At 63.5% G+C, this 115,422-nt stretch overlaps 2 protein-coding genes across 6 annotated transcripts; one reads left to right on the forward strand and one right to left on the reverse strand.

The window, feature by feature from the left end:
- The first annotated feature begins 10,987 nt into the window (after positions 1-10,987).
- Positions 10,988-19,261, forward strand: NKD2 (NKD inhibitor of WNT signaling pathway 2). The gene is given in 10 exon segments (XM_058691125.1): positions 10,988-11,423; positions 11,679-11,803; positions 14,924-14,984; positions 16,135-16,238; positions 16,240-16,272; positions 16,638-16,733; positions 17,238-17,385; positions 17,653-17,737; positions 18,394-18,521; positions 18,792-19,261. Coding segments are annotated over 10 exon segments (1,686 nt in total).
- A 6,990-nt stretch (positions 19,262-26,251) lies between these two features.
- On the reverse strand, positions 26,252-91,480 carry SLC12A7 (solute carrier family 12 member 7). 5 transcript variants are annotated; one of them, XM_058710612.1, is made up of 25 exons: positions 91,276-91,480; positions 48,712-48,806; positions 48,228-48,350; positions 45,821-45,967; positions 44,764-44,818; positions 43,767-43,897; positions 42,684-42,925; positions 41,747-41,958; positions 41,198-41,365; positions 40,532-40,630; positions 40,023-40,080; positions 39,484-39,658; positions 38,565-38,683; positions 38,194-38,292; positions 37,711-37,830; positions 37,066-37,170; positions 36,468-36,636; positions 34,509-34,704; positions 34,072-34,241; positions 32,871-33,002; positions 31,980-32,087; positions 31,325-31,503; positions 30,801-30,815; positions 27,857-27,990; positions 26,252-26,867 (listed from the first exon to the last, which is right to left on the reverse strand). In XM_058710612.1, the coding sequence occupies exons 1-25, from the start codon at positions 91,463-91,465 to the stop codon at positions 26,776-26,778; spliced, it is 3,333 nt and encodes a 1,110-aa protein (XP_058566595.1). In that variant the 5' UTR covers positions 91,466-91,480; the 3' UTR covers positions 26,252-26,775. The 5 variants fall into 5 exon arrangements, with proteins under 5 accessions (XP_058566595.1, XP_058566741.1, XP_058566885.1 ...); XM_058710758.1 differs by lacking the exon at positions 91,276-91,480 and adding an exon at positions 63,211-63,427; XM_058710902.1 differs by lacking the exon at positions 91,276-91,480 and adding an exon at positions 58,765-58,968.
- Between the last annotated feature and the right edge of the window lie 23,942 nt (positions 91,481-115,422).

The following is a 115,422-nucleotide window of genomic DNA, read 5'->3' on the forward strand; positions in this document are numbered from 1 at the left end:
GGCGAACCACCTGGTGGAAATTAAGTGTGTGCCCACCTCCTGTCACCTGTCCCCCTCTTCCCCCAAAATAAAGGAAATGAGGTCGGTTTTCCCCCATTTAACGTCCGTGCACCATGCTGGCCCCAGGTGCCTACTTAGCGCACGTCTAAAACACTCTTGTAAATATTAGCATTTTCTAGGCAGCTGAACCGCCTGTGTCCAGGTCTGGAACGGTCTTCCTTGTTGCTTCTGGGAGACGCTACGGTTTGACATTGGCAGGACCTGTCTCCTCTGCCAAGTGCCCCCCGCGGGGCCAGGCTGTGCCGCGTGACGTGGGGGTGCTGGCAAGTGCCGCCCAGAGGACCCCGGAAGGGGGTCCCGCGGGTCGTACATGCAGGGCGTTATGAGGAACGAGGGCAGCAGCACCAGAAACACTTGACGGTGCTGTTTCTAAAGCGGGGGCACAGCCTTCGGGCGGCAGCGTGGTGGTTCCAGGTGGTTCCAGGTGGGGACAGCCTCGGGGCGGCAGGTGAGGACCAGGCGAGGCCGGGGGCCAGGGCAGAGGACCCCTCCGTGTTGGCCGCAGTGGGCCGGGGTCTGGCCGGCAGAGCCTGTCCCCCGTGCCGGACCGTGGTCGCAGAGGCACTTCCCGGGGCTGCTGGTCTCCCGAGAAGCTCCCAGCAAGCTGCGGGAGACATGGCAGGTGTGGCCGCCCGCCCCGGGGACAGGCGGGCTTGTGACGGCTCGTGTCCTCGTGGGCGGCGGCTTGAGGGAGCGTGGAGCCTCCTCATCCACAGGCGCCCTCGGGGAGCTTCAGAGAAGCACCAGGGTGGTCCCCGCGCTGGGAGCGCCGTGCCGGGGTCTCCGCACGAAGTGAAGGCAGGACCCACAGCGGCCCGCAGGCCACACGCCCGTCTCGCTGCCGAGCGAAGCCCCGAGTGTCAACCCCGAGTGTCCATGCTGCCGTGTGGAGCCATGGGGCCGCCGGATGGGCCAGCCGGTGCCAGCTGGGGACAGGGTCTGGGGCCCAGAGAGGAGTGTGAGGTGAGCACACCCACGTCCGAGCACCGATTTCCTTCCCCTGCACTCGTGGGCTCCCATGTGAGCATCTGAGGGGCCCGGCTGCCCCCGCTCTTCTCAGGGAAACCCCCCTCGGCCCCTCCTGCGCCCCCTTCTCCCCCACTCCCTCTCCTGGTCCTTTTCTCTCAGGCCTGCTGGAGGCCCGCTGGCCTGTGGGGAGGCCCAGCGGGCCCTGACCGTCTCGGGGTGCGGAATCCTCTTGGTCCTCGGGGACGCCCACATGTGTGTGCTTAACCCAGGAGGGGCCAGCCCACTGCTGTGGGGTCCCGGGGTCCCCAGGTGAAGTTTGGAGCAGATCAGCCCCTGACCCCAGCAGGAGGGTGTGGGTGGTTCTTCCTGAAGGAAGCTGGACCCCCGGTCTTATGTGGGCGCCGGGCTCCGGGTTCCACATCTTTCCGGAGTCGATTGATAGCTGATCAATGTAAGCACGTGCTGGGAATGCCTTAGAATGAAGTATTTTCTTTTATTTATTTTATTTTTTGAAGTCTACTTATCTATTTTTGAGAAGGAGCGAGCGAGTGAGCAGGGAGGGGCAGAGAGAGAGGGAGAGAGAGAGAATCCCAATCAGGGTCCCCGCTGTCAGCACAGAGCCCACTTGGGGCTCGATCCCACAAGCTGTGGGGTCATGGCCTGAGTCGAAACCAAGAGTCAGAAGCTCAACCGTCTGAGCCGCCCAGGCACCCTAGAATTAAGTATTTTAAAATAATCATGTAAAAAAGCAGCCTTGGGCTACCCGTATTGGCTGCTGTATCAAACTGCCTAAAACCACGGACATTTATTCTGTGCTGGTTCGGGGTGGGAGGGGGGGAGTCCGAAACCAGGCTGTCAGCAGCGCTGTGCCTCCCTGATGGCTCTGTGGGACGGTCCTTCCTGGTTTCCTCCAGCTCCGGGGGCAGCCGGTGTCCCTGGGCTTGTGGCCGCAAAAGCCCCATCCCTTCCCAGATCCACACGTGGCCTTTTCCCGTGTCTCTGTGTGTCCCCTCCTCTTCCTACAAGGACACCAGCCACTGGTTAGAGTCTGCCCAGATCTAGCACGACCCCATCTTAACAGACGACATGTGCAAAGACCGTGTTCTCCAATAAGGTCTCGATCCGAGGTTCCAGGGAGACGCGGGTTCCGGGAGGCACCGTTCCGCCCGGGACAGCTCCACGACGTGCCAGGTTGGAACGCGCTGCTTTCCTCATTGGCCTAAAAGGGACTAGCAGCAGCCGTGGGTAGCAAAGCTTCCCGTCGAGGCTGGTGCGGCCTTCACACTACCGCGTCAGCGGAGGCCCTTGTTCTGAGGCCGACCCAAGAGCGTCCACACCGAGCCACAGCTGAATAGCTGTTTCGGGATTTGCTGATCCCAGAACGAACCTCTAGACTCGCGTTCTCTGAGCAGGAGCACTGAGCAGTGCTGGGCGCACGCAGACAGGCCTCTGGTGTCAAGACAAGCTCTCGGCTGCTGAGGCACAGCAGTCGCGCTCCCCAGATCCCTGGTTGGCCCCATCTGGGTCAGCTTTAGGTTCTTCCCCGGCCAGCCTGGAAGGGAGGGCGGCTGGCAGGTGGGCCCTCCCGGGGGGTCTGTTAAAGGGATCGGGACATAGTCGCTTTGCACCCGGAGCAGCTGGAGTTGACTTGGGGCCAAGTCAGGGGTGTGGAGTTGTAGCTCGAGGAGGGAGACCTCAGGAACCCCCCGCAGGCCAGCAAGCCCCTGGGCCGGGCAGACCCCTGAGGGCGCTATGCATCCACAGGCACCAGCGTCCCGGGTGGCAAGGACACTCTCCAGCCAGACCACCCGCAGGACGCAGGCTCCTCCTTCTCTCCATGCCAGCGAGCAGGCCCTGTCCCCCCGCCTGTCCCACCTTCACCCCGTTCCTCGGGAAACCCGTCAGCTCAGGCTCTTGATGTTGAGGGTTAGAATCAGCCGTTTCTCCCCGCCTCTGCTGTGACCTGCTCCCCACGCCCTGCCGCCCACACACATCTGCGACCCGCCCTCCACCTCGGAGCTGAAGGGGCTTTGGGGACACAGGGCTGATGCCAGCACCTCCTCAGGGAGGAAGATCTGAGAGGCTGACACCCCTCCCTGCGTCTCACCTCTGACCTTGCTCAGGGGCACCCGCTCTGCCCCTGCCTCCTCCCTGGTCCTGCCCTAGGGCCTTTGCACGTGCTGCCCTCTGCCTGGAAGTCCATCCCCACAGCTCGGCTCCCCGCCTCCCCACCTTCAGGTGTCTGCTCACACATCACCTTTTTGGAGGCTTTTGAGACCCCTGCCTGGAACCTTCAGGCCCTCCCAGAGGCTGGGCTGGTGCTCCCCAGGGAGACCATGGGCCTTCAGAGGCTCAGTGCTGCCTCATTTGTACAACTTGACCCCAGGTGCAGGTGCCCGGAGCATGGGGTCACTCGCCTTCAACGGGAGAGCCGCACCGTCCAATTTCCGCGTGAGGCCAGAGCCATCGTCTGGACGCTCCACCGTGTGTGACAGTGACCTGTCGGAACGGAGAGCTGGCTTGTGTCAGGACCCTCGTGGGGGCTGCCCCTCTGCTGAGAAGCCCGGCTAAGACAGGACGCAGGTCCTCACAGGGACCCCACCTGTGTCCTGTGCTACCCCTGCAGCCTCAGGGCCCCACCAGCAGCCTTTGTCTCCGCTCCAGTCACACTGGGTCCCTTCTGTCCCGCCTGCTCTGCTAGCTGGAGTTCGCCCGTGGCGCTGGGCAGCCCATAGCAGCCAGAACTGGAAGGATCTGTTTTCCTTTCATTCTGCGATGTCCTCCGAGGAGAGTATAACTCGGTCTGAATCAGAGAAGGGAAGCCACATACCAGTTTTAACACCAAAACTGACCCTGGACGTTATGTTAGCGCGGCCGCTAAAGCTTCTCGGAGGACTTGGATTCCGAGCACGGCCAGGAGTCAGTAGCCTTCCCTGCCGTCGGGAAGGTGAGGCCACCAGACTTTGTCCCCGAGCCCCCGCCGTGATGGCAGGACCCTCCCCAGACCTGGGCCTGCCTGTAACCGTGGGTCTCGGGTCCCAAGCCTGTGTCCTTCTGGGACTTGGCCTCTTGCAGGAGCTCAGGGGCAGGGGAGGCCCAGTGTGGCTCTCCTTACCTTCTCTCTGCCTCAGCCTGACCCTCCAGAGGGACCCCTGCAAGCAGCCCCTCAGTCCTTCCTTCTCTGTCATCTGGGGCCTGGACAGCCAGCCCTCCTTCCAGCGCCTTCCACTGTGCTCCCCAAAGCTCACCCTCCTCTCCACACACTCTGGCCTGCAGCCCTCAGCCCCCAGCCCCCAGCCCTCAGCCCCCAGCCCCCAGCCCCCAGTCCCCAGCCCTCAGCCCCCAGCCCCCAGCCCCCAGCCCCAACCTGCAGTCAGTCCCCAACCTGCAGCCCCCAGCCCACAGCCCCAGCCTGAAGCCTCCCTCTGAAGGCAGTCCCACCTGTGCCAGCTCCCTGCCCACTGTGTGGACAGCCCAGGCTGTCGTGGGAAGGTTTCAGGTGGTGCTGACCTCTCTCCAGACCCGATGGTTCGCTGCCCATTGGCTGTGGGACTCTGGCACATTCTTCGCCTCCTGCTGGTGAGGTCAGGGTTTCACGCTCAGTGTCGGGAGCAGGACGGTGCCCACAGCCCCATCCTCTGGGCTCCTGGCCTGGGTGACCAGCACCCCGTCCCGGGGCCCGTCCACTCTTGCTCCTCGGGGTCTCTTCCTGCCGCCTGGTAGCTACATGTCAGGAGTGTCCATCAGCCTTGCCCAGCCCAGGAGCATCTGTCCAGCTGCCTGCCGGCCCTGTCCCCCAGGGCTGTGCTGGGCCTAAACTCCTGAGGTGTCTCCCCAGCCCTGTGCCCACGCCCTCATCTACGCAGGACGACTGGCTGGCCACCCTGGGCCCTTGTCTCCCCGTCACTCAGCAGTTCCACCAGCCTTGGTCTCCACCAGGCTGAGACCCTTGTGTCCTTGCCACGCATACCCCTACAGGCCCCGGCTTCCCACTCAGCCTCTGCCCCTTTGCTGCCCGCTCAGCCAGGTGCCCGCACCCCTGCACAGGAGCCTCCCCACGCCCCCAGGAGTCCGAGTGTAGCCGGGTCTTTTGTGGTCGTGGACCCCCCTGCCTGGCCTCCCACCACCCCCGTATGGCTTCTGGCTCAGCCCTGCCCGCGGACATCTGAGTGCTCCTCGGCCCAGCTGGGCTTCTGAGCTTCTGTGGGCCCTGTATCCCTGTGTCCCCCCAGGTACCCTCTGCACTCCGGCCTGCCCTGCACTCACCAGGCCCTGGGGCCCCTCCTGGGAGGACGGGCACCTGCTGTCTCATCCTGGGCCTCTGCAGACCTGCTCCTTCTCTGTGCTTGGCCACAGGCCCCTCTGGGCAGGCTGAACCACGGAAGCTCCCGGGCCCCTCCCGGTCTGCAGACCTCACCCAGTGGAAGCACACAGGCATAGAGTGATCTGTGTGCTCTGGGGTGGGGGTGGGGGGGTGCTTCAGGACTGGCCTTCACTTGCCCGGGTCCTGGAGTTGTTTTCTGGGCATGGAACAGGGTTTCCAGAAAGACCTCAATGCAGCGATCGTTGCTTGGAGGGATTCCCAGGAAATGGGGAAGAGTGCTGGAAGCCAGCCCCACGAGAGGCCCAGGCAAAAGCCGCTCTGCAGTGGGACACGAGCCAGCAGTCCATCCGTCCATATGTCTGTCCAGGGCTCTTGGTGGCTAACTGCCCCCTTCTTGCTCCTTGTAAGGAGACAGCCACCAGGCAGGGCCTGGACCGGCCCAGATCACGCCCCAGGTCACGTCCCAGGTCACGCCTGAGCGTGTCTGTCTTCCACATGAGCGTCGACATGTCCTTCCCGTGGAACCCCACGAGGACCTGTTGTGGCAGCGTGAGATGGCCACCAAGACGAGTGACAGGTCTGTTGTGTCACGGGGCCAGGGGGGCGGTCAGAGAGCTGGTCACGCCGAGGGGGGGCAGAGAACTGGGAGCATGGTTCGGCTTGCCGTCACGTGGGGACCTCGGCAGTGACGAGGCGCACAGGCCGGCTGTTTGCTGTGCCCCCAGAGGAGGCATGCGTGTCACCTGTCAGGCTTCGAAACACCTCGGTAACTGTGCATCGGTGTTATTGGCTCTTTGGCAAACCTGTTTGCTTATCTGCACTCGGGAGCCTCTTTCCTTGGTGGGGGACGGCCAGGACCCTCTGCTGCGGGCTCTCTCACGTTCAGGCCCACAGCACACTCCGCTGGCACGTAGGCTCTCCCCCCTCCTGCGTGTGCACCGTTCGGGGTGTGGGCTCCCACCCCCGGCGTGTGCGCCGTGCGGCGGGGGCTGGGGTGTGGGTGGAGCCTGGACCCCATGGTCCCGCGGGCATGGGGTGGAAGGGGCAGACGTGGCTCGGTGCACGCTGCCAGAGACACGAGCGTTCTCTCCAGGCACCTTCATAGGCTGGCTGTGGAGGTTGCAGCTTTTCTCCGACCGAGTGCCCGAGTGGAGGCCCAGACACGGTCCCCTGAGGGGCTGTCCCAAGATGTCCTGCAGGGCAGGGGCCACCCTGCACACACCCTTTCTGCCCTCTGCTGCCCGTGTAGCGGCCTTCCTCATGGGCCCCGGGACCCCTCTCTGTCTGGCACCTGCTGGCACCTGCCTTCTCATTCTGCCGAACGCCCTCCACAGTGTGACCCAAAACATCCAGACACCGGGTTCAGACCCGGGACTTGAACCACAGCACAGGAGGAGAGGGGCTGGGCACCCGCTGTCCTCCCTCTGCCTGCCTCCGGGGCATCCAGCGTGGGGGCACAGTGCCCTTGACAGCCCTTGCCTGGAGGCTGAATTTGGGAGCAGGGTGGGGCCCGGGCCTAGACAGCCGCTCTGCCGAGGGCGCCGAGGTCAGGGTCACGGCCGACAGCGGTCGACTCCTAGCCACGATGCAGCAGGTCAGACGTCAGGGCCTCCGGATGTGCAAAGTGGGCCCCACTTTCGGTCCTGGCCTGAAGCCGCTCACTGAGGCCTTGGCAAGGCAGGATGGCCGGGCGGGCCAGGGTCCAGCTGGCTCTCCCTGTGGCCTGGGGAGCCTGCACATGTCTCCAGGCCTCAGTTTCTCCATCTGTAGGTGGGGGCATGGGACTAGGTGCCGTCCAGTAGCACTGGACTGGATGTACCCACACTGCCCACAGGGGTCACCCTCATGCTTGAAATGTGGCTGGTGCAACAGAGAAATGGGTTTCTAATGTGGTTCCATTTGAATACGTTGAAATTCAAATGGCCACGTGGCCGTGGCTGTGGCTGCCACGTGGACAGCACAGCCCCAGGAGGCTGCATTTGGGGTGTAGCCAACTCCGTGTCCCCTCCCTCCGCGGCTGGGGTGGGTCACGGCGGTTTTCGTGTGTTTCAAGGAGTCGTCAGCCAGATCAGTGTGAGTGCGATACGGGTGTATACGCCCTGCTCACGTGTGTGTGTGTGTCGGGGGCTTGGCTTTTGAAGTTGTCAAGAATCCTCTTAGACGAAAGAAGGCCTATCAGACCATTAGCACTAGCGTTTCTGTGGTTTACCTTGTGCGGTGTGCAACACGTTCTCGACACATAAATGTGGAAACGGGGCAGTGCACCATGGGAGTGATGTGCCCCGTGCCTCACGGGATGAGGGAGAGCCTCCTAAAACGAGGGCAAATTGAAGTTGGGAACAGGGGCTGCCCTCTCTCCCTAGAGACGAGGAGTGAAGACGGCGAGTGGCTGGGCTGAGGGGAGGCACCAGGGCGAGATTCCACGGGCGTCGCGCTGAGGGCCGCGCAGGCCCGGGGACTGGGCTGGCCGGAGGCGCTGACCCAGCTGCCCGGAAACCGATGTCACAATGGAGGGACTGCGTTTGCCGTCCTGCCTCACACAGCAGGGAGACTGCACGGAGCACGGAACACAGCGACCGTCAGACGACGCAGTGTGGGGGCGGTGACCCCTGGGAGGCACGGGGAGCAGGCGCTGGTTTCCGGGTCACAGCGTAGAAGGAGGGAGCGGGGACACCGGCAGAGGAGGGGCCGCCTGGAGAGCGGGGGCAGGGGGTCCCCGCGGGTCCAGGTGGGGGCCGACCTGCACAGGTGAGAAGCTGGGAGGAGCCGCCAGGAGCGTGTAGGCGGCTTGTGGGGTCCAGACAGGTGTGGGAAGTCAGGTCCCCTCGGCAGCGCACCCAGGCTGGGCCGTCGGGGGACGGCACGGCGTGACAGAACAGCGCTGTGCCCCCACAGAATCCAGCCCGACCTGCAGCGTGCGATCGAAATTGCTCGGTCTTGTGAACGATTGAGACCTCATGACCGTGACCTGAAGAAAATCCATCGGCACAGACTGAGCCATAACAGGGCTGAGAAACAGCCCAGAAGACACGAAAACGGTAATACGTCTCACGTGTTCACGAAGGTAGAGGAAACGTCACCGGAGGTGGGAAGTGCGGACGCACGTTCTAGACGGGAGGACACGGCGTCCCAGTGAGCAGTGCGCAGTGGCGGGCAACGTCAGTGACCTCTCCGCACGGGAGGCTAGCGCCCGGCCAGCGGCACCGTAGACGTGGGCCAGGACGGAGCACAGAGAGGGGCCTGCACGGCCGTGTGCGCAGAGCTCCGGGGGCCGCGGGACCCCGTCCTGGTCCGACGCGCCTAGAGAGCGTAGAAGGAGGAGAGCAGCAAGGATCTGAGGAAATACAGCCCCAGATTTTCAAACGTAATAAAAACTCTAAACCACAGACTGAAGGTGCTCCGTGCCTTCAGGCAAACGAAGAAAACTGTGCCAGGATGTCTGACAATCCAATTGCTGAAAACCAACAACAAGGAGAGAAATTTTAAGGCAGGCAGAGCAAACACATCTTTCAGTCTCGTGGTGGGAGGGCAGGGGGGGCCTTGCAGCCCCTGCCGACACCTGCAGGCCTCGCCTACGAACTCTGGACACGACCCGTTCACTGCAGCGGCAGGGTCAGGACCGCCCGTCACAACAGTCATTTCCCCCTTCCGCAGAGGGGAAACCAAGGCACGGTAGGGTTAGGGGATTGCCCGGGGTCGCGCTGCGTAGAGCCGTGCAGCCGGGACCCAACCCAGGCGGGCCCCGCGCTGCTCACAGGCTGCGGGAGTCAGACAGTGGGGCATGGGGGGGGACACCGGGTGGGGTGAGTCCCGGGCCAGAGGGCAGTGTGACCAGGCGACTGTGCGGATCCCATCGTCATCCTGGGAACCACTGCACTGTGTCACCTGACCAACAGCCCGGCAAGCATTTGTCCTGCACTCGGGGCTCGTCCTTTGCTCTTGCAGTTCCCGGTTCTGACTCCAGATCGTTGCTTAACTAAGACGTGTGCAGGCCTCCTTGAAGGTGGGAGGGGTGCGGGCACAGGAGGGGCATGGCCGGCACGAGCTGCTCCCTCTGAGCTCAGGGGTCTCCCCAGAGGCTGGGGGGGCCGTCCGTCCCTGCCGTTCATGGGCTGTGTTTGCACGTGACGCGAGTAAGAAGGTTCCAGAGGAAGAAACAGTGCGTATCACCTTCCCCAGAGTAGCTCAGTCCTCAGCGTCGTGTGCCGGAACCAGATAGGAGCCCTTCAACACTCCCAGCCCGTTCTCTGCTCAGCACACGGACTTCACAGAACAGACGGCGCCTTCTAAAGTAAAAAACAAACAAAAGAGACCTAAAATCCATGGGTTCTTTTCCAGCTTTGGGATTCGTCTTCCGGTGAAATGGAAACATAAGGCTTTAATACAAATGAAAGAACGGGAGAAGTCAGGGTTCCCGGGGAAGATTCAGACAGAGGGGAGCCGGCTTCTGGGTCTGCACTTTATTTATTTATTTTTTTAACGTTTATTTATTTTTGAGACAGAGAGAGACCGAGCATGAATGGGGGAGGGTCAGAGAGAGGGAGACACAGAATCTGAAACAGGCTCCAGGCTCTGAGCTGTCAGCACAGAGCCCGACGCGGGGCGTGAACTCACGGACCGCGAGATCGTGACCTGAGCCGAAGTCGGCCGTTCAACCGACTGAGCCACCCAGGCGCCCCTGGGTCTGCACTTTGAACCTGGTGCGTTAAACCTTGTCTACACAGGACTGGCCTGGGGTGCAGCCGCTTCCCAAGGGGATGGGGGGCTTTGTGTTGTTTTTGGCCTCTGGCCAGTAAGCTCAGAGGACAGCAGCAGGAAATGGAAGGTCAGTCACCCTTGATTTTCTTTTTTTGGGGAAATTATAAATCGTTAACTCTGAAGACAGACAGTAGCAGGCGTGTTTGGGAGAAGAAAATCGAGTCTGCAGGTCAGCTGAGAAAAGTGTTCTCTAACATTTAGTGTTAGACTGAAAACAGTTCCCGGATGCTAACGTCCCTGGGGATGATTTTAACATATTTATGGCCCCTTCTCAATTATCTGGGGTAGAAGTGTGTGTGTGCATGTGTGTGCATGTGCATACCCGTGTGCGCGTGTGTGTGTGCACATGAGATACCATCCCACACGTGTATATTCACACGTATGTGTCCTCTCCCCCCAACATCCCCGTGCACTGGGGCCGGCCGCTGGGCTGCGTCTTCCGCGGCGTGTCCTGGGTTGACGCTCCTGTCCCCCCGTGCTGTGGTTTCTCAGCCATTCCCGCCACACGCTTGGCAACCATTCTCCAGCAAGGTCCAAGCGAGGGGTCCTCGGGGACAGTCTCAGGGTGTTTTCTGGGGGGAGTGGGTGCTATTAACCTCTAGAGACCAGGGGAAGCGGGGCATGTAATGCATTCTGTATCTTTTCTTAATAAAACAAGCAATTTTATGGCAAACCGTGTTGGGGATGAGACAGAGCGGAACCATTTTCGTTGTCTGACCTCATTTGGGGAGTAAGTTCCAGCAGAGAGCTGACGTGTGAAGAGACAGACACATTTATTTTGGGTAATTTGGTCCCCAAATTACCGGGTTTCTAGACATAAATTCCAGATTTGGTGATTACAAAGTCTGATGAAGCAGCCCTAACCTAGAAGCAGCGATGGACAAAATCTGGAAAGGCCGCTCTCAGATCTGGAAGCCTTGTCATTGTGAAAGAAAGAACCAGAAGCTGTCTGCACCGCCTGCGGGAAGCCCGCCCGCCTCCCCGGGAGCCTTGGTCTCAGGGTCCGGAGTCCTGAGCGGGGCCCCTGGGCCTCAGCACGCGTGTCGGAATCATCAAGCCCGTGAAGCCGCCGTGTCACATCTGAAACTGTTTAGCTGCGGAAACCGAGAGGCGCACTTCAAAGCCGCCCGAGGCGATCCAGACAGACTCGCTGGCGGGTCGCCTCGAGGTCACACTCCACCCGATGGCGGGTCTCCGCCTTCCTGCCTTCCTCTCGTCAAAACAGAGTATGGGGGCAATGCTACCCCGGGGTCCCGAGGCACGTGTGGGCGGACGCGCCCCCAGACCCCCAACCGCCTCGGATTCCTGGCAGGCAGGTGTGGGGGTTCTTCTCATTCAAAGAGCTTTGGAGGCAGGAGCCCTCATGGGACCGCGGGCTGGGGCGCCTGTCCCCCGCCACCCCTGCAGCCTCCCGCCCTGGCCCTCGTCCTCCCCAGGGCTCTGCACTCTTGACCCTTGACTTGGCCTCGCTCTCTGCCTTTCCCCACAAGGCCCGGGTCTGCGTGCTGAGCCCAGACTCCCCACCTCTTACCCCATGTCAATCCCGCCCCGTGTCCTGAACCCCGAGAACCCGAGCGTGAGGCCCCCACCGCCCGCAGCGCTCGCCGGGCCTCTGCCCTGCACCCCTCGGCCTCCCCTCCTGGGCCCGCAAACCCCTATCTGCCCTGTCACTCCACCATCTTCCACCACACGGTAGGCAGCTCCTTGCCTGGCCTCCCACCCGGCCACCCAGCACCCAGGGTGGCCCCCGTCGGCGGGATTAACCCGGGGGAGGTGGTCCGGGGGGCTCCTGACGCCGCAGCCCTTGGTCTCTGGGAGTCCCGTGGCCGGTCAGCGGCGCCGACGGCAGGAGCCACGCGCTGGAGGCTGAGAGGGCTCCTTCCCATCCAGCCACCCGAAGACCCTCCCTGCTCTGCTGCAGAGCCACCTGCTTCTCCTGTCACCACGTCCCCGATGGTCAGAAACCCTGCTGGCTGGTCGGCAGCCCCCAGCACGGGGTGGAGCTGGTGTGAGCTGGGCCACGGTGGCGGGGAGCAGGTGGTGTGGCCGTGGAGGGGCCGGGAGCCCCGGACGTGCCGGTGGGGCCTGCGAGGAGGGACCCCTCTTGTTTCCGACTTCGTGGGAATGCTTGAACAGCACCTTCTAGATGGTCGTGAGGGGCCACCCGGCATTTCAGGGTCTGGGGAGCCCCAGTGGCTGTTATGCCAAGAGCATCTGGTTCTGGAAAATGCCAGCAACACACCTGCCCGGGGTCCCTCCCTCCCCTCCCCCATCTCTGTCTTCCTCTCCCTCCCTACCCCCACCCATCTGTCACCCTCGCCCACCTCTCACCCCTGCCTGGACTCCCCATCCCACCTCCCTCCCACCTCGTCTCCCAGTCCTGCCCCTCAGAAGTGGAAGCAGCCTTGACCTTACATTTGAGGAACAGGCCAATGTTTCCAGGACCCTAGAGGCTCCAGGGTTCCAGGTTGGAGTCACGAGGTGGCTGTGAGGTGCACTGAGTGGACCATTCTGCCTTTTAAAAGTTTTTTAACGTTTATTTATTTTTGACAAACAGAGACAGAACGTGAGCAGGGGAGGGGCAGAGAGAGAAGGAGACACAGAATCCGAAGCGGGCTCCAGGCTCCGAGCTGTCAGCACAGAGCCCGATGTGGGGCTCAAACGCACAAGCTGTGAGATCATGACCTGAGCTGAAGTCGGACGCCCAACCGACTGAGCCACCCAGCTGCCCCTAGTTCTGCATTTTTTTAACACAAAAGAAGGGGCAGTTCACAGGGCAGCAGCTGGCAGGGGCGAGGTGGAGGGAGGCATGCGCCCACCGCTCACCGTGGGTCCCAGCAGCCCAGCCCTCCGTGGAGATGCTGGATTCTTGTCACAACAGAACGTGCTCAGGTCCTTGCTGTCACTCCTCTGGACTCAACACACAGCCAGCATCCGGGGGAGAACCCATCTCTCAGGCAGGCCCAGAACGTTGTCTTGGGGAGCAAACACACAGCTGTCCCTTCCAGCCGACCTGCCCCCCGTTTCCGGTCGCAGCCTGGCTTTGAGGCGGAAGCTGAGCCTCCCCTTTGTGCTCAGGATGTTCTCACCGTGGCCTTGTGTTTACAGCAGACCCATGAGATCCTTCCAGAATGCCCAGCATTATTCCACAGAGAGCAGTTTTTGAGCCCACGCTTTAACGGGTTGAGAAGGAAGAGGTCTTAGAAAAGCGGTTTTCCTCAGGGTATTTTCAGGAGTCAGAGAAATGGGTTTCCAAGAAAGACGCTGAAATCTGAAAAGTAGACTCCTTCTGGGGGGATTGTTTGCATAACCCCAAACCCCCACACCCCCATGGCCTTGACAGGAGCTGGTCCCGGCCAGGACGTGCACGTGACCTCTCAGACCTAACACCATGGGGTGGCTGGCCCAGCGTGGCCACAGTTCTGGTGGCGTGGGGGTCCCCCACAGGAGAAGGATGCCTGAGCGAGATTCCCCCAGGGGTGGGGGATGGCGTGGGGGTCCCCCAGGGATGGGGGATGGTATGGGGGTATCCCCAGGGGCGGAGGGTCCTGGGGATCCTTGGAAACACATGGCTGGACCTTCTGGCTTTTCAGGGGAGGCCAGAAGCTTACTTTTTTCGTCCAAACTCCCAGTGTCTCTGCACCCATGGGCAGCGGTGGGGGCATCTGGCAGGCCTCCCCTGGGGAGCTGGGTTCTCCTGGCCTCCTCCAGGGCCTGTCCGGTGAGGGGCCACTTGCTAGGGAGGACGAGGAGCTTAGGAGTCTGAGCTGGGGGCGGTCTCAGCAAGAGACATGGCCTCTGGGGGGGAGCGAAGGGTGTGGGCAGGCTGTCGCCGCTGTGGCAGGGGTGGGGGCACCCTGGCGGGCTGGGGAGGGCGCTGCTGTGGGAGGTGAGCCCTTGCTGGGACTCCCAGAGGGGCAGATGGTTATGCCCTCTTCTTGATGGGACCCCGCCATCTGGGATTCGGCCCCTTGGGGTCCCCTGGGCAGGGCCCGCAGCACATCTGGCCAGGGGTTGCGGTGGGTTTGATGTGTCCCAGTCCAAGCTCTCTGCCCCCCTCTTTAGCCAAAGCAGCACAGATTTAAGGGCGTCTGTGTAACCGGGACGAATCTGTCTGAAATCACCAGTCGCAGGGACAAGAATCGCCACTTCCCCACAAAGGCCCCTGGGAGGTTCGCTGGTTCCTGGGGTGGCCAGTTTCCACACCATCTTGGGGCCCTTTTGATTCAAGGAGGCTTCCCCGGTCACGTCTGGTGTTTCCTTCTCCACGTTGTTTGCTTCTGTGAATTATTTATGCAACTCCCCGAACTTCCATTCAGTAGCTTTCCTGCCGAAGCCGCTGGGATGTGCTAAGGATCTTTCCCCATTTTTCCGTAACTGGCCTTGAGATGGGCTACGGGGTCCTCTCACGCCGTCCGGCTGCCCCAAACGCCCTCCCCGCCGCCGCCCTGGGCTCTGGCAGCCGAGGGGGAGGGCAGCCCGGCACCTGTGCCGGGCTGTCCTCTAACAGCAGAGGCTATGCTGCGGGCTCAGGCAAGGGCCATGCCGCTCGACCCGGGCACGCGGGGCGCATTCTACAGCAGCCTCTGCGCGCACAGGCAGCCACACCTTCCGGACACGGTGCAGTTGCATCCGGATGACCCCGGGGGGTGGGGGCTGCTTTCTAAAACCTGAAGCTCAGTGAGGCGTGGAGAGGTCATATCTCTCAGCGGAGAGCATATGACAGCCCGGGCGGCTGGCATCCGGCTCGGGTGCCCAGGGCTCGTGCCTGGGTCTCTGCCGCTGAGCTGTGTCGTCCTGTTGCTGTTGTAGGAGCTGCTCAGCGGGGACCGGCAGGAGGGACCTTTCTGGGAGGACCAGTGTCCCCTAGAGGGTATGTCTCCTTCCCCGAACCTCACCGGTAAGCCTGACCCAGGGCACGAGCAGGAACTGCGCTCAGAACGAGCTGAGCCCCTGGCGACGGGACAGCCCGCCTTGGCATGTCCCTGAAACCCGGGCCAACCCAGGGGGCTGTCGCAGGTGCCACTGTCCCCGGTCTGAAAGGCAGTTCGGCCTTAAGATATATTTCGAAATAACACTTCTCTCAGGGCTCCTTGCGTGGCTTAGGGGACTCGGGTTCTGGATCTAGGGATCTGAGCAAAAGCTGGAGTCACAGGGGCCCCTGACCTTTTATGCGTCTGGATCCCCGTGAGCCGGCGTGCAGGTGGGATGGCCAGGCTTTGTACAAAAGCCATTTGGCAAATCTAGGGTCAGGTCTGGGTCTGACATCCTGTGTCAGCAGAAGGCTGCCAGGAACAGTCAGCTGGGAAATGTTGACTGGCCAGAGTCCCGGCCACACGTCCGCATCCTCAGTGGGGTAGTCCACCCGTGGAGCGCGACAGGTTATCATCAGATGTGCATCATGTGGGGTATAAGGAGGCTCACCAGCAAGGCTGCCTTCAGAGGGGCTCCGAGACCCTCCTAGCTGGGGGCTCAGGCCCTGAGCACGTCCCCCACTCCCACCAGCATGGACACCTGCCAGCAGGTGCTAAGCCAGGACAGGCCTGAGCTCCTCTCCCAGAGAATAAACGAGCCCAGAAACGAGCGCTTGACTCGTTTGGCGACTGGGTGCTTCCCACTGACGCTCAGCACACAGGCATCCCCTGGGTCCTGGAGTCCAGGGGAAACTGGACCCAGTAGATGGGGAGAGGGGGCATCCTGGGCCGGGCTCAGATGGTGCTCCTGCCCCCCTCGGGCGGGGACCTCCCTGTCCTGGCCTGCAGGGGGCCTCCTCCCCTGGGCTCCAAAGTCACTGCTGCCAGGGGTGCGGGGGGCAGAGGCAGGAGGGTGCACCTGGTTAACCCTGGTGAGGGCCACCCCCCCCTCCTCACAGGTCCCTGGTGCCTCCTTGGGGGATGGGCTCTCAGCGGACCCTGATGGAGGGGACCAGAGGCTGGCAAGGACTCCAGGCCTCCCTGGCCACACCTGCCGTATCCCTCTGCCCCACCCGGAAAGGACCCTTCCCAGCCTTCTCCTCCCTCCAGTGGCAGTCACCCCTGAGAAAGCCGAGGGCCGAGGCAGCACAGGACAGCTCTTTGGCGTGCTTGATGGAGAGAAAGCAGCAAGCCGCGAGGGCCCACGAGGGCCCACGAGGGCTGGGCAAGAGGCACCTGAACATCGATGTAGGCCTTTGCTCCTCCCCGCCTGCCAGAAGGTCCTGGGCCGGGATGGTGCTCCCCCCTCGGGAGGTCCTGGGCCAAGATGCTGCTCCCCCCTCGGGAGGTCCTGGGCCGGGATGGTGCTCCCCGCTCAGGAGGTCCTGGGCCCAGATAGTGCTTCCCCCCATCAGGAGGTCCTGGGCCAGGATGGTGCTCCCCCCTTTAGGTGCCCCCCCATCCCAGGAGGTCCCGACTTAACGGTTTGTGCCTGCCCGCCTGGAGTGGGGGAGGGGCTGGTGTTGGAGGGCAGGCAGGGCCCAGGGCCCAGGCCCCCCCGTGTGGGGTGAGGACGACCCTGCTTGCCTCCTTCTGTCCCGTGTGCCCTGCAGGTGCTCCAGTGCGACGTCTCGGTGAAGGAGGACAACCGTCAGGAGTGGACGTTCACGTTCTACGGTTTCGACAACAATGGCAAAGCCACCAGGGAGGTGAGGTGCCAGGCGGCCCCCGGGAAAGGCTGGGACAGCAGACACACAGAGGTTGCCCCCTCCCCGCCTGCCCTCTCAGAGCCCTGCCCTGCAGGAAGGGGGGGGGGGAGGCGGACCTTTCCCAGGCGGCCGGTGAGGAGGGTCAGGGCTGGGGGGCAGCCGAGAGTCCCAGGGGCTCCCCTCTGCTGGCCTGTGCGTGCAGGACGTGTTTGGCTTAAAGAGCAAAATTTTGACAGTTTATCTGATTCCTAAGTCTTTTGAACATAGAGTCAGTTTCAGATGGAAAGGGTCCCAGAGATGCGATCCCAATAACAGCAGGGCTGTCCCAGGCTGCCCGGTGCACGGGCTGGGCTAAATTCGGGGGCACAAAAAGGCCGCTGAGACAAGCTCTGTGGGCGTCCCTGGGTCTGTGTGGGAGGCTGTGTGAATCAGGCAGACGGCCCGGAGGCAGCAGAGGGCCGCCCGCCCGTCTGCCTGTGCCGGTGACTTGATGGCCGTCCTCAGGACGTGTCCAGCCTGATGCACACCATCTGTGAGGCCGTCGACGCCTCCGTCAGCCACTCCTCTGGCAGCAGCAGGACCCTCCGTGTGAAACTGACCGTCAGCCCCGAGTCCTCCAGCAAGAGAAAGGAGAGTCCTCCCCCAGGCCAAGGTGAGGGGCTCCCCTGCTCGGACACCCCCGAGACCCTGCTTTAGATGGCAGCCACCTCCTCCGTCTAGCAGCCTGTCCTGCGCACCCCGTCCCCACGGCGCGGACCGCTCACTTCCTGAGCCTCTGGTTCCCCGTCACCTCTGTGTACCATCAGTGCCCCATCCCCGCCAAGGGCAAGCTGTCTGTTCAGTAAACGAGTGAGTGAGTGAGTGAGTGGGTGACTGAGCGAGTCAACGACTAAGCGAGTGAAGGGTTGCCCCTCCGCAGACCGGGAGCCCACTCACTGCAGGACGGAGGGCGAGCTCAGCGAGGACCCCCGGGGGGCCGACAAGAGGCTGTCGGCACATGTCAGGTGAGGGGGGGCTCTGCCTCTGGGGTGTCCTCAGTGGGAACAGCTCACTCACCCCTGCCGCCCGCAGGCCTCAAGGCTGTCCCCTCCGGACAGAGCCACCGAGTCAGGCATCTGGGTGCGGAGGGTGGGATGCTGGCCGAGGAGCCCGGGCACTGCCCGCCGTCAGGGTGAGGGCACCGTCTGGGGTCCCCTCTGGCGGCTGGCGCTCTGCTGGAGCTGAGCACGTTCGGCGTCTGAGTGCTGGGTGAGGTTTGAAGGGCAGTGGTGGGTTGGCCTCGGACCCTGCCTCTGACCTGCTCTGGCGCCCGGCGGTCCCACGTGGTGTCTTGGTCGGCCGGGCTGTGCGGAGGTCCCACGGCGGTGGCCCGATCCCGGCTGCAGGCTCTAGCCGGGAGGACACTGGAGCCCCCGGAAGTTCCGAATGGGGTTCCCAGTGGTGCTGCTGGGGTCTTGTTGGGGTCCCCGGGGCTGGCTGGGGACCTGGCCGTCCTCGAGGGCCTTTCTCCCGTTCCCCTCTGGGGCAGTGGGTGCCGGACAGAGGCCCCTTGCCTGGGATCCGGAGACCACCCGGCCCAGGCGTCCCCCAGTCCCCCCAGGGCCTGCTGTGGCCCGTGAGGCAGCAAGCACTCAGGCCCTCATCCCCACGGTGCGCGCAGGAGGCCGGGCGCCGACCCCCACCCCTGCTGTGCACGGGGCCCGTGCCGCGTGGACGAGAACACGGAGCGGAGGAACCACTACCTGGACCTGGCCGGGATCGAGAACTACACGTCTAAGTTCGGACCCGGTAGGTACCGGAGACCAGCGCTCGGGGTCTGAAGTCCCGTGTGTGGACGCCCCGGGAACAGGAGCCCCCTCCCCGCAAGGGTCCCCGGCTCCCTGCGACAAAGCTCACGACAGTCCCGCATCCAAACGTGGGCGTCCCAGTCAGGTGTGTGGGGTGTCCCTGCTCCGGTGTGAAATGTCCCGGGCCCCGCAGAGGTCTCGCAGGGTGTCCTGCGTCCCAGGCCTGCGCATTGTGTCAGGGGTGGGTCTCAGGGGTGCCCCGTGTCTGCAGGGTCCCCGCCGGCACCAGCCAAGCAGGAGCATCAGGGCAAGGCCGTGCACCCCCAGAGCAGGTCCCACTCGCAGGAGGCGGACGCACACGACGCGCACCACCGCAGGTCTCAGCCGCTGGCCGACGATCACCCCCCGCCGGCTGCAGACCCCGCCAGGGCCCTGGACGCGCAGCCCCGCCTGAAGGGGCAGGACAAGCAGCCTCTGAGGTCCCCCAAGGGCTCAGGGAGGCCACCTGGGCCGCCCGGTGGAGGCAAGCCCGGGAGAGCCTTCGGCTCCCACCTGCCGGCGGCCCCGGCCCCCGCCCCCCAGGACGGCCAGCGCCCCCCCCAGCCCCCGCCGCAGCCCTACGGCCACAAGCGCTACCGGCAGAGGGGCAGGGAGGGCCACTCGCCCCCCGAGGCGGTGCTGGAGCACGGGGAGGGCTATGCGGTGCCCGCGGTCCAGCGCCACGAGCACCACCCATCCTAGTGCCAACCGCGCGCACCGGCCCCGGTGTGGGCTCCGCGGAGGTGGCGCCGATGGACCTGGTGGGGAGGGCCTCCTTTGCCCCCCGCCTCCCCACGCCGTGCTGCCCACAGAGGCCGTGTCCGCACGAACACGTGGGACGCCACTGGCGTCTCAGCTTTGAAGCTACTTCGCGTGACCCGTAGACACCCTCCGCCCCTCCGCGGGTGGAGAAACACAGCCGGTATCTACTCGTTTGTGATTCCAGACGAGGCCCCTGTGGTGCTGAAGGGGCTCCGCTCGGACGCCACACGTCCGGTGTGGGCTCCCTGTTACGTGGCCCTTCCTGTAATCTGTTCACGAGGAAGTCCAAAGGGGGCAGCGGCAGGGGGGGGTGGCCGCGCAGGACGGGGCGTCGTCAGGAAATGCGGCGGCGGGGCGGGGAGGCCAGGCAGGGCCGAGGGGCTGCAGGAGGGGCCTCCGGCATCTCCGTGGACACAGACGTGGACGGCAGGCCGGCCCCTCGTGCTTGGTGGGCGCAGACCCGAAGCGGCGTGGCGGCAGACCCGGCCTCCGCCAAGTCTCCCCCCCCCCCCCCCCCCCCCCCCCCCCCCCCGGGAAGGCATGATCCCCATTCCCTCTGGGCGCCAGGAGGAGGGCTGTGGACCAGCAGGAAGTCTCACCCCGCCCCAGCGCTCCCACCGAGGCAGGAAGTTACTGCTCCTTTGTTCTGGAGAGGCACGCCGACTCCCCGGCAGCTTGCGTGTCTGTGTGGGTGGCTTTCACTGGCCTTCGTGGCACCGCTGTTGAGGATGAAGCGTTAGTGGTCGACGCGTGAGGTCCCCCCTCAGGCACAATGAAAGCGTGTGCATTTGCGACACGTCGGGCCCTGTTTGCAATCGAGATCTTCCGGTAGATACGGGCAGACCGCCGCCCAGGCAGCGCGAGGCTACAGGTGTGCGGAGCCGGCGGGCCCAGGGCGCGTCCGCCGCGTGCGCGGGTAGAGGGAAAACTGACGCACGTGCAGGCACACGCGACTCTGTCTTTGCGGGGTCTCCTCCCAGTGTTTCTTTTTTTTTTTTTTTTTTTTTTTTAATTTTTTTTTTCAACGCTTTTTATTTATTTTTGGGACAGAGAGAGACAGAGCATGAACGGGGGAGGGGCAGAGAGAGAGGGAGACACAGAATCGGAAACAGGCTCCAGGCTCCGAGCCATCAGCCCAGAGCCTGACGCGGGGCTCGAACTCACGGACCGCGAGATCGTGACCTGGCTGAAGTCGGACGCTTAACCGACTGCGCCACCCAGGCGCCCCAACCTCCCCGTGTTTCTGCTCTAAAGTTCAAACACGTCAGCAACCCGAAAACCTACGTCCCCAGCTTGGCTCGTGCTAACGGGACACTTGGTACCACGTCTGGGGCTGTGAGGACCAGGGTTCAAGTGGAGACGGCGGCTCTCGGTACACAGGGATCTGTTCGGAGAGGTCGGGATAACATCTGCCCCGTCTGCTCTTCAGGACGTCCTCCTGGGTCGTGGCTGTTGTAAAGTCTGCGGGGATCTCGGAGGATCTGGCGTCTTCCCTGGGGCCCACGTCCCACCCCCGCCCCCGGGAGACCCCCAAGCCGCCCCTGCCCCGGGGGGAGCCCCCACCCCACCAGGGGACCATTTCCCTGCTTTGTTTCCTCTTTTCTGCCTAAAACTTACACATTTGTCTGTACTCGGGGAGACCTGTGTGTCTGTGCCAGCCTGCTCGCCTCACCCACACCTGCTGCCAGGGACCTCATACGCTTCTGCTCCACGGGCTCCCGGAGGGCCCACGCCTCATCCTCGGTGCCAGGCACGTCACCAACACACCAGAGAAGCCCAGTGAACACTGGAGGGCAGCCCGCAAGCCCCCTCTGGCGTGGGCGTGACCTGCCATGGGAAGTGTCAGGAGGAGGCCATCGGGACGGTGGGCCCAGAGGTCCAGCGAAAGCGGAAGGTCTGGGCACTTTCTGATGGTCCGGAACGCAGGTGGGCACTGGGGGCCTCACCCACCCTTCCCCACCAAGCACCCTGCTGCGTGCGTCCGGGAGGGGTCTGAGCCCAGCGGACCGGACAGCCCCCAGAACGGGGGAGAGGGGGTCCAGGCAGGGAGGCCTCTCGAGGCGATGTCCCCGCACAACGCAGAGCCGATGGCCAGCAAGCCAGGAACTGGAGAGTCCCCTGATCTAGTTAGAGTGTCTGCAAACGAACAGGAAAACAGCCCAGCCCACATCCGAGACAGGGAACGTGTGTGGCCAGTGCCTCTGAGCAGCAGGGCAAAGAACAGAAGCAAAGGTACTGTCCGAACAGCACACCCGCTAGGATTCCCCACAGGTGGCACCGAGTAAAATCCAGAAGCGTCTTCAGATGCCTGAGAGTAAGATTAGCAAAGCCTCTAGATACAAGTCGATGTCAAAGAACGATTTTATTTCCACAGCACAGCCACTGGTTAGAAATTGATTTTTTCCAGATGGTATGATGGTTAACTTTGTGCCACTCGATGGGGCTGAGGGCGCGAGGGAGCTGGCGAAGCATTACTTCCAGGTGGGTCCACGCAGGCGTCTCCGGAGGCGCTGGCGTCTGACTCCGCACCTCCCAGTGCGTGTGGCGACCAGCGGACCCGTCAGGCTGGAGTGGAAGTTGTCTCTGCCGAGTCCAATTCTGTCTCTCTCCTTGGGCGGGGACATCCGTCTTCTCTGACGTCATTGCTCCGGGCTCGGGATTGAGGCCTCGGCCAGGTTTGCCCCCACGGACCTCCCTGGGGCCTCCCAGCCTCGGTATAGGATCTCAACACAGAAACTATGAACTTTATCGGAAGTCGTCCAGAAAGATCTAAACGGAGGGGTGTGGCGCGTGCCCGGGTTTGCCAGCTCGGAGCAGTGGTTTGGTCCCAGGTGAAATCTCAGCCGGCTGTCTGCGGTGGTTCGGCACCGGATGCTGTAGTGTGTGGAGAAGCAAAGGGCCGAGACCATGAAAAGCCAGGTGACCTGCTTGACCGTCAGGACAGAGTGGCTGCGGTAATTAGCTCGGTGCGCCAGGCCAGCCAAAGTGAGCGGCGGACCAGGGCAGGAGGCCCAGACACGGCCCCTGCAAAGACAGCCACTAGACTTGTGACGACGGTGGCCCCACGAGCGTGGGCCACGTCTTTCCCCAAATGGTGACGGGTCGGTGGGTCCCGCCTCCATCCTTGGGTGCCGCGGGTACACACTGGCCCTGTGGCAGAGCAGCCCCCTCCTGGGATGCACCCAGGGTGCACGTGCCCATGGGACAGACATCCTCAAGCGGACAACACAGCGGGCGGGCACAGCGGGGGACTCCCACAGTGGGGCGCCTCCCGGCATGGAGACCCACGCGGCGCCCCTGGGCAGACAGATGACCTCTGGCAGGCAGGGGCGGGGGCGCAGGCCACTAGAGCCACAGCCACCTTCCGGCCTCTGAGCTGGTGGTGAGTGTGCTTCCTGCCACCCACGAGGAGCAGAGAAAAGCAGAAGGTTCAGCGAGATGCCTCCACAGATGCTGTGAGCTGGGGGCCGTGCTCTGTGGGATGTCTCACTCGAGAACCCTGGGGACAGGCCGCTCGGATGCAGACCAGTCCCACTGCCAAGTTGCAGCCCCTCCCCCAGCGGTCAGCGATGATGCACCCAGCTGCCCCGGGAGAGGCACCAGTGGGGGCTGGACCCCCGGGCCTGGCTGCCGGAGCCAAGGGGTGGGTGGCCAGCGAGGACCACAACCGGGAAAGGGGCCCCAGCGGCACCAGACGTGGGTGACAGCCCCTGGTCGGGGCGGAGGGGACGGTGCAGCCCAGCCCAGTCCAGCCCTGCAGGGAGGGGGTGCCTGCCCGCCTGGGGACGCGGGGCAAGGGAGTCCTGGAGGGGCCCGCCCGGCGAAGGAGAGACCCCCATATCAACAGAGCATGAATCCCGAGTCCCGAGTGACTGTGGGAGCGGTGACCTCGTGGTCTCCACCAGTGAAAACTTGAGTTATGGACGGGGTTTCAGGCCCTGGTCTCCACCCCTGCCTTACCTCCCACCCACCCCCGTGGGGCCCCTGCCTTAGGCAAGTGACCACAGCGACCTTTCCGACCCTTGACCTGGGCTGCCGGTCCAGACGAGGCCTCGTCAACTTCCTCGCCTTCGAGCGGCCACGGCGCTACGTTTCCGCGTCTCTTTTGGGTGAAGTCAGTTCCTCCCCCGTCCCCCTCCCCTGGGGGTTATTTTGAGTGTTACACGGCTTTACTTCCTTCTCCTGCTGTGGTCGTGGATTTTTCCTTTGATGGAGACACTGCAGACAAGGCTGTGCAGATGGTCCCTCCTGCCCTCTGAGTCCCGCAAGGGGGCCCGGGGTCACCTGCAGAGCCCAGGTGTGTGTGTGTGGGGGGGGGGTCTGAGGAGGGGTCCGGGGTCGTCTGCACCTACAGAGGGGGTCATGTGCTGGCAGTGCTGTCGTCAAACACCAGCTGTTCTGGGCAACCTCTGGTCTTATTTACCCGAATTCACCTTTCACACCCCGCTGGGTGCCCTGTTGTCTTGCCTTTCCATGGCCGTGTCCCCCAACCCGCCCATCCTCACGTCCTTGCCCTCCCGCCAGCTTGGAAACACAGGTGGAAGGCGGGGTGGGAGCTTGGAGGGCAGCCCAGACCATTTGGTCGCACGCCCTGGAGCCCGGACCACCCGGAGCTCCAAGATCTCCGGGGCCTTCCTCCCGATGCCCAGAGGCCCCGTCACCCTGAGGCCTGAGTCTAGGCTTCCCTGGCCACAGGCAGCCCTCTAGCCCCCTTCCTGGCCTCCCCTCTATTTCCAGCGGGGGCCCCCACTTCCTGCCTTTGGCACACCAGCGCCCCGCCCCCCCATCCACACCAGAGGTACAGCCTCCCCCACACCCCTGCCGGGCCCCGGCTGACGCTGCCTCTGAGGCACGGACGGAAGGCTGATGCTCACGGCTGTGCAGAAGGCCCCCGTGATGACGTCAGGACACAATGGCCCCTCGGACCTGGGGGGGGGGGGGCTGGGATCCCTCTTGGCAGAGACAGGACTCACTAAATGTCTCTGATAAGGTGTGACACAGGCTTCTCAGCTACATAACCTGACCCACGAGTACCTGCGGGCCCGTGGCTGAGTCAGGACCCCTGGGCTCTGCTAAGCCTCCCCCCACCCGGCCACCTCCATGCCTGTGACATCTCGGTCCCCTGCCCCAAAGGCCAGGCCTCTGCTCCCCAGCAGTGCTGTGTGTCCAGCACGTGTCAGGCCCACGGGAGACACCGGGAACCGACAGCTCACACACGCAAAGCCTCGTTTTAGTCGTTCAGATTGTGCAAACTTCACAACCCCCTTTAGAACACTTTTATCACCCCCCCCCCCCCCCCCCGCCCCGAGAAGCCCTGTGCCCTGGCCGGTCACCGGTTCTCACTGCCTGCCTGCCTGCCTGCCTGCCCCAGGAACTGTCACCACCCCGCACTTCCGGTCTCTGGCTTGGCCCATCCCGGCCTTTTTGCATTAAATGTTACCAAACGACACTTGACCTCTGACTGGCTTCTCTGTGCTTCCAAAGCTCATCCACGCCGTGCCCGCTGGAGTTTCACTCCCTTGAGGGGCGCCTGGGTGGCTCGGTCCGTCGGGGGTCCGACTGTAGGCCTTCGGAACACGGGATTGCGTCTAATTACGGGTTTTCTCTGCCGACCCCACCCTTCTGAGAATTACAATTTCAGCAAACAGCAATATGACGTTATGACACAGCATGACTAAAGACGGGGGCCAGACGCCTCCCTGCGGATTCGTGGCTTTGTTTACTTCTCGTGCCCAATTCCAGTGACAGCTCCTGAGCCACCGGCGTCTGCCCTGGCCGATCAGACCACAAACGTCCACGGACAGAGGGTCCGGACACCCCTCCAACTGTCAAGTCTTCTTGCCGAATGAGGCACAGGACTCTTCAACATGCTCGGGTTTATACAATTTATTCTTCTACCAACAAAATCATACAAAGGAAGCTACAAAAGAGACACGGAACCAACTTAGAGTGGCTGCAGTTAGGGTTCCACGAAGTTCAGTGCAGAAAAGGGTGTGTGGGCGCAGTTGAACCCTCACCCGCAGTGTGCCGCGAACATCGCCGCCGCGTGAACAAGGGTTAAGGGTCACAGGGGCGGTCCTGCTACGCGGCGGCTCTTCCTCAGCCAGTGTGAGCACCGCTGTGGCTTCACAGGTGCCCTCTGGGCAAAGGGGCCCTGGGCACGCCCCCCCACCCGACACCTGACTCGGTGCAGACCCACGGTGGGCAAGAGTGTGGACGCCCCGAGCCCGGCTGCCGTGGTTTGGCACACGCTCTGGCCAGCGGTCACTCTGATGTGATGCGGACCCTCTGTGCCGCCCAGCTGCGCCTCGGAGACGTCTGGGCGCACTCAGCCTGTGCCAGACTTCAGATCCGTGGACTTGGCTGACCTCCCAGGATGTCCGAGGAAGCCAGAGAAAGCCAGGGACCCGGCCCTTTGGGGCTGTTCACAGAAACAATCTCTTCATGGGCACCTTAATTATCACTGAAACTCCCCAGGGGCTTAAATAAATAAGCCATACAGACAGCAGGCCCGGGTCAGGGCAACAGCCCACGGTGGCACAATCGGGACCTAGAGCACAGACACCAGGGTAAAGCGCGAAGTCTACAGACCATCGGAAGGCAGCCCACGGAGCCCCCACGCACCACTGTCACTGTCCCCTCCATGCCGGTGGGAGGGGACACGCGGCCCAGTGCCACCGCCGCCCCAGGACCTCACCCAGTGCAGCCCAGCCCCTTCCTGGGAGCCTGGCGAGACCCGGGTCCACGGGCGGGCACGTGTAGGTGGGTAACCACGTGGTGAATCCTCAGCAGTTAGTTACCACTCCCGCGCCCTGTGCCCACGCGGGACCCCGCTGCCGTCCAGGCCGCAAAGCCAGCCTGGAGCCCACCGGAATGCCCACCGAGACGGCCACCCCACGCCCCCTGGGGTTCCCTTTCTAGACACCCCTGGGGTTCTTGGCCAGGCTGGGCAGATGTGCCCACACTGGGCGGGCTCGCGAGCGAGGCCGCCCGGCTGAGCCTGGGGCGTAGGCGTGGACAGCTCTTCTCGGACTTCACTTACAGGAACACGAACAGGGACATTACAGGGACAGGTGCTGAGGAGGCTGACCAAGAGGCCCTCGGCCACCTTCCTGAACAGATGCTTCGTGGCCCGAGGGTGACCTTCTGTCCCGAGCGAGGTTTCCCCGTGAGCGTCTTGGATGGGGCAGAACTAAAACCTAACCATGAAACCAACCAGGTAGCTCGGGCCAAGGAAACCACATCTGGAGCTCACAGCCCGAGTGTGGAGGTCAGGAGGCCAGGAGAAGGAGGGCTGCGTCCCAGGTCCCCTCGAGCATCGACGTCTCCCCTCCAAACGAGGAAACCTCGGCAGCTGCGTGCTGGCTCCCGGCCTGGAGAGGAGTGCTGTGGGGCCATTCTGGAAACTTGTATATGAAGCCACACGGGGCACACTTCCCAGCCCGCCCAGCGTGTCAGGAGTAGATAGTGACCACCTCCCGGCCGCCGCCCCTGACCAGGAGGACCCTGTTGAGTCCTTCGGTCAGGACCTCCAGGAACTCCATGTCTGGGCGCCAGAGTTAAGGACACAGCTGGGGGCACCGCCGGCAGTCCCCGGGAGAGGGAGGTGGGTGTGCAGGAGAGGGGGCCCCGCAGCGTGGCTGGTGGCACCAACGAAGCCCAGTGCAGGCCTCGGCCAGGTGCAAGGCAGAGGGCACTCAGGGGTCAGCCCGCTCCTGCAGCCGGCCCGACGGGGCCTGAGGAGACCCGAGACCCCCGCCCCCCGCCCCCCCGCCCCCCACCCCCCACCCCGGGGCTCTGGGCGCAGCCGGGCAAGTCCCCCGAGGACCCACACAGGCCCCAAGTCCCGGTCTGGTCAGCAAGCACAAGTCCTGCAGCCTCTGAGAGCCGCCAGCGACCCCTCCGGCCTCCCCGTCCCCAGTGCCAGTGGGGGGGGGGGGGGGGGGGCTGCACCCCAGAGACCCCCGTCACAGGACAGGGGCACACGGTGAAAGGCCGCGAGCCCCGCTCGGGGTGGAGCCGACCTGGGACCTCCACCCAGCCAGGAGGGGCGGCAGGCCCACCTACTGGGGAGGACTCGGGGGAACCGTCTGTGCGGCCGCTCGGCTCGTCCACGACGGAGGGAACACGCTGCCCCCACGTGCTAAGAAGACGCCCGGGAGCAGAGCCAGCACCGGGCAGGGTCCCAGGTCGCCACTCGTGGTACTAATTCTTGGGGGTCCCGTGTTCCTCACTGAGGGCCTCCGCCGAGGACACTCGGCACGTGTACGGTTCCCTCACCTTTGCCAATGCCCCAACACCAACCAGGAGCCATTCGCTGGGAATCGCCCCCCCCCAGACCCTGCTTTCCTGGCACTCGGGCCAGGCTCTGGCCCCCGCTCCGACCCCAGCCCCTGGCACCGTGGGCCTCGCTCCGGGCCCTGCTGCTCCCATCCCCCAGCCCCTGGGATCCCGTGAGCAAGGGCAGCGAAGCCAGACACGTCCCGACGGGCACTGCCTTCACCCCGCCCCGCAGGCAGCACACAGAAAGGATACAGTTCTCGTCCCCCTGCCGGTTTCTGGGGGGTCCTGGCATGTTCAGCAGGACCAGCTGAGCCCCCCGGGACCTGCTGAGGACGACACCATTAAGCTTCACGGCCGTGTGCATCCGCCGGACGTTGGACTGGTTCCTGCGGGGAGATGGCCACTTGACGCCCATGGCCGTGCCGGCCTGAGCCCCGTCTGCCCATCTCGGTCCCAGGCAAAAGCAAATCAGACTCAAACGGCGTCAACTCCCCAGAGAACCCACAGGGGAGGTGACTCCGTGCGAGGCTGGCGGGCACGGGCCGGGGACGACTACTCAGCACGAGAAGGCTCTGGTTCCCGAACGTTCTAGACCGGGTGTCACCAAGCTGCCAAGCTTCTACATCTGCGTGCAGTGTCCCCCAGGGGGGCCGGGGACATCTCACCACCAGGCACGAAAGGCACTCACACACCCACAGGCTCTAAGCTCCCCCGGGGCAGGCCCCAACGCCACGGCCTAGCCCTGCTCACACGTGGCCTTGAGGTTAGCACACCCAACGGGGTGCACACAGCAGCATCTCCCTCGTCCTGACCCGGGTGGGGTCCCCGGAGCCTTGCACGTGCCGTGCGGCTCCAGGCCTAGAGATTCTGGGCAAGAACGAGGCCACCGCCAGGGTCCACCCCGTTCTCAACCCAGCGCTCCTGGCCGATGGCGGAAGGACAAGAGCTTCCAATGCTCAGCAAGCAGGCCCCGCACCCCGTCCCTGCCAGCCACCCGGGTCTGCGGGATCCACAGCGCGGGCAGGGCGCCCGCTGGGCTCTGATGACCCCCTGGGGAGAGTCCCTGGCAGCCGCCTGCCCACCAGCACTCCCTGGAGCTCGAGTAGCTACGGGACCTCTTCCTTGGCCACCACATGCGTCAGGTGGCTGTGTGGGGCACCACCCCCACCCCGAACCGTGTCCCGGGAGGCACTTGGGAGACACTGCCTGGGAGAGCTGCCTGCCTCCTTGACACGCATGTCCCCTGAGCCCGGGTCTCCTGCAGGACGGAATCCGCGGGCAGCCCTTCTGGGAGCAGGTCGCCGTGCCCCAGACAACAGGGACAGAGGTCCCCCCACACCAGGGTCAGTGCAAGGCCCACGGGAGTGGCGTCCAGGATGCACCTTTCAAAAGCTCAGCGCTGCAGCTGAATAAACGCTATCACAACCCCTGATTCCCAGAAGGACGGCAGGGAGCCGGGCCCCCTTCTTTCTCTGCAGTTTCGCCTGATAAAATTATAGGCTGGGGATCTGTCCGGCCACAACCAGGGACACTCTGGTACAAGAACCACGCATTAGCTGCCTGAACAGACCACAATCACCAGTGTTTGGGGACGACAGCAACTCCAGAAATGAGTGTGTGTGACATTAGAGGGTCTCTTACGGCTAAAAGTTTTGAAAACACATATAATCTTAAAATCAGGGGTTTGGGTCTGGCTGGAAGGGCCCTCGGCTCCAGGGCGACGTGCCTCGTGGAGGTCAAAGAGGCGTGGAGAGGGACAGGAAGCCAACAGAAAGCTGTGTTTGTTCCCGACAGTGGGCCGTGAGTCCACAATGTACAGAACCTTGCCGTAAGCGCTCTGAGCCCAGCGCAGGAGAGTGTGTGGGGGGGGGGGGGGGGGGCGGTGCCGTAACAAAGTCAGGGCTCTGGTCCCTCGGCTCCTGGTGGGCACACGGCCAGGACAACAGGCACAACAGAGGTACGCCCACCCCTGGGGACACCACGATTGTCAGCCTCGTGCCCCCTGCGGGCTGACCTCCCCACCTCAGCCTCATGCCCTCCCGGGGACAGGATCTGCAGGCCCATGTTCTTCGCAGCATCTTAGGGGAGAAACCCTAGTTAGTCCTCCATGTCCGTGTCTGGGTTTTGACAGACCTTATCTGGGGAGTGCTTTGAAGTTCACAGAAAAGCGGACGCCAGAGTCCCCGTGTCCCTGCTCTTCCCCACGATTCCCAGACACGTCTACAAGCTTTGCTCCCTCAACAGACTGACACCCGCCCGTGTCCTCAGTGTGATGCACAGGGTTCCGGGGCCCCCCGGCCTCTAGCGCTGCACTACGGATACCTCCCGGGTGGCCACCACCGCAGGGGACACACTGCAGGCGTGGGGGGCAGGGGTACGCGCAGCGACCTCAGGGCGGGTCCCCCTCCTGCCCGTCTAGCTGCCCCCCAGTACCGGAGCACATAGGATCTGCCCACACCCCTCCTCACACCAAGGCCGGCAGCTTCCTGGGGTGAACGGTACCCAGGGCCGCAGAGTGGGACGATGTACGGTCCCCTGCAGAGACCGAACGCGTAGCCCCAGGGTGTGGACAGATTCTCTAAGAGCTACCAAAGCATCCGCTTCTCTCTGCTCCAGAGCCAGCTCAGGACGAGCCCCCCTCCCCCCATCTCAGCCCTCACAGCATCAGAGAAGGGATTCAGCCGTGTGCCCTGAGCCACTCTGCACAGAGGGGAGCGAGTTAAGTAGAAAACCACTGAAAGCCACAGCGGCAGCAGGCAGACTCCTGCGTGCGGGCACGTGCACACTCAGGGCCATGCATGCACACACACTGGGGGCCGTACGTGCACACACACACAGAGCTATGTACACACACACTTAGGACCGTGCACACACATGCGCACACACACACACTTGGGGTCATGTGCACACATGCACACACACGCAGGGCCGTGCACGTGCAGACACACACTCGGGGCCACACACACACACATTCAGGGCTGTGCATGCACACACTCGGGGCGATGCTTGCACACACACACAAGCTTAGGGCCATTCGCGCACACATACATGCAGGGCCGTGCACGCACATGCACCCACCCAGGGCTGGGCACGCACACACACACACGTGGACATGTGCACAGTTCACAAGCAGTGTGTGCCCAGCATGCGAGAAGACAGGCCTAAGAAGCATCCTAAACAGCAGGAGAGCACTTACAGACTTCCCCATTCTCTACAAGGAGGAGAAAACACAAGAACAGGTTACTTCGAGAGTGTGCACAATGAACACGTTTAAACAACCGCGGGCACAGCCCAGCTGCCCTTCCCCGGCTCACCTGGTCCTTCTCCCAACAGGGTCTGACCCCCAGGCCCTTCCCCACAACACAAGGCCTTGGGGCTCTGGTCCTCACTGAAAACCCCTGGCGGGGGGGGAGGGGGGGGCGCCTCCCCTCCCGGCACAGCCACGCCACCTGGCACCCCCCACCTGCACCTGCGCCTGCGCCCACCCTGGGGCTCTCGGCCCCACGCCACAGGCAGCACCCAGGCCCCGGCAGGGAGCCTGCACAGTCAGCGGGGTCACAGCTGGGAGTCCCCAGCTCCCTAAGGGCACTGACCCCTGACTGCTGGGATCCCAGATCTGGCAAACAGGCCCCGAGAGCAGACTGTGGCCCTCGGGCCTGCCCAGCCCCAGCTCTGTGACAGCCAGGACCTGCCACCCGGGAGCCCGCGGGCCACACTCACGGCTTCAGGCTGAAGAGGTCTTTGAACCCGGACGCGCCTGGCTCCTTGTTCTTAAACTTCTCGGCGGCCAGCTTCTCCTTGGTCCAGGTCATCTGCACTTTGTCCGGTGTGGGTGGGGCTTGGGTCCTGGTGGCCACCACTGAATGGGACGCGGTATTCCTGTCGTGGATGAGCTGGGCCTGGCAGGGCAGCAGGGCACACCAACAGGAAGGTCTCCAAAACTCTCCCGGGAAGAAAGGCCGGGACCCCGGGACCAGGCCTCCCTGCAGGGCACCCAATGCCACCCCACCCCCGGCTGCCAGACCAAACTCGTCCCCTCTTCCTCCCCTGCTTCCTGCCCTGGCTCTGAAGGCCGCGGAGGAAAGCCCAGGACGAGGGGACATTTGTACCCAGAAGTCTCTGCACTTGACACGGCAGGCGCCGGTTCTGAGCACACCCGCGTATGTGGACGGGGGCCGCCGGGGCCCGGGAGGGCGCGTGCCCTCCCACCTGGAGCGGGTAGGGAGAGGAGGCGGAGGCAGAGTCGTGCCGCCGCCCGTTCAGAAGACCCGGCTTGGGGGCGCACGGCTCCAGAGACCGCCACGACTCGGTCCCGCTGGCCAGGCGAGAACGCGGGCACAGGCCGGCCGGGCGCAGCGGGCACCCGCACGCGCACCTCTCTCTCCCGCTCGGTCTTGGACAGCTGCATCTGCTTTAGCATCTGGGATCTCTGCTCCATCATCAACGTCTTCTCGTACGTGAACGCCGAGATGTCGTTTTCGACCTAGGGAGCCCCAGGCACGAAGTGAACGGGTGCCCCAGGCGTGTGTGTTCCACACGGGCACGCCTGCAGGAGCATGACCGTGCTGTGACCACGTGGGGGGACAACCGCCACAGCTGAACGCACATCTGCTCGCGGACATGCAGCGCGGCCCCTGACGGAACCCACGCCAAGCTCATGCCACGTCCCGCACGAAGTTGTGACCACAGCCGACAGGAGCCATTTCTGTGCCGGGAGAGCCCGGAGCTCTCCCGCTGACCGTGGGGTCGGGATCTTCCCCAGCCCCGGCATGACGCTTGGTGGGCGACCCCGGGTCCTCCCACCGGCCCCGGGCGGGGTCCGTGTCGGGCACACACCGCCTCCTCTGCCCCCTCAGGGCCCGAGCCCTGTCCACCGCTCCCAAGAGCCTGCTGGGGACACGCTGCCTGGGGAGAGGCCGCCGGTGCTCCCGCGGCCCCGGGGACCCGCTCCCACCCAAGAGCCTGGAGATGGGAACATGGGGGCCCGGACCCCAGGCTCACGACCTGTGACAGGGTGGGTGTCACGTCCGTCTTATGAGACATGGCCAGAAGGGTGCATCACCTCTAGGGTCCCCTGACCATAAACCCCTAAACTCACAGGCCCAGTCCAGCCCCGAGAGAACACTGGAGCGGTGGTCTGCACAACACGGAACGTGTGGGCACAACCATCAGGTCGAGCCCGGGAGCTGGGCGCCGGCCAGCCCACGGCTGTGACAGGTGGGCAGGGACCCCCGAACCCAAACTGCCGGCAGTCCGCATGCCTCACCATCTCCACCACCTCCACCTGGGCGCTGATCCGGAGGTGATACAGGAACACCTGAAGGTCCTTCTTCATCTGGATGCTGTTGTCGTCCACCTGGGCCACCGTGAAGATGCGCATCCGGCATTTTCTCCACACCTGGCAGGCGGGGGTGGGGGGCTGGCTTCTGCACCTGCACTTGGCCCAGGGAGCCGCCCCCCCCCCCCCCCGCCTGCCCCGTGTGATACAGACATCCTCGCCCCCATCACAGGATCCCCCATCACAGGACCCCAAGCTCCCACCCCCATCTCAGGACCCCAAAACCCCCACCCCCATTACAGGACCCCCCATCACGGGACCCTGAGCCCCTGTGCCCATCGCAGGACCCCAAGCTCCCGCCCCCATCTCAGGAAACCCCCATCACAGGACCCTGAGCCCCATGCCCATCACAGGACCCCAAACCCCCCACCCCCATCTCAGGACCCCCCATCACAGGACCCTGAGCCCCCGAGCCCGCATAGCAGGATCCCACCCTCCATCATGGGACCCCAAAATCCCCGCCCCATCTCAGGACCCCAAAACCTCCGCCCCCATCTCAGGACCCCCCCATCACGGGCCCCTGAGCCCCCGTGCCCATCACAGGACCCCAAACTCTCTCCCCCATCTCAGGACCCCCCCAATCACAGGACCCCAAGCCCCTGCCCCATCTCAGGACCCCCCCATCACGGGCCCCAGAGCCCCCGTGGCCATCACAGGACCCCAAACCCCCTCCCGCATCTCAGGACCCCCCCCATCACAGGACCCCAAGCCCCCACCTCCATCTCAGGACCCCCCCATCGCAGGACCCCAAAACCCCTGCCCCCATCACAGGACCCCCATCACGGGACCCCCATCACGGGCCCCTGAGCCCCCGTGCCCATCACAGGACCCCAAACCCCCTACCGCATCTCAGGACCCCCCATCACGGGACTCCCATTACGGGACCCCAAGCCCCCTCCCGCATCTCAGGACCCCCCGTCACAGGACGCCCACCACGGGACCCTGAGCCCCGTGCCCATCACAGGACCCCAAACCCCCTCCCGCATCTCAGGACCCCCCATCATGGGACCCGCATCACGGGACCCTGAGCCCCCGTGCCCATCACAGGACCCCAAACCCTCTCCCGCATCTCAGGACCCCCCGTCACGGGACCCTGTCCCCCTACCGCCGTTGCAGGACCCCGGCTCACCTTGTGCTGCCGCAGCAGGAAAGGCAGCAGCATGAGCAGGCCCCCGTCGTGCACGACCCACCACACGTCGATATCCCCGTCGCTGAAGCGCTCCTGGTTTTGTGGAAACAGGTCCACGTTCTTGGCCACCAGCAGGGCCTGCTGCGCCGCCGTGGTGTCTCGGACGGTCTCTGTGGAGAGACGGTGGTGGGTCACCCGCACTGTGGCAGGAGTGGTGAGGCCGCAACCCCTGCGAAGCCCCCGCCTGGAGTGCAGGAGGACGGCAGCCCTCGCTGCCCTGGGCGCGGCTGGAGGGGCCTCCGGGGGACCTGCAGGGGCGGAGCTGGCGGACACAGGGCAGTGAGGCTCTCCTCTCCCAAGGGGGGGGGGGGGTCACTCTCCCACGGGGCGCACAGCCGGGGCCTCCGGGAGCCTTGCGGAGGGGGCCCAGGACCCACCGACGAAGTTCTTCCAGGAGAAGGTGTTGTCCTCCCTCTTCCAGGACTCGGGCCAGGCCATGAGCACCGTGTTGTGCTTCATGCCCCCCAGGCCAGCCGACTGGATCAGGTGGGACATGCCATCGCGCAGGTTGGAGGACACCACCAGCTGGCAGAAACCCTTGGTCTTCTCCGCGCTCATCAGAGCCCGGATGTTCTGGGGAGATACGCGGGGGGGACCGTGAGGGGCCAACCACACGGTCATGGCCAGATCCGGCGGCATTCTCGTTGCGGGGAGCAGCAGGGCCTCACCCTTCCCGGCCTCCCAGCCGGCGCGCGAGCCCCAGCGCCACCAACCAGGCCTCCGGGCTTCGGTTCCACGGGCAGAGAGACACGGGGCAGGGCAGGAGATGCCTGCTGCCCCCGCTGGACCAGAGCAGGAGGAGTCTGGGCACCGCGGGGCCCCCGGGCCCTCGTCCTGAGACACAGCTCCCTGTTCGCCAGCCCCTCAGACGGCGGCCCCCTCTCGGGGACACCGTGACCCTCAGCCCCACAGCTGCCGTACGTCTGCGGCAAAACCCAGTCGTGCCACCAGGGCAATAACAGCGCGGAGCCACCGGCACACGGAGCCATCCGACGGCAGGCAGACCGCCAGGCAGACCAGGAAACCAGAACCTGGCCCAGACCCGTGGCGTCCACACGACTAGGGAGGCTCTGACCGCACGAGCCCCACCGAGGAACAAAACCGGTCAATGGACCACTCACCACCCACGCTTCTGTCACAGGAACGTCAGAAGCCCCTCAACGCACAAGAACAGAGGGGTCTCAGGAATCCCCCGCTTCCACAAGATACCACGAGACATCACAAACACACGCTCTGCCAAAACACAAAACTGAACTCTTATGACTTAAGCGCGTAACACTTTCTGTAGGACTTAGTTAGCAAAGAACAGAACCTTGTGTGTGAAATGGCAGCAGTGGAGGCTAGAAAGGGGCAGAGACCGTGAACCCAGCCACACCTGAACCGTCCTGGGCCCTGGCTCGCGGACGCCCACCTCCCTCGCCCAACCTCCGCCTCGGTTCGCCAGAGACGCCCCATCCGGCGAGAGTTGCCCGGAGACCGCGCGGCACCCGAGCTATGTCAGAAGTCAACGCCAGGGCCTCTCCCGCCACACCTCGGGTCGGGGCAAGAGCTCCTGTCGCCACGAGCAGGAGGGGATCCGGAGAGCAAAGCCCTGGCCAGAAACAGACAGTGTGAGCGTCGTGAGGAGGACACCGCTTAAACCGGTTTGCAGCCAGCCACCGCCGCACCTGAGCCCTCGAGCTGAGGTCCCGCTGAGGGGGCCTGACGCCCCAGAGGAAGGGATAAGCACCCAGCGCGTCCGCGGCCTTCCCTGCACCAGCTGCACCTGCGGACCGCTGAGCGCGCGGGGCTAACCGTCCAGGTAGGAGGCCACCGTCCCGCGACCCCACCCCCCGCTCTGAATCCGAATGAGCCTCTGGGTGCAGCCCCGGTTCAGGCCCACGGCAGCAGCGTGGCTGCTCCCGGACAGGAGGACACGCCATCCGCCCGGACGGGGAGGTGGGGGCTCCACCCGTGAGGAAGGGAAGACAGGGGACAAGAGGGAGGCTGCCTGGGAACACCTGGTGCTCCCGTGCCTCCTGCTCTAGTCACAGACACGGAAGCGTTTCTGTCTGGAAACACCCGCACGCCTGCGTTTCCACAGGTGCCGAGGTCGCGCCCCTCGGCCTGAGCCCCTCCAGCACGAGGCCCCGCCCACAGCAGGTCCCTGCAGCAGCTTCCGTCCAGCTCCGTCCAAACCCAGAAGCCCCGGTCCTTGAAACCAGACAGCCCCACGGGACGCACGGACCCAAGCTCGGACCTTCCGGCCCAGTCCGCGCAGGGAACAGTGGGCCTGCCCCACACCGTGCTTCAGGGCCACCCGGCCGCTCCGCCCGCCGTCCGCCCACGCTGCCCACCTCCTCGGCCCGCTGGGCCTCCGAGTGCTTGTCCAGGTAGGTGCCTTCCAGCACGGAGCCCACGATGGTCAGGCCCTTGCCGGCCTTGAGCTGGGTGGTGAGGGACAGCAGTCGGGGGTGCTTTACACACTGTTCCTCATCCAGGCTCAGCATCACCAGCACCTGTGGCCTGCGGGGGGAGACAGCCGTCACCCCGCGCCCCCCCCCCAGGTGCGCAGGTGCGCGGGTGCACGTGCCCGGAGGCCGAGGGGCTCTCCGTGCGGGTAAAACCGCTGCTCCCCAGGCACGGCCTTCTCCGCCCCCCCCAGCGGCAGGGAGACGCCCACACGCTTGCCCTCCGTCCTCGGCAGGACCCCGGCGAGGTCAGCTCGCCCCCTTCCCCACCCACCACGCCGCCCAGGTCCGGCCTAGTGCCCAGAGACATGCTGATCGTGCCACGGCCAACCACTGTGGACTGAGGAAAGGTGCTAGAAGCTTCTGAGACAATCGCTCCCCAAAGAGAGGCAGCAACTTTCCTTCTCCGAAGTGTGCCGTTAGAGACGGCGCTTCGGGGGTTCAGAGGGCAGGAGGCCAACTCAGGGCAAGCTGGGGCGCTCACCTCCAGTTCTTGGTGTGGGGGGGGCCGTGCTCCACACGCAGCAGGGCGAACCGGGCAGCGTTTAGCGACAGACCCCTGATGCCGTCACCCCACTCCTTCTCGGCCCTGTGACGGAAGGGCAGCACTGAGTGCCAAGGGAAGGGGTCCAGGGCCTCAGGCCCCCAGGGGCAACCTCCCCGAGGAGCCACCATGGGGTCTCCGCCGAGGGCGGGACGTGGGAGTCGGGAACACGGCTGTGTGTGTGGAGCGGACGCTGAGGAGCACAGCTGGCTCAGTGGGCCTGGCCTCCCCAGTGCAAGTGGTCACGGCCCCTGACTCTCCAGCTAAACCACCCTGGAAAGAGCTGGGGGGGGGGGTGGGGGCAGCAGCAGGGACCCCGGCCCAGAGCACCCTCCCCAGAGGGGGCCAGGCGCCCAAGGGAAACGCCCCAGGGATGGACCAGGCGCTGTGGGACGCGGGGTACTTTCCGGAAAGTTTGAAATCCTCCAACACATCAGTGCTGTCATTGGATGGACTTCAAAGTTCTCAAGTTCTCAAAAACCACGCCGTAAAAACGTGTCACTCTCCAGCTGCTATGACAAAGGTGTGTGACTGTGACAGCTGGGTCCCGCCTGCGCCCCGGGGCCAGGCCCCGCAGCGGCTTACCCGCGGTACTCGATGTACTTGTAGATGCAGCCAGCGATGAGCATCGCAAACAGGGCGTAGTACCAGGAGCAGATGAACATCAGGGCAAGACACAGGCTCATGCCCAGGAAGGACAGCGCCCTGCGGGGGACACGCAGCTCACGTGCCTGCCCATGGCCGAACCCCAAAACCTCACGGGTTCCCCACAAAGACCTCATCCAGCCACCGTGAGAAAGCAGCAATGATGCCCTGAGATCAGTCCCTGCCACTGACCCCTCTCCGGGGGCTGAGAGGGGTCCTGGCCCCACCCACCGGACGCCCACCCCGCCCCCAGGGCACAAAGCACAGCCGGCTTCACGCGGTCCCCCACGCACGCACGCATGCACGCTGGCAGGAGGACCGAGCAGCCCCGGGGAGACTGAGGCCACACCCCCAGCGGGGGCCACATGCCACGAGACGCCTGCGTGGCCCAGGCAGCGGCCGCCCGCGGGCTCCAATGCTCACCAGTGGTAGTACTTGAATCGCGGGCGCCAGTTGGGGGTACGCAGCAAGGTCTGCACGGCACAGGCCAGGTTCACGAACATGTAGCACATGAGGAAAAACCTGGGGCACAAACGTAGCACCAGAGGAGCGGGGGCGGGTCCCACGGCAGCTCCCGTCCTGCAGGCGCCTGGCCCCCCTGCTCCCAGGAAGCCCCTTCGTCTGCGGCATTATCCACCCCCCCCCCCACAGGGGTCTCCCCGCCCCCCCCCCCCCCCGTCCCCGTGACCACACACGTCCCTTGTCCCCTGGGCAGGGACGCACAGGTGACAAGCGGCAGCCACCTCCCCACAGCCTGTCCCCACATGCCTCCCGCCGTGCCCACACCCGCTCACATGGAGAGGATGGGGGCCACGCTGTCCAGGGAGGCGATCAGGATGCCGGTCTCACAGATGAGGGCCGTGAGCAGCAGGGCCCACGTGGGCTCCCCGTTGGCCTTCCCGTGACCGAACACCTGCAGGGGAAGGGCAGGTGGGCTGCTGACGGGCCACAGGCACACCTGTCATCCTGATGAGAAGCCCAGGGTCTCAGATATGGGACGGAGGCAGAAGCAGACTTTTACCACTCGTCCCGGACCCTCTCCAGCCGGGATCAGGACAAACATCCAACACCCACAGCCCCAACCACCCAGGAGGTGACTATGTCTGCAGGTTGTGAGCTTTGCAGGAACTGAGGCCACGGGGGCAGCCCCAATCCCCGCTGGTGTCCTTGCAAGAAGTGATGAAGACACCACAGGCACAGGGAAGCCACGTGAGGCCTCGAAGAAGACAGCGTCCACGCGCCAAGGAGGGAGACCTCAGAAGAAACCAGCCCTGCCCGTGCCTGCATCTCGGGCTTTCGGCCTCCAGAGTGTGAGCAAATCAGCTCGTGTCGTCCGAGCCCCCAGCCCGTGGCATGTGGTAGGGTGGCCCCAGGACACTGAGACGTGAAACCGTCAAGTTCGTTCCAGAAAGCTTCCGTCCCAAGTGGAGGACGCTTCCCTGCAGGACAGACACCCCGCAGAATAGATGCCCCTCCCGGAGAGACCCCCCACACCCGGCCCTGCTCGGGACAGACACTGCCCCCTGCCCCCAGCCCCGGCAGGAGGTGGATGCTCTTCACTGTTCCCACAGCACAGTGACCATCTGTGGAGAGCCACCAGGCTGGCAGGGGTCCCCGGGGCCCACAGTGCGGGCCAGTGAAGGTCGTGCCCTGCGGGCAGACCCTCAGGGACCCTCGAGGACACGCTCGCAGAAGGACGGCCTCCCAGCTCACCTGCAGAAAGGGGACGATGCCATCGCGGGCAATGGCCTGCAGCAGGCGTGGTGCGCCCGTGAGGCTCTGCAGACCAGCACCGCAAGTGGAGAAGAAGGAGCCGATGACGATGACCCAGGGGGACGGCCAGGCCAGCATGCCGATGACCAGCTTCCCCTGCAGGGCCTCCCCAAACCTGCGGGGCAGGGGCAGGTGCGCTTTCAGACACCTTCTCAGCAGGAACGAGGCCGCTCCCACCCTCGGTGTCCTTTCTCGGGAGCAGGGAAGCCACTGTCACTCGTGTAAGAGCAGCGTCGCCACGGGTCACGCTCAGGGACCACACAGGCCCCCTCACACTCTCTCGGGGTCAGAGGCTGCCCTGTGGTTCCCCAGCTCCAGGCTGGAGCAGGAGAGGGTGGACACACCAGGCCAGACGGAATCCCCACAAAGGGGCCACGGGGCCTCCTGCTCCACCACTCGAGGCCTGAAATCCAGGTCAACGCTACGATCATCTAGAAAAAACACATGGAAGCTTCTAGAAACTGCAAGTGAAAACGTACTTATCTCGTAAGATCACTCCTTCGATGCAGGCCCCAAAGAGCACGATGCAGGACAGGTCTGCATCTCACGTCAAGGAAGAGGCGGGCCAGACGCACGGGCCATAGGGCCCTGGTTGCAGGTGGACCTGACCGACCCTGACCCCACCTACCCCATCCTGGCGGCTCTCAGGGGACCTTCCTCGCCGCCCCATCCACCAGGTGAGTCAGGCTGCACACGGCCTGTAATGTGACCGCCACAGGGACAGGGCAGGGCACCCTGGCTCACTCAGCAGGGAGCGGCTACATGTTAGCGACACGTTACGTGGGATGACGTGGTGGTACGTGTGGTTTATGGACAAGGACTTGTGCCAGAACCAGCCGTGAAGGTCAGTGTCAGAGGCCTGCCCAGCTCCACCTCGGGGGCGATGGCCAGAACTCGCCAGAGCCTGGGAAGCCCACCCCAGCGGCCGGTGACTGAGCGGCAGGCAGAGCATCAGGGCCACCCCCGAACTTGGCCCTCTCAAGGATACAGATGAAAGACGTTGTCACGATGGCCAAGATGGTCCCAGTGGGGATGGACTTCTGGGCATCCCTGAGGTCCCCAGACCGGTTCGAGCCCGCCATGATACCTACAGAAGCCCACAGGAAGAACATGCAGCTTACCACGCCAGGCCCTTGGCCCCGACGCACAGGGAGGGTGGGACCAGAGAGAAGCACTCAGCAGCCCCCCAGCCCCCAGTCCCCAGACGGCGTGGCTGCAACGGGTGCGGAGGTGAAGCCTGGCGAGGCGGCCACGTGGACCGGGCTCCCGGAGCAGGAGCACAGCTGCGAGCGGCCCCTGGCAAGAGCCACACGGGCAGACACAGCATCGGCCGTGGGCGGCTCAGGGAGCCAGGGCCAGGCCGGGGTGGGGGAGGCTCCCACTGCACACGCGGCCGCCGAGGGGTGTCCCGGCAAGAAGTGCGCGTGCACACGTGCAGGGGAGGAGGCACCGGTGTGGAAGAAAGCGTGTCCACTCCCGGCCGCCATGGTCACGGTTCCTTTGAGTGACAACGGCCTCTCAGGAGAGCTTGGGACAAAGCCCCTTCCTGCACCCCAACCACAGCACACAGGAGCAGAGATCCTGAGGCTTGTTTCTTGGGCCAAATGGAGAGTGAGGGGACCAGGGCACGTGTGCACGGTGGGGGGGGCCTCACCGGTCACAGAGGGGAAGTAGATCCCGACCAGCATGGTGAAGTAGGTCATGATGTCAGTGAGGACGTAGGGCAGGCCGCTGGCTCTGTTCTCCTCGGGCACAGGCACCGACGGTGTGCCCTTCCTCTCCACAAACGCCCCCTTGTCTGCATACGAGCTCCACAGGTTATCTGTGGGTGACAACAGACCAGTAACAAGATTCCGGAACCTTCTGCAGGGGCTCCTGACTCAGGGAGGCCCCAGCAGACGTGGCTGGCGGTAAAGGGTTCCCAAGCTCCCATGGGCTCCAACTTCACAGGAAGACGTGAAGTGTGTCTTCCCAGAAGACAGAATAGAAACGGAAAAGCCCTCTGAGTCTCCAGTGAACCCGGAAAATTCCTGTGCACCTCGCGGCTAACTCCTAGATATAAAGGGTCTACTGACCCCACTGGCTTTGCACGCTGTGTGGTGACAGCAGCTCCAGGGAGGACAGACAGCCGCCCAGTGGGTGGGCTGTGGGGGAGGGGAGGTGTGGCCCCACCCGCCTGGAGTGCGGGGGTAGGGGGGCTCACCCAGGAGGACGCCGCTGGCCACGCCAGGGATGCCCTGGATCTCCGTGACGTTGTTCTGGGCAAAGTACTCGTCACAGGTGGCGTTGGGCATGGAGCTGTTGCAGAAGAGGCCCCAGAGCGCCGTGGGCATCGTACTGTTGTTGACGGTGTGGACCTTGGCGCAGACGTCAAAGCCGCGTCTCGACAAGGTGCGGTTCCCCAGCAGACAGACCCTAGAGCAGGTGGTCGGGCGTGAGGAGTCGTGGGGGCCTCTTCTGAAACCATTACTGCTTTTCTTGGGCGACCGGGGTCAGGGGCCGCTAAATCGCTTCTGACGCTCCGCTTTGCGTGATGGGAACGCTGCGTGAGCCGCGAGGGACGGGTGTCGACACAGCAGCCCCTCGAGACCACACTTCGGGGTCCCGGGCTCCTCACAGTGTGCTGCGGACTCATGGCCCGTCCTGGGGCATCTGACACAGGCAGCTCCCTCCACGTGGAGGGGCCGGGGGGCTCGACGCCAGCAGCCACCCACCCCGCCAGGCCCCTCCCAGATCAGCCCTGTGGGCGCTGGGCCCATCCGGCCGGCCCAAGCACCGGCCCAAGCACCGGACATTCTACAGCTCGTCACTCGCTCTGTGACCTTGGGCCACTTCCCTGGGACCCGGCATCTGCATCCGGAGGAGGGACGAGAAAGGAAAGAACTCAGGGGCTTCTGTGAGGACAAGGGGAGCCGTGCACAGAGGGCACCGAGGACAGGTCACCCCAGGAGCTCAGGGCCTGACCGTCCTCAGGGCCACCAGTACCCTGCGCACCCCGACCTTCGCCAGACCCGTCCCATCCTCGCAGGTGGCAGAGGCGCACGAGAGTCCTGACGGCTCATCCCCGATCCCGACCACGCGGCCACGGGCACAGACCGGGCTGACGAGAGGAGCTGCAGGTTCGCAGGCGCGGGACTCACGGGATGTCCGGCGGGTCGAAGGCGGTCTTGACGACGCCGGCATAGATGGCAAGGATGGACAGCACCACGCAGGCCAGGAACACCAGGGCCAGCTTGTTGACGTACTTGACGCCCACAAAGACCACCATGGCCATCAGCACCAGCGTGCACGTCCCGTACACACGCATGTTATGCAGCATGGCCGCGGCCTCGTCGCCCACCGTCTCCGCCTGGATGATGGCCGCGCTGGGGGAGATGTAGGTCTGTGGGGGACGGAGGGAGGGGGTCGAGGGCGGCCGCCGACCACCCCCGGCTGGAAGACGGCCCCCCGGGGGAGGCCATCTTTGTCTGCAGGACCTGGTGCCGGGCTCCCTCCCCCTCTGCGGGCTCCCAGCCCACCAGAACCCATTCACGGTGGGCCCCTGGGTGCTGCCACCAAGACACGAGAGCGGAGAAGAAAGACTCATAGGAATGCCGCGCTGGGGTTGGTGTCGTGGAGGCTGGCCCTCGGGTGGCACCCCCAGCCCAGTCCGCAAGGCCAGGGGGCACCCGCGGGCCGACCACCTGAGAGTGATGATACCACCTGGGAGGCCCTACCGGGCACATGCAACATGAACCAAGCGCGGGCAGCAGAAAGGACCGACTCGTGGCCAAGGAGCTCTCTTCTGGCAGCCCCACCTCCTCCAGCGGCCACAGCCCTGAAGGCCGGGCCCCCCGACCCACCCTGGGCTCCGGCCCCCCCCGGCCCACCCTGGGCTCAGGCCCCCGCGGCCCACCCTGGGCTCCGGCCCCCCCCCGGCCCACCCTGGGCTCAGGCCCCCGCGGCCCACCCTGGGCTCCGGCCCCCCCCCAGCCCACCCTGGGCTCAGGCCTGCGGCCTAGCAAGCACATCCGCTGGGCAAGAACGCTGGGGCCCACCCGCCGGGCGGCCAACGGACACTGGGTCACAGCTGCGTGGGCTCTGAGGAGACGGACGCAGTCAGCCTTCGAGAGCCCAAGGAGGCGGTGTCAGAGCGACACGGTGAGGGGCCGGTTGAGGGGCCCCGTGCGCCTCGGGACAGGCTCCTCAGGCTCTGGAAAACCAGCCCAAACCAAAGCACTTACCAAAAAAATCTCAATGGTCCCCAGGATATACATGGCCCCGGCGAAGGTCGTGCCCAGATAGAAGCAGAGGCCCACAGCCCCTCCAAACTCAGGCCCCAGGGACCTCGAGATCATGTAGTAGGAACCGCCCGCTGCGAACCAGAGGAGGAAACAGCTTAGGGTCGCACCACTTACCGTGCTGCTGAAGGTGAACCCAACACCTCAATTCTGTGCACTCTGCCCCAAAAAGGCTGAGGACACCTGGGGCCGTGTGGGCACCGTCTTGCACCAGAGCACGGCCGACGCCTTAGCTGACCCTGGATCCCACACCAGGCCCCTCCCAGCCCCCGACGGGCGGGGAGCACAGCCACCTGGGTCTACGCCGCCTACACGGCTGCTGCCCGCTGGGCCAGGGCGGCTCCGGGCCGGGGGCAGCCTCCCCAAGACCTGGAGATGGAACGCACGGTCCCTCCCTGCCCTCCTCGCCTGGAGCTCACTGCCCACCTGTCACCTGTCCCGGGGACGGTCACTACAAGTAGCCGTGACTCCAAGGCTCCCAGGCCAAGCCAGGTCCCCCAACAGACCGGAGCCCCGGCAGGCCCTCCAGCATCCCGGCCGCTGACACCGGTCAGAGGGTGCCTGAGGCAGGGACTGCCCGCTGTGGCACTTCAGTTTAGCCGCAGAAATGACTCGGTTTAGAAAGAGGATGAGGGTCTGGGGGAAATTAACTCCAGAACCAAAGGCAAGAATCAACCCGTAAAACGCCAGCACCTCCAACCAGTGGACAAAGGTGAGATTTCACAAAGTACCGGGGAAGTATTCCCTTGGGTTCCTACCCAGAGAGGCCCGATTTCCCAGCAGGCTCGGGCGCCAGGCCAGGTGCCAGGGGACAAGCGTGCACAGGATCCCCGCCTTGGTGCCCTTGGGGGACACCAGGACGCCAGCTCTCGCTGCATCGGTGGGCTGCGATGCCGAGGGAGGAGGACGGCCCTCCGCTCGGCCTTCCCGGCACCCTTACCTGGGACCACACCGTTGGTGGCGATGGCGCTCATGGAGATGGCGGTCAGCATCGTCTGCAAAGACACCGGAGATCCTCTCAAAAGAGAGAACACACCGGGAGCCGCGCCGGCCCAATCGCAAAGGAACTGGCGAGCAACCAGCCACGTGGGCTCTGGCATGCTCCGGGATGCTCCTCATCATCTCCCACCTGACCCCCAAAGCTGGGCTCCTGCAGGCCATCAGAAACACCCAACGCAGGACCCCACCTGGAGCGAAAGGCTGGCTCCTGCCCGAGTGTCCACCTGCCGTGGGGTGTGGCTAAGGGTCCTGCTGGGCACATTTGCTACTTAAAGAAGCCTCTTCTCTTATTCCTGGTTTGTAAGTTTCTGTGGCAATTACTCCAGATAACCTCCAGGTTCCTCCAGTAAAAGCAGTGTCACAGGAGGAAGGGGACACAGTTCAGGCAGCCACACCACAGCCCACAGAGCTGTAGGGGGCACAGGCAGGTCCCCAGGGGGCCAGGTCAAGGGACTCTCGCCTGTTGTGTTGTCCGGATTTTAGCCAGAGGGCTCCAGGTGACACCGGGGGATCAGAACAGCCAGTTACAGTCCCCACAGTGAGAGCAAGGCAGGAAAGGCTGTGGCTCTTGGAGCAGGTGCCCAGGACACAGAGGCCACGGCAGACCCACGAGCAGTGGGAAGGAGGCCTGGTGCAGTTGTGCAGAGGAGACGTGAGGGCAAGGCGGGTCTGGGGAACCGGGGTCTGGGGCTGAGCAAGTCACTGGCGTGGGCCCTTCCTTCGAACAGGGAGCCCAGGGGCTTCAAAACCGGAAAGGGACCTCGTCAAAACACAGCACCCTCATGAGTGCTGACAGCGCCCCTCAAAAGCCCTCGGCCATCAGGATGTGCGCCCCAGCATCCTTTCACGGACGCAGGTACAGGAGTCCCGCTGGCCCATCACCGGCCCCACAAGACTCGACTTCCCTTGGGCACAGCGCCCTGGAGAGCCCCCGGCCACCCACACGGATGGGTCCCTGACGTCCAAGCGCCACCCGCCCGGGGACTGCAGTCACTCACGCAGGTACAGCACATGGACACGATGAGGAAGGACTCTAGGATGCCAGCCGCCCCCACGATCCACGTCAGGCGCAGAAAGAGGATCACGCCGAGGATGTTCTGGAGGCAGGGCAGGTAGACGCCGATGAAGGTGCCCATGCGCGGGCTCTGGAAGCGAGCACAGCAGTTCCGGTTCCAGGGAGGCTGGACCCTCACCTGCAGGCATCCAGCTGCACGGCCCTGCCCCGGGGGCCCCGGGAGCCCCGGGACAGAAGTTCAGCACGTCGGCCGGGCAGACAACGCCAGGGGCCCAGCCCATCCTGTCCGACAGCTGGCATGACACCACGGTCAGGTGGTACAGGGCTGTCTGAAGAGGCAAGATGACGTTCAAGGGAAAAACCTCTCAAGTTCAGGGAATTAAAAAAAACAAACAAAAAAACTGGGGAAGATTTGCTTTGAAATCACTTCCTGTGAAAGAGAACAGGCTGCAGTCGAGGGGCTGGAGGCAGCTCTGCCGGTTCGCGGCCCAGGGACGGGCTCCCCGAGGGCAGCAGGCTGCACCCACATTTAAGGAGGCAGGTAAACTCTCAGGACCAAAGGGCTGGTCTCCACGCAGGAACGCCTGCCCCCACGAGCCTGGACGGGGCAGGGCCACAGAGCCCCACGGGACCCCACAACCCTGGGGAAAACCCTCTGAGGGCACCCCCGAGCGCGTGGGTGTCTTCACGTCTGGGACGCTCAGCTCCCTCTTAATGCAGGGCCTGGGCCTGCCCGCCCATGGGGTGCCTGGCTTCTGTGTGCCCCCTCGAGTGGCCACGGGGCAGGCGAGAGCAACTCAGGGACTTTCCAGTTGTGTAAACTGGGAACGCACTGGCCAAGGGAGGGCGGTGCCAGGCAGGGGGCGGCGTCTCGTTCACAGGTAAGCGCCACGCAGCCACCCCAGCTGACGCAGGGCGTCCACTGCTGTTCTGCACCTGGCGTCGGGCAAGACCCAAGTCACCCTGGAAGAACCTGCAGTTCGCTCCTACAGGCGGCTTTGGTGGACCAGCCCGGGCGGGGCCGGGGGGGAGGGGGTGGACATCTGGGGATGAGCTCCTGTGCTTGGTTGGTCACAGGGGACAGTTAAGGGAAGCCCCCATCCCCAGAGGACCTGGTCGGCCCTAAGTGGGGCGGCTGATTCGTGCCACCCAGAATATGTCCGCCTGGTGACGATGGGTGTGCTGAGGGTCCCAGGGTGGCTGGATCCCTCCTGTGACCGAAATCCAGCCTGCAGCACCTGCCCCAGTGTCTCCAGGGGACAGAGGACAGACAGCTGACCTGCCCCCCGGGCAGGTTGTCCCAGGTCCTAACCTGGCCACGGGTCCAAGCCACGTGCTGTGCAGGTTCACCAGGCTGGACACTTAGATTACGTCCCAACAGAAACCACGCTGAGGGGTCTGGGCTGCACTTCCGTGCAGGGGAGGCTAGGACACACCGGGCCGAGCTGGGCAGCCTGGGGACAGCGGGGAGAGCCAGCAGGGGCCGGCACACCCGGGCCCACCACGGCAAAGCACCTGTTCCGAAGGCAGTGGACATCACAGAAGCCCCAGCACGCGCACAGAGGGACAGGCACCGATGGGTGCTGAGTGCACAGAAGACGCCCGCGGTTCCCAAAGTCTGGACCGGAGAAGAGCCTCTGAGGCCACAGGCAGTGCCCAGGGTACATGGGAAACCCCAGAGCATCTGTCAGCATGGCACCTGGCCCACAGCATCCATGGTATAACCTGCGACCAGGGCCACCATGGGCTCCCGAGGACTGGGGAGCGTCCTTCAGGGCACTGCTCCCTGCCCCCAGGAGGGCGGCCGGGCCAGGGCTGGGCAAGGCAGTCCTCACACCCCACGTCCCTCACTCCAGACTAAGCAGGTGGCACTTCGCAAACACAGAGCAAACGCGCCCAAGCGTCAAGGGAATGGGAGAATCCATTCTGCTGGCTTACAGTAAGAGGTGCCTTCTGTGGCCGGACTTCCTGACAGCCGAGGTCAGGCCGGACACAAGATGCGGGAGGGACTCCGTGCCCGCAGGGCTGGTGCCAGGGGCGGAGTGCGCAGAGGAGGGAGAGGCGGCCAGGGCGCCCCCAGGCTGCCACAGCCGGCTGCAGGAATCCGGCAGAAAACGCTCGACCCCTCGAGGGGAGACCAGGTGCCCAGGCCCCGGGCCGCCTTCGTCCTGCTGGCCTGGCCGCCGCCCTGCTTCGTAATCCCTGAAACACAGCACCTGTGGGCAGTACTGGCCGGGCCAAGAGCCGGGGGAATGATCACCGTGGCAGGTCGGAAAAAGCCCTCGTCCGCCCTAACTGAACCTCGTGCAGACGAGAGACAAAACTAGTGTTCAGGGATAAGGGAAGAGATGGGACGGGGGAGAGGGGACAGGGGGAAGGGTGGGGCTCACCTTGACCTCTCGCCTCTTGCTGTCCTCGTCCTCCTCGTGCTCCACCACGCCCTGGCTCAGGTTGGTGTAGTTGGCCAGCTTGTTGAGCAGCGAGGACACCATGGGATTGCTGTCCATTTCCTCCTGTTTGGGGCCAAGCTGTGGGTTAGTTACCCGGATCCCCAACCCACGGGAGCGACGCCCAGCAGGGCTCCCTGCGGTGTCCAGCCCCACACCCGGGGCACACAGGGCTGATGCGGGCCCTCGACGTCCCGGACGCCTGCACACCAGGGTCCCCAGTTGGGGTCAGGAGCAGAGGTCGGGGCTCCAGGCCACAGAGCCGGGGTGTGGGGCTCCCCCCATGCACAGGGCCCAATCAGGAGGCCAGCCCTCCGCCCGACCCCCAGCTCCTCACTAGACCGTGGGGTCTCGGGGCCCCGGCCCTGTCATGTGACCGAGTGAAGCCTCGGCCCTCGCACTTTGTGTAGAAGGAAGCATGAGTCACCTCAAAAAGTGCCATGTTCTTCCCTTCAAAGCAGTTCTCCGGTTCCACATCCACATGGTTAATAAATGGGCTGTTTTCTCTCGAGTTTCCATCTCCTGGTGGGGAAAACGCCCAGGGCAGTTTTAGGAGCAGCTGGAAGGAGGCAGGGGCCACTGCAGACCCGTGCGGGCCCAGCCCCCCCCCCAAAGGCCTGGGGGAGGACCTGTGACACTCCAGGACCCTTGGCTCCCCCCGCCCTGCGCACACACACTGGCACACGGCCCCGCCCCCTAGGCAGGACCCTGCCCCCCAACCCCCCCCCCACGCATGTGCACACGCGTGCGCACACACACACCCGCCCCCCGCCCCCCAGGCAGGACCCTGGATTGCACTTCCCACTCCAACGGGTCAAGTGCAGCCCCCACTGACGCAGCAAGACCCAAGCTGCATGCCGGGGAAGGGGGGCCTCCACTGCATCCAGGACCCCCCCCCCCCCCGACAGGACAGTCCCGTTTCCCAGGCAGCAGCTGACCACGGGGAGACGGTCTGCCTGCCTTGGGGGAGCCGCACCTTGTGGTCTCGGTGCCCACACGAAGGCCCAGGGCAGGCCAGCGTGCCTCAGCTCCACCCACAAGGCTGGAGGTGGTCAGCCGCCCGCACACAGGCCGCGGCAGTGTCTCCTGGTGCCAGACGGCTGCCCACAGGGTCTGCAGAAGGAGCAGGCGCCAAAGGAGCACCTTCCCCGCTGCACAGCGGCTGGCGACCCCTGACCATCTGCTCCTGAAGCCGGGGTCATGGCCCTGCCACCTGGTGCCCCGCCCACAGGCACGGTGCCCCCAGGACCCTGCATCCCCCAACCCTCTGCCAAGAGCCTACACTCGGCACGGCCGTCACCCTGTGCCATGGATGGCATCAGAAAGGAAGGACAAGGGCGACCTCCATGCAGGCGGGGTCACAGCCAGGCCCTCGACCAGTAAGCGAGCGATGGCTCCCGCCCCCCACCTATTTCTCCAGGGTCACAACAGGCTTCAAGAAGAGCCTATACGCCCAACCCACGTGAAACCCATCAACCTCACGAGTAATGTGTTCAGGGCAAAGCGACGCCCCGACTTCACCCCATCCTGGGAGTGTGGCTCGCAGGGGCGGGTCCAGGCGGACCCAGCCACGTCTGCAAACCCTGCGATAACCAGATGGCCCCAGACCAAGACCCGCAGTGCTTCTTACAAAAAAGTTAGAATAAAAAGACTGCTCGGCGACCGCATAGCCCATCGGCGGGCACGTGGTTTTCAAGACAGCTCAGCCCACGATGAAGGTCTGCCCAAGTTTAAGATCCTGGGCACACAGAACAGCACCCACGGACGTCAGGAGAGAAGCACAGAACAGAATGTGTCTACCACACGGTTTTAGCCCCCGAAAGGGCACGTGGCGCTCACCCGCGGGTGCTGGGATGCCAGGCAGTGGTGGCACTACCTGCCGGGGTCCGGGGAGAGGACTCTGGGGCAGCCTTCTGCTCAGGAATAAGCCCCAAGCCCCAAGCAGGCCGCACGCCTCCTGCCACACCATCTGGTGTCCTGACCTACGACCCGCCACGCAGGGAGGCTCCCCAGAGCAAGGACCCCAGGAAAGTCTCCAAAACCAGCTTTCTCAGACCCCAGGGCACCGGGTGAGACTCACAGCAGGCCCTGTGGGGTGACCCCCACCGCGGTCCAACTTTCTGACAGAATCCCCAAAGGACAGGAGGGTCACCATCCTCCCCAGACACTCAGGGGTGGGAGGTGTCCACCAGTCTGTCCCCGTGGCGGCTCAAAGTGACGAGGGGCAGCGATGGTGGGCCACCACACTGGGCACAGCAGAGAATCCCTCAGCCCAGGCAGACCCCGAGGGCTCCCCGCCCCTCCCACCTCCACAACCCACCATTCGCCCCAGCCGGTCCGTGGTCTGCACCCCACAGCTTCTTCCGGACCTTAACCCTGTGCTCTCACCAGCCGGCGCCTCCTCGCGTGGCCTCTGAAACCACACCCGTGTTTCACACTTAGAGAAAGAAAAAGCAGAAACAAAGATGGACAAAACAGTACACGGAACACAAACGACCGTATTCCACCGAATGCCGTTCTCCACACTCACCCCAGCGGGGCGCAAAGAAGCGGCCCGAGTGCCCTGAGCGCAGACGGAGTCCTGCACTACAGACCCCGGAGAACTAAGGAGACCAAAGCCTCAGCGGGGTCCCCTTCCCAGAGACCTGGGTGAGCGCTTCCAGACCCGGCCTGTGTGTCTGTGAGCGCACGGCACACACCCAGGCCGCTGGGGCAGGTGTGCGGGGCGCGGGCTCTTCACCTGTGACCGTTCCACCTGCCTGTCCCCCCTGTCGGCCGAGGACACCCCAGCACATCATCGAAGGGACAGAGTACCAGCACGGGGCTCCCGCTGGCCACCCCCAAAACAATCTGTGTCCAAGGTCACAGCACACGTACCAAGTCCACACGCGGGTGAACAACGGGGGACGGCACAAGCACCTGCCAGGCTGCATCGCCCGCTAAGCCACAGGGAGGGATGGGGACGGAAAAGCCCCCGCGGGAACGATGGCTGCAGTGGCGGCTTGCGCCAGACCTGCTCCACATCACAAGGCAAGCACGCCCTGGGGGAGAAGCCGACCCGCTGACCTAACCAAGGTCAAGGTTAACACCAGGGTCACAAGCCAGCAGACACCCAGGGAGAACACTCGTGACTGGTGACTTCACCGGAAAGCCTGAGACAACGCCAGACAAGCACAGAAGCGGCCCCTCAGGGAGGCAACACCACAGAGGGCAAAGACAGGCGTGGAATGTTCCGGAAACAGGGACAGCACAGAGACGGGGCAGTGGAGAGCAGCACGTGGCCCACGTCCTCTGATAAAGGACACTGCCGGGCCGACTGGTGAAGCCAGAGGAAGAGCCACAACAGGGAGAAAGTGCCTGTTACCAGGAGAGGCGTCTCCCACAGCGGCTCAGAAGACAGAGCAGCAGAGGGGGCAGAAACGGGTCCCCAGAGACTCTCCACGGCCTCACAGCTTCTACAAACTCTACAGTGAGAGCTTTTAAAAAAATATATCAAGCAGGGCGCCTGGGTGGCTCAGTCGGTTGAACATCTGACTTCGACTCAGGTCATGATCTCACGGTCCGTGAGTTCGAGCCCCACATCGGGCTCTGTGCCCACAGCTCGGAGCCCGGAGCCTGCTTCGGATTCTGGGTCCCCCTCTCTCTCTGCCCCTCCCCCACATGCTCGCGTGTGCTCTCAAAAACAAACAAATGTTAAAAAGCAAAGCCAGAGAAACTCCCACGGTGTAGGGCTCACTCGTACATAAAGAAGCAAGTTTTATCTCGAAGAAACGACAGACTGAAAATTTCAGAATTGAGGCCCGGAAGACACACATACGGGCAGGCACCATTCACACATGCCGGCACACAGGCCTCAGACCACCACTCGTAACCAGTGTGTGAAGAAATTCAGGCAAAAATCTGAGACCCTGAACCCCCTGGGTGAAAGACAGAGGAGCAGGTCCCTGTATCGTCAGTACAAAGGGGAGGTGCCCAGTACCAGGGTCGTGTGGGGCCACGCGAGCCACACGGTGACAGGACGCCCCATGGCATTCCTGCCTCAAAGCGTTTCTCCTGAAAACCACCCCAAGCAAATGGCCACGCATAAATTCTGTGGCATTCTACGAGCCTCCTGACCCAGATCCTTCCAGCGTGCTGATGCCAGGACAGACAGCAACGGGGGAAAGGTCCTAGAGCACAAGTCCAGCAAGCTTCCTCTGTAAAAGGCCACAGTGCCATCACAAGCACCTGGTGCACCAAAGACAAGGTGTGAACAAGCAGCAGGGCCACGTGCCAATAAAACTTGACTGACAAAAGCAGGTGGCCAGGCCACAGGCTGCAGAGAGCCCAGCACGGGGCTCTCAACACACAGCCGTGTGTGATCCTCAGGGAGGCCGCCAAGCAGGGAGGTGGCCGTCCTGCCTCCCACCCACCCTGACCCGCTCCCAGCTTGCCCAGCAGTCCCTGCCCCTGCCCCACCTCACGGCACATAGGATCAGCCTGGTCAAAGCCCCCCACCTGGCCTGCCAGCCCAGAGACATCTGCGGAAACCAGCGCTTCGGGGATCACTGCTCTCTGCAGCCTGACAGCCTCAGCGACCGCAAACACCTGCACCTGCTCCATGGGACACACGACTGGTGAGCAGGCCCAACCCTGGCCCGGGACCCAGAGACCACGGACGCGCTCGCCCAGGAGCGGACCGGACGGCTGGCGTCTGCCGGTCTGGGGCCCAAAGTCTCAGGAAGTAACTGGAACCTGGAAGGAGCACAGGTGGGCGTGGGGTGCGAGGTCCTGGCCAGCAGCGCTGTCCTCGTCCCCTCCTGTGCGGGCTACTTCAGATGAAGCCACACCTCACCCCGTGATCTTAACACAAAACGTTCAACACGCTTTGTTCACAACACAACACAATTGTGTTCTTAACACAAAATGTTCAGCTTTTCTGTGAAAGCTGCCCCCTGCCCCCGCAGTGCTGGACACACATCCAGACAGGGACTCTGCCTCGTCCTCCTGAGGCCCCCGTTAGGGTACAGAGCTCGCCCCGCAGTCCTGGAGGCAACTCCCCACCCGCCATCCCCCCCCCCCCCCCCGCCCCCGACACACACCAGTTCTGACTCCGCTAAATGCAATCTCAACCCCTGGTCAGGGAAGATCGGATGTGACAAGGGCAAGGTCATCCTGGCAGACAGCGCCTCCCTCCCCCAAGCCTGAATCTGGTTACTCTCCAGACTCCAGGCGCGCTGCACAGCCCTGGCTCCCTTGTCCCTGAGAGAAGTGTGTGCAAATGCAGCAGGCAGGGCAGGGATGCCCCGGGACAGGGAGGCAGGGGCTCAAGGAGGCAGGGAGGCCAGCCACCGACCAGGAGTCCAGAGCCCAGACCCCGGTGGTCTGCTACCAACTGGAGCCCAGAGCCCCAGTTGCTGCTGACAACAGTGTCCTCCTGCAGCCCCGAGGGCCAGAAGCCCCCCCCCCCCCCCGTCCCTGTCCCTCCTCGGGTTACAGCGTCCATCAGCCGCCGTCCCCTGGCTTGGTCTCCTCCTCCTGAGTGAGCCTCACATCACTCCCCACCTCCCTCGGCCTCCAGGTTTGCATCTAGGATTTACCAGTGTCTCTCCCTGAACCGCTCCCGAGAAAGGGGCACAGACTGACTTGGGAGGGTCGGCGGCCACCCCCCTCCTGCCCCCAAATGCAGGCTCTGCTCCGCTTGTGCTGGACCCCAGACATGCAGGGCACCTCCAGCAGGATGGAGTCCCCCCCAGTGGCCCCCTGGTGCATCCGGTGCCAGACCTCGGAGCACGGCCCGTGGCCAGGACCTCTCTGAAACCCCGTTACGGCCGGAATGAGGTGTTTCTCGGCTCCACGGCCCCTAACAGCGGATTCCTGACCCCTGGGCCTTGCCCCCTGCCCTCCACACACCACATCCAGGACCAGTGCTGCAACCTGGATTCCGGAACCCAGGCCAGCAGGCTCCTCCTGGGCCGGACGGTGAGTTCTGTGTCCAGCCAGCAAACACTGCCAGGCTCAGGTCAAGTCCCCGTGGTTTTCACGGCACATTTCTGGCTAAAACAGAAACACTGTCCGTGTCGAAACCAGAGGAAATAGAATGAGGGCAAGAACCGTGACAACTACCCCCACGCCCGCCGCCCCAGACGCCTGCTAGCACCATGCACGGCATCCTATCCCGGGACCACGCTCCAGCCTTTCCCGCCCCAGGTCCCCGGGAAAGCGGAAGGAAGGGCCGTCTCAGGGACGCACGTGCCCCACAGGGAAGCCGACGGGAAAGCGGACGCCCTTCCTGCCCGCCCGGCCCCCCGCCCAGCCAAGGGCCTCCTCAGGTGTCCGCTGAGCCCGCCCACCCGGGCCTGCAGGGCCACCGCTGGGGTCGCGGGGGAGGGACGGAGGCCTGAGACACTGCTCCCCGAGTTCCACACGGACTAGCTCACGTCTGTACGTTTCACCTGTTTCCTTCACCCCGCGCCCGGTGCGCCCACCAAAAACAAATCCCTTTATTTAAGACCAGTGTCACACTTCTGCTCCAGTCTGGGGTCCCTGACACAGGATGGAGGCACGATCCGCCTAACGCCGGGTCCACCACATGACTGACCTCCGTGTGCATCTGGCTGGCCTCGTGGAGCCCGGCACCACAGAGGAGTGGCAGGGGGGCCTGCCTATGGCTCCCAGAGGCCTCCCGGCAAGGACGGAGCCCTCACTTCCAAAGCATCAGATGCATCCTGACCCCAGCACCCATGGGACACCAGGTGTGACCCAAAAGCAGCTGACCCCCGTGAGCAGCCTCATGGTCGGAGGGGCAGTGTGGCCTCGGGGACAAAGCCCCCCAGGCTCCCCCCATCTCCCGCTTGCCCACGGTTCCAAAAGGGGGGAGGCTCCCTGGGGAACCACCTCCGGGACCTCTGGGAGACGGTCGGCTTCAGACGCTGGAGGAGTGCAGCCCCCTCCCAGCCCGACCCCGGCCACCACAGCAACTCGCTGCTGCCACCCGAGAGACCAGGCGAAGACTCCGCCTCCGGGACGTTTTCTTCAGATCCCACACTCATGGCCCCAAAAGAGGGAACATCCCAGGGGACACTCGGCTACCAGGAGGCGCCAATGAAGAAAAACTGCAAAGCGGGAGGAGTGCCCGGAAAATTCCAGGACACACAGACCACCCGTGTGCACAGTCATAGGCGCTGGCACAGGCACGGCACGCGGGCACACTCGTGTGCACAGATACAGACCACACACGTGCGCGATCACACGCACTGACAGACGAACGGCACAGACGTGCCCGGGGAACACGCACTCCCACACGTCTCTGGGGACCACACCTCTGACGGCCTCACGGCCTTTCCTGAAGGGGCATGCCCCCCCCCCACCCCGCACAAGGAATGACGGACCCCCACTCCCATCGGTCACTTGGCCGTTTGCCCACTCTGGTCTGCCCTCTCCCGCGACCTCCTCCACATCAGGATCTGCAGTTGGCGACCAGGCCCAAGGAGGGGGTGGGGAGATTCCGCCAGGGGCACCGGGCCCTCAGCCGCCTCCTGGGGCGGCTCCTGTTACGGACACAGGCTCCCGTCTGGCGGTGACGGAGACCCTGCGGCTCAGGGAGGAGGAAACCCAAGACTGACCCGCGGCCACTCCTCTGGTTTCGGCCCAACTCGATCCCTCCCCAGTGACTGCGGAGCCTCCCTGGGAACCGGCCGACGACAGAGGCGAGAGATCACGGCCACCCCTGCGACAGGCCGGCTCCTGGGCAGGGAAACTGAGGCACGAGATGCTCTCCTGCGGGCCCCGCGGCACTCTGGGAGCAGAGGCCAGCACAGATGGGGACGCAGGGGTGGCTGCGGCCAGCACCCTGCAGGAAGCCACCGCTCACGCCACCTGCACGCGTCCCCCCACTCCCCGAACGGACATGGGTCCAGCGGCCCGGCACTGAGTCCCGGTAGCCGCTCCCTCTCTGCCGAGGTGTCGGCAAGCTCCCCCCCCACCCCGGCGTGGAGCCACGCACACGGCCCAGGGACGCAGGAGATTCTGCGGCCGCCCCCATACCACCCCAGACCACACAGGACTCAGGGCGGCACCTCCGCCTCCTCCCCCACCTGCTCCTCCAGAAGAAACCGCAAGACAGGAAACCCGCCCAAGGCACAACAGGGCCAGAGACACAGGAGCGGGAGACCCGGCCAAGACTTGCACTGACACCTCAGCCCTCCACCAGAGAAGCAGCCTGGCGGACCACCGCCCCCACCCTGGGACACGGGGGCCACCTGGTGGGGCCCACTCACCCTGTCCACCTCCCCCGAGGACATGGGAGCCACCTGGTCGGGCCCACTCACCCTGTCCACCCCCCGAGACACCTGGTCAGGCCCACTTGCCCCGTGAACCCCCAGGACACGGGGGTCACCTGGTCGGGCCCACTCACCCTGTCCACCCCCCTGGGATGCCTGGTCAGGCCCACTCGCCCTGTGAACCCCCAGGACACAGGGGTCACCTGGTCGGGCCCACTCACCCTGTCCACCTCCCCCCAGGACACGGGAGCCACTCACCCTGGGACACCTGGTTGAGGCCTGCTCACCGGGGCTCCTGGCAAGAGGTTCGAGGACCCACATGATGCCAACAGCCACGGACAAGGGAGCCGGGGTGCAAACAGCACAGCTGGCCGGGGCACCTCACTTTGTCCGGCCCTAAGTCCTGCTGGAGCTGCTGAGCTTATCTGCACAAACCAGGCCTCTGCTCTGAACAGGGAGTTTCCCTCCTTTTCACAAAAGGAGAGACGTTAAGCCTCTGTGCTGTCTCCGCCAACAGCACTGCCCTAGAGCCCCCCAGAAGGGAGCCCAGGCCTGCGCGGGTCTGTCCCCAGCAGGTGCCCACACCTAGCTGCCCCGACCACCAAGGCCCAAACTCCCACCGCCGGGGAGACCGGCTCACGTGTTCCCAGGTGCCACAACCCCGCAGGCCTGCTGGGTCCTCGTCCAAGGCCCCCCCCCCCCCCCCCCCCCCCCCCCCCCCCCCCCCCCCCCCGGCAGCGGGCCTTCCTCTGGCCCCCGAGGGCAGAGCTGGAGACGCCCGCCTGCCCGGCACAGCTGTTGGCTATGGCGACACACCGCAGGGGGCGCTCGGCCAGCGCGCCTGCCCTTGGGCGGTGGTAACACCTAACAACAAGCTCTGCCCTGCGGGCTCACGGCTGCAGCGCCGGACCCGGCTCGCAAAACGCACACCCCACTGTGGGTGACAGCGGCAGACCCCGGGCCAGGGTCCCCACAATCACAATCAACCGAACGCCAGCTGCCCCAGCTGTGCAGGGATGAGGAACGGCCTTCTGCGGCGGCCCCCACAGACAGCAGCCCTGGGAAGGTGTCCCTGGCCCAAGGTCACCGGTCCTCCGACGCAGGAGCCCGGGCCCGCCCGGGAGTCACCCAGTCATGCGCCCTGACAGAGGGTTCTGCGGTGGGCAGTCCCCCCCGCCACTCACCCGCAGGATCCCACCGAGCACGAGAACCTCGGGCCCACTCCGGCCGCCCCTGTGGGGCACCTAACGCCCCGAGAACTCCATCCACACCCCCCAGGGACACAGGGTAAGCAGGGAACACTTGAGGCCATTTCCTTGAAAGAAATACCCCGAAACTCACTTGAGCCTTAACCTCTGAGGGTGGGCAATGCCCCGTGGCCCCCAGCCCCTCAGCAAGGTGAGTAGGGGGCCCCACAATCTCCGACTGTGCCCACAACACCAACAACGCACAGGCCCCACGGAGCACCCCCAGCAGAGAGAGGCAGGTGACGGTGTCCAAGGACGGCCAGCACAGCAGCCTCTCCACATCCAAGCCCCGCAGCCGCCAGAGTCGGCTCCTTCCTGCTCACAGGCACGAGAGGCCGACCTCTCAGTCTGTGCAGAGCCCACATACCCCACGCCCCCCCAGCCACCACCCCCTGCACTGGGCAGCGAGGCTCCACGCCGGCCGGCCCATCCACGGAATTCCCCTGGGTCATCTCAGTGTCCCGTGGCTTCAAACTCTGACTCATCGCGCCTCCCTGTCTGGGGCCAGGCTCACCCCAGAGGCCACTGCTTTTCACACACACCCGGGGGGAGGGCGGCATTCCAGGGGGGCCACCGATCACCCACAGACAGCCTGACCCCTGCTGGTCCAGCACACGGATACGGGCACAGCCACAGACCCAAGTGCCCGCGTCACCAGGGAAGGCCAAGTGAGCAGAGGGTCCGTCTGTGGGGTCAGCCACAGCCCACCTTGCGAACGGTGACTGGGTCGGGGGTTCACCAGGACTCCCCCACCCCCACGGGGAGGCTACAGCTCAGAGATGCCCCCCCAGTCAGGACAGCCACACAGCCAGGGACATCAGAACCAGAACAGGCCGGTCTCCGCATGGAGAGGCCTAGCCTGCCCCCTGGCCACTCTCCCCCTGGCACCACCATCCCGGCACCCAAGCGTCCCCTTCCACGAGGCCATGCTGACACCCAGCACCACAGGGCACTCCACTGTCCCCAATGTACCTCAAATCATGTGCTGGCCCCACAGCCTCCATGTCCCCAGGAGCAGGACACACGCCGATCCGAACACTGACACACCCAAGGCCACAATGGACACCAGCCGTGGTGGATGCTCCAGTCTTCACAGAACTGCCCTGCGGGCCCTGTAACTGCGCAGCCCCTCGGGGAGAGGCCACGAGAGGCAGACCCTCACAGGCGCCCCTTGTGCCAAACTCACGGCAGCCACCCCCCACAAGCAGCTACCACGGCCAATGGTGTCCACAGCTCAGATACCCATCCCAGCATAGCAGCATCACACTGAGAATGTCTAGGGAACTTTCTAGAACAACACACTCAGGGATCTATGTGGCAAGTTTCCTCATAATGGTCATGGGAACAGATCTCACATCAGAGGCACAGACGTGTCTCACCACCACTTCCTCAGCCCGGGTGGCAACAGACATCCCCTGAATGACACCTCCAGCCACGTCACTGGGCTGAGAGGGCAAGAACAGATGCCCTGACACCCCAACACCACGTGACCACCAAGCCCCTGTGCCTGCCTCCCCGTGCGTGCACACACAGTCCACATGCGTGCACACACATGCACACGGATACACAGCCCATGTGCGCGCACACACGAGCCCAGCAGGGGACCTAGTCGAGCCAAGGGCCTCCCCCAGGAAGACCGTCTGGGAGCCCAACAGGCGCACAGAGACGTGGGAACACGCCCCACGCGTGCTTCCTTCCACCTTGCCGCTTCCCCACCGGAAACCGAGTCTGGGCACGCACGCACGTGTGGTACCCCCCTCCCCCACCCGCCGTCTAGTATCACGACGTCTCCCTAAACGACACAATGAGACACAATGACCGCTGATAGCCGTTTCCAAGACGGTGCTGGGAGCTTGCGCCAGCCACGGACTCTCTGCCAACGGGACAGCGGGCCGCCTCCCTCCCTTCCTGAAACCCCGTGTCCTCGCCCAGCAGAACCGAACCCGGAAGCCGCCGTCCTGGCCGCTCTCCAGAACCACACAGCTCACTGAACCCTTGCCCCCACCCCAGGAGAGCTTGACCACTCCGGCAGCGGCGACCCCCCACCCCGGGCAGCAGCCATCCGCGGCGCCGAGAGAGAAGTCGCCTGAGGTCCAGGGCCGTGGCTTCGGAGTGCTGCCCGCTGCCCTGGCTGCCGCGCCCAGGGAAGCAGAGCCCCCCCCTTCAGAGGGCCGGGAGGAGACCCTTGGGTGCCCCCAGGAGCTGAGCTGCAGAGCAGAAGTCACAGACAAGAATCCAAAAAGGGGAACAGTGACGGGGTGAGGACGAGGCTGGGGTCAGAGCCTGGGGAGTGAGGAACAGGAGTCTCAGCCAGGGACGGGGACATAGGGCTACCGGCCGGGTCCACCCTCCAAGAGCTGAGCCCACCGACCTCCGTGGGGGCCCAGGGCCTGCGGCCATGCCTCACTTGCACACCTGCCAGCTCCAGAGCCCCCACAGGGCCTGGAGGGGGCTCCACCCAGGCCCAACACTCAGGAAGGTTCCCAGAAGTCCCTAAAAACCCCACACTTGGAAGTCAGGAAAGAAGCATCCGCACTCCCCACCACCTCCCTCCCGGAAGATACTTCCACCAAGAAACACAACACCAAAGGACGGAACTAACCCATCCTTTCGGCCTGCGATCTCCAATCACGAGAAAATGCAGGACATTAAAGGTCCTCAAGAAGGCACGGCTCCCCAGCCCCGCCCCCCAGGCAAGACAAAGCTGTCATCCAGAACACGCCCCTACCTCCCCCGGAAGCAGGTAGGGAGGCAAGGAGGGTTCCCGGCAGAAGGCGGTGCTGACCCTGGCCTCCCCCTGCCCAGGCCTGCATTAAGCACCACCCGGGTGAAAGGCCATGTCTTCCTGGCTCTAAAGCACCAGCCACAGGCCCACCAGCCGGGCAGCTAAGGTCAGTGCTGGCGTCCTCCAGCCTCCGTGCTGAAGGCCGGCAGCAGTGGGGGCCTCCACGGCCACAAGATAGGCCCCAGCTTCACGACGCATCTGCCTGGTGTGCGTGGAGCTGCGGCAGGCCGATGGCGTAAAGGCTCCGTCCAGCTCAGGACCGCGGCTGACGCAGGGAGCACCCGACAGTCCCGCCGAGCTCTGCCAGGCCAGGTGGGCCTATGAGCGGAGCAGTACTCCTCCCTGACTCCCACCCACTCTCAGCACACCCTGGCCCCTGACCCCCAGCTGGGGTCTCAAGCCTCCTATTTCCAGACAGCTCCGGGCTTCCAAAAACACCCCAGAAGGGTCCCCTCAGTGTTGCTTCGCCACCACCACCGGGAGGCCCACCCAGAAAGCCAGGAGATTCCCCAGGGGATCGGCCAGTCAGAAGCACCAGCGGTCCTGTGATGGAGCCAGGCTTGGCCACTGGCGGGGATCTCAGCCTTCAGGAGAGGCTCCTGCCGGGCCTTCCCAGCTCGTAAAGGACTTTTCCTCCACTAGAGTGACCGTCACGCTGGCCACACGACACAGTGCCAGTCACACGGCACCCTGAGCACCAAATGGGCTCTGAAAGCTCACGTGCAACATCAGAGTCCAGCCTAGCAGAGCCCCCTCCCCGAGTACGGTGAGCACGGTGACCACGCAGGGGGCTCCACCCTGTCTCTTCCTGAGGGAAGATGAAGAACGGAGAACACACAACTCAAAGACCCAGCTGACTTCTGTGCTGGCTCAGCTGAGCGAGAGCACGGCCCGGGGACTGAGGCTTCGTCACCAGGCAAGCTCGCGGCCCACGCCTGGCATCTGCCTGAGCTCCCGACACTCAGCTCCCACAGGCAGTGAGGTTCCTGAGGAGCCAGGGACAGAACTGAAGGGGTCAGAGGATGAGACAGTGGGCGGGGGGCTCGGACCCCGGCCCCCCACCAGCCCAGCTGGGCAAGAGGCCCAGCTCTCCAGGCAGCGGCAGCGCCCAGCCCTCGGGCCCTCGGACAGGAGGAAATGGGCAGGAAGAAAATCACCCCAACTTCAAAACAAGATGCACTCCAAGTCTGGAAAGATAGGACTGCAATCGCCGGAGAAGGGGCCGGCTGACGGGAAGCGGGACACCCAGGCGAGGCAGGAGAGGCTCCTCTGGGAACACGATGCACTTGATGTGGCCGCTGTAACACAGCGCACCCAGGAAGACCATGCAGGAGCACCCTCAGAACCACGGAGGGCCGGGCACCCAGACTGCCTTCACAGGCCACCCGCTTTCAAGCCCTCGAGCCAGGCAGGGGCAGTGACCAGCCCCAGACCCCCGCAGGCAGACAAGGACACGGAGGAACAGCCCAATGAGGACAGCGCCTTCCCCGGGGCACCTGACACTGGTTGCTCTCAGGAGGTGCCTGACCTAACCAGCCAGGGTAGACGGCCCCCAGCGGTCTGAGGCCCTCTTTCCTTAACCCCTGGAGCAGGGAGCCTCTGCCCAACCGCAGAGGAGTGAGACCTGGGGCTGTGGGCTGTCCTCTGACGACCCCCAATTCTAGAGGGCAGCGACTGAGGGTGACCCGTTCATCAGCCACAGAGAACCCGGGGTCTGAAGACTGCAGGACAGAGGGAGCAGGCCTGGGGGATCCGGGATCCCCGGGATCCCCCCCCCCCCCCCAGAGAAAGTGAAAGCGCTAGACGTCTCCTGATTCCGGAAACAAAGAGGGTGAGGAGGACCCTCGCCGGCCAGCGCCAGGCTCTGCAGGATGGGCGGCCCCTCCCCCAGCCCGTGGGAACCTGCCGACCTTCCTGCCGACGACCCCAGAGAGCGGGTTTGTCGGCGGCCAGGCGAGGCGGCGCCCAAAGCTGGGCTCCCAGCCGGGGCTTATCTGGCCGGAGCCCTTTGCCCCAGCGCGCAAGGGCAGAGCAAAGGCAACAGAAAGGAAGCAGGAAGGCACTGGGGCGGCCCCAACCCCGCGGCCCTACCGGGACTGCGGGACCGGGGGCTGGGGGGTTCTCAGGCAGGGCGAGGCCCCTCCCCGTTTCCATAGCTACACTGGGCGTCCCACACCTCCTCCCGTCCCACCGAGAGTGCGAGAAAGAAGGTGCTTCCTGTGTCCCCGTGGGGCTGGGACACGCAGGGGGCAGCAAAGTGGAGCCCACAGTCCCTGGGAGCATAGGCGCAGCAGGGGCCCTGAGCCCCGGGGACAGGCTTGGCGAGGGGGCTCTGCAGGCAGGGGGGGTGCGGGGACGGGGGGGGGGGGTAAGGGGGGGTTCGTGAGAGGTGAGACCAGGGGGAGAGAGGGACCGTGGGGAAGGGGAGCCTCCGAGGGAAGGAGTTGGGGAGAGTGGGTGGAAGGCAGCCCCGCACCCCTTCCTCGAGGAGGCCGGCCTCCCCGCGTCCCCGCTCCCGGCCCCTCCCGGCTCGCCCTCCGCCCCCTCCGGGGCTGCCTCTCCTCCCGGCCGCCCCCGGGCCCCGCGCAGCCCGGCTCCGCCTTTGTCCCGCGGGCAGGTGCGGCCGCGCTCACCCGGGCTCTGGCAGTCGGGCTCGCCCTCGGGGGGCCCCGGCGCCTCGGTCCCCTCGGTCCCCTGGGCCGCCGCGTCCTGGCAGCCGTCCGCCCGCGCCTCCACGGGCACCACGGTGAAGTTGGTGGGCATGGCGCTCCGACTCCGGCTCGGGCCCGCGCTCCGGCCCGCGCTCCGCCGACGCGCCGCGGGACTTGGGAGCAGGGGCGGGGTCCGCGCCGGCCGCCCCCGCCCCCTGGCCCGGCTCGCCCCGCCCCCTGGCCACGTGACCTCACCTGCCGTCCCCCTAGGCCTCCGGAAAAGTTTTCCGCGCAGCGGGGCGGGGCGGAGCGGGGCGGGGCGCCTTCCGCAGAGGTCCCCTCCCCCAGCCTGCGCTCGGGGACGGCCCGCGCCCCCGGGGTCGCGCCTCCCCCAGCGGGTGACAATCCGCTCCTGCACGGTCACCCTGCCCGGAGGGGGCCCTTGCCCGCTCTAGCCTCCAAGCCGCCGAGTTCCCTGGAGGCCTCCGCCCGCAAGGTCCTCCCACACGCAGTCTGGCCCCCTCGAGGACAGAGCATTACCCCCCACCCGCTCACCACACCGTGTGCGGATCTGGTCTCCCCCTTCCCTCCTCCTTGCCTGGCTCAGGAGCACCCACAACCTTAAGGAGCCATGCCTGGCATAGGGTGGGGGGCAGAGGCTGCTGTTGGGGCTCAGTCCTCGACGGACAGAACCCAGACACAAGTTACCGAAGCTCTGAGACAGGTCCAGGCCCACAGAGGACCCCAGGCCTTGCTTTTCCCGGCCTCCACCCTGGGGAGCCTTCCTTTTCCTTCATCTGGGCCCTGCAGCCAGGGAAGGAAGGCCAGGCACAGCCCTGGGAAGCACCGGCCCCCTATCTTCCAGCCCCTGGTGCGCTCATTAACAAAGGACACGGGAAAAGTAGAGAACGGGAACGTCCACCAAAAGGAAAGTGAGTTATGGCATCTGGTGCAGTGACCCACCCCAAAACACGTCTACTATTTCACCATACACACCATAACAGGATAACCAGAGTGGTCTGATCAGGTTTGAAAAGTGTGAGAATGTTCCGATAGGCCTAAAAAAATGGCAGCTGGGAGGTCCTGGGGATTACAAAATTCTGCATTTTCTCTTCCTTTTTTCGTATTAACAACAACTGAACAATATAAAAACAAATTCAGAAAATCCATTTCCAATGAAAGAAAAAACAAGACAGTAGGGTGGCCCAACTCCCCTCCCTCCCCCAGCTCTGGGGAGGGTCCCCTTCGCCCCACCCCCCACCCAGTGTGAGCACTAGCTTTCTGCAGCTGGCCTAGGCCAGCAGGGGACCAGGACTGTACCTTGTCTGTCCTCACACCCTGCCTCCCACAAAGGAGAGACAGGGGTCCCCCAGAGAGGTCTGAGTGTCAGGTGGAAGGCATTGGGTGGCCTCAGCTGCCTTCCCGGGGCAGCAGCCAGAAAGGTGGGGAAAAGGCCACCCAGCCAAAATATAGGTGGGTTCCAGGTGTCCTTCTCAGAGAAGGGCCAGCTTCATTGAACGGTGCAGGCATCGCTCAGCAAAACTAGTGTGGGGCTGAAGGGTAGGGGTGCGGGAACAGAGGCACCTTGCCCGGGGGTGCTGGGCAGGTCAGTGACCAGGCCTCTCCAAACTCAAGTTATTGTCCCGGGGTGGGGGGAGCTTGCAAGGGCAAGGGGACTGCCAGCCCCCTTCCACCCTAGTGGTCTGCGGCCAGGGCCAGGTGACCACAGGAGCTCTTTAGTGGGGCCAACACCTTCACAGGTGAGGGAACTGAGGTCCAGAGGTTAAGGGCCACTCACAGAGAGCTGGGGGACTGGCAGAGGACTCTCTCCTCCCTTCTTTTTCAGAGGCTGTGGCTGACCCTCCAACTTTCCAGGCTCAAGATTTCAGCTCGTCTTTGCGGCCCGGGAGCTCGCTGTCCAGGAACCACCAAGGAGGGTGTGAGAGGGATGGGGCGTCGGCTGCCCTGGGTCCAGGGAAGAGGCCAGCTCTGGGAGGCCCGGGACCACCTCGGGCAGGAAGTCAGCGCCTTGAGGCCGGGAGGGCCTGGCACCCACCCAGGTGCACACCCCAGGGGCCTGGGGCCAGTCCTGAGGAAAAGGGAGCAGATGTCCCACACTGCTGCTGGGACTGAGGGCCAAGGGGGAGGGGAAATAAGGAGGAAGTGGGGTGAGCAGAAAGGACCAGAAAGGCTCCAGGAGCAGGGGAGGGGAGGGAGACCCCTTTACCTAAAGCCAAAGTTACTTGGTCAGAACAAGTGTGGCAAGCCGTCCCTGGCAGGGTGGGATGTGAGGGCAGAGGGGGGACAGAAGCCCTGGAGGGGAGAGGCCACTTCTGGAGCCCTCACCGCTCTGTAGCACCAGGACCCTCGGGGCTGGTGGGACGGGGAGAATTCTGTCTGAGGGGACCACCCACAGCCAGGATGGGCCCCGCAGACCCCAAGTCTGGCCCTCAGGCTGTGGCTCCGAAAGAGGGCAGCAGTCAGGGACAGTGGACTCCCAGACAGTGCCACAGTGGCAGCCTGGACCCTGTGTCTGGCCCCTCCGCCCCAGGCTCACTCCCCCAGGCTCCTCCCTGTGACCCTGAGTCTGGCCCCTCTGGGCGGCTCCCTGCTCAGAAGCCCTGCGGCCTGCCCTGGGGACACCTGTCCCTCTCAAGGAGGGAGGGGCAAGCTTTCCAAGTTCTGCAAAACAATGGCCTGACTCCTCAAACACGTCACTGTCACCTGAGGACACGGGAACAAGAAGGTAGGAGTCGCCAGGTGGAAGGGCCCACGGAGGGAGAGGACTCACGGGCTTGTCGGGGGTGTGAGCACTCTGACGACTGTGGCACTTTTCTGTAGCTTGGAAAGCTTTCAAAATAATTTTGTAGCTCTAAGTGACAAATGGCCGTATCTTAAAAACGCTGTCCTCTCCACAGCCTCCAATGCCCCCTGGAGGGTAATCTGATGGCCACTGCCACCTGACTGGCTGTACCGCCCCACCCTGCCCCCACCCTGCGGGCGGATCCCGGTGGGAGGCGGTGCCGAAGGAGCGTCTGCAGGTCGGAATCTGGAGCCAGGAAGGTGGTATCCCCACCTCCAGAGCACCCCGGAAACCCTGCTGGGGCTTCATTTTGTTTTTGTGAGATGCAAGTAACATTGCAAGAGCGTGGGAGGTAGAAAGCCTATAGGACTTGAGCACTAAATGGGGTTTACAGCCCTTTAACGAGAAGATTCCACCCCAGTGCACCCCCCAGGGGCCCCACCGTCCCCTGCCCTGTGGACACACCCAGGCTCGGTCCTCTGTCCTCGTGCACAGGTTTCCTGTGCCCCCGTCCCACCCCTCGGTCAGGACACCTGTGACCAAAGAACAAAGGAAGGCCTCCCACTTTCTTTAGAGCTTCAGACGCCAAAACACCGCTTTGTCGTCACACCTTGTTCTGGTTCCACAAGTAACTTCTTTTCACATAAATCTTGGTGGAAACTCGAGAAGCTCACTGCAACACCCTCGGGGTCTGAGAACATGAGATGCTGGCCCTGATTGCCTTCTCCCCAAAGCCCTCCCAGGGACCAACGTGGGGCGCCCTCACCGGCAGGCCTGCGCCAGCACAGGCGGGGCCCTCCTGCCTGCCCAGACCCCCGAGGGCCCTCAGCTCCGAGGAAACACCGGGACAGGCACGCATTCCTGCTCAGCAACGCAGGTCCATCAAACCCCCTTCAGAAATGTCGGAGGCCACATAGCCTCAGTGTGACCTCTCTGGCCGTTCCTGCCCGGCTCACCCAGACCAGTGTCCTGGGGCCCAGGCAGGCCGGCAACCTGGCCTCAGCCCCTCCCGCGGGAGCCGGTGTCACGGGCGGTAGTGAGGGGCAGTGGAAACTGCCAGGGCAACAGGGCCTTGTGCCTGGACCTCACCTACCCACCCCGGGCCTGCTCCCGGGCCTCCCACGGTCCCGACCCCAGCCGTGGTCTGGGCACAGCAGGTTCCATCCCTCTCTGGAGCCTGTTGAGTGTGCCCTGTGCCTCTGGACTTCCCCAGGGGAGTTCCAGGGGATGGGGCGGGGGGTGGGGGGGTGGGGAAACAGGAGCATCCAGCTTTGGGCCTTGGGGCCCCTGACCTCCCCTCAGGCCCAGATACCCCGTTGTCCCCCTGAGGTCCACATGCAGGCTGTTCCCAGCCACTGGTCCCCCTCACAGCCATCACATGGGACTCCCAGGTTGTGGTGTGTGTTACTGATGTCACCTTGGGACCTTTTTGCTGATGGTGCTGGCCAGGTTCCACCCCCAGGCCCCCATTGAGCTCCCCAGGCAGGCTCACAGGACACCCCCTATGGCTCCCACCCCAGGCTGGGCCTGGGTGTGAGGTGACACCATCAAGGAGGCCCCAAGCTTGCAGGAGCACAGTCTATGGTCAGGGGCCATGAAACAGATTGACGTTAAAATGGTGGCCATGGGATTCCCTTGCGGCCTCGAAGGCACTGTTCCGGAAAGAAAAGCTGCCTAACTCTTCTCCCTTACCATCAGGCACTTCTGCTCGTCGATGGGCTCCCTTCAGAGTGAAAGGTGGACCCCCGGGGCGCCAGGACCACGGTCGTCCACGCAGCCAGCCCAGGCCTGTGTCGGAGTCTGTGAGGACAGCCCCACGGATCAGTAAGGAGAGACCGGCACCTCATCAGGGGGCCGCCTATGCTGCACACGGGGCATGGGAAGCGTGTGGCCACTTCGGAACCCCCCCCACACACACACACACACTGGCCAGGAGCCCCCGGTCCCTCTCCCCACAGAGACACACACTCGGATGCTCAGAGCGGCACGGTCCTTGCGAGCCAGGCTGGAGATGAGCCACAAGCCCAGCAACACCACAGGCAGATGGACGGGAGGGTCCGAGCTGTGCAAATGCATGCTGGCGCAGAGCTCAGTGACAGCTCGTGCAGGCAGGGCCAGGCACCAGGACGGTGGCCCTGGGCACACCACTGGGCTCAGCGGTGGGTCCCGTGTGTGACCTTACTGGGGGGAGAAAGCGTAGCTCAGAGCCGCCTCTGACGCAGAGGTGGACTCAGCCCGATGCCCTGGGACGGAACTCAGCTGCACGAGAGGGGGCAGCAAGCCCGAGGCCCCAGGTGCACCTCCCCCTGCCCTGAGTCGCTTGTGTCCCTGGCACTGGGCCACCCGGGGCGGCGTCTCCCACGTCCTTCTGTGGGCGAGCGCCAGCGAGAACTGTCCATCACATCACAAAGAACTCCGTCTGGTGCACCTGTCCCGGCGGGAGGTCCCAGGTGGGTGGTCTGTCAGCCCCGTGGGTCTCATGAGTCCAAGCCCTGGGGCAGGAAATGTCCCAAAGCTCCCTTGGCGGGCGCACCTCAAGGCCTTTATCTGTGCTATGCCAACTACTCACAGGGAAAGAAGACAACCATCTATAGGAACGGCAATGATGCCCGTTCTGTGGGCCCCAGAGAGGCCGAGTGGATGCCAGACGTCACACAGCACAGCGGGGGGCTGGGACAGCAGGCAGCTCCGAGAGTCCACAGACCCCAGGCAGGGGGTGGAGACTGGAGCTGCCCTTCCAGGGACCCGAGCCCACTGCCCACCCACACCGCGCCCAGGCCCTGAAGGCAGAGCCCTGGACACAGGGCCACGGGCCACCCTCAGTAGCTGGCACGGGCTCTCCCAGGAAAGGGCAGCTGTGTGCACACCTGGCCTGGAAAGGGACTCTGGCCCAGCGTCCTGTGGTCGCCGCCCCACCCCCACCCCCGCCGAACACCGGGCGGTGGTGTCCGGACAAGCTGTGCAACGGTAGGGGTCACGTGGCCCCCAAGGAAGGTGAGCTCCTTTGCTGACCAGTTCCCCTAAGAGTTCAACAGTCCGTCACCGAGCATCACCGTGCCAGGCACCGCGGCCATCCCTGGACACATAAAGTGGGGGCCAGTGGGTCCCCACATCCCAGGCTCCATCTGGTGTAGGAGGCAAGGTCTCCAGGCCTCAAGGAGGAAGGTAGACTGTGCACAGTGCTGGTGTTGGGCGGGGGGGGGGGGGGGAGAGCAGGGAGGCACTTGGGAGAAGGAGACCCCGGCTACGGGCAGGTGCAGGGGTGCAGAGGCAGGGAGGTGGGTGGACAGAACACACCAGGTCCAAGAAGACGTCGGCCTTCCTCCAGGGCCAGCGTCTGCTCAAGGGTCTTGGCTGGTCATCCAGGTTCTCTCCCTGGACCCTTGTCCCTGGGGAGGCGGGGTATGGCCTCGACACCGCGAGGCCGTAGGGGCCTGCCCGGGCCAGCGGCCAAACACTAACCAGACCCCTGCCGCCCCCACCCCAGCCCTTGTTCATTTGCTGTCCCTTCTTTGGAGGAGTGACCCCTCCAAAGTGACAAACTGCCCAGGTCACCCCAGGTGGCCCTGCACAGGGGCCACCGTCTTGGAGACTGCTTTCCCACGGCAGCTGAACCCCCAGGCCCACGGTGGTGGCACCCTGCCTCTGCAAGCTCACCCCCTCCTGAGGGTCCTGAGACGTCGTGGGGACGGCCAAGGCTGGCCACCACGGCCTGTGGCTATTGTTCATGGGAGCCTGCGGTGACCCGCGCTGTCCCCAAGTCCTGTGGGGCTGGTCACTGGGTCATCCTAGAGTCCACGTGACCAGACCAGCATCCCCTCTGAGGACGGGACCCCCACTCAGGACCATGCTAGGGCCTGGGTGACTGTTTTCGGGAGGGAGGCAGCTTGAAAAGCCGCCAAACATCGGGGTCTCACACAATGTAGTCAGTGGGGGTGAAGACCCCAGCTTGGGGGCTGTCACAGCGACCCAGTGCCACGCTGTGACCGTGTGTGGGCATGTGGCCCTGTGGACGTGGCTGCCGTGAATCCTGCCACCACATGGGCCTCCCTGCCTCCTTCACCCAACCTCACATCTGGACAAAAACGTCTGCATTTTGACTTTTCTTCCCCTTTCTGAAAAATGGGTTCTGTTTAATTGTGGCAAAATCACAGAATAATAAATTGGCCGTTTTAACCATATTTAACTGTGGTTCAGGGGCTTTAAGTACACTCACGAGTGTTAACACAGTCAAACAAGAAGGCCGCCGGATGGGTGCTCTGATGCGCAAACAGAGAACGGGGCCTGAGAACAGCCAGGCAGGCAGCCAGGCAGGCAGCCTCACAAATAAGCTGGCCACGTGCCCTATGACCCATCAGGTCACCTCCTGGCTTTGTGTCCCGTACAAACCCCTCCCGCACTCCTGATGGGGAAGCTCCAGATAAACTCTGGGGAAAAAAACAAAAAAACAAAAAACCTGTAAGGTGCCTCAGTTTACCTTTTAACATATTGTTGTGCAACCGTCACCATCATCCGCCCCCAGAACTCTTTCCATCTTGCAGGACTGAAGCTCTGTCCCCATGAAACACTGACCCCGGACCCCAAGCCCCCAGTCCCTGGAAGCCATGTCCCCCTTTCTGACTCTACGTATGATTTACACAGGGGAGTCACGTGTGATACGTCCCATGTGACCAGCCAATTCCACGGAGCACAAGGTCCTCAAGGTCCATCCATGCCGTGGCAGGTGGCAGGGTATCCTTCTTACTTAAGGCTGACCACTGTTCCGCTGTACGGATGGGCCACGTCGTGTGTCCAGGCTGACCACTGTTCCACTACACGGATGGACCACATCGTTTGTGTCCATCCGTCTGTCGACGGACACGGGGGCTGGTTCCACCTTTTGGCTACTGTAAATAATGTGTTTCGCTAAGTGACGTCCCCTGTATGGAGGTGGGGCGATTTCCAGGCAACGTGTCTAAGTAAGAAAGAAAAGCATCGGGATTATGTTCCTGTTTTTGTGAGGAATCGGGCGCCCGCGCCAGCCTTCTGGGAGGAGGCGGGAGGCGTCTCCCTGGGCCCACAGGAAGGGGACGCTCCCCATACCTTCTAGCTTGCAGCGTGAGCCAGCCCTGCTGAGACAAAAATACTTCACAATCATTTAAATTAAACAAGCTGCTGCTGGCCGAGATAAGCAGGTCACAGTCAGGCGCCCAGGGCGGTGATTTCGATCCTATTATTATCCACAGCACTGATAAGGTGACCAACGGCCTCTCTCAAGGTCACACCTATCATCCCGGGAAGGTGGGGAGCCGCGCAGGGTTTTGGACTCTCTCTGGGGGCGGGCTGGGGGCCTGCGCAGACGCCAGCCCCGAGGAGGGGAGACGGGCTCTGGCCGGGTCCTGGACGTCTGGGTGGTAACAGCGCCAGCCGCCCTGCCCCTGGAGGCAGACAGACACCCGAGGATCCAGGCAGGAGGACCCTCCGAGAAATGCATAAGGCCTCCCGCCAGCCCTCCCCCTGCACCTCCCGGGGGCGGCCGCACAGCAAGGCCACCAGGCCGGACACACGGGGAGCGCCGGCCCCCCGCCACGGGCTGAGATCTCCTCACCAGCGCGGCCCGTGTGCGTGTCTGGGGGCCGTGGGCCCCGAGGGGCAGCCGGGGGCGAGGGCACACAGAGACCCAGCCGCGCTCTGCCTGCTGGACCGTTTCCAACCGGCTGAGCTGTCGCCTCAAGCTCGAAACTGCCAATTTTGCTTGGCAGCCTGAACCCAAATTCACCTTTTTCTGGACTTTCTTCTATTCCGTTAGGGGGAGAAAAGGGGCAGTGTGCTTGAGCCACAGTTTCTGAGTGAGATAACTATCTCTGGGTTTAAGTGCCTCGTTCAAACATTAAAGTTTTGGCTTGAATCACACGAGAGCTGACAGAGAAAGTGCGAAGCCTCGCCGCCAACTACAGAGAAATACTTTTTGTGTAAATGCCACAAGTCATTAATTTCTATTTTCTCGGGGCAATGAGTCAAAAATACATTTAAGAAAAAAAAAAAAAGCTTTGATCACGCCTGGAGCACAGCAAGGTCGCTCGGGCCTTATAGCTCAAAACCTCGAAGGTGACCAGCAAGGTCCTCTCAGAGACAAGCGTCACAGCCCGAAAACATGTCAAAGTGTAATGAGCGCAGAGAAAATAAATGGAAAGCAGGTTGACTAAGACCGCGTGGCTGCCACTTCCTGCTCCCGGGAGGGAGGACACACACACTACAGAAGCAGAACCAGAGAGCGTCTGCCACGTCGGCTTTCGTGGGCGCCACAGACCATGGGACGGAGGCCACAGCTGGCCACCTCGCCGTCCACGCCAGCAAATACAGTCATGCAAAACGAGGGAAGACAATGACATTCCCAGGAAACAACACCCGAGAAAATTCCTCCCAAGCTGAAGGCAGGCGGTTCTGGACAGCAGCACGGAGATTTGCAGTAACCGGGGAGGAGGTGGGATGTGGTCAGGACGCACACAGTGACGGCGACACGGCGTGGCGGCAAACGCACGAGACGTGAAGTCCGTCTACTGAATTCAACTGCTCAGGAGCACGGGCCCCACAGGTGAGAGGTGACCGTGTGAACACCCACCCCAACAAGCCAGGCACAGCCACGAGAGTCGCAGGAAGCCGCTGGAAGAAACGGAATAATGAAAATACACGTTTAATACCAGAGAAGGCAAGAAGAGAGGATCCCGCACTGGCTCACCGGGTGAACGCACCACTGATGAGCCCTTCTTTTTAAAAAATTTTTAGAAGTTTTTGTTCCTTATTTTTGAGAGAGAGAGAGTCACAGAGTGTGAGCGGGGGAGGGGCAGAGAGAGAGGGAGACACAGAATCCGAAGCAGGCTCCGGGCTCTGCAGAGCCTGATGCGAGGCTCAAGCGCATGAACTGAGAGATCGTGACCTGAGCCGCAGTCGGACGCTCGACCCACTGAGCCACCCAGACGCCTTGCCACAAGCCCTTCTGAGGACATGTGTCCCGGCACCCTTGTCCCTGAAAGCAAACACGGACGAACGTCCACGCTAAGGGGTTTTCGCACATACCTCTCAGTAACTGATGGAATGAGTGGACAAAGGCAAAAACTCAGTGCAGACAAATGAACTTTGCACCCATGTGTAACGAGATTGGCCTCACCGGTGGATGCTAGAACACACACCCAACAGCCACACAGCGTATTCTCCCCAAAGACGCGTGAACGTCCGGCAGAATCACAAGCAAATCTCAATCCACTTCAAAACTGTGAATGTGGCTTCATTTAGACACAGGGTCTTTGCAGAAGTCATCAAGTTCAAGCAAGGTCACCCTGGGGCCGGTGGGCGCTGATCCAGGATGACTGGTGGTGTTAAGAGGAGACAGGTTTGAAAAGCAGGAGGAGGCAGTCTCGGCCTGACACAGACAGGGTGAGCCATGCAGCCCAGGGCCACCCGGAGCCTCTGGGAGCAGCGCCTACCCCTTGACACGGGACCCGTAGCGGCCGGACGGCGGAGGGTAGCGCTTCTGTTGTTTCACATCCCTGGTTTGTGACATTGATACTGACAGGAGATGTGACGAATACTTGGTGATAATCATTTTTAAAGTGTAGATGTAGACAAATTCCTTGGGAAACACAACCTACCCAAATAATCGTAAGAAGAAAGAGCAGCTCTGAAGAGCACGGTATCTCGTGAGGAAATTAAAACCTTCACGCGCACACGCGCACACACACACACACACACACACACACACACACCCACCCCACGGCCCAGATGGCCGCATAGGGGTTGTTTTCTAAACACTTAGGGAAGAAATAACAGCAACTATATTCAACTTTCGCAGATAGTTAAAAAAAGCAATATTGCCTGGCTCGTTTATCGGATCAACGTTGGTCATCGAGGACCTGCACGGGGGAGCCACGAAGAGACGTGCCACGGCCGGCAAACGCGTCAACGTGCCCCTAACTGCAGGGACACGGCGTCCTGTCTTCACCCCGGAGGAGGTTTCATCACCTCCCGGCCGCTCAGGAAGAAGCACAAGGAGGAATTGTGCATTTCTGACTCCTCACATCACAAGTCGGTGCAAGTTGACTTAAACACGCGTGTGTCCACCAGAAGGACAAGGGCCGGCGGTGGAGGGCAGAGGGGGCGTGGCTGGGACACCGCCCCGTGCCAACCAGTCCCGCCTGGGCAGGAAGCGGGCGTCAATCCAGAGTCCAGTGAATCAAGGTCACTTAGCCCCAGTCGCCTAGATAAAGTCTTTATTGTCCACAGCACAAGAAACAGGACCCGAACGACAACACAGCTCTCACGCAGAACCGGGCAGGCGCCCGGAGACCCAACACCACCTCTCGCTGAGAAACAAAGTTAACGTAAACAAGCACCAGACCCACCAGCCAGTCAGCTAGTCTGGGAGGCCGGGACCTTGGGCTGGTCCCGGGCCATCAAGTCTCCTGATATCCTGAGGCACATCTTCTGGACACTGGTTTCTTTCCTCCTCACCCTGTTGATGGAAGGTTCTAGAATTACCCTTCTCAGATGCAGGAAATGTGTCTTGTCCTCCATCACCCAACACAGCACCCAACGGTGCTCAATGAGTATTTGCTAACCAATGAGCTTGGCTACCCAAGATTGGTCCCACCAGTGGTGGGAGGTGGGAGGTGGGAGGCAGGAGGGGGGAGGCAGGAGGCAGTCTCCCTGGTTCCCATCAGTCCCCGTGAAGTGCGTGTGTGTGTGTGTGTGTGTGTGTGTGTGTGTGTGAGCACGTGTGTGTCCACCCAGGGCTCTGCCCTTCCTGAGGTACAGCCATGTCTTCTAGATGTCAGGGCACCTTCCCAAGGAGCCTCCCACAGCCACCACCAGGCCATGGTGCCGCCCCTGCGTCCATCCCTGGGGCACAGGGCACGGGGCACAGGGTGGGTGTGGTAGCCACATGGGCCCCTCACTGCTTCAGGGAAAGCCGTGCCTCGTGGCTCTGAGAGGCAGAGCCCCTGCGCCCGCTTGGACCCGCCCAGGCGGCACCAGGTGGGGCTGCAGGTGTTTGGAACTCAAACACCTCTGTCCGAGCAAACACAGCACCGCGAGACTCCGTGGCCGTGTGCCACACCAGCCGACGGGCGGGGTGGGTACCATCTGAGGGGCAGGGGAGCCGGACCCCCGCGTCCTGGGAGCAGCCCCAGCCTCTGCGTGCAGGAGGGGAGCCAGAGGGACGGCAAGGCGGGGAGGGGGCCACCGAGATGCAGACGCCAAGTGGGAGCCAGCCAGTGGCTGCCGAACGTGTCCGGGGCGTTTCTGGATGGCCAAGGGCAGGCACAGGAGAGCGTGGGGCAGCGGGCAGCTCGCAGGAAGACAGGAGACAGGCCAGGCCAAGTCTCCAGCGCACTGGTAAAACCACGGTAAAGACAAGGAAGGCGTCCAAGAGCACCCATTCGGCTCCCCCCAGGGCCCCCGAGGCCTGGAGGTCAGACAGGGCAGGGAGGGCGTGTTTCCTGGGGACAGAGCTCTGGTTTGGGAGGGTGACGTGATGGCCGGTGGGTCGGCTGCACTCAGTGTAGATGCTCGGAAATTTTTGTGTTTTGTACGTTTCGCCACAATTATTTTTTTAAGTTTATTTTTATTTATTTTGAGAAAGAGAGAGAGAACGAGCAGGGGAGGGGCAGAGAGAGAAGGAGAGAAGGGATCCCAAGCAGGATCCACATCGTCCGCACAGAGCCCGATGCGGGGCTCGATCCCACGCACTGTGAGATCGTGCCCGGGGCTGAAATAAGAGCCCGACGCTTGACCAACAGAGCCACCCGAGTGCCCCTATTTTGCCACAATTAAAAGCTAAATTCTACAAGTCTGTGTAGTTTCAACTAAGCAAGTCTGAGAGTGGAGAGGGCTGCCGGGCTGAGCAGTGCCTCCAGCACGGTGAAAGCCAGGGCACATTGGTGACACCCTGCCCCAGGCCACCAAGAGAGTCACCAGGGGACCATGCAGGGCCAGCCCGAAACCCCAGAAACTCCCAGGGCTTCCCCCTCTGCCCTCCAGCCCCTCCTGGGGAGCACAGGCCCCCACCAGAGCAGGACACACCGGCCGCAGGGCCCCCCGGGTCCCACTGGCCTCAACCAGGGGCCTGGCCAGGGCCTCCAAGCCCCACAGGAAGAACCCTGAGAGCACCTGGGAGTCCTGGGGGAAGCAGCAGCCTGGGCCCTGGCGGGTGTGACAGGCGTGACCAAAGGAGACAGCAGAAGGTTCTGGCTGGAGTGGTGCCCAGAGGCCCCCTGGAGCTCAGCTTCCAGGAGCTGCCAGACGGCCATGCCCAGACCTGGGGATTCGAAAGGGGAAGACGCACTGTGTCGGAGGTGGGAAGTCCCCTGCTGCCCTGCTGTCCTCCGGTCCCCCAGGTCCTGGGCGCCAAGCCCTCAGGGCTGGGGTCAGGTGTCCAGGGAGGGGACTGCCCTGCACACACCCCCACTCTCCCCTAAAGAGGGGACTGAGCAAACCCACCAAGTCCTTGATACCACCTCCAAGACTTTATTTCTGGATGTGGTTGAGAAAGTACATGGAAAATCACCTAAAACTGCACATACCTGGTTAACTCGAGTCTTAGCTGCGGCGGTGACTGTCCCCCTGGACCCCACTGAGTCAGCCACTTTGGGCAGCTCCTGAACCCTTCAGAATCTTCAGAGGCCCCAGCCCTTGCTCCGGCCTGAGGCGGGGTCCCCGGGGCAGGTCCCTTGGGAGTGTCCTGGGCAGGGCAAGCCTCTCTGAAAGGCCGCTGCAGCCTCAGGGACAGCTTGGACTGACGGGGAGCCCCGCCTGGGGGCTGCAGGGGCCTAGGACACTGGGGTGGGGGAGAGGCCCCCCCTGACTCCCCAGTGGGAGCTGGGGGAGGGCAGGAGGACGGGACCGGGTGGGAGTCAGGGCCCTGAGGCTGGGCTGGAACTTTCCGGAACTCCTCCTCCAGCCCCTGGACTCCCGGCAGGATCCAATAGCAGCAAGGGAACAAGTAGGGTCTGGCATGTGGACGAGGTCTCAGAGGTAAGCCAAGGACGAGGCGGCCTCACCAAAAAACAGGCCTCCATCAGAGCTCGAGGTGGGAGCGAGTCTGACTTTGACCCCACGGCCTGTGGCTCCCAAGGTCCTTGTCCGCCCCCTACTGGCCGCCCTGTTACTCGCCTGAGGGGCCTGGACGCTGCCCTCCAGCCCAGCAGACCCTGTCTGTCCAGAAGCTGCCAGCTTGTGTGGGAGCCCGCTCCAGAGAGCCAGGTGCCGGCACGACACGCGGAAGGTTCTGGAGACTCAACAGATACACACAGCCCTGCACGGCCCCCTTGTGGGCGGTCACCACAGGCCGTGAGGGCAGCAGAGGCGGCCAGGCACAGGATCTGCCCTTCCGCTCTGTGTTGGGCGCCCTACGTGACCCGTCCCTCCCCAGGCCTCGAAAGCCCGCTCCCGGTGAGCGGTGGGAGGTCCGCCCTGGTGTCTCAACCAGCTCCTGTCGAGGGTGTGCCTGGCGGCACAGGGAGACGGGCAGTGTCACCCCCAGGACCCGACCCCCGAGAGGGACACCGGATGTCCCCCAACCACCTGCGTAGATGGTCTTCCCTCTGCGGTGAGCACCCCGCCCCCCGCACCCCCACTCACTGGGCTGAGGCTGTTCCAACATCCCCCCCCACACCTCAGCTCGTTCAGGGTGCTTCCGCTAAGTGTGGTCCCGGCCTCCTTCCCTCCAGGACCCCGTAGTCAAAGGACCCCCAGATGGGGGTCGTGAGATACACACAGGGTGTCCAGTCAAACTGGAGTTTCAGATACACGCTGACTTTTATTTTGGTGAGGAGTCTTCCTCGTGTTGCTTGTGTTTACCTGACACTGAAGCGTCACGGGCACACTGCCCTGCCGGCCGCTGGGTCTGGCCATCCCACGCTCGCGGCGTGAGGTGGGGATGCGGGCCGACAAAGCCGGCCGCGACCCCTCTGCGCTGCGGTGGCTTCAGGGTCCCTGCCAGCCTGCCTCTCCCAGGGCGTGTGAGATTTTCCAGTGCTCCCTGGGGACTCTGCCCCCAGGGAGGGAATTAGGCAGGAGCAAGGTAGTCACGTGCATGTTTTCATCATTTCTTACAGCCCACACGATCTCCTGCCAGAAAGGCGAGGGTGCCCCAGCCACGTGTTTCCAGGGTAGGCCTGGGCACCGCACAGGACGGAGGGGGTGCAGCGCCCACCGCACAGCCCGCGACTCAGCGTCCAAGGACCCGTCCTCAGGACGGAACCCCCTCCCGGCACGAGAAGGCCAGCGACCCGAGGCAGAGGGGCCATTGAGGCCCAGACGGCGAAAGAAGCCTGCCCAGCCTTGTCTGCGTGTTTTCCGGCCCAGCCGGCGCCGGGGGTGGGCACGAGGAAGCCCCCAAACCTGGAGAGCAGAGCGAGAGAGCAAGCCAGTGTGCTGTCCCCGCTGGGAGCCTCCTGCAAGCCGTGCCCCGCACGGGTGACCCCAGGGCCTTTGCTCTTGCGGAAGGTACTTCTCCAGGACCATCACGAACGGGCCCCGTGGTGCGCGGCCAGCAGCTGTTCACCGGTCACCTCGAGGTCGCTCCATCCCCTGGGGTCTCCACCCCTGCAAGCACATCCTGCCTCCACTTCACGGGCTGTCCTCCCACCTCGTGGAAATGTGAACACAAACAGGCAAACAGAGGTCCGAGTCCAGGGGTGACCCGGAGCCTGCTCCCCGTGCAGCCTCAGGGCACAGGACAGGACGACAGGACCCTGCCCACGGCCTTGGCGCCATAGGTCCAGACGGTCAAGACTTGACCGGTGACCGCTGCGCATGCAACCCAGAACTGGCCACGGAAAGCCAGCTCGATCCCCTAACCAACCACACAGGAGGCAGTTTCCTCGTCCCTGCCGTCCCTGCATCCACAGCACCGCCCCCACCCCTGCCAGCCCCCGCCCTTCCGCTGTGACACTCTGCCAGTCCCCTGCCCGCCTGGGCGTGTCTGCCAGATCAGTGATGCGCCCACCCCGTCACCACAGCTCCCTCGGCCAGTGCCCGCCCCATGTCTTCTTCATGTCCAAGGCCCCATCTTGAATTTGCCACTGCCCCAGGGCCTTTGCACTGTCGCCTTTGGGCTGGACATCCGGGCAGCTTAGGGCACCTTTCCAGAAAGTGACCTTTGCACTCAAGGCCCTGCCTGCTTGCTCCTGGCTGCAGCGCGTCATCTGAACTCACAAGGCTGAGGGGACGTGGCACCCCGCGCCAAGATCCGCCCCAGGCCTGCCCCCCAGCACCTGGCTGCTCAGCAGGCGAGACCACGGAACGGATTCTGCCGGGCCGTCTCCCACTGCCGCTAAATCACACGTCCTTCGTGCAGGTTGGGTGACAGTCACCATGTTGGGGACAGAAAACCTGGGGTGGAGCGTCACTCCCGGGGAAAAGCCCCAGCTTCCTTCTCCCCGTGACGACGGCCCGCGCCTGACCCTGTGGCCCGGACCCGCTGACCCCAGGGGGACGCCGGCCCCAGCCCCCGCCCCCTGTCACCGCGCTCTTGTCACGGGCCCTGTCCGGGCTCCTCAGCCCGCCTGCCGCCCGTCCCCGGCCACGCTGTCCTGCCACAGGGGTGCCACGGTCTGCAAAGTGGACCGGGAGCTCCTCGCAGGTGTGCGACGCCTCCCCAGACGCCCGTGTGCCGTGGGCGGCGGGGACCAAGTCCCTGGCGCAGGGGGCGCGCGGGGCTGCCTGGTTCCAGGGCCGCGCCCTGAGCTCTCGGCCCCGAGTCCGGGCTCCCCCGCCCCGTCAGCCCGACAAGAAGGGAAAGGCACGCGGCAGCTCACATGTGCGCCGGCGCACTGACCCCACAGCTGCCCCCGTCCCCAGACGCAGCGAAAGAGGCGCGGAGCGCGTGTGCCCTCCTGCGGGAGCCCGCACACACGCTCTGGACGGTGTCGTGCGCACGAAGGCACGGAAACGGGGTAGTCCGCGGCACGGCCCTCGGGGCTGCGTCCCGTCTTACCGCCGCACGCTCCGAACCCCGCCGTCCCAACCAGGAGCCTCACCCCTGCTGGGTCTTACCGCCACGACTGCACTTCGAGGAAAGCATGTTTCCGAACAGGAGCCAAGCCCCAGGGACCCCGGGATAAGACAGCGGGTGGCCCGCAGTGAGCGCGGGCCAGAGGAGGCCGCTCGCTTCCGCTTCCGCTTCCGCTTCCGCCTCCGCAAAAGCTGATGCGCAAACAGGCTCAGCTCCGCGGGCTCGCGCTCGGGAGCACGTCGGCCGGGGCTGCCCTCGTGGCTTCCGCGAGGAAGCCCACGGGGGCCGTCCCGTGGGGTCCGCGTGAGCAGGCGGCGGATGCGGCTCTCCCGGGGGGGACGGCGGCCGGCCGGCGGCACCACACCGGTGGCTGCAGACACAGCATGTGACCCAGCGCTTCCCGGGGGGTCGGGTCAGGTCCCAGCCTCGCCGGCCCCTCCAGCACCCCTCGGCCCTGCTCCGTCCGTCATCCACACGCGGTGGGACAGAGCTGTCCCCTCCCTGCTGGGGTCCAGCCTCTCCCTCCAGGCACGGCGGCTGGACAAGGCCCCGGGAAGCCCTGGAGCAGGTGGTCCGCGGCGCTCGGCCCGGGCGGGGCTGGGGGCTACCCGCCCCTGTAGATGCGGACGGCGGGGCTGAGCCCCGCGCCAGGAGCAGCCGGCAGCTACAGGGCACCAGCCACAACGATGCCACCTGAGCGGGGCACGCCGAGCTTCTGCACCTCCTCCTGCGCCCCACCCTCTCCAGAAACGGCTCCCAGGCGAACCAGCCCACCCCTCTGGCACCCCTGACAGGACGAGCACCCCGCGGCTGCTGGAACCCAGCCACATACGGGGTCTAACGCACGGGAGCCTGCTCTCAGGGCTCTGGAGCCACACGTCCCACAGCCAGGGGTCACAGAGCTGTGCTCCCTCTGGAGGCCCCGGGGTGGGGGCGGGGGGGGGGGGTCCCTCCTGCCTCTCCCTCGGGGCCTGGCCCTCCAACCTCTGCCTCCTCCTCACGTGGTCTCTCCTGTGCGTGCCTGTGTCTTCCTCTGTGTCTCTTGTAAGGACAGTGGTTATGGACTCAGGCCACCGGAGAACCCAGGATGACCTCTTCACCTCCACATCCTTAACTCAATCACGTTGCAGAGACGCTTTTCCCAACCAGGCCCATTCACAGGCACCAGGGGCTAGGACGCAGACGTGTCCTTTGGGGGCCATCATTCAGCCCCCCTGCTAGCCTCAAAACCAACACAAGATAAGGTCCAAACTTGGAAGTTTCTGGTTCCCAGGGAGGGGGCTCCAGGAGGGGCAGACCCCAAAGCTTCTCTGTGGCCTTCGGCACACAGTGGGACCATCTCGGACAGTGGGACAGGCTGGCAGGCCCCCCGGTGGCTGTCTGCTTGCCACTAACTCACCCAAAACGCATGGCTTTCTGCCACGGTCATAAAACACGTGTCCGCAGGGAGCAGCTTCGGGGCAGGAGACCAACCGTGCCCTGTCCCTATGGACCCCCACCTACCATCCGGCCTTTCAAAGGGGGACAGCTGAGGTCCTGAGCTTGGAAGGGCTGCCGGGGGTGGAGGGGCTCAGGCCAGCAACAGGTGCATCCTGGGACCCCCAACGGCCCCACAAGCCAGGCTTCACCCTCACCCTCGTGGGCCGGGCCCGGGCAGGAGGAGGGAAGGAGTGCTTTCCCTGGCCTTCGCGGGGGCCTGGCAAGTCCCCCGTGGAGGGGAGCCAGGCTGGTGACAGCACCGTCCCCTGGGACCGTGACGCGTGGGCCCACACACAAAGCGGGTGCCGAGGGCAGCACGGGGTGGGGGTGGACAGGGCGGGAAGGCAGCCTCGTTCTCAGGAGGTCCCCTCCCCCAGCTGTGAGCGGGCAGAGGCAGTGAGGCCTGGCCCACCCGGGAGAGTGGCTCATCTCAGAGAAGTGGTCCCGATGGGTGGGCGCAGAGGAAAGGGGGCTCCACAGCATGGCCTGCTTGACCCCTTGGGCAGCCGTTTCTACAATCCTGTCACCCCCACACACACACCCCAGCAGCAAGCCTGCTTTTCCCCAGGGCAGCGTCATTTTACGTGGTTCTGTGAGCTCCTTCTGCCCCGCTGTCCGAGGGCGCACCTCATGCTGGCCCTCCGAACACTCAGGGGGAGGGGGCGGTGAGGTTTCCAGAGTGCTTTCTCCACGTCCCTAAAGCACAGTTCTGGTGCGTGTGACTCAGGCCACCGGTCCCAGAAGTGATCAGCTGAGAAGACCGGCCTCAGGTGCTAAGCATGCTGGAACGTGCTAGAATCCACCAGCCCGCCCCTCTGCCTCCCAGAACAGCCTTGAGTCTCAGTGCACCAAAGACATGGGACAGGCCTGGGGGCGTGTTGGCCGAGGGGCTCGCTCCTCCCTGCATGGGTCAGCACCCCCCCAGGAACCACCCTCACAAGACCCCCGAGAAGCACAGTTCTCAGCTGGGAGGACTCCAAGCCCACATCTACACTGGGCTGGGGAGCTCAGGGTGGTCACTCGGCCCGGGTTGGATCCACGGGTGGGAAGGAACCCTGCATATAGCTGTGTGGGTGCGAGCAGGTTCATACTTCCTGCGGGCCACGGTGGGGGCAGCCAGACCCACAGGACTCTACAGCCCCCACCCAGGGGTGGGAGCCACAAGCCTGTGTGAGCTCATACAGGTCGTTCTCCTCAGGAGGCAGCCCCTGATCTTGGCTGCTTTTTCCCTCCCGGTGGCTCAGTGGGGGGTGTCCCTGGAGTCTCTTGGGGGCGACCCTAACCACTGGTCTGCATCCCCAGGACCCTCAGGAACAGCCCCAGGCCTGGTGGCGTCACCTGCTCCCCTCAAGCCACTCCAGCAGCCCCCAAGGGAAGCCTGACAGCAACACAGCCGGCCACCCCACTCTGTCTCTAGTCCAGGGGGACGGGGACACTCGGGTCTCCAAGCAACAAGAGGCAGCGAGGAGGAGCCCGGGGCCCTGGGGAGGGCTCAGGTGGCCTGCGGGGGAGGGGCAGGAGAGCCACAGGGAGGCGGCTGCAGGGACAGGCGTGTGCCTCGGTCCAGGTGAGGCAGTCCAGGAGCCCCTGGCTGGGGAGGGCGCAGGGTCCCTGTGCTGGCTGTGGCTCAGTGCCCTCGCGATGGACCACAACGGGGAGACTGCTCAGGAGAGCCACCGGGGGCACCAAGGAGGCTGAGCTGACACAGGCTGCACAGGCTGACGGTGTAGACAGCACACCGGCTGAGAGTCCGAGAGCCGGGCGTGGGCAAGGCACTTTCCCCTGAGGCCGGTATCCTTGGCGTGCGGAAGGCTCTGTTAACCTCCTCTTCAAGGACCCTTTCCGAGTGCGGTCACATGCTGGAGGATTTTGTGGAGACACGGTTCAGCCCTCACGCCGCCCCGCCTCCCTGCTCCCCTGCTCCATCGTCTGAATCCTGGAGCAGACGCTCTGGAGCTGTGGGTCTGGTCCGTGTCCTGCTGGGCCGGGCCCTCCGCGCCCAGTGGCCGCGGCCACTCAGCACGTGTGGTTGGTTAAGTTTAAGTTCAAATTAGCTAAAAATTTAAATAATTTAAATCCAGCTCTTAGGTGGGCCCCAGCCACAGTCCACATGTCCACGGCCACCTGTGGGCGGTGGCTGCCATCGGGGAGCCCGCGGCCTGTCGGGTAGCTCGGACCGGAGGACGGGGCACGAGGGTGGGCGGGAGGAGCGAAGGCGGGAAAGAATGACGGACCAGTGAATGGCTCTCGGGCACCACACGGGGAGAGAGAAACGAGCTGTTTTGTCTCGGGCACCGTTACCGTGGACACCATCAGGAGACTCCGAGAGCTGGGTCAGAGGCACACAGGAGTCGCCGGCCGCTGTTACCCTGGAGAGACCGCCATTCCCCGCACCATGTGGCCACAGTCACGCCACTCGGCCTCACCCGTCCCACCCGCCCCTGGGCCCTGCCGGCCACCGAGGATGAGGACGAGGACGGGCCCCTCACGCGGCCGCCGCAAGCCTGGGCCACAGTGCCCAGATTATTAGGTCACGCATTATTCTGGGTGTTTCTGTGAAGATGCTTTTTGGATGAGATTAACACTGAAAGGGGGGAGCTTTGAGTAAAGCGGTCCCCCTGCCTCCAGACGTGGGTGGGCCTCGTCTAATCAGTCAAAGGCCTACATAGAACCAAAGCTGACCTCCCCAGGCAGGAAGGACTCCTGCCAGCAGACGGCCTGTGGGCACGACAGCCCTTCCTTGGGTCTCCTGCCTGCTGTCCACCCTGAAGATTTCAGACTCACCAAGGCACAGCTGCATGAACAATCCAATTCGTCAAAATAAATCCCCGTCTTTCTCTCTATACACACATCCTGTTGGTTCCACTTCTCTGTGGGCCCCAACTACGGAAGTTTCCACATTTCCCCAGGTGCCTATAGTGAGCATCACGGCTCCACCACAGTTTTTAGGGAACTTTTCAGAGCCCACTTGATGCCCTGAAGCGCCCACTCGGCCCACTGGGGGTGGCACCAGGCCTGGGGCTGCTGCAGGAAGGAGGGCTCGGGCTCCCTGTGCCCAGCGAGGACTGGGGGCCACGTCTGCCCGGCTCGTGATGGCATCAGGCAGGAGTCTCCACCAGGAGGCAAAGCTCTGCCGCCCGCCCTGCAGGCAGGAGAGACCTCACACGTGCACACACACCCACACACACGTGCACACACCCCTGCACACATGCCCGCATACACTCGGGCACACACACCTGCATGCATGCACACCTGCACACAAGTATGCACACACACCCGCACGCCCTGCCTGTGGCTGAGACACAGCACAACAACCCAGGGGGCCATCTGGGGGGGGCTGCCTGCCTCCTGTGTGTGTGGGGGGGTCTCAGGTTCCTCCAGGGGCAGGAAGCTGGGTCCCTGATCCCCAGCAAGGCCAACTCAGAGGCAAAAACCAGTAAGTGCTGCATCTGGAAGGGGAAAGTGCAGGCAGCAGCCGCTGTCCCCATTTCTAAGGACAGGCCACCCAAGCGGAGCCAAAGGCAGACCACCCGGTGCCCTGCACCCGCCCTTCCTTCAGAGGAGAACTAGAGAACTCGGCCTCCTGCTTCGGGGCATTCAGGATAGCAGGGCGAGGGGCTGTGGGCCTCGTGGCCAAGAGTGCTGTCCCCCATGTGTCCGGGGTGGTGGTGGTGGGGCTTCCCCACTGGGTGGTCGGGGCCCAGGGCTCCTTCTTGGTCCCTGCAGGAGCGGGCTGGGGGCAGGGCAGTATGGGAGTTGGGGGGGGGGGGTCGTCCCGGGCCCACAGCTCCTCCCCACAGGGCAGCAAGCCAAACTCTCCTGGGTGCTGCTTGAAACAGGAAGGTCCCTGCACAAAAATATCTCCTGCCAAAGTCCTGAGGTCACACCTTGCAGAGAGTAATTTAGATGAGAATGGGCTCACCCCTGGGAGAGCTGGCTGGCGAGAATTGATTTAATCAAAGCTGCCTCTCAGGCCTCCTCCCCCTCTCCTCGGAAATCCGGAGCCCCTGTTCTCTGCAAGGGGCGGGTGGGGGAGGGGATGAATTTGGTTTCCTCTCACCCTCCTCTCCGGTTTGCTTTTTTCATGGGTGTTTTTTTTTTTGCTGCGGTAAAATATATACAACATGAAGCTTAAAACTTGCAGCCATGGTCTTTACGGTTCAGCTGCTGGGCAGCCATCTCCACGGCGGCCCCTCTTCCTGAACTCTGTCCCCGTGAAACACTCTCTCTCCAGCCCCTCCTGGGGCCTGGCGCCCCCGCCCGTCCGGCCCTCCTGGGACTCCTCCCGGGACCTCCCATGTGGACAGTCATGTGTCTCAGCTCCCAGGGCACCGTCCCCCACGTCCAAACCTGTGGTAGCAGGTGCCAGGATGTCCCTCCTTCTCAAGGCTGCAAATAGTCCTGTGCGTGGAGGGACCGTGTCTTCCTCACCCATTGTTCCCTCGACAAGACATCTGGGCTGTTTCCACGTTTTTGTCTGCCGTGAACCTGGGCGTACAAACCTGTCCAAGTCTCTGCTTTCAGACGCTCCGGGTGCGTGGCCAGGAGTGGGGTCCCTGTGCCACACGGTCACTCTGTTTAGTGTTTTGAGGAATCGCCACACTGTACAGCAGGTGCACGGTCTCGGTCCCCACCGGCGGCGCCCAGCGTTCTGATTTCTCACGGCCTCGCCAACACCTGCTTCTTTCTCTTTTGTATCATAGCCATTCAAATGGGCGCGAGGCGGCACCTTTTCGTGATTTTGATTTTGATGTCCTTAACGATTGATCGGTGATGTTGAGCGTGCTTTCCATGTGCTTACTGGACATTCTTATGAAGTCCGTTCAAGGCTTCTCCTCATTGTTTAAACTGCTCTTTGCTGTTGTTAGTTGTGAGAGTTCTTCATATATTCTGGATATTAATCCCTCATCAGATACACCGTCTGCAAACATTTCCTCCCGTTCTATGGGTGCTTTGGATAGTGTCCTTTGACGCATGTTTGCATGTTTTAACCCTGTGCTTGTAGCTGCCTCTTGCCTTTTGCCACCCCCTCCCTGCATATTTGTATAGTAGCCAACATCCCTGGACACACTTGTGGAACCCCCAGCCCGAGCCCACGTTTGCACGGCGGAGCCCTTGCTCACGGGGACAGGCCTGGGTGGGAGGGGAGGCGAGGGCAGAGCAGCTGGGCGCCCGGGGAAGGCCCTGTGCACAGGGCGGTCCTGGGCAGAATGGGGGCTCCCGCCGGGGTCCTGGGCCTGCCTGCACAGCCCCCTAGTGGGTTAACTGAACACAGACTTCAGTGTGCATAGTGGCTAACTGAATACAGACTTATCATGTAATTTTTTAAAAAAATGTTTATTTATTTTGAGAGACAGACAGAGAGAGTGAGCCTGGGAGGGGCAGAGGGAGACGGAGAGAGAGAGTCCCAAGCAGGCTCCGTGCTGTCTGCACAGAGCCCGACATGGGGCTCGACTTCACAAACCATAAGATCGTGACCAGAGCTGAAACCAAGAGCCAGACGCCTAACCGACTGAGCCCCCCAGGTGCCCCATCATGTAATTTTTGATGTTTAAAGAGAATTGGTGTCTCCAAATCCACGACACCACCCCACGGAGAAGCCAAACTGGGCATAAGTAGCAAAGGAAGGAAGTGACGACGTGCCCTGAGAAACCACCAAGGTGAGAATTCTCTGGCCAGTGACAAAGCCGAGCGTGCTCTGGGCAGCTCTGCTCCCTGAGAGCTGGAGGCGGCTCCCGGGTCTACGCGACGGCCGCGCGCCATGAAATATTTAAGTAAAGAGAAAACAGAGTGTGCCCAGCGGGTGGCGGGTTCTCTGACACCAGAGCTAGGCAGCCCGCGCCCTGGGCTCTGGCTCAGCCTGCCTTCCCCGGCAGCTGAGGGCATCGCCAGGCCTCCTTCCCGGCGAGAAAGTTCAGCCAGGGAAATGGGACTTTCCCCTGAAACGTCCCTGGAGCAGAAACCCATGACCCAGTTGTGAAGTTGCACCAAGTGTAGACGCGCCGTCTGGGGTTGGGTGTGGGGGTGTGGAGGTGTGCTCTCCTGGGGTCCACGGACCGGGCAGAGGGCCCAGCCCAGAGGGTGGCCTGGGGATCCTGTTCCCTGGGGACAGCGGTGTCTGGGACCAGCACCTGGCAGAGGCTGGGCCAGCAGCGTGCCTGTGCCCGAGCACACTCCTGGCCTCGTCCCACGGCTCCGCCCGGAGCCCTTGTAAGGCTGGGCGGTCAAACCCTCACCTCCTCCTGAGCAAGAAAGAGCCAAAACACACAGACGCAGACACAGACACAGGCACACAACACACATACGCAGATGCACAAACGCACACGACACCCTGCAGCTGTCCTTCCGAGGCTCTGCAGGACTCTAACGCCCAACATCAGCTTCAGAGAAACAGAGAGGTCAGCTTTGCCGCGGGGGGAAACGGGCCTCTGCCGGCTCCGAGGGCAAACGCTAGGGCGAGGGTCCGCCTGACTTGGGGAAGCCTTGGGCTGCACCCCCCACCCCCCCCCACCGGGAGCACTGGTTCAGGGCAGCCCACAGAGGTGAGGGGTGGGGCGGGATGACCTCTCCAGAGACTCTCATCGTCAGGCCTTTGTCTGATGGCCCCAGACTTGCAAACCGGTCCAGACCGGAGACAGGGAGGTGGCTGACGGGAGTCTGGCCTCTGGGGAGCCAGGCTGAGCTCCGAGGAGTGTGGCCCTAGGTTGGAGGGGCAGGCCAGTGGCTGTGCCTCCCCGAGGCCAACTTTGCTGGCCAACACTCTCTCCCTGTCTCCCTGCCCTTCCGGCTGTGGGCGGTGTCCCATGGCCTCGGGGTCTCCATTCTGGATGTGGGGCCGCTGTGCGATCCCAGAAAGGAACTGCGCCAGGAGCTGGCACCACAGCTTTCCTGGGAACAGGGGCACAGCCCTAATTCAGCCACCTCACCTTCTGGTACCGCGGCCCTGTCACTGCCCAGTTACACTCTCCCGCCTGGTGTGCCTGGAACAGCCGTGCGGCCGGGCCGGGAAGGGCGGGCCGGCAAGCCTCTCACCCCAGCTCCCGCCCCAACACAAAGCCCTGCCGGCCCGCAGAAGGCTAAGGAGACTCGGCGAGCCGGGGTGTACCAGGGAAAGGCTGGCTGAGCCCGGGGCACAGGGACGGGGCGCCAGGACTGGGATTTTGTCCTGTCCCGTGGCGGAGAGAAGGGACACCCCGCCGACATGCCCGTTCTGCACAAGTGCACCAGGGCAAACTCACTGGAGGGGAGCCAGTCTAAGGGCAAAGTTGGAGGCTCAGCCTGGCGGGTTCCTGCTCCGGCTCCGGGGGGCACGACGGTTACTGCCGCAGTTGGGGAGCCTCTGAGCCTGGAGGCTGCCACCCTCCAAGGGTCAGAAAGTTCCCCTGGGTCACAAGAAGTGGGAGGGCGACTCGGGACCAGCGCCCGCCTGCAAAGGTGCACCAGAAAACCCGAGTTGCTTTTTATGCTCAGTGCACATTGTCATGGGCAGCGTCAGATAATCGGTCTTTTGTCCCCCCGCCCCCCCCCGCCCCGGGGAGGGCACAGCACAGCACACCATTCTTTGATCCCAACGGTGCCGCACACAGCTGGAGCCCGAATTGTGGACCCAGCGTCAGCCGGGGACCAGAGCTCAGAACCGTTGCACCTGAGGGCTGAGGTGGTCCTAGGGGGTGGAGGGGGTGGCTCAGCCCCCAGGTGGGGGGAGGGGGGAGGTCTGACCCACAGGAAGAGGGGGAGGTGTGTGAGGGCCAATTCTAAGGTCAGACGGGTGTCCCTGGCCCCAAACAGCCCCCTGCCTGCCATCTACCACGTCAAGGACCCTGGTGAAATGCCCTCTCCCGCGTCAGCGTGAGGGTAACAGTATCAGTCGCCCGAGGAAGGGCAGAGGGACAAGGTGACCTGAGCAAGTCTGGCACCAGACCCTCTCCCCAGGGGCACCGGCCAGCATACTGGCCACCCAGGGCAAGGGGCAGAGGGGGCCAGAAGGGGCAGTGAGGTACTGGGAGGACCCGGACGGTCAGTTTGACCCGGGGCCAGGTCCCTGCCCGGGGTGGTGGGACCTGGGCCCTGCTGGGCAGAACAGCTCCACGCAGGATGGTGCCCACTGGGAGTCTATGTTCCGGCCACACGGCCTCCAAGGCCCCAGTTCCTGTGGGGAAAACCGTGGCGGGGCCTCAGAGTCCCCCGGGGCGGGGAGTGGACAACAGGCTCTCTCAGAGGCCACACCGCAGGCTGTCTGCCGCTGCTGGGGGGGTGGGGGTGGGGGGCTCTTTCCTCACTCGTGCTGTCCCAGGTCCCCCGGTCTCTACTGACCTCCACTGTCACAGCGATTTCCCTTTTCCCTCAGAACAGAGGGACAGTGCGGCCCCAGAAACAGTTAGCAGCTCTGACCCCTACTAACCGATGAACAGCAACAGCAGAGTCACTGCTCACAGAGAAAACAAGACCGGGCTCCCGAGGGCTCCCGGGTTAGCAGGGAAACCGTGGGGGAGGGCCCTGCCTGGCCCACAGCAGGAGCCCAAACAATGGCTCCCAGGGCTAAGAGGCTGACGGGGAGGGAGCGGGACCTGAGAACCCGCGGCCACCAGAGTGACAAGTGTCATGGCGACCCCTGATGGAGACACACCCCAGCGCCCACCACGTGTCCTACCGCCAGGGGCTCGGGGGTCTCGGTCTCGGTCTCGAGAGAGGGCATCTGCAACCTGTGTGCACACGGAGTGCCCGCCACTCCCGAGGGCCGCCCGCTCAGGTCTCATCCTAACGTTAAAGGTCCTGAGTCAACAAAGGCCTTGCTGGGAAAGAATCTAAAATCTCCGCTCTCTGCTTGGAGCTGGTCCTCACCGTGAGCGCAGGCCAGGCTCTCCTGTAATATCCTCCCCGCTGGGGGCCGGACCGAGGCCCTTCTGCCCCGAAGCCCACGGACCCCCGTTGACCTGCAGGAAACCTCAGACCAGGCACCTGAGAAGCCACAGGTGGTTGGGACATCAGCCCAGAGGTGGAGGCCACGCAGTCCAGCAGGGCTGGGTGCCCCCAGGAGCGGCCTGAGGCTGGAGGGCAAGGCCTGTCCTCCCCCCTGCCCCCTCCCCAACCCAGGGCTGTGGGCTGCCAGGAGGGGCCCTGTCCAACACACCGACGGCCGAGCCGGGACCACCCGGGGGCTCGCTAGCACTTCTCGATGCCGGCACAGCACCGCCCTCAAAACCCAAGGAAAGTCGCTGGTACGGGCTAGATGATTAAAGGCGAGGGAGTGCGGGGCCCACGGGGAAGAGGACACAAGCCTAGGGACTGACCAGAGGGCCGCGGGGTTCTAGAAACACAGCTCTGACCCAGGCCTCCCTGACCCTGGGCCGTCTTCACTCCGAGGAGGGGCCCAGCATTTCCTTGGCGCTCTCCAGGCGCCCCAACTCGGCCTCCACACTCCAACGTGACTTCCCTGGACGCTCCGCGCTCCGGAGGCAACGAGGTCAGAGGATGCCAGGAGCTATCACCCATCAATCCCCGCTCCCCCCCACCCCCGCCCCGACAATGGCCCCAGGGACGCACATCGCCCTCCAGGGAGCACGACAGGGCAGAAAGGCGGCATCGGGGCCACAGCCACGGTCCCCAGAGGAGCGCGCGGGGCACGCGCCACACCAGCTCGACCCCAGCGCTGACGCCGCCGCCACCGCGGCTGTCCCCAAGGCCGGCGCTCCGTCAGCGCTCCCGCAGCCCCGGCCGGCGCACAGACGAGGTGGCCGGGCGCCCTCGGTGGGCGTCCCCGCGGGCCGGCACCTACCGTAGCGGCTCGGCTCGCGGCAGTAGCGCAGGATGGGAAGCGCGTCAACCCTCGTTGACTCGGGGGCGGCTGCGGGGTCGAGGTCCGCGGTCCGGCCGGGGCTGGGGAGATGGTCGCCGCCGCCCTCGGGCCTGGGCCCCGCGTCCCCCGCCCTGCTCGCCGCGGGGGTCACCATGAATCGTTGGGACATGGTGGCCCGAGCGCCCGCACCAGCCTCCTGGTCCCCGGGCGCAGCCAAAGCTGAGGGACTGGAGCCCCGCCAGTGCGCCCGCGGGCGGGGCCCGGGTCCGCGCGGGGAGGGCGGGACGGGGCGGTGGGGGGGCGGGGCCCGGGTCCGCGGGGAGAGGGCGGGGGCGGGGCGGGCAGGGGCGGGGCCCGGGTCCTCGCGGGGAGGGCGGGACGGGGCGGTGGGGGGGCGGGGCCCGGGTCCGCGCGGAGGGGGCGGGGGCGTGCCGTGGGGGGGCGGGGCCCGGGTCCGCGCGGGGAGGGCGGGGGCGGGGCCCGGGTCCGCGTGGAGAGGGCGGGACGGGGCGGTGGGGGGGCGGGGCCCGGGTCCGCGCGGGGAGGGCGGGACGGGGCGGTGGGGGGGCGGGGCCCGGTGCGCGAGGGGAGGGGAGGGCAGGGCGGGGCGGGGCGGTGGGGGGGCGGGGCCCGGGTGCGCGCGGGGTTGGGGGGGGCCGGGGTCGGGGCAGCGGTGGGGGCGGGGCGGGCTCTAGGGGTAGAGCCCCCCCCTCGGGGACCCGGGAGGCGGCCGGGGCGCGGGAGTAGGGGACCTGGCTGGCAGCGGAGAGGGGTGGCCGCAGGGACAGCGAGGAGCGGGGGCTTCAGGAGCGGTCACCGGGGAAAGGGGCACATTGGCTTCGTGAGACACGGAAGTCTTGATCTCCAAGCCAATATGTCCCTTCAGAACAGCAGAGCCTTGGGGGTCTGTCTGCTAGGCTCTGGAGACACCCCTCGCCCAAACCAGGCCGCAGGGGTCAGCGCCAGGGCCTGGGAAACACAGGAGGCCTCCTTCTGGTCTGGGACGGTGACCACCCCCAGAAGCAGACGGGCCGTCGGGGACCACTCACAATGAGGCCAGGGCCAGAGTTTCCTGGAGTGGGCCAGGGTGGAGGCATCCTGGACTGAGGGTCTCGGGGAGGGACCCCCTGGCCTGGCATGCCCCCATCCCCCGCCCCCATCCCCCCCGACTCTGACCCTTGGGGTGTTCAGCGCTTGGCCCGGGAGTTTGGTCTCGGTGGGGCAGCTGGCCTCAGCCGAGGACTCCTACCGGGATGGAGCGGAGCTGAGGAGGAGGAGGCAGAGGTGAGGCCTGGGAACAGTGGACAGGAAACGTGGGGAAAACTAGCCCGCGTGTTTCTGAGCGCCTGCAATGCGCCAACCCGCCACAGGTTAATTTTGTGTTAATACTGTTAATTTTGTATTAATACTGTGTTAATACTTCATCTTTCAGGAAAGCACTTTACAATTTTCAATGTCTCTTTTAAAATGTTTATTTATTTCTGAGAGAGTGTGTGCATGAGTTGGGGAGGGGCCAAGAGAGAAGGAGACAGAGGATCCCAAGCAGGGTCTGCACTGAAGACAGGCAGCCGGTCACCGGCTCAGACTCAGGGACCAATGAGATGGTGACCTGAGCCGAAGTTGGATGCTTAGCCAGCTGAGCCACTCAGGTGCCCCTATTCAACCTGTTTTGTACATTTATTTGTTCAACAAATATCCCTGCCACTTTGAAGCACACATTCTGAAAGGGAGGCAGAGATCAGAGCTGTGATGGAGAAACAAAGGGTCTAGAAAGGTGATATTGTAAATGGGGCATCCAGATGATCTCTGAGCAGCGGCTTAAAGAAGGCCAGTGATCAGCTGCGTGTGATTTCTACTCATTTGCCTCATGGCCCATGGTAGCTGCTCCTGGTCCAGCCATCACATTTGTATTCCAGCAGCAGAGGGAGGAGACAGGAGAAGGGCAGTTAGCCCCCACTCAGAAGAACACAACTCAGAAGTCACACACAGTACCTGTGCTTGACCCAAGAGCCAGAACTTAGTCATATGGCCACATTTGCCCCTGAAGCAGGCTGGGAAATGTCCCTGCTGAGGTCTGGGGGGCTCTGTTAATGAGAAATAATGAAAGGTTAGGTATTAGGGGCACCGTGAGCACCGGAGGAAAGAAAGATCCAAGGTTTTGGATGTTGAGAACTCCTTTCGGCACCCACCCTCTCCTTACTTCCCCCCCCACCACTCACGTGGCACAGAGGGGACAGCAGGGGCCTGAGTCCTCACCCTGGAAGGCACACCTGGGCACACCTGGCCACCCCATCCCATTCCTGGACAACCTCCTTGGGCTCATGTGGGTGCTCTGGAGGCCGTCCAGGTGAGGGGAGGGGTCTCCACAGACCCCGGCTCTCCGGCACGGACAGGGACCGCAGCCCTGCCCCTCCCCCACCCGTTCTCAGCCAATATTTTCTAGGCCCTTTCCGCCCATTCTACTTTTCCCCAAGATGAACACTTGAGCTATTTGGGGGAAGTTTCACCCCAATACATTTATGCTTTGGTTGAAAAGGCACCCGACCCATATAAGTAACTTCGCTGCCCCAGGGCCCCCGAGAGCCAGGGCTGGTATGAGGCCCTGCCTGCCCGTTCCCCCAGCCCCACCCTGGGCCCCACGCTAACCATGAGCACAGACGGGGCCACACGTGGGGCCCAGGGGCCCAGCCACGAAGGCTGGTCGGGCCCGGGCCCAGCAGCCGCGTCCCCGACCCAGCTGAGCCGTGCAGTCCTGGGCCGTGGCTGATGGTCCACCCTGGGCAGGCCGGGCCTGTGCAGCGAGGGGTCTGGGCCACGTGCCACAAGCCACCACAGTGAGAAGGAGCCTCTCCAGGCCTTCCTCTGCACCTTTATCACAGGGACCTGAGCGTGAGCCAAGTGGACAGCCTGATCTGATGCCCGCCCCCCGCAGCTCAGGAGCTAACCCTTCCCGTCCACCCCCAGCCTGCATCATTTTGAACAGAACCTCAGCCATCAGAGAGTCTCCCTTGTAAATATTCCACTGATGAAAATGAACGGAAGCAGAGCCTGGAGACCGGGAGGCGAGGCGGGCAGCCAGCCAGGTCCCAGCATCAGCACAGTCGCTGGCCCGGCCGGAGGAAGGCGTCCACAACGTCTCCTCCAGGAAAGCGGCCGACGGGAATCTGAGGACACCCTGAGTTCCGCTTTTCTCCAGAAAACGGCTCCTCCCACCCCCCTCCACAAAATAAAGATGCTCCCCCTTGTCGGTCAGACTCGCATCCCATCTCGCTCCAGCTGGCAAGTCCTGAGCCGTAGTTCCCTGCTGTTCCTGGATAAACCCTTCCTCAAACATTCGAGTCCCATTAACCTACGGTGTTACTCCTTCCTGGTGCACAGTAGTCATCGGTCACTTCCGTACAGCGCCCTGCGCTCGTCTCAAGGACAGTCCCTAATCCCGTCACCTATTTCCACCCCCACCTCCCCCCTGATGACCAGCCTTCTCTGCAGTTAAAAGTCTGTTTTTTGCTTGTCTCTTTTCCCTTTGTTATTTGTTTGTTTCTTAAGTTCCACATATGAGTGAAATCATATGATATTTGTCTTTCTCTGACTTATCTCGCTCAGCATGATACCCTCCAGCTCCGTCCATGTCGTTGCAAATGGCAAGATTTCATTCTTTTTGATTGCCGAGTAATACCGTTGTATGTATAAAGCACATCTTCTCGATCCATTCATCCGTCGATGGACATTGGGGCTCTTTCCATACTTTGGCTACTGTCGATGGTGCTGCTATAAACATTGGGGTCCACGTACCCCTTTGAATCAGCATTTTTATGTCCTTTGGATAAATTCCTAGTAGTGCAATTGCTGGGTCATGGGGTAGGTCTATTTTTAACTTTTTGAGGAACCTCCACACTGTTCTCCAGAGTGGCTGCCCCAGTTTGCATTCCCACCAGCAGCGCAGGAGGGCTCCCCTTTCTCCACATCCTCGCCAACATCTGTTGTTTCCTGTGTCAGTAGTGTTAGCCATTCTGACAGGGGTGAGGTGGTATCTCATTGTGGTTTTGATTTGTGTTTCCCTGATGATGAGGGATGTTGAGCATCTTTTCATGTCTGTTAGCCATCTGGATGTCTTCTTTGGGGAAATGTCTGTTCGTGTCTTCTGCCCATTTCGTCCTTTTTTTTTTTTACATTTATTTATTTTTGAGACACAGAGAGACAGAGTGAGCAGGGGAGGGACAGAGAGAGAGGGAGACACAGAATCCGAAGCAGCTCCAGGCCCCCAGCCTTCAGCACAGAGCCCGACGCAGGGCTCAAACCCACCAACTTCGAGATCATGACCTGAGCCAAAGTCGGATGCTTAACCAACTGAGCCAGCCAGGCCATGTTTCTGCCCATATTCTAACTGGATTATTTGGTTTTGGGGGTGTTGAGTTTGAGAAGTTCTTTATAGATTTTGGATACTAACCCTTTATCGGATACGGCATCTGCAAATGTCTTCTCCCGTTCCGTAGGCTGCCTTTTGGTTTTGTTGATTGTTTCCTTTGCTGTGCAGAAGCTTTTTATCTTGATGAGGTCCCAGTAGTTCACGATTGCTTTTGTTTCCCACGTCCTCTGGAGACGTGTCACGTGTAAGAAGTTGTGCTGACGAGGTCAGAGAGATTACTTCCTGTTTTCTCCTCTAGGATTTTCATGGTTTCCAGGCTCACATTTAGGTGTTTAATCTGTTTGGAGTTTATTTTTTGTGCGTGGCGTGTGGAAGTCGTCCAGGCTCATTCTTCTGCGCGTCGCTGTCCAGTTTTCCCAGCACCTTTCTCGCAGAGAATGTCTTTTCCTCATTGTATGATCTCTCCCGCTTTGTCGAAGATTAACTGACCACGTGAGCACGGGTTTCCAAATAAACCCATTTTTGCTGGAAGAATAACTGACTTTTATTTTTCAGGCTCCAAGATTCGTGGCGTAAACCCTGCCCCCAACCCGTGAACCGTTATTGTCAAACAGCCAGCTGGAGGTCGAGCCTCCCGGGCCCGATGATGGAGGGCGACAAGATCCCACTTGGGATCCAGGCTCCGGGGAAAGCAGGGCACCACCTTTGTGTGAAAGGCACCGTCCTCTTGTGAGAGCAGGGAGCCCCCCTCATTCCTGCAGGGGGGCGGGAGGGAAGGGACTTGGCGGCCACTCTGGGGTGTTCTCGGGCTCCCCCAGGGGGCTCGGAGGCTGTGGGATCCGATGTCCCTCTGCTCCTTCGCTTTTTAAATGCTGCCTGGGTTTTGGTTCCACTCCCCCCCGGCCGCCCCCCACCCCCACCTTCGCGGCTCCTCTGAGCCCAGGAGCCAGGAGCTGCTCTCTTCCCACGGACCCTCGGACCCTGGGCCAGGCTCACAAAGGAGTGAACATTACATATGACAGATCCAAGTTAGTAACATACCCGTATTGGCTCCTCAGTTGTAATAAACGTAGCGCATCAACACAGGATGTTCAAAACCAGGGAAGCTGGGCGTCAGGGGAGGCGAGGTATATGGGGGGACTGTTGTATTCTCCAGAATTTTTTTGTAATCCTAAAAGTGCTCCAAAAAAAGGCTGAGATAAAAAAATGAAATGAATGAGAAAACATACTCTTTAAGACATTGAAATGCTCCAGCTGGGTTATGACATCCTGGAATATCCATATTTTTTCCCTCCATCCGTTTCTTGGGTTCTGTAGCAAACGTATGACCCGTTGATACCCGGCGGAGGCAGGGACTAGCGGGGACACAAGCCTCAGGGGCCGATGTCCGTGCTGGCCAGTCTCGGAAAAGGCCTTGCCAGCCGGGCCCTCCCAAGGCCCCGCCACGGGCACCACGGGTGACCCCCACCCGCGTGGGCGGAGAAGTGTGCCCGGGTCCCCGCGCTCCTGTGGCTCTCACCCTGCCACCCCCGTAGGGCACCTGGCCTTCCTGGGCCCAGTCCTGGCTCCCACAGCGGTGCCCACCCACCCTCCCAGAGAGGCACAGGAAGGCTCCCGTGTGCTCTGGGCGGGCCTCCACAAACGGGCTCCTTTCGGGGTGCCCGGAACCGTGTGCTGAAAGGCTCTGGCCGGTGCACATGCTGGGTCCAAGGCGGCCAGCTCGGGCTAACTCTGCCGACATCGCCCGCCCTCCTTCCCTCTGTGGCCCCAGGGGCTGGTTTCCATTCTCACCCTGTCACAGACTCACGGGGAGAGTTTGGCCGATGGTTCCGCAGACAGCGCCCCCTGCCCGCCTCTCCCAGGGTCAGGGGCTGCACTGCCCCTGTGGTGCTGGGCCGGACAGGCGGCTCGCTTGGGCCGATGGTGCATCAGGTGGGACTCGACCTCTTCTGTCACCGCAAGGAGAACACTCCTGGCTGGCCTCTGCCCTCAGAGGAGGAAGAACCCAGAACAGCCCCAGAGCCAGCCTGCAGATTGGGGCAGGCTGGGCAGCCACGGACTGGGCCCCGGCTGGCCCGGCCACGCAGGCCTGAGGGGGTAGTCACAGCGCTGGGCGGCAGCGGCTAAGTGACACCCCAGGAAAATCCTCGCGAAGGCTGGGTTTCCTCCCGTTTGGAAAGAGAATCGGGAGGGCACCTTCCGCACAGGCCTGGTGCGGAGGTGAAGTGTCTCGGGTCACGGGAACTCATTGCACAGCACCGGTGACCACTGCTCCCGTCACCCACTCTATACGTGGGCCGGGACCGGATGAGCCCACGGGCCACTGGCCATGTCCCGACTCCGTGAGGAGTGCGGTGCGATGTCCTGGCTCGGAGCCTGTGCATGGGGTGGCTGTCACGCATGCCCTGCTGCGGGGAAGTCCCGATTCCTGCTGCAGCCCGCGGTCACTCGCCATCGGGAGCTCGAGGGACAGATGCAGCGAGCGGGCACTGGGGCAAAGCTGGGGGCGAAGGGCGGGGTGGCCGGCGCTGGGCGTGTGCCGGGGAGGGTTCGCACTCAAGACCCAGGTGGTGGCAGGGAGGGTCTCACCAATAACCCGCCCTCTCCCCGCCCCCCCCCCCCCCCACTGACTTTGAAGGGTACTTCCTGGCTGAAGGGTCCTCACTGTACCAACACAGGGTCTCGTCAGCCACTTGGGGGAGACAGAGCCGGGCCCCATACACACGGGGTCCCCAGGACAACCTACGGGGAGTTGTATTTCTTTTGGTGTCACTTCCCCACTTTTTAACACCCACCAAGAGGTCCCCTGTGTGCTTGTTTGATGGCTCCCGCCAACCCAGCACACCTTCTTGGACAGAAGCAGGGGAGCGTGGCCCTTGGTTCTCCCAGGAGACACTTCTGTGTTAGTTCCCGCTTTGCTTCCGCATCCGGGATGGCATACAGTGCCTCTAACTTTCCTAAATCAACATGGAATGATGGATAGATGGATGGCGGATGGATGTGTGATGAAGGGGTATATGGATGGATGCATGGATGGATGGCGAGCGGGCGGAAGGATGGAGAGATGATGGAGGGAGGGCGGGAGGGCCGACGGATGGATAGGGGAGGGGATAATAGAGGAGGATGGATGGTGGGTGAATGGCTGGCTGGCTGGCTGGCTGGCGGGAGGAATGGAGGGAGGATGAATGGTGGATGGAAGGATAATAGAAGCATGGATAAATGTCTGGAACTTCCTTATAGAAGGGCTGTCATTCAGTGAATATTGATTCTCATTAGGATTTTCTCCTGGAAAGTGTTGGAATGGCTATTGTCTGCCCTCGATCCTCAGGGCTATTTGGCTTAACTTTTGTGTCTCCCTTGAATTGTGTGCTAAGGTAGGTTAAACCCTCAAGGAGTTTAGTCTAGACAAAGAGAGGGGGAAAAAAGAAAGGCAAGGGACCAGGCACATGGGAGGCACACGTGGCAGGATTCTGCTGGGGAAGACGCCAGGACTGCCTCCAGAGATGGTGAGCTGTCTCTAAGGCTGGCTGGGACCATCTGATGGGAATGGATAGAAGCCAAAGCAAGGGGCTGGGGGAGGCCACACAGGAGCACATGGGAGGGGCAGTTGAGCAGCAGGCAGTGGCCCCGTTGCCCTCCATCCCTGTGGCCATCCCTTCTTGTCATCCTACCCCGCTGGGGGAGCCTGGGTTTGTCCAGATGCCTACCTCGCTGGATGGACTCCCGCAGGTGCTCGCAGTCTGAGCCTATCTCCGTAGCCCCAACCAGACCCGCCCTCTTGCTTTTGCCGGGTCTTGGTGTGGATGGATGGTAAACGTCTAGACAATGAGCCGTGGGGGTGGATGTGAGGGGCAAGGATGGGAGAAAGAGGACTTTCTTTCTGGGAATGATTTCTGTGGGGCTAGCTGACAGTGTTCCAGTTAGAGTGGCAGTCTCCCCTTCCGGCCCAAGGCAGGGGTGTGGAAACCCCTGTGCCTGGGTATGTGGTCCATCTGCTTATACCCTGTGGCTAGCGCAGTGGGTGGTAGCCCTGGGCTTTATTTGGGCTCATTCAGCAGCAGTGTCTGGTGCTGGGGGGGTCAAGCTGGGCAGGTCAGCCCAGGTTCTGAAATCAGTGTCGGGGGATCCCAGGATCAAGATGCTCAGACAGCCCCATGATGGACACCTTGTACCTCTCCTGCCTGGAAGCCCCTGTGCCCACCCTGGCCATGTTGCTCCCAGGTCACTGGGTTGGCACTTGGCCGTGGGCCCCTCTCTATGGTGAGACCTGCCCCACTTGGACGTGTAAACACGGAAACTTGGGCCACCCGACCTGCTGCCTTGCTCAGCATAGTGACCTGATCCCCTTGGGCTCCTTTGGTCCCTCAGTCCCCTGGGAGGTCAGGTTTCCTGGGCTGCACATCTCAGCCTCTCAGACGAGGGGTGCCTGGGGTAACCTTGGCTCTGGGCCTTCCCAAGCTACTTCCCAAGGTTTGGGGCCCCTAGTGTGTCAGAGCCTGTGGCCCTCAAGATTCAAGGAGCTGCAGACCCCAGTTGGATTTGCCTCCCATTCTAGGTGGCCTGGGTGCTGCCCATGGGTGGGCAGTCTGAATCTCAAAGGCTTCTCACACCACAGATAGTCTGCTCTTTGAGAATGACTAAGACAGGACACATTCAGTACATGCAATCTACTTCTCATCACCCATCCATCCACCCATCCATTCATTCAACATCCATCCATCCACCCATCCAACCATCCATCCATCCATCCATCCATCTACGCATCCAGGCACCCATCCACCCATCATGATCCATCCACCCCTCACCATCCATCTATTATCCATCTACCCCCCCCTTCCATCTATCATCCAGCATCCAGCATCCAGTCATCCATCCATCCATCCACCCATCCATTATCCATCATCTGTCTACCCATCACCCATCCATCCATCATACATCCATCTGTCATGGTCCATCCATTACCCAACTATCCATCCATGCATCCATTCATCCTTCCATTCATCCATGCATGCATCCGTCCATCCATCCATCCATTCATCCATGCATGCATCCATCATGGTACAGGGAATGAAGAAAATTAGATGCTACGCAGGGCTGGGGACACAAATGGGGCCCCTGTGGCAGTTCTCCTGAGGCAACTCTATCAGGAGGAAAGCAAGGGGAGTCAAGGGTATGTGTGAAGGGCCCAGAGAAGGACAAAGCTGTGGTGAGCAGTACAATGGGGAAGGAGCGTGGGGTCCACCTGCCCATCAGGACAAGATGAGGGGAGGTTCAGAGCAGTTAGGAAGAGACAGAAGTCGTCTGTGCTGAGGCCCCAGGCTACAGGCAGCTTGAAGCAGGGGAAAGATGGGAGACTGGCCCTGCTGTCAGTGTCCTGACCACGTTCTGCCTGTCACACTCCTGAGCTGAAGTGGCCTCTTTCTTCTGTCGTTGAGACATTTTCAACTTGTTCATCTGTCACTTGGGGTCCAGAGAGTGATAATGAAAACAAAGGGCGTGACCTCCTTGATCCAGTGCTTCCTTTTTCCTCCACTCAGGCTGCCCTCCACCTGGGTCGTTCAGTGGCTCCCTATTTCCGAGTCTAACTCCTGTGTGGCTGTCGGGGCTCCTGGGGCTCCTCCTCTCCGCTCTCCATACTCCATCCACCTCACCCTCCCCTCTGTGGATGCCGTGGACGCCAACCCTGCCCGTGAGGTCCACCGCCGGCCCCCTGGCTTGCCCCCAGAGATTATTCCTCCCCCAGGGTTGGCTCCTTCCCAGCCTCTCCACGCTCCTCCCTGCCCGGCCACCTCCTGTGGCTCCCGCACCCCCGGGGCGTCCATGTGTTCTGCCGTGTGGTCCAGCCTCCCGTCTCGGCCCAGATGTGCCGGGGGCCCGTCCTGCACGGGCCGTCTCGGAGCTCCCAGGCCAGCGCCACGGCCACAGGAAAGGTCGTGCTGTCGACGCTTCCAGGCCTCCACGTGGCAGAAACGGCCAGGATCCAAGGACCCGCGTGCGCGAGACATTTCAGCCCCAGGCGAAGGGTCTTGCCGGTGGACGGGATCCAGAGCTGGGTGTTCCTTCAGCCGCTCTCAGCAGGTCTCAGGAGCCGCGGGTGCAGGGTGTGGTCACGGCCCTCACCCTGGAGGCGGCACAAGGCTCAGTGTGTGTCCGGGGCCAGACATTGCCAGCACCAGCCGGCGCCCCGTGGGATCGCAGGCCTGTGAATGGAGTAAATCGGACTTGCCGATTATCTAGCAACGAGAAATCGGTCTCAGCTGTTATTGCTGAAGAGCGTTCTCCCGAATTCATGTGCCGAAGTCCTACCCCAGCACTGGACAATGTGACTGTTTGGAGATGATGAGGTCTTTGGGCAGGCCTGCTCCGTACAGAAGGGGCCCTCGGGACCAGGAAAACCCAGGGAAGGGCCGGTTGGGGGGCGGGGGCTCGGGGCCCCTGCTGTGCCAGCCTGCTCCAGCAGGGTCTGGAGAGGACCAATTCCACATGCAGACTCTCCCCAGGGGCCTTCTCGAGAGTCGCTGCATTTGAGGGATCCGGCCTCCTGGGGGCTCTGTGGGGTCCTTGCCGCAGGGGCAGTCGGCCACCGTCATTCCTGGGGCCCCGTCACGCCTGGCCCCTGCCCAGCAGGGCTGCTCGCTGGGAGCTCACCCTTCCTCAGACACGCCCCTGCTCCCCGTCTCCACCTCTGCCCTTGTCCGACCCCCCAGCACCAGGCCTTCCCCTGATGGCCCTGCTTCCAGCCTGTGCTCCTCCGCCGCCTGGCTCAGGGTCCCCTCTCCAGGCCTCAGCCCTGGTCCTCTGGTTCCCAGGGCACCAGTTGGCCTGGACTTGGCCCCACCAGCCCTGGGGGCGTGCTGGGCCCTGCTCCGGCCGACCTGGGGCTGCGGTGGTCCCCTGGCCTCACCATGTCCACGTTCGTTACGGATCCACACGCGTCCATGGCACACTGCGGCCGTCCACGGTGTTCTGCCAGCCTGGCGGTCCCCTCCCGTCCTCCCGTCCCGAGGGCCTGGCGCCCTCAACGCTCTCAGACTTCACGGAGGCCTTGGACGCTCTCAGGAGCTCTGTTCACCTTCCATAAGATAGGATGTTCTGGAATGTGAGGGTCGCCCAGAAGGGGCAGTGATACCTGGGAGCAGAAGGCAGAATAGGGGGGTCAGACAGGCGCGGGAAGCCCAGTGCCCTTGTGCACGGCAGGCTGCGGCCGCCAGTGAGGCTTCAGGGAGGCGCTGCTCACCTGCGACGACACCAGCAAGGAGAGGAGCCTGGAGAAGTCAGCTGACACGTCTGCTCAGCTGTGTTCAAACAACGGCGACTTTAAAAACTGAGCTGCGGCGATGCGCCCGTGGTCCCGCGGACCTGCCTCCTGCTTCAACGGTGTTTGGACAGAACAGACCCAGGGACCCGTCTGCCGGCCTCCGACCACCCTCCAACCTGTTTTCCAGTCTCCACCTTCGAGCCGTCTTCCCGGCCACCCCCTGCAACACCCTGTCTTACCAGATTCGTCAGAACTACTCCCCTGAGGTGGAGACCGTGGTCAACCGCCTGGTCCACGTGCACCTGTGGGCCCCCTGTCTCCCTCTCTCCGGGCCCTCTTCTGTCTCCACCACGACCATGTGGCTCCGGAGGGCGTGGGCATCTCTCGAAGACACAGTATCAGCGCGACGGCCGTGCCCTCTTCCAGGATGTGCGGAAACCGTTCCCGGACGAGGGGGACAAACCCCAGGCGCCGGGGAAGCCGCCTGCTTCTGGAGAAGAGCCTGAACCAGGCCCATTGGGCTCTGCGTGCCCTGGTCCTGCCCACACAGACCCCCAGCTCTGTGACTTCCTGGTGAGCCCTTCCTGGATGAGGAGGAGAACTGTCAAGGAGATGGGCCACGCCCTCACCTACCCCTGCAGCCCGGCTGCCCCCAGGCTGAGCGAGGCCAGCATCCCTTTGAAGGGCTCACCCTCAAGCACGACTGGGAGCCTCCGAGCCCAGCAGCCTTTGAAGGGCCCCTGTGGTGTCCCCCTGGAGCCGCGACTGGTGCCTGAGCCTCTCCCTGTGGTCACTTGGCAGTTTTCCAAGCTCGCAGGAGCGGGCTCCAGAGCCGTGGACCAAAGGGAAACAATAAAGCTCTTGCAGCAGGAAAAAAAATGGATGATAACCATAAAGAAAAATACAAACTGAGCTGCAAAGCCTTCCGTGTCCAGATCCCTCTGCTGTGATAATCCCCAAGAGCCCTCCCGGTGGCACCCCTCCTCTGGCCCCCGGTCAGCCCGGTTGAGGACATCACTTTACACGTCGCTCTGGCACTGGGTGACCCAGCTGGGGGCTCAACGTCAGCCGCTGTGGAGGCGACAGGGTGTGAGGGGGCCTCGGGGAGCTGGCGGGAGGCTGTCCACCGACGGCAGGGTGTCCGGAGACCCTCCTCCTTCGGCTCCAAGTTCAGCTTCACTGGGCCTTCCCCGGGGTCTGCGCTGCTGAGGCGCCCCGACCCGGGCTTCACGCGGCATAGGCACTGTGGAGGCCCAGGGCCCACGGGTGGTCTTCCAAGGAGGCAGAGGCCGGTCGTGGGCATCAATCAGGGGGGACCTGGGGCAGAGCTGGCTGGGCTGCGGGGCCCCCTGGCCGGTTGCCATAGACGACGGGCTGCAGGTCATGGGTCAGAGGGTCACTCCTCCTGAGGGTCAGTCTCTCACAGGTATATTACCAGGAAGGGCAACATCAGTGGGAAGTGTCCCCCACCCCGGGATCCCCCCCTCCGCTGTCCCCACAGCAGGTGCTTGAAGCCCCTCTTCCCAGCCCGTTTCAGGGAGCTCTCTGACCCGTCTTGTGCCCACCTCCCTTCCCACGGCCCAGCGGCCCCTTTCTTGCCTCCAGAGGCCATCTGGGCCCCAGTTTGGGGAGGGAATGGCGGAGGCCGCCCTCAGACCCCCACGTGGACAAAGAAAGGCAACCCCTGGTCCAGGAAGCAGGGTCACTCCGAGACGGGACTCCGCCTGACCTCAGCCTGCAGAACCCGGCGTGAGGGGCTCCCAACCAGCCTCCCCAGGGGCCAGGCCACGTTCTCACAGAATGTGACCCTTTCCCTCATCCTCAGCTACCGTCCTCGAGGCCGAGAAGCTCAAGGGCAGATCACACCTGATGGCCGTGCTCTTCCTGGTGCCCAGTGACGTCACCACCTTACTCTGTGGTCTGTGAAGTTCGCATCTGTGCGCTGACCGGTAGCGTTCATAACGCCGGGACTTCTCAGTGCTGGTAGATGTGTGCAGCTTTCATCACTGGTCTGCAAACTTCAGTCCCGAGGGGAGTCATGGGGGCCGTGTGTGTGCACGTGCGTGTGTGCACCTGCAGGCGTGCGTGTGTGTGTGTGTGTTCACCTGCAGACGTGCGGGCACGCGCGTGCGTGTGACCTCGTTTTCTCTGAGTGTGTGCGCCCTCTGCTGGTTTATGCAGACAGCACATCAGCAAAGCTTCCTGGAGGACAGTGACCTTTCGGCCAGGAGAGGAAGTGCACGTAACCCCCTCTCCTGCTCCCCCCCAAGTGCCTTAGACTCGCCCAAGCTTGTTTCTCTCTCATCAGAGAAGCCCATAGGAGGGGCACAGGGCCAGTGCAGGGCTCCAGGTGTCAGGGACACAGGCTCCTCCGTCTCTCTGACTCACTGCTCCGGTGTCAGCAGCGGGGGCTTCATCCTTATGGCCCAAGATGGCTGCTGAGACTCCAGTCATCCCATGTGCCTTCCAGCCAGCAGAAAGGTGGAAGGGGACAGAGAGGGCCTCCCCTCCCTCTAGGAACGCTCCCGAGGGGTTGCACACCTGCCTTCCATATACTCTTTCTTGCGGACACCCCTAGCCCCAGGGAAGATGGGATGTTGGCTCTTTATTCGAGGAGGAGGTCCCGCTCAAAGGGTCACTGGTTTCTGGAAAACTTCCCCCCTGAGCCGCCTTTCGTGCCCACCCCTGCCTGGGCCGCGGGGCCACGAGGACACCTCCCTGGGCTCCAGAACAAGCCCCTCTGCAGGGAGCTGTTTGCCAGGATCCGCGCAGTTATTCAGTGTCATCTCTGCTCCGGCCCCCCGGATCCCGCTCAGCTCTGCGCGCTGGGCACGCACCTGCACGCCCCTTTCTCCCCTGCCTCCTGGGCCTCTGTCCAGAGGGGCTCTGGGGGACTGCAGGGCTGAAGTGGGGGCTGGGACCCCCCCCAGCAGGTCTCCTCCATTTGCTTCCTTGCCCTGCTGGGCGCCCGTCCTGCCCTGCTGGCCCAGTCCCTGGCACGGATCCCCGTGCACCCCTGTGTGGACAGATCTGGGGGCGGGGCTGGAGCTGGGCAGCCCGTGAGCCTGTCCCAGACCAAGTCCACAAGAAGCTGTGTCAGTCACGCGTCGGCCGTTCCTGTGCTCATTCGTTCACCTGCCACCCCTCCATCCACCCATGCTCCCACCACTTCATTCAGGCACCAGATCTGACTCAGGTGCTCTTGGGTCATCTCCGTCCTGGTGAGGAACACGGATGGGAGCAGAATGGTTCCCACCCTCCAGGAGTTGGCAGACAGGCGCGGGGCATGACCAGCCGTGATTTGGGACAAGGTCTTTAACGTCGTCATGCCTCAGTTTCCTCATCTGGTAAGTGAGAACACTGGCAGCTCCCACCTCCAAGGGCATTGGTGCATGTGAAATGCACAGGGCCGGGGGGTGCACGGTGGGGCTCCACGGGGGCGGGGCACCGAATCCATGAGGACCTGTGTGGAGAGCTCAGAGGGACAGGAGGCCTCCGACAGCCAACTCAGCTCTCCTGGAAGGGGAAGCTGCAGTGGTGGCTTCTCTATCACTCATGCTGTGGCTGGCGGGGCAGGAGCAGAAGGAGGCTGGGAAGGAGGGAGGCTGGGACCAGGGGAGGCTGGGCTCTCACTGATGCCGTGCCTTCCCCTGGTTGCCCTGCTTGTCCCAACACGACACTCAGATCTGGAAGACCGTCGCTGGGGTCCCATCCGTGTCTGAGGTGGGGCTGGCAGCACTCTTACGCTCCAGCGTGTCCTTCTGAGTCTGTGAATGTCACCAGGCTGGCTCCCACGCTGCCGCCCGTCAAATGGAGACGCCAGCATTCACTGTCTAAGCAGAGCGTGAAGTCAGGGACTAAGCACACAGCTTAGAGGGGGCTTTCAAAACGCATGGCGGCCTTTAATGGTCCCTGTCACAGAGGAGTCACTTAAACTATCACCGCAGGAGGGGAGCAGGCCCAGAGGGGGGCCCTAGCTTCGCAGGTGGCAGCAGAAGCCCCCCGACCCCACGCCCTCTGTGCCCACCTGCACCCCTGTGGAAAGACGGAAGGCAGTCTGGGCAGCTGCATCGAGTTTCCCGATGGGAGAGAAGAAGCGGGCCTCTCCCCATCCCTCCCAGGGGTCTCCCCGGGGCAGAGATGTGCCATTCCTGGGGTCTGGTCACCCGGGTCACACGCTCCTTGTTCTGGGTGTAGCTGGGTTGCAGTGGGGGGTTTCTGCTCCCACGGGGTCTCCTCTGCTGCCTCCCCCTCCACGGGACCCCTCCCCCTCCCCCCTCCTCAGGGGGCTCTCCCCTTCCTCAGGGGCCCCTTCCCTTCCGTGGGATCCTTTCCCCCTCCTTGGGGACCCCTCTTCCTCCTCAAGACCCCCTCCCCCTCCTCGGGACCCTTCCCCCTCCTCAGGGACCCCTCCCCCTCCACAGGACCCCCTCCCCCTCCTCGGGGACCTCTCCCCCTCCTCAGGGGTCCCTCCCCCCTCCTCAGGAGCCCCTCCCCCTCCTCAGGGGTCCCTCCCCCCCACGGGACCCTTTCCCTCTCCTCGGGGACCCCTCTTCCTCCTCAAGACCCTCTCTCCCTCCTTGGGACCCCTTCCCCCTCCTCAGGGGCCCCTCCCCCTCCACAGGACCCCCTCCCCCTCCCCCTCCTCTGGGACCCCTCCCCCCTCCACAGAACCCCCTCCCGCTCCTCGGGGACCTCTCCCCCTCCTCAGGGGCCCATCCCCCTCCTCAGGGACCCCTCTCCCTCCACGGGACCCCTTCCCCCTCCACGGGACCCCTCCCCGTCCTCAGGGGCCCCTCCCCCCTCCTCCTCGTCAATACCCCCTACCCCCTCCTCAGGACCCCCTTCCCTGAAGCCCCCTCGGCTGAGCATATCACCCCCTAGTGCACAGGGTCTGGGGAACCTGAAGGGACAGGGCCCCATCCCCTCCTCCAGCAGGAGGGGCTGCCCACAGAGGTGGTCTGGCTGCCTGCTGGAGTATTTCCTAGGACGGCAGAGAATGTGCCGGGACCCTCCTTTCCCCGTTACTGCTCAGCCGGTGGCTTCGCTGGAACCAAGGGCAGCCGACCCTCCCCTGGCGCCCTTGCACCGCTGACCTTGACCCCTGGCGCCCTTGACCCCTGCACACTTCCCTGGCTTGCTGCAGGCCGGCGGGGATGGGGGGCGGGTGGGTCCCTGGATGGCCCCGCGGTGATGAGAAAAACAACTCCTTCTGAGCTGCTGCCCGGGCCCGTGACGAGTGGCCACCTGCTGGCATCCGGAGTGTGGACATTCAGACACGACCCGAGCTCGGGAACCCCCTCACCCGTTCTGTCTTGCTCTTCCCAGGGCAGCTTCTAAAGTAAGCACCGAGAGCTGAGCTCTCTCGAGTCAGTGACCTCGGCCAGCATCGCGTAAGCTCCAGGGGCTCGTACCCCGCCGTCCGTCTCCTGCGGGCTGTGAGCCCCCAAGTGTCCCCTGAGTCCCCGGGGCCTGGAGGGAGTACACCCGTCACTCTGTGGGGTGAGTGCCACCCGTCACCACCGACAGGGGCCCCTCGTCCCCAGGGGCCTCGTGCCCCTCACTCTTCTCCAGTCCACACGCGGGCTCCGCACGCCCTCTGCGGGCCATGCAGTCTTGCGGGCAGAGCCCCGGATGGTCTGAGTCAGGCGTGCGGCTGTCCTGCCGAGCTTGCCAGGCAGGCCAGCCTCGGGCTCGGAGCTGTGCTGATGCGAAGGACACAGGCGGCCCCAAGCTGGCGTGGAGCCGACACCTGCATGTGACCTGAGCTTTTAAAGTGAGTTTATTTTGAGACACAGAGGGCACGAGCGGGGGGCGGGGGCGGGGGGAGCAGAAGAGAGGGGCAGAGAGAGAGGATCTGTCAGCACAGAGCCTGACTCGGGGCTTGAACTCACAAGCTGAGATCATGACCTAAACCAAAACCAAGAGTCGGGCCCTTCACCGACGGAGCCCCCAGGCGCCCTGGGACGGGAGCTCGTAGACCCGCCCAGCCGGGACATCCCCTGCGGATCACTGAACCCGCACCCAGCACCCAGCACGGTGACCTGTCTCGTGTAGACCCACATTCATTATTTTTGCCTGCACCAGTCGCCAATTCTTTCTTTTTTTAATTTTTAACGTCTATTTTATTTTTGAGAGCGAGGGGCAGGAGGGGCAGAGAGAGGGAGACACAGAATCCGAAGAAGGCTCCAGGCTCCAAGCTGTCAGCACAGAGCCCGACGTGGGGCTCGAACTCACGGACCATGAGATCATGACCTGAGCCGAAGTTGGCCTCTCAACTGGCTGAGCCCCCCGGGCACCCCAATGGCGATTCTTTCCAAAGGACTTCCTTAAGCCTGTGGCTCTGGCCCTTATAAACTCTCTGCTGCAGGGCACTTTCCGTCTCCATCTCCCAAGACCCAAAAAAGCTGTTCCAGTGTTTTACAGTTTCTGCCGGGTTTTCGCTGAAGTTGAAGGTCTGTGGCGGGGTTAGGCCCTGCCCCGCGGCCAAGGTGACCCCGGAGGGATGGGCCTCGAGGGCTGATCCTAGACGGAGTCCCCGGATGGTGACAGGGGGAGGGGAGGACCTGGCTTCTCTCACGTGACGCGATGCCAGCAAGGAGCCTGTACTTGTCCCTGGAGAGACACTTGGGCTCCTGAGCGTGGAGAGAGAACCAAGGGGCGCTTGGCTGAGAACATTAGGAAGGTGTGTCCCCGGATGCCCCTTGGACTTTAGGGTCTGCCCTGCTCCCCGCCATCACCGACTCTGCCTTTCCCAAACCGCCGCCCAAGCTACTCCTCTCCGTCCCTCTGACCTCTGACCTCTGACCTGTCTGAGTCGGGGTCCCTCCTCCTAAGACTCTGGCCAGGCTCTCTGCCCTATGTGACAACTTTCTCAGCTCCTTACCTGTTCGGAGAGCTGACTCAGGCATTGCCCACCCCACCCTCCGGCCTCCCAGCCAGTGACCTTGCCCTCTGAACCTTGGCCACCACCAAAGACCACACCCCTGGCCTACCACTCCCCACGCCCACCCCCTGCTCCCGGGGTCCAGTCTGACCCCCAGCCCCAAGTCTGGCCCAGAGTCCAGGGCTGTGCTGCCAGCTGGCCTGCTCAGTGCCCTTGGCCTCTCCCCAGTCGGACCTTGGCCAGCCTGCCTCAGGGCCTGACATCCTGGGCGGGCTCGCCTCCATCGTCAACCTTCCCCCATTGCCCTCACCTGTCCTCATGCTCTAGAACCTTCTCCCAAGCACCAACCTTAGACACAGCCCGGTGAAAGTGCGAGGGCCTTGGGTGACCCTCCTGTCCCCATCCTCCAAGCTTCCTGAATACCGCTCCAGGCCGGCCCCGCATCTCCCCCAGGGGTGCTCTCTGACCCTCTGTCTCAAAAGAGGGTCCCCAGGAGCTCTGGGAGCTCCTGCTTGATTTACTGCCCCCCTCCTCCACCCAGCCCTTCAAGGTGCTCACACCTCCAGACCTGCCAGAAGCCTCCAGAAGGCCCATACCCCCAGACCTGCCAGAAGTCTCCAGAAGGCCCATACCCCCAGACCTGCCGGAAGCCTCCAGAAGCCCGGAGTGGCTCTTGACCCTCAGACCCACCCCCTCCGCCCCTCCGCAGCCGCTCCCCTGCCTCTCTCGGCCTCTCCCCTACAGCCAGAGGGGCAGGTGGGCTGAGGACCCAACACCTGCCTGTCGCCTGGCTTGTTCTGGTCTCCTCTCCCCTCGGTCAGGGCAACTCTCCTGAAGGAATTAACTTCTGTCTTCATGAGCTCCTGGGAAAGGTGTGGTTTAATGTGAGGAGGTGACGCTCCATTCGGGGCGTCCTCTCCATCTTACTCTTCACTCACCTTTTAAAGACCCACTCTGGCTTCTAGCCACGGGCGTCGTGACCCGGTCACTGACCCCCAGCCACCTCCATTCTGCGTCCTCCAGCAGCTGTGGTGGAGTCGCAGGGCACACCTGCCACGCCTGCACTTGTGCTGGGGGGGGTGAGGCTGGGGGGGAGGGTGGCTGCCTCTTCAGGAGGACGCCTGCTGCACCTGTGCTGGGGGGGGTGAGGCTGGGGGGGAGGGTGGCTGCCTCTTCAGGAGGACACCTGCACCTGTGCTGGAGGGGTGAGGCTGGGGGGGAGGCTGGCTGCCTCTTCAGGAGGACGCCTGCACCTGTGCTGGAGGGGTGAGGCTGGGGGGGAGGCTGGCTGCCTCTTCAGGAGGACGCCTGCACCTGTGCTGGGGGGGGGTGAGGCTGGGGGGGGAGGGTGGCTGCGTCTTCAGGAGGAGGCCTGCACCTGTGCTGGGGGGGGTGAGGCTGGGGGGGGAGGGTGGCTGCCTCTTCAGGAGGACGCCTGCACATGTGCTGGAGGGGTGAGGCTGGGGGGGGAGGGTGGCTGCGTCTTCAGGAGACGCCTGCACCTGTGCTGGTGGGGGGAGGCTGGGGGGGGAGGGTGGCTTCGTCTTCAGGAGGACGCCTGCACCTGTGCTGGGGGGGGTGAGGCTGGGGGGGAGGGTGGCTGCCTCTTCAGGAGGACACCTGCACCTGTGCTGGAGGGGTGAGGCTGGGGGGGGAGGGTGGCTGCGTCTTCAGGAGACGCCTGCACCTGTGCTGGGGGGGGTGAGGCTGGGGGGGAGGGTGGCTGCCTCTTCAGGAGGACGCCTGCTGCACCTGTGCTGGGGGGGGTGAGGCTGGGGGGGGAGGCTGGCTGCCTCTTCAGGAGGAGGCCTGCACCTGTGCTGGGGGGGGGTGAGGCTGGGGGGGGGAGGGTGGCTGCCTCTTCAGGAGGACGCCTGCACCTGTGCTGGGGGGGGGTGAGGCTGGGAGGGGAGGGTGGCTGCCTCTTCAGGAGGACGCCTGCTGCACCTGTGCTGGGGGGGGGGGTGAGGCTGGGGGGGAGGGCAGCTTTGTCTTCAGGAGGACACCTGCCACACCACCTGCCACACCTGTACCGGGGCAGCTGCATCTTGGGAGATGGGGTCTTCTTAGCCCACTCCCCTTTGCCAATCTCGGGTCCCATCGGTGCCCAAGTGACCCCATCCCCAGTGCTCCCTCCCTGGGCCAGGGCCTCCCCCTGCCCTCTCCATTCATACTTCTCCCCCAGGCAGGACCTTTGAGGGGTCTCCTCACCCCGCCTCCCGGCGTGGAATAATTCTCACTCTCTGGGTGATGAGCCCCCCCCCCCCCCCCGCGGGCCTGCCCCCTGCTCATCTCTCTGGCCTGTTCTCCAGACCTGACTCCCGTGGTCATCCTTGACTGTGGGGTCCCTGGGGCTCCTCGCGGGCTCCTCTCCACTCCTGCTCACTTCCGGGGACGCAGGCAGTGATCGTGGCCGGTGTCTGCTGTCCCGTCAGGCACACAGGGCGCCCGCACGGAGCGGTGCCCAGGGAGCGCTTGGTCACCCCCGAGGGAGGGCCGCCCCGGGCTGTGGTGTGGAGGGTGTTATGAGCACGGCCATATAGACGCGCCCCCGTTTGCTCGGCTGTGGCCCCTCGTGGAAGGCAGGCGAGTAAGTGCCGTGGGAGCACAGCAGACCCAGACGGGCACCGTGCGAGCATCACTGCTCCGTCCCGCGGCCCGCTGGGCTCCAGGTGCGGTCTGCCGCTTGGTGCCTTGCGCGCGGCCAGCCCTGGTCCCCGGAGAAACGGTGCTGAACGCGCTCCCCACCCCCACCTACATTCCTGAACGTGCACCTGTTCACAGCAAGGCTGCCCCACAGGCTCACTCTGCCTGTCAAAGGTCCACACGAGGAGCCTGAAGCCAAATGTCCTTTTAGTGACCGACGTGCTCACGCGCGGCTGCCCTGCTCCCCGGAAACCAGCTGGCTTGCGCCCTGGTGCCCTGCAGAAGCCTCCGTGGTCAGCTCGAGAGCACAAATGCACTGACGTGTGGGCTCGGGGCACCCCTCCCACAGGCAGAGCCCCTGGACCTACTCTGTGCCATCTGTGTGCACCTAAGGGTCCGCAGTGGGGAGGGACTCGGGGCAGCCCCAGGGCTGGGTCCCTCAGGCCCTGAGGAGGGATCTGGAACATCACTGAGCGGTGGGAGTGCGGGAAGGCACTGGGGGTGCTCTGGACTGAGCTTGGGGGGGGGGCGGGAGGTTTGGGGAGAAGGGGTCTGAACTGGGAACAGGGATGGTGCCTTGCGGGGTGCTGCGGGGGACCCCCATAAGGCCGCAGGTGCAAAGGTGGGGTTCCTGGACTCCTGCCACAGCTTGGGAATTCTCCCCAGGGACACTGGGTGGGGACTGGGGCTCAGTGCCTCTGGAAAAGTACCAGCCCAGAGTCCACTGAGAAGTCATTTTCCCAGGTTGATGGTTAATCGAGTGCGTCCCCTTGAAAACAATTTGACCGGGTTCTGGGAATGCCCGCAGTGGGGAGGACCTAGTAACAGCGTGTGGGCAGGACTGCCCTCTGCCCCCACAGGCCCTGGGGCCAGGTGGACAGATGTGAGGACCCCCCTACATGTCAGGGCCCCCTGGAGCCCAGGGCCCACTGTCCTCTGACTTTCTCTGGGCTCCTGCTCTGGGGTCTGGGCTTTTTCACCAACCACCCCACCCCCACCCCCAGCCCTCGATGGGCCCTGGATCCCCCAGGGGGGAAGGGTGCCACCCTGGGGAGAGGCTGGTAGAACCTCGTGGGGGGCTGGGGACAGGCAGGAGTTGCCATCAGAGGGGCCTGGTGGCAGCAGCAGGGAGGAAAGAAGCCAGGGGTCGGTCTCCGCTCGGCCTCCAGTCTAGGAGGACTTCATGTGCCCAGGACTCCGTTTCCCCCACCCTGCCACCTTCCTGCCGAGGTCTGTGTGAGGGGAGCAGGGGAGCAGGGGTGTGGCACTGGGGGCACCCATTCCCGGCCCCTCCCCATCCTCTCACGTCATCCCACACGGAGGCAAAGTGTCCTCTCTGAGCCTCACTTGAAGTTCCAGAAACTGCTCCAAGGCATGACTGGAACCCCCAGACCTACTGTAACGTCCCTCCTTGAAGTTCGGGCTCGGCCGTCTGTGGCCTCCCCAGTCCTGCTCGCGGATCGCGCCCCGGGCAGACACTGCCTTCCTCGGCGGCGTCCAGTCTTCCGGAAACCAGCTCCCGGGCCCAGTGACCACACAGGGTAGACGTGGGAGCAGGATGGCCGGGCAGCCCCACGTCTGCCCCCTCCACAGCCCCGGTCTCCGCTGCCCGCTGCCTCCTGGCCCCACACACGGGTGCTGCCCCAGACTAACCGACGGTCTGATTTCCCCCTCCCTGGGCCCTGGGCCCTCACACGGCGCTGTCCTGCAGGCCAGGCTCCCTCCCGGGCCCCTCTGGATTCCTGGGCTGCCCTCATCTGGCTGGACCTTCACCTGCATCTGTGTCTCCTGTGGTCCTCAAGCCGAGACTGTCCTCCTCCTGGGCACTGATCCCATCAAGAGCTCCAGCTGGGACGCCCTTGGGATTTCTATGTCCACAGGTGGGAACCCCACCCTCCAGCCTCTGGGCGCTTCTCACTGAGGGACAGCGTCTGCCCCAAGAGTCTGGCTCAGGGACGCCAGCCCGTGGAGGTTGCTGATAGCCCAGGGGGCTTGGGGGCCATCTTGATCGGGAGGTGGGGAGAGAGGTCCGGAGAGGCCCATCCCAGAACCCGATCACACGGGGAGGAGGGACGGAGGCCCAAACACATGAGGGGCCAGACAACTACCCAGAGGCCCTCACTCCAGAAAAAGGGGGCCTTGCAATTTATAACGAACATTTTCAAATAGCTAAAGAAACACACGAAGAAAGAAATAGTATAGCCAGGAATCGGACCCACAAACCAATACTGTAAGATACCAACTCCTACTCATTGAATCGGCAAAAATTAAAATGATACCCACTGCTTCCAAGGCGTTGCGTGAAGCGGACGCTCCTGCTTCGAGATCTTTCCAGAAAGCAGTTTTCATGGTCTTCTATGTAGAAAAATGTGTCCCCGAAGTCAAAAGATGGGGAAAAGGGTATTTAAACAAAGATGTTTAGTGCAGCGATATTTGCAATATATAAAACCCAGAACGACATAACTACCCAGCGATAGAGTAACGAAGGATCCCAGCGCAGGCCCCGCGCGCTGTGGGGTTTTATGGGGCGGGACGAGCACCGTACGGTAAGCACAGACCCCCGTCGTGAGTACGTGTGTCAGAACGTATAGGTGACTGGGGTGCACGTGCACATCTATCAGAGGAAAATGCTGCCGCGGGATTTACCCACACCCCGTGCCCGGTGAGGTAATGAACACCCTTTACTCAGCTCCTTTCTGCATTTGCCAACTAGGTTACAAAAATGTGTTACTTTTGTGATCACGAAAGTTATAGAAGTAGAAATGTGCCCAATTACTACTCATTGGACAAAACTACTGCAGACCCTCCATCCAACCCCATGTCCACTTTCCCAGCTGGACAATATGCTGGGGAGACTGTGCCTGGACCCTGGGCCTCCCGGGGAGCCTCCCCGCCCCCCACCGCCCCCACCAAGGCCGCTCTTATCACAGCAAAGGCAGAATCGGGGCATCCCTCCCAGCCTATCTGGGG

Source organism: Neofelis nebulosa, chromosome 1 (assembly GCF_028018385.1).
Source record: "Neofelis nebulosa isolate mNeoNeb1 chromosome 1, mNeoNeb1.pri, whole genome shotgun sequence".
NCBI classification, from domain to species: Eukaryota; Metazoa; Chordata; class Mammalia; order Carnivora; family Felidae; genus Neofelis; species Neofelis nebulosa.

Excerpts from the sequence above, each read along its gene's own strand:
- SLC12A7 (XM_058710612.1), bottom strand. The coding sequence starts at position 91,465 with ATGTCCCAACGATTCATGGTGACCCCCGCGGCGAGCAGGGCGGGGGAC. Across the intron at positions 44,819-45,820 it reads TGTCCATGTGCTGTACCTGC|ACGATGCTGACCGCCATCTC; the intron begins GTGAGTGACTGC and ends GTGTCTTTGCAG. Across the intron at positions 41,366-41,746 it reads GGCCAGCGGCGTCCTCCTGG|ATAACCTGTGGAGCTCGTAT; the intron begins GTGAGCCCCCCT and ends TGTCACCCACAG.